At 41.8% G+C, this 144,179-nt stretch overlaps 2 protein-coding genes, 1 long non-coding RNA gene and 2 pseudogenes across 7 annotated transcripts; 4 read left to right on the top strand and 1 right to left on the bottom strand.

The window, feature by feature from the left end:
- Positions 1 to 28,382: 28,382 nt before the first annotated feature.
- LOC106966475 (elongation factor 1-alpha 1-like) lies at positions 28,383 to 29,355 on the bottom strand (annotated as a pseudogene).
- Positions 29,356 to 32,523: 3,168 nt separating this feature from the next.
- Positions 32,524 to 35,667, top strand: LOC106966474 (transmembrane protein 126A-like; annotated as a pseudogene).
- A 9,880-nt stretch (positions 35,668 to 45,547) lies between these two features.
- On the top strand, positions 45,548 to 112,245 carry MRPS6 (mitochondrial ribosomal protein S6). 3 transcript variants are annotated; one of them, XM_053220603.1, is made up of 4 exons: positions 45,938 to 46,141; positions 96,686 to 96,825; positions 96,919 to 97,048; positions 111,628 to 111,764. In XM_053220603.1, the coding sequence occupies exons 1-3, from the start codon at positions 46,097 to 46,099 to the stop codon at positions 97,010 to 97,012; spliced, it is 279 nt and encodes a 92-aa protein (XP_053076578.1). In that variant the 5' UTR covers positions 45,938 to 46,096; the 3' UTR covers positions 97,013 to 97,048; positions 111,628 to 111,764. The 3 variants fall into 3 exon arrangements, with proteins under 3 accessions (XP_053076577.1, XP_053076578.1, XP_026897465.1); XM_053220602.1 differs by lacking the exons at positions 45,938 to 46,141; positions 96,919 to 97,048 and adding an exon at positions 45,548 to 45,694 and having other exon boundaries at positions 111,628 to 112,245; XM_027041664.2 differs by lacking the exon at positions 96,919 to 97,048 and having other exon boundaries at positions 45,959 to 46,141; positions 111,628 to 112,245.
- SLC5A3 (solute carrier family 5 member 3) lies at positions 45,674 to 80,392 on the top strand. Of its 3 annotated transcripts, XM_053220596.1 has the most exons (3): positions 57,153 to 60,049; positions 60,685 to 60,874; positions 68,845 to 80,392. In XM_053220596.1, the coding sequence occupies exon 3, from the start codon at positions 69,182 to 69,184 to the stop codon at positions 71,336 to 71,338; it is 2,157 nt and encodes a 718-aa protein (XP_053076571.1). In that variant the 5' UTR covers positions 57,153 to 60,049; positions 60,685 to 60,874; positions 68,845 to 69,181; the 3' UTR covers positions 71,339 to 80,392. The 3 variants fall into 3 exon arrangements, with proteins under 3 accessions (XP_014918050.1, XP_053076571.1, XP_014918049.1); XM_015062564.3 differs by lacking the exons at positions 57,153 to 60,049; positions 60,685 to 60,874 and adding an exon at positions 45,674 to 45,698; XM_015062563.3 differs by lacking the exon at positions 57,153 to 60,049 and having other exon boundaries at positions 60,258 to 60,874.
- A 13,407-nt stretch (positions 112,246 to 125,652) lies between the features above and the next one.
- LOC128315118 (uncharacterized) lies at positions 125,653 to 134,926 on the top strand. Its single transcript, XR_008297558.1, has 2 exons — positions 125,653 to 126,627; positions 129,705 to 134,926. It is a non-coding gene; the product is annotated as an uncharacterized LOC128315118 (long non-coding RNA).
- Positions 134,927 to 144,179: the final 9,253 nt, after the last annotated feature.

The following is a 144,179-nucleotide window of genomic DNA, read 5'->3' as shown; positions in this document are numbered from 1 at the left end:
CAGTGCTCTATTATTTTTCCGTAGGAAAAAAATGAAAAAGCCTAGATGTTCAATAAGAAAGAAAAGGCTAAGTGAATTCTTTGGTGAAAACTTAACCAACTCAGTGAACTATTATCATCCAATGATCAAAAGCTATGCTTATTGAAGTCTCTCTAGCAAAACGGGAACATGTTCTTGTATGATGTTAAATGAAAAAAGGCAGAAGATAAATGATCCCTCTGCTATGAGAACAACAATGTGAAAGGAATCTGTACAAATTCTAGAAGGGAGTGCAAAAAGTGAAAGCAGTTGATATGTAAAAAATAAGGTTACTTTCTCACTTCCTGTGAGAGGAAGGAAGGGTTCAACGTATTTTCGGTTTTCCATTGGGTGTCTTGACTTACAAATTTTTCTAAAGTCGACTAATGGCTTTGGGTGTCATATATGCTTAGAAGGAGCTGGAGGGTGGCTGACCTTCCTCCTCTGTGTCCCAGCTCTTTCCGTGACAGGGAGCTTGTCCTGGGGATAATGAGGGAGGAAATGTGTTCCCTACTTAGACCAGGTTTTGTTTCTCTGTCCCTGTCCACCTTCTTTGTTTTTGTTCCTTGTTGTTATCTACTTTCCCTCAATACTACTTTCTTTTAAAGAACAACTTAGATACAATTAAGTGCACAGATCTAAAGTATACAGTTCCATGCATTTTGATAAATGTATACATCTGTGTAATCAACTCTCCAGTCAAGATATAGAACGTTTTCATCACCTCAGAAGGTTCTCTGTGTCCATATCTCCTTGCTTCCCAGTGACCATTGTTCTGATATCTATTGACATAAGTTAGTTTTGTCTGTTCTGGAACTTCATGAAATGGAATCATACAGATGTCCTTTCTCTCTCTCTCTCTCTCTCTCTCTCTCTCTCTCTCTCTCTCTGTCTTGTTTCTTTTACCCAACAGATGCTTTTCAAGATTCATCCATGTTGTGTATATCAGCATCTCATCCCTTTTTGTTTCTAGGTGGTATAGCCCTGTGATAGACTGAGTAGTGGCCTCCAACATATCCATGTCTTAATCTCCGAAACCTATGAATCTTACTTTATGTTGCAGAAGAGACTTTGTCATTGTGATTAAGCTAAGGATCTTGAGATGGGAGGATTAGCTTGGATGATCCAGGTGGATCCTAGATGTAATCACTGGAAAAGGGACAAGGAGGGAGATTTAACTACAGAGGCGGAGAAGGCAACATGATAGAGGCATAGATCAAAGTGGTGCCAAGGAATCATGAGCCAAGGGTCATGAGCCAAGGAATACAGGAGGCCACCAGAAACTGACAAAGGCAAGGAAACAGATTCCCTCCTGGAGCCTCTAGGAGGAACCAGCCCTACCCACATCTTGACTTTAGCCCAGGAGAACTGATTTTAGCCTTTTGCCCTGCAGAACGGTAAAAGGATAAATGTGTGCGGTTTTAAGCCACTACATTTGTGGTAGTTTGTTATAGTGACACTAGGCAACTCATGTAATTCCATCATATGGATATACCACCATTTGTTTATCCACTTACCTCTTGATGAATTTGGGTTGTTTGTTGTTTGAGGCTATTCTGGAAAAAGCTGCTAGGAAAATTCTTATATAAACCCTTGTGTGGACATATGTTTTTATTTATCTTGGGTAAATACACCTAGGCATGGAATTGCTGGGGCATAGAGTAGCTGTGTGTTTAACTATATAAGAAACTTCCAGTTTTCTCAAGTGATTTGTACCATTTTACACCAATAAAGCATGAGACCTTGTCTTCTTAAAACAAACAAACAAGAAGGCTAAAGTCATTCACCCTAAATGGTAAGGGATTGGTGGGTGCAATTCGTGGGTCCTTTTTGGATGGTTCCAGACCCTGATTGTATTTCCAGAGTCCTCACAATGAGCTCTAATTCAGATTTATGCCTGCATTTTTTTCTTTATTGTCTTTTCTTGGAAAAGAAATAGTTCACCTGCCTAATTGCCCCCATTTTCTCTTCCATCTGTCCCTGTGCTCCCCATTAGCACACACTGTACTTTCTCTGTGGGTGGGAGTCACAACCCAGAGGCCTGGACAACCCAGGGAGCAGGAGCCAGCAAGTCTAGACCTCAGGGTCCTGAGAGGGACACAGGAAACAAGAACGCAGTATGCCGAATGCCTTTCCCATTGGGGCAGTCAACCATATTATTCTTCAGTTAATGGAATTTTCTTACTCCTGTAAGTAGAAAAACACCGGTAGCCCAGATGCCGCCCACTCCAGCAGTTGATAAAACACTCAAAGAAAAGGGATCAGGGAAGGGGAAGGTAAAAGGGAAAACCCTGCTGGATCTGTTGCCGTGTTTTATCTGGGGACACAGTGGCGGGGGTTGGGGGCTATTTTGTTATTTTGTTCTTTGTTTTTTTAACCTAAGGAAAATGTGCCAGGCCCACTGCCAACCCTGATCCTTCTAGATTCCAGAAGCCTTCTGACGTGTAGCTCAAGAACAAAGAGGTGGTTGTTCTCCAGATATGGTCTTGATGAGCCAAATTTTGACACTTGAAAGAGGATCTGGAATTTGGGGGTCAGTTGGTTTATCCCCCACGATCTTCATACTTGTTCAGATCATGGATCTTTAAAAAATAGTTCGTCAGCTTGCCAAAACTCTTCTCTTGTCTCTTCTCATTTGTAATACCCACGTAGTGATACCTGCATAGCACATAAACTTCCAAACACACACCTTCCACGTGAGCCCATGTTGTGTTCTAGCATATCGTTGGAATTGCTGAATTTATATCTGCATAAATCTTGGTCTGCTGGCCATACTGAAAATGTTGAGAACTCAAGATCTTGGCTATCATTTGTGACCCTTTGAGGGCCAAGGAGAGTCTTGTATATAATATCAGTAGGGTGGACCCATCCCAAACATTAGTCCTAAAGCTCAGAGATGGTCCCTTGGCAGTGACTGGTTATGAGATGTTGACCTGGGAGCTCTCTTTGCATATGGTGGTACAAGCCCTCTCCCTACCATGCAATTGTAATACCTCTGGAATGTGAGATCAGCGTATGGTATGGACATGAATTTGCACAGAAGCAGAGGCCCCATGGGAGGTGTGGTGCACAGCTTTGCCAAGGAAGGTATTTGGACAGGCCCCCAGTCTTAACGCCAAGGGAGAGGTGGAACCACTCAGCAAACTCACTTTGGTGTGGAAAATGCTACACGGGGTTTTGATGAGACTTTCCTCCCAGAGCATCTTCTATATTGGACTCATAACATCAGCCATTTGTTGTGCCAGACGTAATAATACATGCTTGACCTACATCATCTCTTTACCTTCTCACCCTACCTGGAAGTTAGGTACAGAAACAGTTGAGCGACTCCTTCCAGCTACCTTCATTTCACCATCTCCTTCCAAGCTAGGCATGCTGAGAACCTGCACCCTGTGGTCCTGGAATGTGAGAGCAGTGTGGATTATGGGTACATGCTTGTCCTCTTCAGGTTGAATGGAATCATATACTCTTGCTGAGTCCTCATGTCCTCATCTGATGCCATTCTCACCTCTTCCCAGTGTGGTGGTGAGGGGCAAAGGAGACTTTGTGAATGACAATGTTTGGTCACCTGTTGAGGCCATACCTGTAAGTGATTATTGTTCTTGGTGGGGGAGGGAAGGCTCATTTAGGCAACATAAGGGAGTACAGATCTTCCTTGACTTAAAATGAGGTTTCATCCTGATAAACACATCGTACGTTGAAATCCTAAGTTGAAAATACATTTAATACATCCAACCTACCAAACATTTTAGCTTAGCCTGGCTACCTTACATGTACTCAGAATACTTACATTAGCCTGAAGTTGGCAAAAACATCTAACACAAAGCCTATTTTATGACAGAGTGTTGACTACCTCATGCAATTTACTGACTACTTGCTCCCAAAGTGAAAAAGTGGTTGTCAGTGTATCACTTGATGACCCTTGGGATTGTGATCATGTGGCTGCTGTTGGCCAGCGTCATGAGAGATGATGGGCCTGCATATTCCTAGTCTGGAAAAAAAAGGATAATTCAAAATTTGACATATGACGTCTACTGAATGCATTTTGCTTTTGCGCCATCATAAAGTCAAAAAATCGGTAAGTCAAAACATCTAACTCTGAGACTGTCTGGACTTGTCTTTGGCAGAAAATGGCACCCAATGAGATTAGCACCTGGAAATCAGGATAGTACCCAGAGGTTAGTACTCAGGGAGGATGGTGTACCTGGCCAAGTACTGAGAAGGTCCTTACTCAGAGAGGGGGATGATACCCAAGGGGAGGTGGGACCCAGAGGGGAGATTTTGGGCCTTGGAGATGCTCCTCACCTGATTTAGCCTATAAAGGGGCCTGATGGCCAAGGTCAGATGAGATGCAAAGAGACTGCTTGTGCACTTCTTTATTTCTTTTTGTATTGAAATAAGGAGCAACAGCACGTCCTAAACCTTTAGTGCTCTGCCCACAGTTAGGTGTTTTAGAACGTCCATTTGTCCACAATGGTTTTAGATTTCTGCCCAAGGAACACTAGTTAAAGTCAACATTACTGTGATCAAACTGATCTCATATTTCTCCTGCCTGGAAATACCTACAATTCCTTAAAACAATGTTTCAATTTACCACAAGTCCGGTGGCATTTTAAAGTGAAATAAAAAACCCACCCTCCTCTTCCTGTCTCCCACTCCTAGTGTTTTGGAGACAGCAGCACACACACGGACTTTCAATCAAGGGGAGGCTGTTTGTCGTTTATTCTGTGCACCTCTATCTTTGCTGAAGCGAAGTGCTGTGATAAACCTACAGACACTGGTGACTCAGGTTGGACCATGGGAAGGAAGTGGGCGAGTCCTAGTTGAATGACTTTGCCGTGTGCTTTCATATCCACCCGAAGTGTTCCAGAGCTTGAGTGAGAAGGATCATTAAGTCAGTTTGGGTTAGGAGCTCTTCATTCACCTAGTAAGGTCCGTGACCTGCCTTCCCTCCATTGTGCCTGCATTTGCACCTGTGGTCAGGTGCAATCTCAGTTTGGCAGGTGCATCTCAATCTGTTAAATTAGTGAACTGCTTTCATGCTGGTTGCCACATAACCACTACCTGGACACTTCCCAACCTCCCCAAGGACCTGTGTCTAATTGGTAGATGCCTGTTATTGCATGGATTGTTTAACAGCTGTCACTTCCACTTATAGGGCAATTAAAATAAATTCCCACCCACATAGGGTGAAAGGTGCCATGCCTTCCCTTGTCTGCAAAAGTCTCTGTGGTTTGTTCAGGATGAAAAGATTTTTGTTTAGGTGATTGAGAAAACCAAATTTAGAGAAGACACTCCATCCTCATGATGCAAGGATCTGAATTTATGTCTGCTGCTTTTTTCTTTTTTTGGTACCAAAAAAGTCACGGGAATAATTCAACCAGATAAAATAGCAGACATGTGGCCTAAAATAAGATGAAGTTTGCACAACAAGGCAGATGCCATCTGGCCTGGTAGCAATTCAAGGAAGGTGGATTTATTCTCTTTAATGTCAGAACTACCTGGGGTTGTTGCCTATGTGTAGAATCTTGGGAAACGTTGGAGGCAAAATTGAGAAAGCAATTCTAATTGAGATTTGAATCCTGTACTGCAGTTGATCACCATAAGGCACGCCCAGACTGTAAATCTGTCCTTAATTTTCATATATTTATCCCTCCTATTCCCTGGTAATATGCAATCATTGTAAAAACAATTAGAATACTCGAAAGTGCATATTTTCCCCCATTCCAGCTACTGCCAACCCTTCCCTTCTCCCCACAAAGAGTCTCAATGTTTTTTTTTTTTAACTTTTTTTATTTATTTGAGAGAAAAAGAAAGAGAGCGAGTGGGGGAGGGGCAGAGATTGAGATGGGGAGAGAGAGAATCCCAAGCAGGCTCCATGCTGTGAGCATAGAGCCCAATGCGGAGCTTGATCTCACGAACCATGAGATCATGACCCGAGCCAAAATCAAGAGTCGGATCCTTAACTGACTGAGCCACCCAGGTGGCCCTCTCTTAATGGTTTGATGTGTACCTTTCCTAACCTTTCTTTTTTTTTTTTTTCTTAATGTTTACTTATTTTTGAGAGAAAGAGACAGAGTGTGTGCAGGAGATGGGCAGAGAGAGAGGGAGTCACAGAACTGGAAGCAGGCTCCAGGCTCTGAGCTGTCAGCACGGAGCCCAACGCAGGGCTGGAACTCATGAGCGGTGAGATCATGACCTGAGCCGAAGTCAGACACTTAACCAACTGAGCCACCCAGGCGCCCCTCTAATACCTGCATATAAACATGTATTTTTAATGTTTAGCATATCAAGCATACTATCTATAACCCACTTTTTTCCCACTTAATTTAGTGGATGGAAGGGCATGCTCCCCAGATCCTGTCTTAGAGTTGAGGCACTCATTTCCCCAGCTGTCAGGAAATTGATCGGTGACAGATCACAGCCTAGGCTTTGCCCTTGATCAAAGTGACACCTTCTCCCAGGCGGCAGCTCCCATCCAGGGGTCCATCAGTGCAGGGTACAGAGGCTCAGCCTTTACTCTGAAAAGCCTTCCCAGCTTCAGAGTTTCATTTGGGATCAGCTAGGGCCCCTGTTCCAAACACATCTCAGTTCAACTTCTTCTGTCCCCTCCTACTTTGTTCATTCCTACACAGGTGTTGTACCTGAGGGTATTTCCCAGTAAAACTCCAGCCTTCAAACCTCCATCCAAGCTGAGAGCTCTGAGGGACAATGCTTCATCTTTCTGTAGAGTATTCTATTCAGATCTAACAAACAAATAGGTTTAGTCTCATTCTATTTCATCATGGTTTATATTTTCTGTTTATTATTCTTACTGCTTGCTTCTAATTTTTAATATATTTTATTTTACTAGCTTAATATGTGTTTTTTGTACTTTTTTTCTTTCTAGACAAACATTCTGACAGAAATGTAATGAGAGCCACATATGTAATTTAAAATTTTCTAGCAGCCACAGAGGCATGATGCTGGGGGTCATCTAAGAATTCTGACAACCACACACATTAAAAAGGTAAAAAAAAGTGAAATTAATTTTAATAAAAATGTTATTTAATACAAGATAGCTGAAATATTATCATATCAATATATTCAAAGTAAAAATTATTAGAAAATGTTTAAATTTTTTGTTGTTGTATTGTCTTTGAATTCCAGTATGTATTTTACAGGTACAACACATCTCAATTTGCAGTAGCCATATTTCAAAGGTTCAATAACCACATGTAGCTAGCACACTTCTAGAGGTTTGAAAATCTCCATCAAAATTATATTCTAGGACATTAGTAAAAATGAAGGACCTCCAAAAATTCCCTCTTCCAGAAACGCCACAAGAACCTTGGCAAATAATTTCAGAATTGACTTTTTCAGAACTCTGGAAATTAACCAAAGCCTTGCAGCAATCTGCAGAGCATCTATTCAAGAAAAATAGCAGAATCCTGGTAAGAACAATGAGCTTTGTGTCACTTTAACTTGCCCTCTTTCCATATCCCCTCCCCAGCACTGCCGCAGCCCGGAAATCCAAGAGCCTGCAGTCACAGTGAAAATGGGCAGCCTGGTCGCCCCTGGGGAGTGGGGGGTACAGAATGGGGCTGGAGCTCCTTGAAAGCCCCATGCTTAGAGAATTGTCATTATTTGACCTGTCTGATGGTTCCTTGGAAGACCCCATTTGCAAAGCTGTCTTTATTTGATCTGACTCTGAGCTCATCTAGCACAAACAGCCTCTTCCCCAGGGGTGTGTGTTGAAAAGAATCAGAGGCAATTATTGAACATCACAGCTCCTTGAGGTGGCAGAAAACAGTTGGGACAAACAATAGGCTAACCAAAAGGCTTAAAAGGAAAAGCCGAAGAATGGATGTCCATAGGGGGCTTTGAAAATCTCCGAAGTATCCCTGGGAACTCAGAAGACCATGCAAATGTGTAGGACTCTGAGCCTGCACAGGGCTGTTATGTGTGTTTAGGAAAGACCTGAGAAGTCCCTAGCTCTCCCCACTGGTTAGGATGGAGTTGTAGGTATTTGGCTAAATGTCTTGGCAAGGACTGGGAGCCTTATTGGTTCCAGTCATCTAAGGAAGTCTCTGTTGCATCATTAACAGACCACTAAGTTAACTGATCAGGGACTTCAGTGGCCTCATACAGTAAAGAATATACATTTTACAGAATCAGTGCAGAAAATTCAATAAACAAACAAACACAAAACAAACAGGAAGCCTGGGATGAGATTTGATTTCCAGAGGTGCTACATTATATTATTCAAAATGTCCAGTCTTCAACAAAAAATTATGAGACATGAAAAGAAAGTAGGTCCCATACACAACAAGAGTCACTAGAAACAGTCTCTGAGGAGACTCAAATTGAACTTCTTATACAAAGTAAATCAGCTTTGTTAAGTATGTTTAAAAAGATGCAACTAAAGGGAACCATGACAAAAGAAAGAAATGGGAAAAAAGTCATATATATAAAATCTTCAGGAATTCACAAAAAAGAAAAAAATCAGTATAAAAAAATCAGTTGCATTCCTACACACACTAGCAATGGAAAATCCAAAAAGGAAATCAAGAAAATAATCCCAGGTATAATAGCACCCACAAAATACTTAAGAATAAATTTAACAAAAAAAGCACAAGGCTTGCATGCTGAAAACTGTAAAACCTCGGTAGAAGAACCCACAGAAGACCTACACAAATGGGAAGACATCCTGCGTTCTGGATCAGAGAAAGGTAATATCACCTACATTGATTTTCAGGTTCACCCCAATCCCTATCAAAATGCCAGCTGCTGCTCTTTGCAGAAGTTGACAAGTTGATCCTAAAATGCATATAGAAATACAAGGGATGAGTGCAAGCCAAAGCAATTCTGAAAAAAAAAAAAAAAGAAAGAAAAGAAAAGAAGAAAGTTTGAGGATTCACATTTTCCAATTTCAAAACTTAAAGCTGCTGCGTAATCAAGATGGTGTGGTGCTGGCATAAGGATAGACTAGACGATGGAACAGAACTGAAAATCCAAGGATAAACCCGTACATTTAGGGACATGCATTTATTTTCAACAAGACTGTGAAGACAATTCAATGGGGAAAAGTAATCTTTTTAACAAATGGTGCTGGGACAACTGGATATCCACATGTGTAAAAAATGAAAGTGGATGCTTTAGCTCACACCAGTTTTAAAATTTAACTCAAAATGGATCAAAGACCTAAATGTAAGAGCTAAAACTATAAAGCTCTTAGAAGAAAACATAGGTATGAAAGACTATCATACTGCATATTTCTAGTCCAGGAAAAGATTAAAATTAGAAACCTGAGGTTATGGTTTCTATTGGATGCGTATCACTTTCATACCGTTGTAAAGCCCAAAACTCATAAATCAAACCATTGTAAGTTGGGGACCATTTATACCCTGTCAGGAAAGTGAAAAGAGCCACAGAAGAGGAGAAAATATTTGTAGATAATTTATTTGATAAAGATATGGTATACAGAATATATAAAGAACTACCGTAATTCAACAATAAAAAGACAACCCAATTTAAAAATGGGCAAAGAATTGAACAGACATTTCCCCAATGAAGATATGCAAATGGGTAACAAGCACATGAAAATATGCTCAATACCATTAGTCACTAGGGAAATGCAAATCAAACCCACAATGAAATACCTTACACTCACTAGGATGGCTATAATGAGAGACAGATAGTAATAGGTGTTGACAGGGATGTCCACATCCCTGACCCCTCATACATTACTGATAGGAATGTAAAATAAATTGTGCAGTTGCTCTGGAAAAAAGTTTGACAGTTTCTCAAAAAGTTAAACACAGCGTTTCCATATGGCCCAGAAATTTCTCTCCCAGGTACATACCCAAGAAATGATAACATATGTTCACACTAAAACTTGTACGTGAATGTTCATAGCAGCGTTATTCATAGTTTCCAGAAAAGTGAAAACAGCACAAATTCTATCAATTGATGAGCTGAGAAACAAAATGTGGTATATCCATATAATGGACTATTACTCAGCCGTTAAATGGAGTGAAGTACTGATTTGAGGTACCACGTGGATAAACCTTAACAACATCATGCTAAATGAAAGAGGTCAGATATCAAAGGCCACAAATTGTTTGATTCCATTAGTATGAAATGTCCAGAGCAGGCAAATCTGTAGATATTGTACAATTGTAGAAAGTACAATTGTGGTTGCCGGGGGCTAGGGTTGGGGGAGGGAGAAATGGGGCATGATTGTTAATGGAAACGAAGGTTCTTTTTGTGGAAACTGTTGCTCAACATTACGAATATACTAAAATATAATGAACACTTTAAAAAGGTGAATTTTATGCTGCTTTGTAAATTATGTCTCAATCTAAAAAATAAAAGTAATTTTTAAAAAGGAGATGCAAGAAAAAAATTCATTCTATTAGATAGTCTTACATTTTCAACAAATGTATTTTAACCTACATTTATCAATCAAGAATTAAATAGCATTTATAACTCCTCTTCCTTTCTATTATCTCCACAACCTGAGAAATTTGCTTCACTCTTGCTCTCCCTACTCAACTCTGTACATCCTAGATTTTGTTGTTGATGATGATAATGGAAATCATATAATTATTGCTTGTTGAGTGCTGAGTGCTAAGTGCCAAGTACCATATTTGTTTTATATGCATCGTCTCATTTTTCCCAAGCTCTTAACTACTACCTCGAAGCACCCCTCAGACTGTTTAGGGATTTTTTTTTTAAACATTGTTTTCCTCCAACGTTTTGTAACATTATTCTAAATCTCCTTTACAAAATTTTAAATTAAATGATATAAGAACACTATAATTATTTTTTGCATTGGTTTCTTTTTTTAACATTTATTTATTTCTTTATTGTTTATTTATTTTAATATAATTTACTGTCAAATTGGCTAACATACAGTGTGTAAAGTGTGCTCTTGGTTTTTGGGGTAGATTCCCATAGTCGATCGCTTATATACAACACCCAGGGCTCATCCCAACAAGTGCCCTCCTCAATGCCCATCACCCATTTTTCCCTCTCCCCCACCCCCTAATCCACCCTCAGTTTGTTCTCTTTACTTAGGACTCTCTTATGATTAGCCTCCCCCCTCTCTATTTGTAACTATTTTTTCCCCTTCCCCTCCCCCATGGCCTTCTGTTAAGTTTCTCAAAATCCACATGAGGGAAAACGTATGCTATCTTTCTCTGACTGACTTATTTCATTCAGCATAATACCTTCCAGTTCCATCTACGTTGCTGCGAAAGGCATAACATTTATTTATTTTTTGACAGACAGAGACAGAGTGTGAGTAGGGGAGGGGCAGAGAGAGAGAGAGGGAGACACAGAATCTGAAGCAGGCTCCGAGCTATCAGCACAGAGCCCCATGTGGAGCTGGAACCCACAAACCATGAGATGTGACCTGAGCCAAAGTCGGATGCTGAACCGACTGAGCCACCCAGGTGCCCCTGCATTGGTTTCTTTAAGCTACTTTCCTTCTGTGGCTTCTATGACACCACATACTCCCAGTATTCTCTTATCTCTAGAAGACTCCCTCTCATTCTCTTTTGCTTGGTTCTCCTCTTTTTCCTGACTTCTACATAGTGGAGTATGCCAAGACGGAGTCCTCAGACCTCTTCTGTCTTCACTTACCGCATACTTTGGGTGATTTCACCTGGTCCCATGTCTTTACACACCATCTTTCACAGATAATTCTCAAATTTGTACCTCCAATCTTGATCTCTAAACTCCACTCGCCAATTTGACATCTCCCCCCTTGGATGTCCGGTAGGGATGTCAAAAACTAACATGTCCGAGGGGCGCCTGGGTGGCGCAGTCGGTTAAGCGTCCGACTTCAGCTCAGGTCACGATCTCGCGGTCCATGAGTTCGAGCCCCACGTCGGGCTCTGGGCTGATGGCTCAGAGCCTGGAGCCTGTTTCCGATTCTGTGTCTCCCTCTCTCTCTGCCCCTCCCCCGTTCATGCTCTGTCTCTCTCTGTCCCAAAAATAAATAAACGTTGAAAGAAAAAATTTAAAAAAAAAAAAAACTAACATGTCCGAAACGAAACTCTTTGTTCTCTCCCCAGATTTGGTCTTCCTCGGGTATTCTCCACCTCTGTGAATGACACCCTATTAACCCTCCTACTCAGGTCAAACATGCCCAAATCAAACTGGAATATCTGCTTTCTCTCATACCCCTCACATTCAATCTCCTAGGAAATTCTGTTGGTTCTATCTTCAAAGCAAATCTCCAGTTCCTCTACTAATATCATTCTGGTCCAAAGCAACATCACATCTCTCCTGGGTTATCACAATAGATTCTTAACTGTCCTGATTCTTTCCCTTTGCCTTTCTACAATCTTGCCTCCAAACCAAAGAAAGAGTAATTTTTCCCCCTATTGTTTATCATCACATTAGAATATAATCCAAAGTCCTTTCCATTGTATACAGACCTTAGGATATCTGGTTTCTTGGTACCTCCGCCCTTCCACCTCCCACTCTTCTCCTTACATTCACTTGACTCCAGCCACACCTGCCTCCTATTGTTTCTTGAGTTTTCCTAGACTACATCTGCCTTTTCGGTGCTTGGAACACTTCCCCTCCACATCCTCATGGCAGCCTTCCTCACCTCATTTGGTCTTTGATCCAGTGTCTCCTCAGAGATGCCATCTCTGACCACCATCATCAATAATAGCAGCTTTTTCCGTTCACTCTTTATTCTACATTGTTTTTCTTCATAGCGCATGTATGTTTGTTGACTTTGTGCTCACAAGAGTGCAGACATGATAAGGATAGGTCCTTTGTTTTATTTACACCTATATCTTTAGCACCTAGAATAACTTAATAGATGGTTTTATTGTTTATCATCAAAGTAAAAAAGATGAGTAAGAGCGGTGGCTGTGTAGTCAGTCTCACGGGTCCAAAGGTCAGCTTTGCCAAAAGGCTGTACAACCTTGGGCAAATTATTTGTATGTCTTGTTTTCTTCATCTATATAATGGAGCTAATAAGAAGTCATACCCACGGTAATCGTGGGAAAATTAAATAAGATATAATCAGAAAGATTATGGGGTGACATGTAATTTGAATCTTTGTATGTCCAAACCTGTCTTCTTTTTCTGATCATACGAGAATCCTAGTTTGGCTGGGAACGGAGTTCTAGAATTCCCTCTGCATTCCGTCAGTGTGGTTTCTCTCTTCCAGCCTTTGAAAACTGCAGATGAGAATTTCAACGTGAGTCTTCCATCAGTAGTCTTCTGTTTTTGTTTGGAAGGGTGTAGAATTTTTATCTTCAGCTTTGTGACAACAGAGATGGAACTGGAGAATGCTATGCTAAGTGAAATAAGCCAGACACAGAAAGACAAATACTGTATGATCTCACTTATAGGTGGAATTTTTTAGAAGTTGAATGCACAGAGAGTAGAATGGTGGTTGACAGGAGCTGGGAGGTGGGGAAAATGGGAGATGTTGGCCAAGGGGTACACAATTTCAGTTGTAAGATGAGTAAGTTCTGGGGACCTAATGCACAGCATGGCGACTGTAGAACTAATATAGTTAATAATACTGTACTGTTATAGTTGAAATGTGCTAAGAGAGTTCTTCAGTGTTCTCACCAAAAGCAGGTGAACAGGAAAAGTTAACTGTGTGAGGTAGTGGATGGATGTGTTAATTAGCTTGATTGAGGTCATCACTTCACGATGTGTACACATATCAAATCATCATGTTTTATACGTTAAATATATGGGGAAATAAATTCTTCTTTATTATTTGGGGAATAAATATGGGGAAAATAATGGGGGAAATATGGGGAAATATGGGGGGAAATAAATATGGGGAAAATATGGGGAAAATAAATCTCAGGGTTAGTTGACTGTTTTCTTTAATATTCCTGCTACATGTGTTTGGTGGGTTCCTTTGATATAAAAATCCAACTCTTTCTTTAGGGGAGGGGTTTTAAAAACTATTTAATGGATTATTGTTCTCCTCCCAAGTGAATTATTGCCCTTTGGAACTCATTTAAGTGGCTGACTCTCTTAGATTTCTACCCATATTTCATATCCTAGTCTTAAAATGTCCATTTCCTGGTTTTCATTTTTTTTAGTGGTGCAAACACTGAGTTTGTTTTTGCTATTCAGCACCCCCAGTAAGGTTATTCTGATGTACGTTTCTTTTTTGACTTCCAAATATCTTCTCTATTTTTATAGTAGTTTGCCTCATGGATCTCAATTTTTCACAAGTATCAATGAATGCTATAGACTAAACGTGCATGTCACCCCACAATTCATATGTTGAAACCTAATCCCCCCATGTGATTGTATTGCAGGTGGGGCCTTTTAGATCACGAGGGTGGAGCTCCGGTGAATGGGATTAACGTTCTTGTAAGAGAGACCCCAGAGAATTTCCTTGGCCTTTTTACCATGTGACAATTGGGCAAGAAGTCAGCTTTTTGTGAACCAGGGAGAGTGCCTTCCTTAGGCACTGAATCTGTGGGCACCCTGATCTTGAACTTCCCAAGAGTTGTGAGAAATAATTCCTGTTGCACTCAATCTACAGTACTTTTGTTATAGCAGCCTGAACAGGTTAAGAACAGACTAAAATCTCTTACAAAGTTCCCTCAAGTTTTTGTAGTTTTCCCAATGTCTTCATGGTTTTCCTTCTCTGATGATTCTCCAAATGGGTTTACCTGTCCCATCGTACTAGACTAATGCACTATGGAATTGTGTAGTGACTCCCAAAGTTGTCTTTCCATTTAATCCACATTGTATCATATCTGGATAAGATTAATCAGAGTGTGTAATAAACAGGGCTTTTTTTAGTTCCAGTTAGAAGTAGTTTTCTTCCCCATTTTAGTTTTATTTTGCTTACTTGCTTCTTGACATTTAAAAAAATACATTGTAACTTCATTGTTTAACTTTCACACTTAAGCTTATTAAGTTCAGACTTCACGTTTTGTGGGAATAGAGACAGTGGAGGCTGGTGTAACAGGGTGATGCTCTTTTCCTACTGAAGAGTTGGCATATGAACAGTTTTAGTTGTGCTTTTATTTTTCCTATCCTTAGTATGTTATTCTTCTGTTTTATCAATCAAGCAGTGAGACTGTGAGATTGTGATTTTTTGGCAATATTTCTGTATTATTTTTTGTGATATTTCTGTAGTATTGCGTTTATAGGACTATAGGATGAGTCTCTCAGTCTGTATGCTTCTTTAACTGAGCCCTTCTGTGTAATTATCACCATCTGACTACTATGGGAAATTTGAAAATGTCTTTGTTCTTACCTTCAGAACAGACAGTTTGATTAGAGGGCACAAAACAATAAAACAGAAAAAGTGTATGATTAGGAACGAATTGGAGATAAAAATAGAGATTAGAGATAAAAATATATAGACGTCCTGAGGAGAAAGAAACGAGTGCAGGATGAGATAGTCATCAAATTCTACATGAAACTTGGGTGGAGTCTTAATGGATGAGCATCATTTGAAAAGGCAGGGAAGTGAAGTCTGGCTTTCCAGATGAGAGGAACAACGGAGGAAATGGTGTTTGTGTGACAGTACAGATCCAGGCTTGATTATAGTATATGGTATATATAGATAGTATAGATAGATAGATAGATAGATAGATAGATTATAGTATATAGCATATAATATAGTATTATCTACATTAAAGTAGACCAAAGAGACAAACATTAAAAGAGGAACTTCGCTGCAGATCCCATCGGCCTCAAAAAGATAAGAGGTTTTTCTTAAGAGGGGAGTTTGAAAAGGCTGTGTGTAAAAAAGGAAGCAGGAAGTTCCTAGAAAATTTCCACATATCAAAATAGACTCGAGAAAAACATATTACCTGAATAGCTATTAGAGAAATTTAATTATTATTTAAAACCTCCTCTCAAGGAAAACTCTAGTCGCTGAAGTCTTCAATGGTGAATTTGCACAAACATTTATTTTTTTTTTAACGTTTATTTATTTTTGAGACAGAGAGAGACAGAGCATGGGCAGGGAAGGGGCAGAGAGAGAGGGAGACACAGAATCGGAAGCAGGTTCCAGGCTCCCAGCTGTCAGCACAGAGCCCGACGCGGAGCTCGAACTCATGGACCGCGAGATCATGACCTGAGCCGAAGTCGGCCGCTTAACCGACTGAGCCACCCAGGCGCCCCGCACAAACATTTAGAGAATAACACCAATCTTACACAAATGGTCTCAGAAACTAGAAGAAGAAAAAGTAATCTAACAGTCATTATATGAGGAAAGCATAACCTTGATGCTAAAACTTGAAAAGGAAGGAAAATTCAGGTCAATCTTACTACAGAATCCACAAGCAAAAGTCCCAAACAAACACCGGCCAACCAAATTCAGCATTAAGTAGAAGATAATTTCATGATGGAATTAAATCAGCTCCAAGAATAACATTTGAAAATCAATAGAAGTTACCACAAGAACCAATAAAGCTGTGATTATCCCAGAGATGAAGAAAAATCTTTTGAGACATTTTATCATCCTTTTATTGTTTTATTATTATTATTTTTAATGTTTATTCATTTTTTTGATAGAGCATGAGTGGGGGAGGGGCAGAGAGAGAAAGGGAGACACAGAATCCGAAGCAGGCTCCAAGCTCTAAGCTGTCAGTACAGAGCCCGATGTGGGGCTCAAGCTCACGAACCGTGAGATCATAACCTGAGCTGGAGTCGGATGCTTAACCGACTGAGCCACCCAGGCTCCCCTTTATTATCCTTTCAAAATACACTTATCATGATGAACACTGAGTAGCGTGTGCAATTGTTGAATCACTGTATTATGCACCTGAAGCTAATATAACACTCTACCTTAACTATACTGGGATTAAAATAAAAAGCTTAATACAATATTATCATCCATACAAAAGTATTCTTAGAAAATTGGGCATAGAGGAGAACTTCCTCAATCTGGTGAAACTTATCTTGAATAAAAAACAAAAGCTATAGCAAACATCTTACTCACTGGTGAAATGTTGAAAGATTTCACTCTGAAAGTGGGGAAAAAATGTCCACTTTTATTCCTATTCAACATTGTACTGGAGGTCCTACCCAATGAAGAAAAGCCAGACATGGAAATGAAAGATATATTAATCAGAAAGAAAAATATACAACTCTCATTATATATAGATTATATCAGAGTATGTGTAAAATATCCAAAAGAACCTACAGGTATAGAAATGCAAAGGACCAAGAAGAGTAAAGCACTTTTTGAAATTCTCATTAAAAAATGTTTAATTCCAGGGTAATTAACATGCAGTGATATATTAGCCTTAGGTGTAAAATATGGTGATGCAACAATTCCATACAGCACTCAGTGCTCATCAAGATAGGTGTACTCCCGACTCCCCTCCCTTCTGGTAACTGTCACTTTGTTCTCTATAGTTAAGAGTCAGTTTTTTGGGGCGCCTGGGTGGTTCAGCTGGTTAAGTGTCCAACTCTTGACTTCAGCTCAGGTCATGGTCTCACAGTTTGAGAATGAGCCCCATGTCAGGCTCTGTGCTGACAGCACAGAGGCTGCTTGGGATTCTCTCTCTCTCCCTCTCTCGGTGCCTCTCTCTCTCTCAAAATAAATAAACACACATTTTTTAAAAAATCGAAGTTAAAAAAAGTCTGTTTCTTGGTTTGTCTCTTTTGTTTCTTATGTTCATTTAGTTTCTTACATTCCACATATGAGTGAAATCATGTAATATTTGTCTTTCTCTGACTAGCTTATTTTGCTTATTGTTGTACTCTTTAGACCCATCTATGTTGTTGCAAATGGTAACATTTTTTTATGGCTAAATAATAGTCCATTGTGTATATTTACCACATCTTCTTTATCCATTCATCCATCAGTGGGCACTTGGTCAACTTCCATAATTTGGTTATGGTAAATAATGCTGCAATAAGCATCGGGTTGCATATATCCTTTTGAATTTGTGTTTTCAAATTCTTTGGGTAAATACCCAGTAGTGCAATTACTGGATCATATTTTTAATTTTTTGAGGAACCACCATACTGTCTTCCACGGTGGCTGCACAAGTTTACATTTCCACCAACAGTGCACTAGAGTTCCCCTTTCTCCACATCCTCACTAACACCTGTCGTTTCTTATGTTTTTGATTTTAGCCGTTCTGACAGGTGTGAAGTAATATCTCATTGTGGTTTTGATTTGCATTTTTCCCTAACGATGAGTGATGTTGAGCATCTTTTTGTGTGTCTGTTGGCCATCTGGATCTCTTCTTTGGAGAAATATCTATTCATGTCTTCTGCCAATTTTCTATTGATTTTTTTTTTTTTTTTTTTTTTGGTTTGGAGTTGTATAAGTTCTGTATGTATTTTGGATACTAACCCTTTATCAGATGTGTCATTTGCAAGTATCTTCTCCCATTCAGTGGGTTGTCTTTAGTTTTGTTGACCATTTCCTTGCCTTGCAGAGCTCTTTATTTTGTAGTCCCAATAGTTTATTTTTGCTTTTTTGTTTTCCTTGCCTCAAGAGACATCTAGAAAAATGTTGTTACAGCCAAGTCAGAGACGTTACTGCCTGTGCTCTCTTCTAGGATTTTTATTGTTTCAGATCTCACATTTAGGTCCTTAATCCATTTTGAGTTTGTGTATGGTGTAAGAAAGTGGTCCATTTTCATTCTTTTGCGTGTTGCTTCCCAGTTTTCCCAGCACCATTTGTTGAAGAGACTGTCTTTTTCACATTGTGTATTCTTGCCCTCTTTGTCAAAGATTAATTGACCATATAATTGTGGGTTTATTTCTGGATTTCCTATCCTATTCCATTGATTTATGTGTCTATTTTTGTACCAGTACCATATTGTTTTGATTACCACAGCTTTGTAATATAAATTGAAATCTGGAATTGTGATATATCTCCACTTTTGTTTTGCCTTTTCAAGATTGTTTTGGCTATTCGGGTCTTTTGTGGTTCCATACAAATTTTGGAATTGTTTGTTCTAGTTCTGTGATAAATGCTTTTGATATTTTTATAGGGATTGAATGAAATCTGTAGGTTGTTTTGGATGATATGGACATTTTAACAACATTTATTCTTTTAGCAAAGCACTCGTAAGAAGAATAATAACACAGAAGGATTTGCTCTATTGGATAATGAGTCATTATAGAACCAAGTAATTAAATACAAAAAAGAATGATTAAATACACCAAGATACAGGTAAATTATGGCATGTTGAGATGCTAAGTAGCAGTTTTAAAAAACAAAATAGATTTTTACATAGTGACAGTGGGGAGTTTTTGAAGACATATTATTACCTCCGAGAAAACTAAACAATTTGCAGGTTGCAGGATGATACACACAATATAGTACATTAATATCAAAACAAGACAGTACCATATACTTTTAGATATATGGTCATATATACATACACATAAGAAATAATTTCAGAAGTATCCATACCTAAAAATGGTGGTTGCCTATAGGGAGAGGGTTGAGTGCTGTTGGGAGAAGCTATAGGTATGATTTTGTATAACTAAAACAAACCAAAAAGAAGGGAGGGAGGGAGGGAGGAAGGGAAAAAGGGAGGATGGGAGGAAGGAAGGAAGGCAGGAAGGAGGGAAGGAAGGAAGGATGGGAAGGAGGGAAGGATGGAGAGAGGACCAAGCTGAGAATTTTGAGTCAAGCCACTCAAGATCTTGATGGAGATGTTCTAGAACGGCTTCATATGGAATATTTTCTAGACATTTTTTCCTACTTCCACTGTTCCTCTAAGTCTCAAGAATTAGTTCCCTCCTTCCTTCCCCACTAGAAGGAAGTTCCCACTAGAATACAAGCTCCATGAGGAGAGGGGTTTTGTCTAACTTTTTCACTGCCGTATCTCTAGTGTTAACATGATGTCTGGCACATAGTAGGCACCAAGCAAAAACTAGTTCGATGGGCACTGAATAGATGTACTTAATGCTACTCTCTCAATAGCTTATTCAATGTTGCATCCAAAGTGACCAAGATGGTTACCTGTATTTATTATGAATTATATAAATTTATATATCATATTAAATATGATACTAACTCAACAACAAGAATGATGTGTTACTTTTATATGGTATATTTGCCAAATGCTGACTATGTACCACACATTGCTGAGCCTGGGTGATAAAAAATATTCTTATCTTAAGGAGCAGGTGTGTGTGTGTGTGTGTGTGTGTGTGTGTGTGTGTGTGTGAAAGAGAATACAGGCCAGTAAATTATGTCACCACACTGCATAGTAAATACAATCACAGAGGTAAACACAGGTGCTGGGGCATAGAGGAAGGGCAGGTCAATCTGGAGGAGTTGGGGTGGGGTGTTAGGGAAAGCTTTCGAGGAGCTGAGAGAGCACAAGTGAGTTAGGAAGAACACATTTATCCAAAGAAACGGAGAAGCCTATACAAGTCTGGGAAGCAACTCATCAAAGGCAGGGACGTGCAAGGTCATGGATAGGACTACATGGTAAAAGGCAGGGATGCATTGAGAGATTAAACTGGATATGTATGGAAGAGCCATTCACAGGTGACCTTGAATTTCACTGAATATTATATCGCTATGTTTGTTCTCTTTCTCAGTGCATACCTACTGCTGGCACGGTGCCCGTCAGATAGTAGGACCTCAGTAAGTATCTGCCGAATGAGTAAATGAATCAAAGGATCTGGAATGTTACCTTGTAGCATCCCTTGCTCCAGGAGCCAGTTAGACTTTGAAATAGAGAAGTGACCTGATTAGATGGACATTTGAGAAGGAGCACTCTGGGAGCCACAGAGTGAAAGAAGGAAGACTTGGGTCAGTGAGGAGTGATCCCAGGAGTCAATTCGAGGACCCCGGAGGGAGGTGGGTCAGAAGGAAGGGGTGGATTTGAAAACTACTTGGCGACTGATTGGATGGGAGGGAAGAAGTAAGGGCACGCCTGGGAGGGTTGCCTTTCTGGCCTAAGACCTGGCTGTTTCGTGGTACCACTCACAGGACGAGGGGCTGGGGCAGGTGCAACCCAAAGGGGGAGATGCTGGGTTCACCTGGGATCCTGCATCTGAACTGCATTTGGAATTCCAGACTGGAATGTGGGCCTGGAGCCCAGCAGAAAGGTCTGGGCCGTGGAGCCCAACCGCACAAGGAGAGAGCTCAGGGAGGGAGGTGGGGTCGTCCTGATGGCATGGGAAAGGAAGAAGCGGAGAGGTGCCCCAAAGCCTGCTAGATGCTAGCAGGTGGTGCTGGAACCAGAACTATGGTTTGAAGGAACCAAATTCAAACATACAAGGACCTTGTCATTGGACATAATTGAAACATGAAAGAATGTCCAGTAAGACTGTACATCGAAAGGATATAATCCAGGATGGCTTGAGGTGGGAGGAATGGGCTGAGGCAGGCAGCCTGGAACCAAGCAGGGAGCAGGTGCTGGAACTCTCTTTTTATATGATGCTCTAAGTGAGGTGGGGGCGAGGTGGCTTCCAGGAGCCATCGGGGTGGGGTGCATTCTGTCCTTCGGTAACTTTCCATGCCACCTGCCAGGTGATTAGAGCTTCTCCTTTAAATGTTACACCCCTAGGATTGTGGCCTTCACCTGTCCTTCTCCTGTAATTCGCTGCTATATAGCACTCGAGCAATCAGCTGCTCAGGGCGGTGCAGCTCTGGGGAGGCCTGGGAACACGACATCCGCACACGGGCAATTACACATCGACTTATTACTCACATTCTTTGGCACAGGTTTTCACATAAATCAGGCGTTTCCAGTCATCCCCAGGTCCTCTTCCTAGAACCTCTGACCTCTCGCCCGAGCCCTGGGGAAGCCACGTTGCAGTTTCTGGGGTACTGAGAGCAGAGGGTCCTTGCTCTTTGGACCTCAGTTTCCCCTGCTTCCGATTCTAATCTGCTCCACACTGCCGGCACGCCCTTTGGAAAAAACAGCGGCAATAGACCTAAGGAGCCATAAATGATTCAAGGCGTCCTACTTTGGGATGCCAACCAAAGGACGCATTCCTAACTGCAGAAAAATCCGATGCAGAAGGATTTCATCTTGGAATTAGCTATAAGAACGAAGAGCGAAAAAGTGTGAACCTGAATGTCCAAAAGGGGATGATTGAGTGGACAACAGCATTTCCTTGGGTAGAATATAATGTAACAGTGTTTAATACTAGTTACAAAGGTCAGTTAAGAACATGGAAATGAGGGGCGCCTGGGTGGCTCAGTCGGTTAAGCGTCCGACTTCGGCTCAGGTCATGACCTCGCAGTTTGTGGGTTCGAGCCCCACGTTGGGTTCTGTGCTGACAGCTCAGAGTCTGACCCTCCCCCATTTGTGCTCTGTCTCTCTGTCTATCAAAAATAAATAAAATGCAAAAAAAAATAAAAATAAAATAAAAAGAACATGGAAATGCTAACAATTACATACCAAGAAGAAAATAGAACACAGAAATATATATACAGCATGATTAAAACTATGTAAATAAAAACACACACATAGGAAGTTTAGAAACAAACCTCTAAAATGTCAACAGTGGCTGGGTTTGCACTGTGGGATTTGGGGGAATTTTTGTTCCTGTTTCCCAAATTTTCTGTAATGAGATTTTATTGATCTTACAATGGGAAAATGCATATAATAAAAATAGCTTTTTAAAACCCTGAAACCTAATTTGACAGCGACCTTGTTTCCTCAGGTTTTCAAGGACAAGACTGCCCTGGTCCTCCCTCTGCCCCTCTCTGTCCTCTGTGGCCTCGGCTCTATCTGCTGAGCTGGGGAAGTTCACGGAAGCAGGCTGGGGCTTTCTGGCAGGCCCTCCACTGGGAACCAGACCCTCTCCATGCTCATTTCCACAGCCTGCCCTTGACACTGGTCATGAAGGCGTTGAGGTGGGCTCACAAGTGTAGGCGCTCAGCCTCCTGCGGGCCCCTCTGGCTGAGTGCCCCACCCTGGCATGCCAAGAGTGAACTTGCAGGCCGTGGGGAAATAACACCATCAAAGACAGGGGGAAATTGCCAGACAGCTGGCCCAGGGAGGCATATGAGCCATGACAGGGTGACCATCCTGAAAGAGTTCAGGGGCCAGTCTCTGGTACCTGCGAGGTCTTCCAACAAGAGCAGAGGGAGGAAAGGGAGGGGGTGGGGGGTGGCATACGGGACTTCGGCTGCAGGAACAGGACAGCCGGCATGGGTTATAGCTGACTCTCCACAGGATAGATTCGTAGGAAGAAAAACTCCAATGGTGTTGCAATATTATTGTTCTGCCCAGCTGTGGATCCAGGAGTAGAAAATGCCACGTTTTCCCTCCCCACACTAGGATGGAAAGGCCAGCATCCTTATCCTAAGGTTCAAGCGGTCTTCAAATACTCCCTAGAAAGTTTATGTTTCGGGATCCCTGGGGAGAATGAGGCTGAAAAGGCAAGGGGTGTGGGGGCAGAAATGGGAGACACCCATGTCCCAAATGGACCCCCTGGCCCCAGGTCTAAGGCTCCTCAAACCCTCCAGCTCAGACCCTTTTCCCTCTATTCTCCCTCCCTAGGGACTCAACCTAGCCAAAGACTTCAGCTCCTACCCATACAGGGACTCATAGGTTGATATTCGCATTCCACCCTCTAGACAAAATCCTTACCTTGTCCTGCTAACAAATATTTGTTGGGTACTCTCTATGTGTCAGCCGCTATACCAGGGGCCAGGATCCAAGAGCAATTTGACCACATCCCTGCTCTCGGGCGCTTGCATTCTGCTGATGGTTCAAAGGCACCTCAAACCCATCATGTGCCGAAGGTGACACTTAGAGAGCCGAGCACAGTTGCAGGCACTTTATGTGTACAGGCACACCTTGTAGATATCGTGGTTTCGGTTCCAGACCATCAAAATAAAGTGAATATTGCAATAAAGCAAGTCAATGGATTTTTTGGTTTTCCAGTGCACACAAAAGTTATGTTTATACTACGCTGGGGTCTCTTAAGTAAGCAATAGCATTGTGTCTTAAAAAAAACGATGTATATACCTTCCTTAAAAATACTTTCATTTAGAAAATGCTAACCATCATCTTAGGTTTCAGCAAGATGTAATCAGCGAGCCCATCACTGTAACAAATACCATGAGAAAGTTGGAAGTATGGTGAGATTACCAAAATGTGACACAGAGACAGGAAGTGAGCAATTGCCGTTGGAAAAATGGTGCCAATAGACTCGCTCGATGCCAGGTTGCCACAAACCTTCAATTTGTAAGAAACGCAATATGTGCAGAGCACAATAAAGTGAAGCACAATAAAATGAGATACGCCTGTATAAATATGTTTTATCTTCACAACAGCCCTGTGACCTAAAGCTATTACTTTCCTCGTTTTCAGACGTGAAAACCGATAGAGAGGTTAAGGGACTCGCCTGATGTTGCAATGCTGCTGAGTGTGGGGCTGGGCTGGGGCTTGGCAGCCTGATTCTCAGTGCCCCACTCTCACTCCACACATCCTGGCTTTTGCCCCAAACAAGAATTGTGACTTCCCTCTCACGCTGTCTCCCTAAATGTCATCAGTATCTATCCAATGACATAAAACAAAAGCCCAGGCATGCTGTTGACCCCCTCCTCACGCTCACCCTCCACATCCATCCGATCTCCAAGCCTTGTCGATTACACTTTTGAAGTTGTTCTTCCAGAGGCAGAAAGGTCACCATGGTGCTTTTGGTCACCATTGCATCCCCAGTCCTCAGCACATATAATGACCACTCCACAGTGAGTGAATCAATGAACTCACACTCATGTTGGCCTGGGGGGATGCAATCCTCTACCTCTGGATGCATCTCTTTGGTCTGGATGGAGAATGAGCATTCCAGAAGGAAGTCATGACTGAGATGGAATAGCTTGTTAGGTTTGGTAGATGGGAGCCAAAGCAGTTGATTTAGATAAACAAATAAACAAGCAAAGACATAAATGCAAAGATTCCAGCACCTGAGGTGGAGAGCACATTCACACAACCTGCTTCTGTTTCCTGTCTCTGCCATCAGAATACATGGCAAACTAGTTATTGAATACTTCCCACGTGGCAGATTTCCCCATGTTTTCCACATACATCATGAAACCCTTGCCACAACCCTATGCCTCAGGTATGATTATGTTACAGATGGGGAAACTAAGGCTCTGAGCATTCAGTTACTTGGTCAAGGTCACACAGCCATGAAGCAGCAGGACCTGGGTTTGGATCCAGGCAGTCTGGCTTGGGCTCCATATCCTTAGCCACCAAACTCTACTCCCCCCAAGCAGCCATCTTTGGTGAGACCTGCCCTGTCTGCAGCTTCCGAGGACGGCTCTTTCCTGAGGACTAAGTGTTTGCATTTCATGGCTACACTGTTGTGGATTCAAGATGGATTTCATATGAAAGATGAGTGTCGGTGTTGTTGGTCACTTGAACTCAGCATGTTTGTCCTCAGGACATTCCGGCTATGGGCTAGCCATCTTCCAAGTGGGCACGGAGAACCAGAGAGCACTTGTGTCCAGAGAGACAAGATGGGGTGGGGAGGAGGGGGAGGCAGGGTCAGATGGTTCATGAGCAGAGCAGAGACAGATACATGAGTCCCAGAGAAACCAAAAATGTCACATCTAGCTCCTCAGGAGCCCCAGATCCTATCCCAGAATCTAGGATATAGTCTGGAATCCTGCAATAAATCCCTGTTTTTGCCTGTTCACTGCCATGATTACAAAATGGTGGTCAATGAGATAGGCAAAAATATAAAATATAGAGTATTGCAGAAAGCATTCAAATAACCCTAATCTTACAGCTGCAATCTGCCATGTGTATATATGGGTGTGAGTCTGTATGGGGTATGTCTACTCAAATCAAGTGATAAGAAGTTGAAAGAAGATGCAATTAAAATAGGTTGAAGGAGAAACTTGAAAGCCACCCAGAAAACACAGAAGACCGTGTTATGAAATTAGATTCTGGGTTAAAGGTGTGGGCACTGAGCTTCCTTTTGACAGGACAAAGTCAAACTCCAGTATCCCAACTGGTATATACAGCTTCTCAGGTAGAGTCATTCTGGACGTACCAAGCACCCACATCCAGGTCCTGCCTTCACTTCTCTACCAAGAACTTGAATCCGTAACTACTTCAAAATCCTGAATCTTCCACTACTAGAGTCAGATGGCCTACGGCAGCAAATCTTCTTCTCTTGGTTGGGTAAGTGAATTTGTAACCTGAAGAAAATGCACAGATCAGTATAGATGGTGAGCTGAACTAGAACCAGAGTATTGCTACATTTTCTGTTTTAACATCTTGGAATTTGGAATGCATTCTGCAATCTGTGGCATCAATTATAAATGGTGATATTATTACAAATCGAAGACATCTTAGATCCCATGAAATATGGCGTCCCTTTCGTGGTAACAGCAGAAACAAGTGTTTAATCATCATTATAATCTATGTGTTACTGAAAGAACTTGAAACATTGAAGACAATCTAACATATGAGGAAACTGAGCTTTTGGACTTGCAATTTGAATTTGAAATGTTTAAGAAATTATAACTAATTGAGTTTATAGGAAGTCTTTGAATGTTGTATTATTGGGGAACGATCTAACCCCAAAGTACAATTGCTCAGAGATGATAGAAGTTTGTTCACTCTCATGTAACAGTCAAGTAGTAAGGGGTCCAAAGCTGTAAGCCAAGCAGCTTTGCTGTGTGAGGTCTGGGGAATGGATTCCTTTTCTCCTTTGGCTCTGCCATTGTCTGTGTTATCTTCATCAGCATGGTTGATGTTTGCTCACCACCACATCCCAGGGAAGTGGGAAAGAGGTGGGTCCACAGCAAGTGTCTTAAGGGAGATGATCTAGTTGTAGCATATATCATATCTACTTGCATCCCATTGGTCCAAACTTAGTCACATGACCACGGCTGTCTGCAAAATGTAGTCTATTGTTGGGTGGACATATGTCCAGCTAAAGCTCAGAGGTTTTAACTAAAGGCAAAGAAGGGAGCATTAATACTAGAAAACATTTGATAGTCATCCACCGTGAATCTTAAGAAACTCCATTCACTAGGTTTATGAAATTTTAATAATTACTTAAAGGCCTAGAAAAATTGTGCTTGTCAGTTTTATAAGTTTGCCACATCAGATGTTTGAAGTGTTTTAGAAAACCTTATATTTTAATTTTAAATGCACTTAAAATGTTTCAGAGAATTAAATCATAAGCTTATAAATAGGGTTAATTACTTAGGACAACTTACTACTTAAATTTAGTTAATCCAACATTAATCAGAGAAAAAATGAAAGTGATTAATATTATTTCTATATAAAAATTACTAGACATAAATAAGGGTAGGAGTTGTGAATTAAACATAAAGCCTTTGGAAGAACCTAGGTTTTAAAATGTTACAACTTTTCAGATTGGCCTCTTTTACTTAGTAATATGCATTCAAATTTCTTTCATGTCTTTTCATGCCTTGATAGCTCATTTCTTTTCATTGCTGAATAATATTCCAGTCTTTGGATATACTATGCTTTCTTTATCCACTCACCTGCTGAAGAACATCTTGGTTGTGCCCAAGTTTTGGCCATTATGAGTAAAACTGCTACGAACATCCACATGCAGGTATATGTGTGTGGACATAAGTCTTTAACTCCTTTGGGTAAATACCAAAGAGCATGATTGCTGGATCATACAGTACGAGTATGTTGAGTTGTGTAAGAAATTGCCAAACTGTCCTTCAAAATGACTGTACCATTTTGCATTCCTATAGCACTAAATGAGAGTTCCGGTTGTTCTAAATCCTCACCAGCATTGTGTGCTGTCAGTGTTCTGGATTTTGACCATTCTAATAAATGTGTAGCATTACCTCATTGTTGTTTCAATTTGCATCTCCCTGATGATGTGTGATGTGGAAAATCTTTTCATATGCTTATTTGCCATGTGTATATCTTCTTTGGTGAGCTATCTGTTAAAATCTTTACCCTCACCCACCCTCCCTTTTTTTTTTTTGGTATCACCAAGTTTACCCAATATTGATAGAATACAAATTATATGAGACACACTGATTTTAGTATTACAGAATTTAACCTTTTTATAAGCTATCTTATACTGTTACTCTTTGCTTATCTGTTCTAAGCTATGATATGTTACACCAACAGATCCCCTTTCCCCATAGCTTTTTACTATGTTCTTAAATAGATGACTTCTCTCCCTCAGACAAGGTAAAAAAATTCCCATCCAGAAAAAAATGTTAACCCAAATTCTGAGTTTTGACATAACACCAGAAATAGGTTATGGGCAACTCATAATCTTTTACCTGAATAGTACTACATGAATTTACAGTGTTGACCAAAAGAAGACACAGTTTTCTCATTAAACCTTTGTTTTAATGGGTCTTGAAATTCAGTGACAGATTTTTGATCAAGTTGTTTCCATTAAAAAGTACTCATTAAAAAAAAAACTAATAACTGAAACCTGCCACATTTACACACAAAACAAATGGTCCGCAGAACATTTTCCTTTCCTTCTGAAGGTTTTACGATGCATTGTTATCATTAACCAGTCTTTTACTATTAAAATTAAATGGCTAATTGACATAAAGGGTTCTGAGACCATTCTTTCACCACTGATTAAGACTGGGGTGGCAGGTATTGAGAATAATATTCATTCAGGCCTCTGAGCTTTCTGGGCAGACGTGGTGACCTTGCCAGTTCCAGCTGCCTTCTTGTCCACTGCTTTGATGACACCCACAGCAACCGTCTGTCTCCTGTCAGGAACAGCAAAATGGCCCCAAAGAGGCTGACCAGAGAAGCTCCCAACACACTAGGCTTGCCAGCAACCATATCAACGATGCCAGCATCACCAGATTTCAAGGACTTGGAGCCATCTTCCAGCCTTTTTCCAGAACAACGATCAATCTTCTCCTTCAGCACAGCAAACTTGTAGGCAGCGTGAGCCGTGTGACCATCCAGCACAGGTGCATATCCAGAAATGATTTGGCCTGGATGGTTCAGGATAATCACCTGAGCTGTGAAGACAGCTGCTTCCATTGGTGGGTCATTTTTACTGACTCCAGCTACATTGCCATGACAAACATCTCTGGCAGATACGTTCTGGGCGTTGAAACCCACATGTTCCCAGGGAGAGCCTCACTCAAAGCTTCGTGGTACATTTCAACAGGCTTTACTTCAGTTGTAGCATTGATTGGATCCAAGGTGACCACCATGCTGGGTTTAAGAGCACCAGTTTCCACTTGGCCCACATGGACAGTACCAATACCACCAATTTTGTATATATCCTAGAGAGGCAGATGCAAGGGCTTGTCAGTTAGATGAATTGATGGCAGAATGCAATCCAGAACTTCAAGCAGTGTGGTTCCACTGGCAGTGTCATCTTTACAGGTGACTTACCATCCCTTGAACCAAGGCATGTTAGCACATGACTCCAGCACGTTGTCACCATTCCAACCAGAAGCTGACACAAATGCTACTGTGTTGGGTTTGTAGCCAATTAAAAAAAATTTTTTTTTAACATCTATTTATTTTTGAGAGACAGAGCACGGGTGGGGGAAGGACAGAGAGAGAGAAGGAGACACAGAATCTGAAACAGGCTCTGAGCAAGCTGTCAGCACAGAGCCTGATGCGGGGCTTGAACTCACACACTGTGAGATCGTGACCTGAGCAGAAGTCGGACGCTCAACCGACTGAGCCGCCCGGGCGCCCCTGCCAGTTATATTAATGTAGGTGCTGACTTCCTTAATGATTTCCTCGTATCTCTTCTGGCTACAGGGTGGCTCAGCGGAATCCACTTCGCTAACATCAACAATTAGTTGTTTCACACCTATGTGTAAGCCAGAAGGGCATACTCACGGGTTTGCCCTTTCTTGGAGACACCTGCTTCAAATTCACCAACACCAGCAGCAACAATCAGGACAGCACAGTCAGCCTGAGATGTGCCTATAATCACATTTTTTATACATGTATTTTATAAAGTCTCTGTGTGCTGAGACATCAGTGATGCACACATAATACTTGCTGGTCTCGAATTTCCACAGGGAGCTATGAACGGTGATACCACGTTCATGTTCAGCTTTCAGTTTCTCCAAGACCCAGGCATACATGAAGGAGCCCTTTCCCATCTCAGCAGGCTCCATCTCAAATTTTTCAAGAGTTCTTTTGTCAGTCCCACGACAACTGTAGACCAGATGACTGGCAGTGGCAGCCTTAAATCCACATGTCCAATGACAATGACGTTGATATGAGTCTTTTCCTTTCCCACTTTGGCTCAGGTTTAGTGGTGGTTTTCACGACACCTGTGTTCTTGCGAAAAAGATTTTGGCCTATTTTTAAATCAGGTTGTTCTTTCTTTCATGGATTGTCCTTTTTGGGTTGTAACTACAAAGGCTACATCCTGTATTATTCCACTTATATTACATTCTGGAAAAGGCAAAATCATGAAGGTAGTTAAAAGACCAATGATTGCCAGAAGTTAGCGAGGACAGAAGGATGAATAAGTAGAGAACAAAAGATGTTTAGGGAAGTGAAAATACTCTGTACGATACTGTAGCAGGTAATACCTGTCATTATACATTTGTCCAAACCCACAGAATATACAACCCCAGGAGTGAACTATATCCATGAAAACTACGGAGTTGGGGTGATGATGTGTCAATGTGGGTTCATCAACGGTAACAAACGTACTACTCTGGTATGGGACTTTGATAATGGGGGAGGCCATGCAAATGTGGGGGTAGGAGCGTTTATGGGCAACCTCACTACCTTCTGCTTAATTTTGCTGTGAACCTGAAACTACTCTAAAAAATAAAGTATTTTAAAAAATAATACAACTTTGACAACTTGAGTAATAGTTAAAACAAGTAACTAGAGGTGACCCTCCGTACATCAAAGCCTTCTTCAGGTATTAAATATCTCGAGTGATATGCTTAAGAGCTTTTGGATGGGTTTCGGTTACAACGAAAACAGTCTTGAGGCAGACATAGTTTCTCCCCCAGCCGCATTGCATCATGCTGCTAACTTGAGTGTCACCGACCTCATAGCTACATTTTTAAACTTCATTTCGTTCATGACAATCCTCCACGTATGAATGGGTGGAGGATATGCCTGTTGAGATGCCTGTCTAGCCTTCCCTTCACTGGAAACTATTTTTCCCTGCCTGTAACCCTCTAAACCTACAGGGCTCAGAGGTAGCTGCTGGCTGTCATAAAGATAAGATTTGACCTATTCTTTTTTAAAACAATTTAAAAAAATATTTATTTTAGAGAGAGCAGGGGAGAGGGGCAGAGAGAGAGAGAGAGAGAGAGAGAGAGAGAATTACAAGCAGGTTCCATTCTCAGTGCAGGGCCCCAGGCAGGGCTTGATCCCACAACCCGGGCATCATGACCTGAGCCTAATTCAAGAGCCAGACACTTAACTCACTGAGCTACTTAGGAGCCTCTTGGCCTACTCTTTAGACCTAGCCGATTGGCCCAAGGTGGACCACTAACCCAACCAAGGCTAATAAACATGGCAATTGAAGGAGAGCCTCAGATATCTCTGGGTGGGTTGAGGGATTACATGTAGACCAAGAAGCTAGGAATAGCCATTGTCTACTGTGCAGACTGGAGAGCGGAGAAAAAGGGTCTTTTAAGACAAAGAAGAATAAAGCTTCTGGGCAGAAGGACAGAAATAAATGATGGAGAGCATTTTAATTATAGTCTGTTCCAGAGGCCCAGTCAGCTGCACATTGCCTTGAGTACTGTGATACATCTGGTGCGCTTATAATAATTCATCCCTCCCTTCTAAACAAACTACAGTCAGTTTGTATTACTTGTAACCAAAAGAATACTATCTAATATGTGTGAACACATATTAAACTCATTGTGTGAAGCAAATTTGTGGGTTTTGTTTTCAAAAGAAATAGCTGTTTGATTGTCTCAGTTGGAGGAACTTTACAGTGTAGACCTGACCTTTGGGTTATAAGTACAGGGACTAGTCCAAAGCATGTGTGCTGGTAAATCCATGAATCCAATTTACCTAAAGCTCAATTTTTAGCATAACTCTAGCCTGATAGCCACTTGCAAAATACCCAACATTGAATATAAGAAAGTTACAGCCAATAAGCTGCTTATGACTTGTGTAGCATCTCCTTATACTTGGGAGTGTTTTATTGGAAGATATCTAAATTGCATTGTATGGTCTATGGTAGAAACTGCTAGTTTACCATCCTCTTTCAGCTAAACCTACATTTCCCAGCCCTTCTTAGAAGGCAAGGCAGGGGCGCCTGGGTGGCTCAGTCGGTTGGGTGGCCGACTTCGGCTCAGGTCATGATCTCACGGTCCGTGAGTTTGAGCCCCGCGTCGGGCTCTGTGCTGACAGCTCAGAGCCTGGAGCCCGTTTCAGACTCTGTGTCTCCCTCTCTCTGACCCTCCCCTGTTCATGCTCTGTCTCTCCCTGTCTCAAAAATAAATAAAATGTTTAAAAAATAATTTTTTTTAAAAAGAAGGCAAGGCAAAGCTTTAGGATTAAGTTCCAACTCATGGAAGATAAGTAGAGGTGATGGCTTCTGGAACATTCATTAAAAGGAATGCCGCAAGACTTTTCTTCTCCCTTTCTTTCCTGTTTCTGGAATGTGAACATGGTGCTAGAAGCAGGAATGGCCATGCTAGATGGCAAGATGAAGCCATGTGTTATAAATGAATATAAATGGGTATAAATGGATAGTAACAAGCTGGAAAAAGCCTGGGTCCCCAGCCCTACTTAAACTTAGATCTTTCCATGTAATAAGCCATCTTATTTAAGTCAATGTTACTTTGATATTTATTTCAGTAGTTGAACCAATACCCCAACTATAACATAGCCTTTGCATGGAAAATCAAAAACGAATGACTGTTTCCTACAAGAGGAATTGTAGCCATCATTCAACAAATGTTTATCAAGTCACCAAGGTCTGAATGTGAACAGCTGAGCACCCTTGGAAAAACTGTTCAGGCTGGTGAAGCAATCCAGCCCATGTGAGTTGATGCGTGCCCAATGGAACACAGGGCATACAGCCCAGGGAAAGAAAGGTTCAGGATAGGCCAGAGAGCTGTCTTCGGACATAAGAATTCATGTGAAAGAGGGGATAGACTTGTTCTGTATGGACCTAAGGGGCTGAACTAAGGCCAACAGGTTTATGCAGGGCCTGAAGTGCTAAGATGTAAAGAGTTCTACGTTGACCCAGTTGTTGGCTTCAAGTAACATAAACAGACTCCACAGTCTTAGGCAAAAATGAAATTTATAGGAATAATATTTGGGGGAATCTCAGAATTGACCAGAGACTAGAGAACTGGTTAGAAACCAAGAGAACTTTGGAGTGCTGGTTAGCAAGAAGTATAACCACAGCCATTGAGAAGGAAGGGTCTGGTGAGCATGACGAGTGACCTCTAACTGTTCCTCATGTCACTGAGTCATTTATTCAGGACTCAAAATCATGAGAGAGAGTCTGATGGTTGTACATGGATCATTTTCCATTTGCTGGCTGAACTTGGTGGAATAGGGGAAAATCTGTCCCTGTTGACCCTGGAAGTTAGGCACCACCTCCAAGAGGAACCCAGATATGATCGAACAAATATCCGGTGCTACCTTTTGACGCTTTCAAAGCCGATGAATCTGTGACCAGTGTCTCAGGATTGGGAGGGACTAGTCCATTCAGACAAGTTATCTCCTTTCCACCTTCCTCATATATGCTCATATGCTCTTTGCTGAATGATTCTGACAACGAAAAGCTCTCTTCCTTCTTGTTGTTAAGATGAAATATAGGCTGAGAGTTTAGACTCTCTACCTGGTACTCAAGACCCTCCAACTCTGGTCTCACTTTTGTAGAGCTAAGTCCTGTGAGTCTTCTACAGACACCTTTCCTCCTGTCAGACTTACTCACTCAATGTCACCATTTTCTGACCCCACCAAAACATCTTGTGTTTATTCTCTTTTCTCCTCCCATCTATCTAAATGTTATCCATTCTTCACATTCCAGCTCAAATCCCACATCCTACATGAAACATTCCCAAGCCATCCCAGCCCGAAGTCATGTGTCTTTGGAAATTTTTGCCTCGACTCTTCATTAGGCAGTTAATCACTCCCCTTTTATTTATTTATTTATTTATTTATTTATTTATTTATTTTTCAACGTTTATTTATTTTTGGGACAGAGAGAGACAGAGCATGAACGGGGGAGGGGCAGAGAGAGAGGAAGACACAGAATCGGAAACAGGCTCCAGGCTCTGAGCCATCAGCCCAGAGCCCGACGCGGGGCTCGAACTCCCCGACCGCGAGATCGTGACCTGGCTGAAGTCGGACGCCCAACCGACTGCGCCACCCAGGCACCCCTATCACTCCCCTTTTAGATGTTTTCTATTTCTTAGAATTGACACTTAAACCCCGTTAGACAATTTAGTTTTAAACATACTTATAGCTTCTCTCTCTGCGTAGATTATAATTTCTTAAAGACATGGAGTATTTCTTATCCGTCTTTGCATGTGCTGTAAAACTTAAAATTCTTTCCATATGGACCGATTTTTTTTTTCTTAATTGACGGGAATACCAGAGGTGAGTGTGGTCTTCACCTCTTATTCAGGAATTTGGGGAAGGGGAAGCAGGGTAAGAAGAGAGTAGAGATATATCAGAACAATGACCTAGAATGGCTTTCCTGAGTATAATAATGATGTGAATGATTTAGATTTTTGTAGGTTTTTTGAGGTTTAATTGATACATAATAAATCACACATATTTGAAGTATATAATTTGGCAAGTTTTGACCTAGGTATACATGCACGATAATATTGCTCTAATCAAGATAATAAAAATATCCATCATCCCTAAACATCTCCTCATTCACCTTTATAATCCCTCTTCTTCACTTCTGCCTCAAGCAGCCACTGATTTGTTTTGTGCCCCTGTAGTTTGAATTTTCTAGAATGTTATATAAAAGGAATCACTTGGTATGGGTTCTTTTGCGGGGGAGGGGTCTGGCTTCTTTCATTTGGCCTAACTGAGGTTCATCCATGTTGCTGAACGTGTGACTAGCTCTCTTCTTTTTACTGCTGAGTTGTATGAAAAGATGGCTGCGTTCAGGCTAGTCGAGCAAAGGTTGGCGTGAACCCCAGCGTGCCAAGGAGGGTTGTGAGCAGAGCATAGGGCTCAAGCTGAAATGTCATGAATCAGATGATACTGTCAAGGAAGACTTAATCTTCAGTATCATAACCAGAAAAATTAACCACCTCCCAGAAGCAGAAAGGAATCTATTTGAACATGGATCAGTATATATTGCACTTAATGCTGCTGTCTGTGGTCTAATAGCAAATAGTCTTTTTTGACGCATCTTAAATGTGACACAGGCTCGTACAGCTGCTGGCTTACCAATGGCAGTGATCCCATTTTTGACTGCGCATGCACCTTACAAAGGTTTTGTAAATCTACCTTTGAATACAGGTGATTTGAATTGTGAAACCTGTACCATAACACAGGGTGGACTGGTTGGTCTTGTTTTTGGTGGTCTGTACCCTGTTTTCTTGGCTATACCTGTGAATGGTGGCCAGTTATGAGTCAGCCTTGCTACCAGAAAAAGGAAACATCTTAACTTGCTGGACTAGAATTTCTCAGCCTGCCTTTAGAAAAATGTTATTTCCCATTTTGCTCCAGACCGTGTTTGCAGCATACCTTGGATCTAGACAATATAAATTAGTTATAAAGGCTCTTCAGGTACCTGAACATGGCCTAGAAATTCAGTGATTGTTAAACAACTTTTTACACAAAAATAAAATTGTAATGTATGGATGAATGTCTAATGTATGAATAGAAAAAAAAAGAAATGAGGATGATAACAGTACTCACCCATGGAAGTTTATATATATGTGTATATATACATACATATATACATATATATATACACATATATATATGCCAACTTATATAAAAGTTGGCTTTATATAATTTCCCACATAAACTAATCATAATTAGTTAGGTATTACTTAATCCATTCAACGGATAAAGAACCTAAGACATAAAGAGATGAAAATGACTTGGCCAGGGGGTGCCTGGGTAGCTCAGTAGGTTAAGCACCCAACGCTCCCAGCGTTTGTGGGGTTCAAGCCCTGCCTGCATCAGACTCCGCATGGACAGTGCTGAGTCTGTTTGGGATTCTCTCTCTGCCCCTCCCCCACTTGTGAGCGTGTGAGCATGCTCTCTTTCTCTCAAAATAAGTAAACTTAAAAAAGGAGTTTAAAAAAGAAAATAACTTGGCCAGTGCCCTGTAAAGATAAAGGTTACACTTAGGTCTTCTGACTCTCAACCCATGGAAGCTCCAGTCTTTTTATAATGTAAACTCAGAAGGCAGATCCTATCACTTCCGCTGTATACAATTCCTTAGGGTTTTTAAATGTGGATCACAGTTAAGGACAGGGAATTATATAAAGTGTAATACCAGTAGGCGGAGATCATAGGAGACCATCCTAAAGGCCACTTACCATAGGCCCCTTCTCTTTGCCACGTGGCAGTGACACAAGTCTGGTAGGTCGGGGTTGTGATCAGAAGCTTCTGAAATATGGAATGAGGTGCCAAAGAGAGTGTTCCCAAGCCAGTGACCTAATGGGAGACTTTGCCCTTCCCTCATGGAGAGAAAGTGAGATCTTAGTTCCTTGTCCGTCATTGCACACTGGCAGCACCTTTTAAGTAGGAAGCACAGTCTGTGGGTAGGCCCACGGAAAGAAGGGAGGTGGGGTGCCTGGGTGGCTGTCTTAAGCTTTTGACTCTTGGTTTGTGAGTTCAAGCCCTGCATCATCGGGCTCTGTGCTGACAGTGCAGAGCCTGCTTGGGATTTCTCTCTCCCTCTCTCTCTGCCCCCCCTGCTCATGCTCGCTCTCTCTGTCTCTCTCAAGGAGGGTAGGAAGGAAGAAAGAGAGAAAGAAGGAAAGAAAGAAAGAACGAAAGAACGAACGAACGAAAGAAAGAAAGAAAGAAAGAATGAAAGAAAGAAAGAAAGAAAGGAGGAAAGAAGGAAAGAAAGAAGGAAGGAAGGTACTAGAGTTGGGCCAGGCAGTTTTCTTCTGCCTTCAAGATGATGCCAGAAACATGTTCATACGGAGTAGGCACCTCATTTATTTATTGATTTATATCCACTTATTCTCCAATATTTACTCAGCATCTATCACATATCAGTCCCTCCGGTTGGCACTGCGGGCACAAGAGTTTCTTTTTTGAGAATTTGCGTATTAATTGTTAAGGCCACGGGGTAATGAAGAGAGAGACACGGTGTTAGATCGCGCTCTCTAAGAAGAAGACACCAAGACAGGATTGGACAGGTAAGAGATTTCTTGGAGGAAATGCCTGTGAAGGACAAAGGGAGGGAAGCAGAGAAGGCTGGGGGAAGACATTGCAGGTCTGACACCTGTGCAGGAAAGGGGGAAGGCCAGAGGGGAGAGGACTGTCGTACAATTCCAAGAAGGGTTTGTTCAGGTCACTGCGAAGTCTTTGAGCCCAAGTCACCTATCAGAGGAGTACTGTGTATAAGAGAAATGAACCTGGGAGCAGCCGGAGGGACATGTGGCCTCAGAACTAATAGAGCAATGGATCCAGAGGGACAGCAGCTGGGGATCTCAGCAGTATCTTTTCGCTTCTGTCCTGTGCATGCTGTAACACGGTGTGGTTCATGTGATGATGGAGTAAGCATAGGTGCTAAAAAGAGCACAGATGAGGTGCACCTGATCCAGACTTTCAAGTTTAGAATAGCATTCCACTCTGCACATGTACCTATATGCACCCGTCTATGCGTACAAGATGTTCCCAGTGTTATTATTGGTTAAAGCCACCCACGAAGGAAACAACCATGTCTGCCATCCCAACGGATACACAGCAGTTTAGCTGGACAATAGAGTAGCTTCAGCGATGAAAATAAATGAGCCACAACTACACTCCGTAACTTGGGGAAGGGCCTGGAGTGTGTTCCAGGCAGAAGACAAAGGACAGAAGGGGAAGTGTGCACAGGGCTCAGGGGTTGCAAACACCAAGGAGTGACACTGAGGAGTGGCGAGAGGGATGGAGGTAGGCGTGTGTAGGTCGGGGTGGGGGGGTGGGGGAGCTACTGCAGAAGGAAGGGCCTTGTAACCAACTCCCTGTTGAGAGTTTGGACTTTACCTTCAGTGCAAAGGAAAAGCCACTGAAGTATTTAAGCTGCGGAGAAACTGAATCAGATGTACGTTTTCAGAAAGATCCTACGGCCTCAGTGTGGGGACATACCTCACAGTACCCAGATGGGTGGCAGTGAGGTGGGCAAAGAAAGGGTTCCTGGTTCTAGAGTGTTGCCTGTGGCACTTGTCCAGGGCTTGCAGCTGTTGGCTTCCAGCTGGAGTCAAATTTAATAGCACCGATTCCCAGGCCTGAAGGTGATCTTCCTGTCAGACCAAGGGCCCTCCCTTCTGCATGTAGGGCCTTTGCCGTTTCTTAATCACCGAATCATTAACAATAGGAGGAGATTATCCTATCTGGCTGCTCTCTAATGTCAACCAGGCATATTATGGATTGAAGATAAAGTGTCATCCTTGGTCCCAAAGGCCCTCTCATTTAGATGCTGGACATTTTGGGGGCAGAGGAAGAAAGAAAAAAAAAAGAATTTGTAAATAACTGATCACTGCAAAAGCTAACCCCTTAGGAATTCCCTTTCAGGAATCATTTAATGATAGCACTATATGTAATGATTCTTTAATTACTAAAATGACTTGTTCCATTTGCAATATTATAGAGGAGCACTGGGTTAACATGGTTGTTTAATATTTTCTTAGTAATTATGTATTTAGTATTAAGTTGTGGACTTCTTTATTCAAGTTGGGAGCTAAATTCCCAAGATATTTCCTGCGTATTCTCTTCAGGTCTTGGTAACCTTAGGCTGAAAGTTCAAGATGATTTATTGTAGGAGGTATCATCGGATAGCTCCCAACTACCTTGTAATTTTAATTGCGCGTAGGATTTTTTTTCCTTTTGGCAGCATAGACAGCTGCTGTTATTGTTGCCATTAAGTTTGTTTTTTTTTTAATATGGGCAATTTGAAAAAAAAATAGAGATTATCTAATACTAAAATATTACATCCTGACTTGGTAGGCTCTAAAGTATAAAATCTTCCTGATAGCTGCTTTTGAGGGGTTTGACTTCCTCCCAGACAATGTCTCCATTGCAAAAGATCATTTCCTTCCCGAATATGTTGTCTTTTGGAATCCCCTCTGCCTCCCACATGCTCATACCCGCCTGTCATCTGCCTTAGTAAAAGGAAAGTCCAAAGAAGTTCAGATCAGATCAAGGACACAATTCTGTTTTGACCCTGAGTCAATGAGAGGGCTGCGTTAATAACTCTTGGATATAATTTAATGCCAATGGGCTTTGCTCCTTTTATCAAATCTGTGCAAGCCTTTCTTCTTATAATTAGGGCATTCTCCCCCACACGAATCAACAGAACCCTAGCAACACCGGCGAGATGATCCTCACCGACTTTGAGATGATACTTGTATATTGATCTTCTTACCAGGAAGTGTTGACTAGCGGTGTCATGACACCCAATTTTCAACATTCCTTGGGTGGCCAGATCATTCAGGTGGTGGATCCTCACAGGCTTTAGGACTATCGCTTTCTTTCTTTGGGTTAAAGCCCTGAATAGGGAGACTATTTAGAGCAATGAAAGATACCCTGTCAATTTTTCAGAAGATTATAATCTCGCTGTGAAGATTTATGAAGCAAAGACACCCTGAGAAAAAAATACTAATACGTTGAATTGTAATAGAAGTTTCATGAATTAGGAACTGAGGAAATACCACATGTAGGCAGGACCAGAACCAAGGAAAGTCAGTCCAGAATGTCTATTGAAGAGAAACCTGGGATCCATTGTTGCCTCACCAGCTACCGGGCAAGTATCCAATCAGTCACCAACTCCTACAGATTCTATCCCCTCACACCCCTTCCCTCAACTTCTGCCAGCCCCCATCCCCTCTTCGGCCCGTGCCACACCCTCTGAGCTTGACACAGCCCCTGCACTTGCCCCCTTTGAATCCGTTAGGGTCTGATTACCTTCTGCCTGTTCATGTCCAGCCTTAAAACTGCTCTTTGCTGAGCAGGCCCGGCTTGCACATGTCTTGGGCCTCACCCTGAGCGACGGCCCCCTAGTTTATTTTGCTGGGTGCTCCCGCTCGCTTTATACAGCACCTCCCCTGGGGAAGCCTCGTCCCCTGAAGACCCCTTCAGATGCTTCCTCATCCCCCTGCACGTCTTCAGCTCACAGCCTTTGTTCCTTTTACTGAATCTAAACTCCTTCCAGGTGCGTTCCGGATTTTGCACTTGTGGAGCAAGAACATAGAGCTGTTTCACACCTCCGACATTATTGACATTTAACATTAACGTCCCCCAACGTCGGCTGTTGAAGACATTGTAATGTCAGAAGAAAAACTAAGCTCTTCCCTAAGTGAAGATGCAGCAAGGATTTTGTTTTTTTAAAGTTCAAAAATATAGTATTTTTTCCTAAAAAAGATCTCACTTTTTTTTTTTTTTTTGCAGGGGAGGGGAGGCAGAGGAGAAAGTGAGGAAACATTACATTGAGGCAACCTTTGCTTCACTTTTTTTTTCTTATAAAGTGGAGCCCAAATCTGAGCCATCTCCCCCCACCTGAAAACTTTCTTGATCAAAATTAGAAAAATGATTAGGAAATTAGTGGATCAAAAGAGCTCCAAAAATGCCTGACCTAATAACATATGTACGTTGCACAAAGTGTTTCACGCTGGAGGGCACTCTGCCAATGTCATGTGGGAGATGACCCTATAACAGTCTACAAGGGTGGGTGATGGTGTGTGCAAGGGGGTTTGGAACTACCAGAGTTCAGGAGCGCCTGGGTGGCTCAGTCTGTTGGGCGACCCACTTGGGTTCAGGTCATGATCTTGTGCCTTGTGAGTTCGAGCCCCGCATGGGGCTCTGTGCTGACAGCTCAGAACCTGGAGCCTGCTTTGGATCCTGTGTCTCCCTCTCTCTGCTCCTCCCCCCCTCCTTGCTTGCTTTCTGTCTCTCAAAAATAAACATTTGTTTCTTTTTAAAGAAAGGCCAGTGAGTTCCCTTGTAAGACATTAAACACAAAATAAGTTTGAAATGTGACTTGGGTCTGGGCCATCAGCTGAGGAACAAAGATAGACGCTGAGCCGTCAGGCAGAGAAATGGCGGCGTCCTTTCCTCAGGGAGAAGATGATAGGCTGAGGAGAGTGATGACTGACAGCTTAAAATATGACTTGGCTGGACTGTGGGATTATTTTCTCCATCAATTGAACACATGCACATTTCTTCACTTTTTGAGAGTTGTCTTTAGGTGAAGGAGGCCTGTCTTTGACATATCTTTGAGAATTAACGACCTTGTGTGAGCTCAAGGTAAAGCCTTATTATACAGTAATATAAAATAAGAAGGTAAAAAATATGATTAAACTGCCCCAGGGCATATGCTGAAGTTACTTTGTAGAAATAGGGTTGGATTTCAACTTCTGTCCTTATTTCTTCTTTTCTATTGTCTCTCATAAAGCCTTACTTGAAGATGAATCAAGACGTCTGGTTAACCAAATCTTAAATCCATACCATATAAAATGTTTGGGAGACGCTATGTGGCGGAATAATTTTTTTCTTATATAACTGAAGTTTTGGATTCTTTCACTAATATCACTCACTCCATTGCCCCTTTCTCCCAGCTCCTGGCTAATAGAATCTCTGCTTCTATGAGTTCGACTATTTCAGATGCCTCATGTAAGTGATACGTAGCATTTGCCTTTTTGTGTCCGTATTTGTCCTTCAGTTTCACCCGCGTTATCTCAAATGGCAAGATTTCCTTCTTTTTTCAGTCTGACTACTATTCCATTGTACCCCATTTTCTTTATCTGCCCACAGACATTTAGGTTACTTTGATGGCTCAGTTAATGCGAATAATGCTGCAATGAACATAGGAGTACAGGTATCTCTTCAAGGTCTGATTTCAATTCCTTTATTTATTAAAAAAAATTTTTTAATGTTTATTTATTTTTGAGAGAGAGACAGAGAGCGCAAATGGGGGGAGGGACAGAGAGAGAGGGAGACAGAATTTGAAGCAGGTTCCAGGCTCTGAGCTGTCAGCACAGAGCCCAACGCAGGGCTCGAATCCACAGACTGGACCGTGAGATCATGACCTGAGCCAAAGTTGGACATTCACCCGACTGAGCCACCCAGGCAGCTCTCAATTCCTTTATATATGAAACCAGAAGAGGGATTGCTGGATCATATGGGAGTTCTGTCTTTGATTTCTTGAGGAGTCTCCATACTGCTTTCCATAGTGGCTGCACCAATTTATATCCCCACCAACAACGTAGAAGGGTTTCCTTTTTTCCACATCCTCGCCAACACCTGATAACTCCTGACACCATTCTAACAGGTGTGAGGTGATAGGTCATTGTAGTTTTGATCTGCATTTCCCAGATGACTAGTGATATTGAGTACATTTTCACAAAGCTGGTGGTCCTCCTTTCTTCGTCCATTTTTAAACCAGGTAATTATTTTTGTTTGTTGCTGTTTTTGTTATTGACTTGTATGAGCTCCTTATATGTTTTGGATATTAACCCCTTATCAGACATATAGTTTGCAAATATTTTCTCCCAATCTGTAGGTTGCCTTATCATTCTGTTGATTATTTCCTTCGCTGTGCAGAAGCTTTACAATATCATGTAGTCCCATTTGTCTATTTTGCATGTGTTGCTCGTGCTCTTGGTGTCATGCAAAATATCATTACCAGGGCCAACATCAAGAAGTTTTTTTCAAGGAGTTTTATGGTTGCAGGTCTCATATTTAAGACTTTAGTCTATCTGGAGTTGATTTTTGAGTGTGGTGTAAGATAAGGGTCTGATTTCATTCTTTTGCATGTAGATATCTAATTTTCCCAAAGCCATATATTAAAAAGACTGTCTTGGGGCGCCTGGATGGCTCAGTCAGTTAAGTGTCCGACTTCGGATTACAGCTCAGGTCATGATCTCACGGGTTCATGGGATCGAGCCTTGTGTTGGGCTCTGTGCTGACAGTGTGGAGCCTGCTTGGATTCTCTCATTCTCTCTCTCTCTGCCTGTCCCCCTCTCATGCTGTCTCAAGATAAACAAACTTAAAAATAAAATAAAATAAAATAAAATAAAATAAAATAAAATAAAAAGACTGTCTTTTTTCCATTGTGTATTCTTAGGTCCTTGTCAAAATCAGATGACCATTGGTTGACCATATATGTGTGTTTATTTCTGGGTTCTCTATTCTGTTTGGTCTATATGTCTGTTTTTATGCCAGTACCCTACTGTTTTAATTACTATAGCTTTGTAACATAGTTTGAAATTAGGACATATGATGCCTTCCACCTTTGTTCTTCTTGTTCAGACTTGCTTTCACTATTCTCTTGTGGTTCCATATGAATTTAAAATTTTTTTCCCATTTCTCTAAAAATTGTCATTGGGCTTTGCTAGGGATTGCACTAAATCTGTAAATCACTTTGGGTAGTCTGGGCTTTTTAACATTACCTCTTCTAATCCATGAACATGGATATCTTTTCATCTGTGACTGCTTCAATTTCTTTCATCAGTGTTTTATAGTTTTAGCGTACAGATTTTTTATCTTCTTGGTTAAGCTTATTCCTAAGTACCAGAGTAATTTTAATACATTAACTACTACAGTGATATTTTATAACTCTAAATGCTGCCTTACATACATAGTACAAAACTCAAAGAATCTTTTGGTGAATTTAAATTTGTACTTGTAACAGGAAGACACTAAATTTGCATCAGCTTTCCTTGGGATTTTATCATTTTATAATGAACCCATGAGCATTCTGGTGCTGTGCTTTAAAAAAGAAGAAGTTGAAGGGGGCAAATCAGGGCAGCTGCCCTTCCTCTTCTTCTCAGAAGAAATGGAGTGAGCCTGTGGGCAGCCACCAGATCGGGAAGGCTGGGGGTGCTGTGTTGAGGCATTATGTAATCAGGCTAATTTCCTTATACCAATTGACCCCCCTCACTCATCCCTGGGTATTAGCTAGGAAAAACTATGGAGCTTCCAAGAGGAAATACTGAAAGTTGAAGTCAACTGGTGGTAGTGCCCTGGCCTTTGGCTTGGCATATTACTTTGGGGTCTGTGTTTTCTCATTCCCAAAATGGGATATGTGGCTGATAACAGGAGGGACACCTGAAGTAGGGACCATCTTGGAACACCTGTATCTCACTTCTAGAGGTTCAAAAATTCTTTGCTTTCTTCTGTAATTTATTTATAATATTCTTTTTTTTTTTTTCACCAGAAGTGAAATTAGCACTAACCAGGTAATTTGTATTAATGCCTGTGTAGTTTTTCTTTGGAAGAATACAGATTGTGGAGAAGCACAAGAATAGAAAATGTTAAAACCCAAATATCACAGAGTAGGCGTGTTCAAATCATCATTATCTTTGGTGGGAGCTGGGAGGTAAGCTACGGGAAATACTAAGGTCTCTGGATAAGGTGACAAAGGGACTCTAAGTTTACATGGGAATACCTGGTAAATAATATTATTATTAGCACCTTAGTCTGTGTGGCAGGAGACAGGCAGAGGCTGGACTAAGTATGGGCTCAGCCTTCCTGTGTGGATCCAAATTTTCTCTATTACTGTTTGACCTGGGCCTAGTTACATAACCTTTGCGTGCCTGTATCTTTGAATCCCTAAAGTGGGAGTTAATAATAGTACGTGCCTCATAAAGCAAGAATTTTTGGAGAGGCATGTAAAAACCTTAGCGTGGTGCCCGACACACAGTAAGTGCTCAGTAAGTTTTACCTCGTATCATTAAAGCACTTTGAAGGCAAACATTTCACCTACAGGCCCTTTTAATGGGACAAGCATGGGCAGGGGTGACAATGGCCGCACGCTCAGTCTCTAAGGAGTGGCGCTGGAGAAAGCGCACTTTATACAATGCCTGCCAGGGAAAGTACAGCCAATGGTTGGAGGGAAAGGTGAGCCCTGCGTGCCTGTTTTGGGGGTAAAGGGAATGCACCACGAGACTCTCCTCCCTCCAGAGCACGCTCAGGCTCCCAGACGGTTACTAAACGGCTTTCCAAGTTCTCAGCTGGTCCTCTAAATGAACACTGAGCAAACATTTAAAGAATATCGGTTTGAGCCAAAGTATTAGTCTGCCCTTGGCAACAACACGTGGGTCAGACCGGGCTCACACAACAACAGATGCCTGTGTCGCGCCTCACTTTGTCTGTGCAGGCATCGTTGTCAGCGGTTTACGTGCATCAGCTCACTCAAAGGCATCGCGGTCCTGGGAAGTAGGTGCCCTTCACATCCCCTTTCCGCAGCAGCCTGCCAAGGTCAGGCTGCCGGCGAGGAATGGGCCTGACCCGACCCCGCGCGCAGCGGCTCACGGTCTGCGCCTTGCGCCCACCTCGCAGGGGAAGGGACCCGGGAATCCGCGCCTGCAGCCGCGTGAGGTCGGCTGTGGGCAGGGGGCGCGAGGGGCAGGGTGCACCAAGCATTCCCTGCGCGCAGAACCGTAGTCCTTGGCCGGAACGTTCCGGAACTCCCCTGCGCAACCAGAGGCGGGGAGAGCCCAGGTCCAGCCGCGACCCCGCCCGGAGCAGCGTGGACGCCTAAAAGGTCCCCCGCGCCGAGAAGTCGCGGGAGAGGGGCGCGCGCACGGACGAGACCGCACTGTTTAGCGCACGCGCACACGAGGGCGCACGCTCGCCCGCCGCCCAGGATGAGACGGAAGGCATGGAAAGTTCCAGCTGGTTCGAGAACCGTAGGTAGCTGGAACGGCGGCGGCAGGGTCGGAGGCGGAGTGCGGCCCGTACTGGCCCCTCCTGGCTGGGCTCGCGGAGCCGCCCCCACTCGGGGGCTACGGGGTCGGAGGGTCCCGGCGGGGATGGCCAGCCTGGGGGGAAAGAGACTGTCGAGGGGGCGCGGCGCGGCCGCCTTAAGGAGGGGGCGGGGCGGGCTGCGAGGGGGGCGGGGCACGCCGAGGGGGCGTGGCGGGCCGTCTGCGCAGCTGCCAGAGCCTTAAAGCCCGGGCTCGCGCGGCCGGAGCGTGCTTTCGCCGCCCGGGAGCCTTCCGGCCTAGCAGTCCGTGAGGCCCCCGCGGTTCCCTCCCCTCCTGCGTCCCGTGAACCGGCTCGGTCCGGAGCCGCGCGCGGAGCGTTCGGGCATGCCCCGCTACGAGCTGGCTTTGATCCTGAAAGCCATGCAGCGGGTAAGTGACCTTCCCCCCCCCCCCCCCCAGAGCCCGCCTTCCCGCGCGGGCGCCCCCCCCCCCAGCCGCTAGGCCGTCGCCCCCCGCCCTCCCCGCGCGGCCGGGGGGAGGCCGGGGCCGCGGGCGGGCTGCGGGCGGCGGGCGTCCGCGCTGAGGGGGCGCGCGTGGGCCGGCCGGCGCGGCGAGGCCCCGTGCGCGCGGGAGGCGGGGGTGTGCCCGCGCGGGAGCGCGGCCGCGGGAGGGTGTGCCTCGCACGCGGCCGGCCGGCGGGGCGGGCGGGGGGCGGGGCGGCCGCGGGAGTCCCTGGAAGGTCCGCGGGAGGACACGCGCGAGCGTCCGGCCCCGCTCCCGTCGTCGCGAAGCTGCCTCGTCGCCGGTCCCGCCGCCGCCGCCGCCCGCTCCGCCGCCCGCCTCCACACTAGCGCCCGCCGGCCGCCCCGGAGCCGTCCGCGCTCAATAAAACGTCCTCCACAGCGTGTTTGTGCAGTTATCTGGACCACGGGCGTTTGTAACCGGTCTCACGTTAAAAAAATCTTTGACTTTTCTTTTTCTGACTTCAGCGAAAATCCTGCTCCGGGTGCCCTTAGCCCGGTTTCATTCATCCAAGTTGTGGCCTTTTTTGCGCCTTCCGGAAGAAATTTTTTCTCCCCCTGCTTTTGATTGCTCTTGAGGTAGGGAATTTCAGGTCTGGAGGGATGCTAAGCGAACCTGCAGCCCGTTCATTGCAAGTGATGGTGTGGCCGAGGACAGGGCCCCGCGGCCGGAAGGCAGCTCTTCGTCCTCTGTTCTGGGTCAGGTACTCCACCAGCCTTCGCCGAAATCCCCATTCTTCCCGTGAATTCGGTAACGTAGAGTGTGGTGTGTGCCCCCCACCCCCACCCCCAAGCCCAGGTATAATAAAAAAATAATAATAAAACCTGTACCACGTCTGAACTTGGGAAGCAGAGCTGTCTACAGCTAGATAATCACGCTCTGGGTCAATTTTGAGGAGTAGCTATGCAATGAAGTTTGGTTCAACTTACTTAAGGCTGGGATCATGGTCCAACCTCTGTAGAAAAACTGGCAGTCAGGGAGCGGTAGGAAGTTGTTAGTCTTGGCACACTATAAAGTGGGAAAGGGCACCAGTGCCTCTTGATCAGGTCCGGAGAGTCTGGTCAGGCATGCCATTGTGTCCCCAACTTCGTTCTATCAGAATTTGGAAGAAGATAGGATTGTGTTGTTTAACCTCTGGAGTATCTCCCCCCAACCCCAGGTCTTCTGTCTCCATGCTGAGACATTATGCCTAAGGAGAAGAGGAAAGAGGGATGACAGAAAGCACATTTTTTAAAAGGAAACGTTTTTAATTATGTAGAAATTGGTTAGGCCCTGCCCTTTAATCTGTGCTTCTGAGGCGATGCCATAGAGCTTGGGAAAGTGTTTTATTGACATTTATTTTACCTCGTTTTGGGACCAAACAGGTGATCGCTAAAGAGTCCGAGTATAGACCTAATGTTTGTTCATTCCATAAACCTTTGAAATGAAAACGCTGCACTTTGTCTTTAGCATAGCTGCCAAGTACATTGGGTAGTTCACATGGCTCCAAGTAGATTAGTTAAATGTTTTGCCTTTGCCATGTTCTATGTATTTTTTTGTGTTCTGTTTTTTGTATGCTCCTGTTATGTGGCGCAAACATTTTTTACTTTAGTGCTAGTTTGGGGAAAATAATTCAATAGTTTCTTTGAAATTCAAGGGGGTGGGGCGACCCACTAGCAGATAATCAAGGTGAACTCCTCCCTGGAGGAGGAGGCCTCCGTGGCCTCTGATAGGACATTGTAACAGTGGTGAAGTTGTATTGAATTCCTTGACCTGAATAAAAGTAAGATTAAACAACAGCAAAAACACCTTTTTCCCCCCCCATAAAACTAGTTTTGGAGGAGGTTGTGAATGTGTAACAAACAGACTTCTGGTTTTGAACAGTTTTGTTTTCAGTTTAGGAATTGAATTCTAAAATAGCATCGATGCTTGGGAAAATGAATGAAAAAGTGAACATTAGGTATGTAATGCAAAATGCCACTTGTGAGCTTGAACACCTTTGGCAGGCCTGGGAAACCTCCGTTCCAGTCTGTGGCAGTTTGTTTCTGCTGCAGGAAGCCTCTTGTAACTTCTCAATTCCAAGTTGCATGTTTTTCATATTTTTAGATTCTGAAACCCCCTCTAATGGTGATGGTTTATCCCCCCCCCCCGTCTCCCACAACCAACCATTTATGTGTCTTGGAATTGAGGAAATGGGTTTATGTTGACAGTTCTTAACAGGAGACATGGAAGTTGAGACTGTGTTTTTTCCAGCTTTTTGTTTTTTGGATTCCCAGAGAGGTCTTCCTCTTTGTTTCTTTTCTGTGGTACTCTGGAAACCTGAAGAGCATTCCTAGTCTCTTTGGAGTATGTTACTCTCCCCTCCCCTATTTTATTTCCTTTGACTCCTAGCTGGGCTCCTTAAAAATGAGCAAACAAGAACTTTTAAAATTAAAACACACGATACCGTGTTTAGGCTCAGCATCTCGTGTAGCGGAGACCCAGTGCACTGTAGTACAGTCACTTGTGGGAGTTTCCGTTGACAGATTTCAGGGTGTTCAGGGTGTAGCATACAGCACGAGTCCTTATTCAGCTATACAGTTTTGTGTTGATCAGTCCCTTAGAATGTCCAGTGCTGTGTTCTTTCTCAGTTTGCAACTGGAAGTTAAAGGAGTCTGTTTTTGTTGCATTTCCCAGTTTATACATTCATGAATGTAGTTAGTTACCAGTCCTTCCAAGACCAAATTTATTTGGCAGGTGCCATTTAGCTTGAAGTTTGTTTTAATGTGTGTATATAAAAAAAAGTGGTCATATTTTTGTTTCTCCCCGACTTTTAGTTTAGCATGAAAAGTAGGTGAAAGTGTGGCTAAATTCTGAAATTAGAAATCGTAAAGTAATGGATGTTGTGAAACCAGGCCTTTAAAGGTGATGACTAAAGCCATTTGAAAAGACGGCTGGTTGCTTAGATCATTCTTAGATTGTATTTATAGAAGGGTTTCCAGAATAAAAAGATTGGAATCTTGATATACCTATATCAGGTAGCATCGGAGTTTTCTGACGACTGAGAAACTACCTACCTGTGAGATGGAGAGTTCGTTCTTCACCTCCACCTTGTCCTCTTGCAGTGGGAACACTCAAGTAGAGAGAGGAGGGGTGATGCATTTCGGGTGAGGTCTGACACTGACTCCTGAGGACCTTTCTCTGGCGAGTTTGAGAAAATGGCTGATGTCCTTTCATTTCACCTTGAAATTAGATTTTAAAGATTGGTATTTAATTTCAGTTAGGTGGAAGACAGCTGCCAATATGTGAATGATAAAGCCACGTGCTGTGTAAGAAAAGCCTAGGAAAAGCTGTGTAAATTGTATAAAATTTTTACTTTTAGGATGGGTTCAGGAAGAAGAATTTTGAGATGAAAAAAATCTATGCAGAACATTTATATTCTGTGGTTGCTTTGCTTAGGAAGTTTTTTTTTTTTTAAGTTTAGGAACATTTTAATTGTCATGTGTTAGTATGTTTCTCAGAGTTGGCATGTTTAAAGTTGTGAAAACCCTGAGCAAATATCTTTTCCTGAAGTTTTCCCATGGCTACTCAGGAATTTTTACATGAAGAATTAAAGATTAGTGGTTTAAATAATAACTAGTTTAATTGCTAAATGAATGCACATGTGTACAACAAAATAGTGTTTATTTATCTTGTATATACTTTTCTAATAGGAATAAAATAGCAGAGAGCTATTTATACTTTGGAATACTTTGGAAATCTTGAGTTCTTTTCCATTAAAACAGATTTCACTGGTCATTTTATGTTTAATACTCTCATTTTAAATTTCATTGGAAAGCAGATTATATTTTAAATTTTAAAATCAGTCATTGAAATAGTTCTTTGCGAAGAGTTTTATGTTGTAATCTGAGTTTAACTTACAACCTGGGTTTTACAAGTTTAGAAATAGAAGTGTAGTGATATTCCAATCCTTGAATATTTCTACAATTTCTGTAATTCCTATAGAAAGCAGTAGGCTTTCTGATTGTGCGGTGAAGAGTCTTCTATTTTTCTTTACTAAAGCCTTTTTGATGAGAAAAACTGGCAACAGTTTTGTGTTTGTTCTAGAGTTGTTTCCACCATAGAATCCTCTGAAAGTAATATCTACAGAATGTTTGCATTTGAGATCCCTTTTGGAGACATAAAGTGCTAATGATAATGAACTCAAGTATGGGACTGGCCAAACCTGGGACATTGCAGCTTGGCTTGTTGGCAACATTTGATGATGAGGAAATAGTGACATTTCTGCTCTCAGGTGGTGGCAGACAAAAGTTCAAAAGGAAACCTCTTTGTTCTAGCTGTCAGCTGGAGAAGTTAGTCTTTTTCTTTTGGGCCCTCCTTGAACAGCTTAGCTTGTATCTTTAATAATCACCCTTTGTGTTTTGTCTGCTTGAAACCAGACAACTGAAAATAGTTCTCCAGTAATGAAAGACTTGAGCCTTGTGGGCAATGCTATACTCTCATTTGGTATTAAAGTTTTCTTGGGTTACAGCTCATTGCCGCAGCAAGTGATTGAAGAAGGAGTCCTGTTCCTGCCCCTGAGCTACAGCTAAGGTACAAGGAGTGGCTTGGGGGTAAGGAATCCTTCCTCACCAGATGTGGTTTGTATTTGTTAAGACTGCTTATCGGAAGTTGACATTTCTGCACTAATTTTTATTTTCTTAATTGTTACTCATGACCCGCACATTCGTTACTCATGTTTATAGGTTTTTAAAAATCTGGGAATTTATGTGCAGACTGCTATTGAATCTTCTCACCTTTAGATCACAAAATCACTTTAAAGGAAACAAAGAGTTTGAAAGCAATGAGGGACAAATTCTAAGGTAATAATTTTCATTCAGTTGCCTTTGCTGTATTTGTAGTACAAGCATAATTTTTCTGTTTCTTATAAAGAATACCTCTTCTTAGTGAAAGGCAATGTTGTTACCCAACAGGGATGTCAACACATGTTCTCTCTTAGTGGAACCAAATTTAAGGAAATCAACCAAATTTAAGGAATGTCTGGTAAGGTATTAATATATTTAAAGGAAAAACTGCCCTTAGGAGTTTGGAAAAGGACAGTTAATCCAATTCTCTTATCTTTGTTCTATGCTACAGCAGGGAGTCCGCAAACTGTGGCTCACAGGCCAGTTTAGCTGCCGCCTGTATTGTATGGTTTGTGAGCTTGGAAGGAATTTTACATTTTTAAGTAGTTGGGGAAAAAAATCAAAAGGATAACTTATGATGTGAAAATTTTATGAAATTCAAATTTCAGTGTCCATAAATGTAGGTGTATTGGAACATAACCCTGTTTATTTTTTTATATTTGTTCTCACCCTTTACAGAAGAAGTTTGCTGACCCTTGGTTTAGAGTATACAAACAAAATTTCCTGGGTTCAGTATTAGCTTTACGGTGCTGTTTTCTGACATTTCTGCATCAATGCCTTCCATTTTCCTCCTCATATTTATACCTTTTACTTTCATATGGATGATTTGCCATTTTTTGGTAACAAGCCCAGAACCCTGGCGTTTTGTGCTCTTCTGTGTGCTGGTTATATAGCCTCCTGGATGTCCCCTTGGCACTGCAAACTCAATATGGTTCAGACTTGAGTCGCCTACCCTAAAACTGGTCTAACTTACTCTGTGGCTTCTCTGTCTTCTGTCACCTGTGGCTGAGCAAATGCAACTCCTTATATTCCTGCAGTCCCAATCCCATGTAGTGTCTTCTCTGCTCAGGTTGAACCACTAATATTTCTATCTTGATTCTTGCAGTTTCTTAGCTGCTCTCTAACACACTGCTGAGGGGAGGATAATTCATGCCTGTAGTAAATATGTTTCTTGGAGTACAAAAATAGTTCTTGAGATGCTGTAAGACAGTCAAATTCAGATTCAGTTGAGATTCATTTTTAACTAGGAGATAATACAAAGCATTGTATAGTGGTGGCTTTCTGACTACTTCATTGTCTTTCTGTAATAGTTGATTGTGTCAACACTTGCCAAACTCCAGCACACCTCTCTTTTTCAGAGACATTCAGAATGAAGTCTGGCATCTAAGGCCACCTGTGATAGAAAGCCCAACTTTTTTGTTTTTAGACTTCATATCAATTTCTTTCATTCCTCTTTCCATATATTAAGTACACAGACCTGTTGTAGATCTCCATAAATACCATTACGTTTCATTTTCTTTGGTGCCTGTGTCATCCTGCTTTTCTTGGAATGCCCTCCCTTTCCATATTACCCGTGATATACATGAAAACTTGCCTCAAATTCATTTTCATTCCGTTAGTACATTAAAAAAATATTGAGGGCCTGCACTGTTGGGGGAGTATAGACTGTAATTTTTCCTTTGGATTTGCATGGTGTTTTCCTGTGTCTTATCACATGGATCACTTTCTACTGCATATTGTAGTTAATTGGTGAATGTTTATCTTCTTTGCTAGATTACAAATTCTTGAGAGTCCAGCCTGTTTCATTTCTATCCTCTCCGCTCCTCTGCACTGCACATGTCTGTGTTCACTTAGCTACCTTATGGGATTCCTACTCTCATCTCTGAAACAGTTTTGGGTGATAGCATGCTGACCTCTTGTGTTAGTGAATTGCTTTCAAGTCCGTGCACTTGGCTTGCACTGGGCAAGATAATATACCTACCAGAAGTGGTGTTCGTTTTCAAGACTGTTTGATGGCAGGTAATCTTGTTTTTATAATAATTAAATATCATGTAAACTGATAAAATGAGTGCAAAACTTTTTTTTTCCCCGAAAACCAAGTTGGATTCTTTGGAAAGACTTGATAAAGGTGAGTTCCTAGAATAATGGCTGTAGAATTAGATATGGCCGTAGTAACTAAAAGTTTGGGAGGAAGAACATTAGTCCCAAAGGATTCTGTGTGCTTTCCACTTTAATGAAACTGAAAATGGAAATTGTAGATGATGCATTAATAGGTGTGGTTTAGATCAAGCAGAAGGAACTTCAATCAGCAAGGCGCTCCTCCTCATCGATCCCATTCTCCAAGTGCTTTGACCCCATATTAAGATTGGCAAATGAATGTACAGTTATGTGTTAAACTTAAATAAAATGTTTAAGGTACGTATGTATGATATTTTGACTTCCTGCTTTAGCGTTAATCCCCCCTTTTTTTTTTTAACCTGTTTCATTTGGATATGATTGGGATATGAAAGCTTCTGCTTCAGTAAGTGTTCTGATTTTTGTTTTCTAAATGATTAGAAGAACATAAGACCCTCAATGAAGATACTGGTTGTATTATGTCGAAATAAACAAAGAACTGGCATGGGGATACTAGAAAGAGCTAGAGACAGATCGACCTGGTTTTGGTTCCTGGCACCTATCTCCTAGGAATCTTAACCTTTCTGGATCTTCATTTCCTCGCTGTAAAATGGGAGTAATCTCTAAGTTGGAGAGTCTGAAGATAAAGTGGTAACATGACCTTGGAGGTAATAGGTGTTCAGTATGTCACTGAAGTAGCTTTGTGATATCAGGCAAGTTATTGAACTTTTATTATGTAGTTTTTCATTATGGCCGCTTTATTGATGAGAAGACTCCAAAAGGTAAATTTTTTTATATGTAAGTTTTATCAGAATCTGACAGTTAGTCAGACCTGGAATATGGTAGTTGCTCAGTAAGTATTTGAATTTATAACATGAGTCATACTGCATAATAGCTTGCATACTAATTAAGCAAGGGCAAGCTTTTGATTCTAGGAGATGTAGCGTGTGAGTATGAGGGTTCCCACGAACTCCACCAGCTTAGAACAATCTGTCAGACTGATGTCCATCATTTATATTAACAACTGCTGGCTTTTGCCAGGCACTGTGCACTGGGACTCCTCATAAAGAGCTACACTATTTGCATCTGGTCTTTGTGTTATCATTCCCATCCAACTTTATTATAACTAGTGCTTAGTAAGACTTAGTATTTTAGGTGAGAAGTTGGGAAAAGTGACAGATAGGGAAAATCTGAACAGAAGAATTCCTTTGGATACGCTCTTAATTATTAAGGTGACTTGAGGCAAGTGTAGGGGGAAACAGTAATTTGATTTATTCAGTGAGTATTCGATTGCTAATGTGACCAAATTGCTAAAGCTGTAAGGGTGAACTCTTCGGTATGAAAAACAGATGGAGGAGATAGATGATAGCCCAGTTGATTTCTCACACTCCATGGTATTTTCAGTTAGTATTCTATTTTTCATTTCTGATGCAGCATTGTATTATAAAACTAAATATTTCATTTTAATTGGTGATTTTAAGGGATTTGTTCCATTCCTGTTGGTACAGATTTTACTTTTATGAAAGAATTAAAACTGTTTTACAGCACATGCTGCTGGAATGTATATATTTATTTTATTAATACGCTTTTATTTATTTTTTTTAGTAATTGTTTTGTAAGCCAGGAATACTCGTGATCTAACGAGTCCAAGATAAGATCTTCTACAAGAGAATGTGCATTTTTTTTGATGTTTACTTAACTGTCAATCTTTTAAATCCAACTTCATTTCAGACTTAATTTGTGACTTTGTACCTGATTATTTTATTTTGCTGAAGTTGCATAATGGGATTGGGGATGGTATGAGGTATTGGGCACCATTTGAAGCACACTTGAGAAATGTGTATATGTGAGTCTATAACGGAAGAAACCAGACTGTGACCAAGAGGAATAGCAATGCTGGTAACTTAAGTCCTTTTCATTCTGTTTGGGAGCCGGCAATGTGAATGTAAATGTATTCGTGAGTTAATAAAAGCTACTTAACAAAGTTGCCTGAGGAATAGCCAGGATGTGTGTTGGATTCTTTTAACTATTGTGTTTTAAAACTGGGTAAGTATGAACTGTCGTCCTCGGTTTAGATTATATTTTGTCCTAGTTCGGAGTGTCTCAACTCAAGACTGCAAAGGGTTGGGAGGGCCTGTGGCAAAATGGAAGGGCTGCTGGGTGGAGGAGATTGTGTGTCCTGGTAGGGACGGTGCTTATTAACCAAGTCTGTTGCCTGGGAACGTGGGTCTGGTTTTGCCAGCTTGTCCTTTTCTGCCCTAGTGTTCGCAGCCAGAAATCCAGATTTTATAGAAAATTTGATGTTTAAGATGTTGGCAATTAACTCAAAAATATTTAAACACGATGAACCAAATGAAATCTATCTGTTGGTCAGATATGCTACCATCTTAGAATTTATGATTGAGATCATTGGCTTTAGACATTTTTTTAAAGGTGTCCCTGATGGTCTTTAGACTTCTTTTAGAATTTAGGTTTCAGAAATTGCTGCTCACATGTTGATAAACTCACTTTTTAACTGGTCATTGGTTTACGATAGGACTAACAGTTAATTACTATAAATGGCAAACATGTTTAATTCTTAAAAGTAGTATTGGTTTCTAGTTGGGGCTACTGTGTTAGGTATGCCCATTTAGGCTAAAGTGTACGTATAGACTTCAGAGACTTGCACAAGAACTGCAGTATGACTTAATGTAAATTGTCAGAAATTAGTATTTTTAGTACTACACTTTTTTTTTTTGTATTTTAAGCATGCATTAGTGCAGTTTGGTTTATACCTATTGTACTAAGCTGTTTGGGGTTTGCAGTACTATTTTGAGCAGACAGCTTGTCGAGAAAATGAGATTTTTTGAAGTTTGCATTAGCTTATATGACCCATGAGCCTTGGAATATAATATTACTCTGAAAAAATGTAGGTGCTCTTCCATTCACAGTTTAGAACAAGGGGATGATATAGTGTTTTTTTATTGTATTAAAAAAATTTTTTTTTATTTTTGAGGGAGCAGAGAGCGCGAGTGAGCAAGCATAAGTGGGTGAGGGGCAGAGAGAGAGAGGGAGACGCAGAATCCAAAGCAGGGTCCACGCTCTGAGCTGTCAGCACAGAGCCTGACGTGGGGCTGGAACTCAAGAACCGTGAGGTCACGACCTCAGCCGAAGTCGGATGCTGAACTGACTGAGCTACCCAGGCGCCCCTAGTATTTTTATTTTTTTAATGTGTATTTATTCTTGAGACAGAGACAGAGCATGAACAGGGGAGGGGCAGAGAGAGAGGGAGACATAGAATCCTAAACAGGCTCCAGGCTTTGAGCTGTCCGCACAGAGCCCAGTGCGGGGCTTGAACCCATGAACTGTGAGATCATGACCTGAGCTGAAGTCGGACACCCAACCAACTGAGCCACCCAGGAGCCCCAGCTAGTATTTTTATTTTTGACCAGGCTTCATGTTTCTGTAGATTGGAAGCCAAGTTATTATTTTGACTGACATTTTTTGTCTTTGTTACTTCCCCACTCTCACTTCATATACATAATAGCAAATTAAAAATCTCAGGTCCATCTCCGGTTCTTTCCTGCCTTTCTAGTCCTGCTTCTCCCTGCCCCCCCCCCCCAATTCATTTTTACCATGATTGCAGCGTCCTGGTTAAGGCAATCCCTACCCACTTTGGGGGACATTTCAGGAGTGGTTGGTGTGGGTGAGAGCTTAAAAACAGAATTGCAAGTGAAGAGTGCGGATTTAACAAAACCTTAATCTGAACCTCCTCAACCTGGAGCCCTCAGTGCTTGAAAACTGGCTTCGGTTGCTTCTGCCCCAGAATCCAGAAGTGCTGGTGTTGTCTTCATTTGGACTTCAGTTTTTAAATGTTCTTGTTCACACCCACCCTTACTGTTAAAATGCTGGAGTTTTCGTCAAGAAATCCAAGTGCAGCTATCATATAGCCAGACTGCTGTGGAGTAGTCCAGTGTGGGAACATTCTCAGGGTGGTGATCAAGACCTTAGCTGCACTTGGATTTCAGGTGCTGAGAAGGTCCTTGACTTGGAACCCATGTGTAGCCTTTGCTTTAGTTAGATGGGTACATTATGAATATAAAATACCGTTCAGTTCTACAACTGTTCAGTTCTTAAGTGAACAGTTAGTGTTCACTTAACTGTTCACTTAACACTCAGTGTTAAGGTGAGTGTTGGTGAATGAAAGGCTAAATATGAGAGTAAGGTCTATGCCAGGTGTATGTTACATATAGAAAAGATGTACTTTTAAAAAAATCGGTTGAACCTGTTAAGTAAATGCATGATCCAGTGATACGTTGTTTTGATTCTCATTCTTTTGCTGGTATGCTATTTGCCTTCTGTTTTGTTAGCATACTTCACACAGTTAGTTGCTTTCTCATACACAGTAATTGCGGTTTTGAAAACCTTAGACACCACATTTCCATTAGGATGAGCTTAAGTCCGTAGTAGCTGTAGTAGCAGTGTCGGTCTCAGGAACCATTCTCGTATGGGCTAAGGGCCAGGAGTGCTTGCCAGGTCAGTTTAAGAAAACCAAGGTGAAGAAAAAGTCCTCCTGATAAAGTTTTTTAAATATTTTATCTGATTAGGCTGAAATAATTGGAAGCTGTAACTTAAGCATCTTCAAATTTCTGACATTCATGGAAAGCGGTTGTGATCCTATTTTTCCGGATTTTTTTAGACCAGTCTCCTTTCCTATCTTTGAAATACAAGGGGAAAATCTAGCTGCATTCGTAGTCTGTAACACCATACCCCGGTTTTATGTTCACTTTTTACATTCAATTCGAGCCATGATTTCTACCAATCCTTCCAAATAGAAGTAAAGTTATCCTGTTTTGTGGTCTTACTTTTTACTTCTTGAAAATCTTATATTCCCCAACCTTTGAAGAAAATTAGAAAGTTTAAAAGTTTTCCAACCAAATGTATCTGCTTGAGGAAACATCCCAGTTTCAGGATCTTCTATTTATGCCTTGGCCTCCTGGGAGAATTAGAATCTGGTGTACAAGAAGGCTTGTGTTTATATTTTCTGGCCCTTGTTACATGGAAAAAGAAAATTTTGGCATGTGTTCCTTCTAGGAATCTTTTTTCCAGGAATATAAGACATCAAGTTGGATGAGCACAGAAAACATGAAGGTGAACCACAGAGTTGACGTGGCGGATGTTCTCCTTCTGAACCTTCTGTTTGATACTCCTAGTCCTTAGTGGGTAGTTCAAGCAGGGTGTGTGTGTGTGTATTTTCTCCTTCAGTACTCGGCCATCTTAAGGGTGAGGTGGTGTGATCTCCATTTTCCAAGTGAAAAACCTGAAGCAGAAAGGTGCCCAGGGTCACACAGCTCAGTGAGTGGCTGGGCCAGCATCTCACGAGCAGTCTCCACCTAGAAGCAAGCTCTGCTTTTCATCACTGTATCTGTAAAAGGAGTTTACAACATCATGGTGGTACAGTTAAAGCCCCTTTAGATTGAAAGAAGTAGTTCACATCTATTTTGAGTGCCTGCAGAGAGGACTGGCAGTACCATGTTTTGGGGGAATATAGTGGTAAACTGGAAGACAAAGTTCCAGCTTTCTTGGAGCTTATGTTCTAGTAAGGGAGACAAACCAGCAGATGCTAGAGAAAGCGTGATGAGAGACAAATGTGGCAAATTGCATTTTTGTTAGAGTGCTCAGGCAAGGCGGAAACTTAAGTGAGGAGTCTTAAGTACACTGCTGCCGGTAACTGGGGGCAGAAGAGATGAACAAGTGCAGATATGTCGGAGTTCTGTGTTAGCTTTGCATTCAGTTCAGCAGGCTTTTGTTTTGTCGGTTGCCTTCAAACCTTTCCTGAAAGAATTGACAGTGCATAACAATTGTTTATTGCTTATTTTTTGTCCACAGGGCCTTTTCATTTAGTAATCTAGACGTTGCCTTAAGGTACATCTTCCTCCCCATTTTATAGAAGTGAAAATTAAGATCCAGAATTGAGCACACATAAAAGGACATAGTGTAGTGAATCTCCATACTATGCCCATCACCCAGCTTCAGCAACCAGTCAACGCTTACCAATCTTGCTTCATCTACACTCTGCCCCTTTGGTTTTGTTTTCGGAAGTATTTTATCTTATTTTAACTTTATCTTAAAATTTTAAATCTTCGGAAGAGTTACAAGACCAGGGATGCTTGGGTGGCTCAGTCAGTTAAGCGTCTTGACTCGATTTTGGCTCAGGTTGATCTCACGGTTTGTGAGATTGAGCCCTGCTTTGGGCTCTGCACTGACAGGGCGGAACGTGCTTGGGATTCTTTCTCTGCTCCCCACTGCCCCCCACCCCCCAATGAATAAACATTTAAAAAAAAAAAGACCAGTTCAATTAACACCTGCAGGCTTTTCACCTAGATCACTGGTTGTTAGAATTTGCCGTATTTGCCGTTTTGTTTTGTTTTTGTTTTAATCTGCACTGTTGGAGAGATGCAGACATCTTGACGTGGCCCTTTTTTTTTCTTAAGGAATAAGGGCTTTACTTCCTAACTACAACATAACCATTGCACAATTCTGACATTGCTACTGTATTATAAAATGTTCAGTACACGTTCAAATTTATTCCATTAATATCTTTTAACTTTTTAATCCAGTATTTAATCGAGAATCAATCAAGGATTTAGTTGTTTAGTCTCCTTGATCTAGAACAATTCTCTGGTCCTTGTCGTTAATGACAGTAGCACTTTGAAGAGTCCAGGCCCACTGGTCTTCAGAATCCCTCAATTTGGATTTGTCTAGTTGGTTTTCTCATGACTAGAGATAGGTTAAACATTGTTGGCATAATTATTAAAGAGGGATGTCAGTGTATTGTATCAAGAGGCATGTCAGTTTGTCTCACTATTGATGTTAAGCATTCAGTTGGTGTAGGTGATAGCCATTAGACTGCCCTAATGTAAATGTATCTTCCTTTTGTAGTCTGTGACCTCTAGGGTGACAAACTTGAGACTGAGTATTCTCTTCAGTCTTCCACTGGGGTTAGCATCTGTTGATGATTCTGAATCATTTGTTGCTGGACTACGTTAAAGCAAAGTACAGATATAAGATTTCACCTGTAAGTGTTTTGTATGCATCCAAAAGTTAAGGGCTTTAAAGAAAAACAAAAGCCAACCACAGTGCTTTTATGACATCAAATGAATTCCATAACAGCTCCGTGTTCAAATTCTCCGAATTGTCTCAAATGTTTTTCCCCAGTTGGTTTGCTTGAATCTAAGTCCAAACAAGGTCCACAGGCTACATTTACCAGATGGCCTGTTGAGTCTTTTACTCTAACAGATTCCCCACCCTTCTTTTCTGAATTTGATAATTTCCTGGTGTTTTATGTGTTCATCTATTCCGGTTTTTTTCGGTAAACTGGCAGGTAGAAATTTGATTGTTTCGTTTTGCAAGAGGACATAAGTATTCTGGGTGTGGCATTATATGTCTGCCTTTTAGAGAAGATTGATTCTTGATACTGTCAGCCTCATCCATCCAGTTTAAAGTTCCCCATCAACCTTTCACCTAAGGATTCTAGCATCCATTGTAACCATTGCGTAGGATTTATATAGTTGCTTTCTCATGATTAGAGATAAGGTTAGACTTTGATTCATTAGGGACTATAAAGGGTGACTGTCTAATTGCATTTTTCCTTTTGTATCAGTGAGGTTTTTTTCTGACTTGTGTTTATTCCTGTTATGTGTATCATCCTAGGGAACGTTATAAAAGGATACATTCTTCATCTTCGTTTCGCTGAGGATGTTCTTGGACTTCCTTCATGATACGTCCTCAATTTTCTCATCTGTAGATTGAGGATAATTATCGTGCCTTCCTCTTGGGGTTTTTGTGAAGATTGGATGAGCTGGTACATGTAGTGTAGAAATGGTGCCTGGCACTAGTGTTGGTAAGTGTAGTTAACAAAGTTAACTCTCAGTTCTTTGGAAACATTTAAACCGTCAGGTGTAATGAAGAGGCGGAGAAGGGAGAGAGTCTTCATAAGCATAAGCTGACGTTAGCGAGAGGCTTGGGCTTGTATTGAGTGGGCTAAAGGAAGGTGCTGCTTGCCCACACTGACCTGCCTTTTGCATGGAAATGACTGCAGTACAAGAAGCACTTGGATATCACTGCGCACTACGAGGTGGATGTTGCTAATACCTGGAGCACGTTCTGAAGTGGAGTGAGCCCAATGAAGTATGTAGACCACTCTTACGGTGGGCAGGTAGGATGAGATCGTGTCTCCGGACACAGATTTTTACTACCTCATGGCCCATTGAGATTTTCCCCCCAATTGAGATTTTTATCTGAGCAAAAGGCTTCTTGCCTAGTTGGATTTGCCTGGTCATTCCACACACCTTCCAAACTTTGTGATAGCTGATGTTTTTGTTATGGGAGGAAATGCTCTACTCCCTTTTGGCCTTTTAATAATCTGCCATCATTTATTGCCTGAAAAGACCCACCATTGATGATTGTGTAGGATATTGAAAGTATCGGGTATCTCGGTTGGGTACTTGATCATTAATATTTGATTCTTTTACTTAAACACTTGGCCTGCCTGCTGTGTGCCAGACTGTTCTAGACATAGATTGCATCACTGAACAGCACAGACAATAATCTCTACCCTGATGGAGTTTACATTCTGGTAGTGAGGAGACAGCAAACATAAACAAGTTTACAGTATGTTAGAAGGTATCGAGTGCTGTGGAAAGAAATAAAGCAGGATAGGGTGCCTGGCTAGCTTAGTCAGTAGAGCATCAGACTCTTGGTCTGAGGGTCGTGAGTTCAAGCCCCACGGTGGGTGTAGAAATTACTTTTAAAAATAAATAAAATAAAACAGGATGAGAGACTGAGATGGCTAGGGCAGTTACTTTTGAGCAAAGATGTGAATGAGAAAAAAGCAAGTTTTGTGAAAATCTGGGAGTGCTGAGTGTACCCTGCAGAGGGAACAGCAAATGTCAGGGCCCATAGGTGTGTTTGGTGCATTGTGAATAAAGGGGTGACTGCTTCCTGTGTTTGTTGATACCGTGCGGCGGGCCAAGGGCCAAAATTTGGAGGTAGGTGAAGAGGTGAGGGCATTTCGTTAACTAGACAAGATTAAATGGTGATTCGGATCAGAGTTCTAGCATTTGAAATTGTAAGTGGATTGATTTTAGATACATTTTTTGAGGTAGACCCAACAGACCAGTGGACTGATGGTGTGTGGCTTGAGAGAGACCATGCAGCAGCAGTCAGTCAAGGATGACTGTGTTACTGACGTCATAGGACTTGGGCAGTAGTGAGGATGGGTTCCCATTCCTTGAGATGGGGAGGACTGACAGGAAGACGGGTCTAAGGGATATGAGCCAAGTTATTCACACTCCCAAACAAGGATAGGTGGTCTCCAAACTTCAGTCAGAACTGTGCCCCACAGATTTTACTACGAGAACTCTCGTCCGAGAGACAATCAGGTATTGCCAGTTCTTTTAACCTAATGTCTTAAGGATGGAGGCTTTAGCAGGTGAAGGACGCCTGGCTTGGGTAGTAGATTGATAGAGCCCACGGTAACAAAGTCAGGTGGAGAAGGGACTAGATTTAATTTTATTCTCTGGTGAAAGGACTGATTAACAGTGCAGAGAGAATGAAGGCAGAAGCCTTGGCTTTGGATGGTGAGAAGGAGGATAAGCCCTGGTCTTAGAGCTGACGCCATCTGCTCTAATTGTTTACTTACCTCAGTTTCTCCTTACATGTATCCATTTACATGTGATCGTACATAAATACTTCAGTTGAATTTTTATCCTGTGTTGTTGTTGTCCATTTTGTAAACATTTGCTGTATGTACATATATGCATCTCAGGTATTTTCTCTGCAAGCACAGATTTTTAAACATGGTTGATACGGAATGATCTTTTATTAATTGATACGGTTTATGTTTCTTCCTATGAGTAAAGAAATGTTCTTGTCATTAAAGTTGGTATTGCCTAGTGATGACAAGGGCGGAAACTATTTAGACAAATGAATGTGAGTGCAGATCTTGATGTAAATACAAATAATAACTGATAATAAGTGGGGCAAGTTCTGCTACTTTTTGGATTCAGGTTTCTCATCTGTGAAACGGTCATTAATAACTACTTGTCCCGTGATTGTTGTGAGGAGCACAGTCATGCACACAGCACTCTGGGTACAGTGTCTATATAAGGTGTTAAGACTTAGGTCAGTTAGTGTCATTTATCACTCACTTGTCTTTGACCGTCACCTCTTACAAGCAAACATAGGCGCTGCTGCTGTCTTATTTCATATTCTCATTTCTCTCAAGAAGATTATTGGAGTTTGTTCCATATACGTGATGTGGTATCACCCACATAAACGTTGAGATTGGTGGTAATTTGAAAGTTGTCCCCATACCCAAAAGGTTTTCATTCTCTTGAGACTTTTAAAACAACAACGACAACAACAACAGTACAAAACATTGTGAGCCAGACTTCTGTATTGATAGAAGCAGGTTACAATGAGTATATCTTGGGGAATGTGTGTATATGGATAAAATGGTAAATCTGGTAGTTTATGATTTTTCTTAGGTGAATAAGATTTTATTTGAAGAAATGGTTTACTTACATGGGAAACCGTCCTCCTAAACCCCTTCCCTCCCCCATACTTCGCTAAAAGTGGAGCTGTTCCCATCGGTAGGGGGTTGCTCGAGTGGGGCTCAGATCCCTGCCCACTCTGCCTCTCCTTCCACCCCTGTGATGATACACTGGGACTAGAAATCCCTAGAATACACTTTAAATGCCATTTGAATTCAGAATTTCATGCATTTCTTATGTACTTTTAAAAATTTGAATAGGTAAGGTTGTAGGTATAATAGAAATGTTTTGCGGAGAGATTTTAAGGGCAAACTCCTTACATGTTTTAGGGACTGTTCTATCATATGATTACATGTAGTGTTATCTTTAGCTCCACTTGTAATTTGAAATTGGCTGGAATTCATATCAGTTGTATTAGGAACACTTCTTTCGCTTTTCAAGTGTCACTGATAAACTGCTACCAATACTCATTTCTACGTTTTTAGAATAAGTGTGGGTTGAAGAAGGTCCTGTATGAGTACTCACATACTCTGTACCATGCACCATTAGTCTACTGTGCTAGTGGAGTTTGCTTTACTGAACCTTGAGTCAAGGTGACAAAAGTGAAAATGAGTTATGAAAAGTCCCTAAGAATTTTGTATAAATTTAGTTTGTGTTTTACTTGAAGTGACGTAAATAGGAACTAATTATTCATGATATGGTTGAGAGCCTCTTTGAAATATTTGTGGGAGAGCTGCATATTTAATATATTACTTTACCTAGTTCTTTTCTTTGTAAATAACTTTTGTGAAGAACCTAATATGCCTGTATTATAGTTGACAATTTAAAAGGAGTTGATATCATTTTTAGTCCACACAAGTTGTAGAAGGTAAAGAGACACTTACTGAGTGCCTGTTTGTTGTAGCGTCAATATTCTGTTCTTTCTGTGTTAATTATTCCTTATCAAATCATTAGGAGCTAGTTGGTGATTTGATTTTACAGAGGAGACACTTGAGGCTGATAGAGATTACTTGCCTCCATCCTGCGTTTAGGAAGAAACAGCTTGGGCTCCAGCCCTTCAGTTTGTCTGCTTTCTTGATTACGCCGCTTATATACATGTTAGTTTTCAGAAGTGTCTGTGTTCTATAACCCTGAAATTACTAGCTGTTCCAGTGAGCATTTTTCCTTGGATCAGAATGTAAGCAAGACCCGGCAAGAGTACTATTAGTAGTGCTGGACTGGCCTGTTCAGGTGGTCCTTTGTGTGGTTTTTAAAGTGACTCCAAAGCTAAAATGATTGTTGTTTGGTCACTTTTAGTGTCACTGTATTCTACCCTTTGTTAGTCCCTTTGCTTCATTGAATTTGTTATGATGTGGAGCCCTGATAGCTTTAGGAATTGTTTTTCTTGTTCTCTGTTGGTGACTTTATTTCTAGAGTGACTATATGTCCTGGATTTTATAGATTGTCCCAGAATAATTTCCTAGTTTGGAAGATAAATTACCTGGTCACCCTAGATACTAGGAAAGAGATGTTGGATTTGCTTATTATAATAATTATATTTTTATTCTATTACCTAATGGGAGGTTAATAGCTGATTTGATTTAATTTGGTGTTACCTGTTTTCCCTTTTTAGTTCAAACACAGCAAATATTTAGGTATGCTTCTCTATTTAGATTAATTCTTCGGTTGTAATTTAATTCATCTAAACAGTACCAAAATTGTATTCTAATTTTGTGCAAAACTATCACCAAAACACTTTCTGAGAAAGAAGCTCTTTCCTCTGTGGGGGCTTCTGCTTTGTTTTACACTGACTCCCCTTGTGTTTTGAGATTTGGCTAAATTCATTATACTGCCCATCACCACTAGGGGACCACTTTATACATTCTACAAATAATACTCCTATGATAGAAATACTTGTTTCCTTAAAAATTTACTACCAGGGAACCAACCCATATATTTATCATTCATGTACCTCTTTTATTACTTGTCTCACTCGATGGGATTTACCTGAACCAAGTAGCAGCTTTGTTCTAATAATATAAAAACATAAAAAGCTTCTTTTTGGCTGATGAAAAAATTTCTGCATGTATATATTTTCTGAAAATAAAGGAATTCTGGTTAGTGTTCATTGTGTTTTTGTCATAGAAATATTCAAAGGAAAGAGAAAAATACGAAGAACTTATATTGTATATTCTATTTGGAACCATTTTTAAGGAATGCACAGTTTATTTCCTAACAGAGTAAAGTTCAAGGCTGTGACCATCTGTATTCATGACTGGACTGTAAAATTTAGCTGCATTGCATTATAGTATTTTATATCGTTCTACAAACTAAGTTGACCTATTTTTGGTTTTGTTTGTTTTTCCTTTTCCAGTCTACCGGGTACTGGTCTCTGGATGTTTTTTGTTTAAATTGGAAAAATCTTAAGCCTGCCCACAGACTGGTATGGTATCCAGTGAGATGGGGACTTGTTGGCAATGGCTTTTGAATGGTCTGAGGAGACATAGGCAGACAGAGTTGAGCTAGTGTTTGGCCATTCTCTGCTACCTCTCCTGTGGGCAGAACATCTTTTCTGTAGCTTACTTGCTGTTGTAGAGAAGTTAGGGGTTAGACCAGGGTGAACATTTCATTCATCAGGGAGCAGAATGTGGTTCGGATATCTGACTTGCATAGATTGTATTTGATAAGAAGAACAAGGATACTGATATTAGCAGTGCTTACTAGTGATTTAGTGATTGTTCTGTTTCTGAGCACTTGGTTCTCTGAGCAAATAAGCTACTGGTAGGGGCTGCTACAGCATGTATTCTCCCCTCCCCTCCCAGCAAAACCCCTGGATGTTTTGTTTGTCCCTTCTTGGGGGAAACAACATGGTTGGTCAGCTACCGCCACTGAGAAGAGCAACACCTTAAAGGGCTGTTCTGATTTGTGAGTTAGGCTTTTCTGTGTAAGTTGAAACAGGCGGCTTGGTAGTTGAATGGTGGGGAGAGCTTTGTTGAAGGCAGGATTTCATAGCTGCCAGCAACTATTTTCTTTGTAATTAAGGACCTGCCCCTTATACTGAAACCTTAAAGGTGCCCCCCCCCCCCCCTTTTAGAGAGAGAGCCTGCGTGAGCATGAGAGAGGGGTGGAGGGAGGTGGCGGGGTGGTGTGTGTGTGGAGAGAATCTTCTTGACCTTGGGATCATGACCTGAGCCAAAATCAAGAGTCAGATGCTTAACCGACTGAGCCACCGAGGCTCCCCTAAAGGTGCTCTTTTAAATAGTTAATGCTTATTAGTCATCTGATTATATTTTATAAAAAATTTAGGTCATTCTTCTTACATAATGTCCAAGGGTTCCTTTAGAAAGTTTTGGAGGTCACAGAACTAATGACCAGCTTCAAGATTTGGCAGGTATGAAGTGATACAAATCCCAACTGTGTTAGTGTATTTTATGCTTTTGTATGTGGGAGTTTTATTCAGTCATTATTGACACTGGCTTTTAGGAGGAAGGATTTTAATCAGTTTTCTAAGTATAATTATTACAGTGCTTCACGCTTAAAAAGGCATAAAGATGGGTTTAAGTAAGACACGTCTGTCTAGGCAGCATTATGAATAAGGCCTAATAACCTAACTTGGTAGAACATTTCTGTTTAGGCATTGTTTCCAGCTCCTTTCCTTGCCAGTGAGAGGTGTGTTTTTAAAAGTTTTTAAAGGGAGCGCCTGGGTGGCTCAGTCAGTTAGGTGTCCGACTTCAGCTCAGGTCATGATCTCACGGTTCATGAGTTCGAGCCCCACGTTGGGCTCTGTGCTGACAGCTCAGAGCCTGGAGCCTGCTTTGGATTCTGTGTCTCCCTCTCTCTCTGCTCCTCCCCCTGCCCATGCGCGCGCATGCGTGCTCTCTCTCTCTCACAAAAATAAACATTAAAAGGGAAAAAAAGTTTTTAATACTGTGGTCTGTTTTGAATAGTTTTGGAAAGAAGTGGCTTTAGTATCATTAATAGGGTTTAAGTTTACTACTGATTTTTAAAGAAGTTGCCTAGATTCATCAAAAAGCAACCTACTTTGTTGAGTATAGGAAAACATTTCACTTTGCGGTTGCTTTATCACAAAAGGAGAAATCACATTAGAAGTTGATGTGTGGAAGGCATTAGGTTGAATAACAAATTGTTCTTTATATTGATCTTTCAGCTACAGTTATAATTAACTTTGTAGATTTAGAATTTGTCTCTTTTTCCAGGAGAAAAACCATCAGAGTCATGAACTTGATTTTAGGTGGATTTAAATGTCTGTTTTCCAGAGTGATTTTTTTTTTTTCTTAATCCAGGACTGAAAAGTTATCTGATTGACTTAATTGAAGATAATATATTATCTAATGGTTGATAAATGTTTGTTTTATTGAGGTTTGGAAGATATAATAATACTTTATTTTTTGGACTTTCAGAAATTTTTTCTTCCCCTCTCTACTCTCCTAGCTTTCTATACCCTTTAACAAGAAAGCATTATTAAAAGGAAAAAAAGTACTCAACAAAATCAAACCTTATGTCTGTGTGCCTTTATCCTCTCAGATTCTCTTGGAAATAATGCCTGATGAAAAAGAAGGCAAGGAAATTACCTTTTTGAACATTTTTCAAAAATCTTCTGATGTCCTCCTTTTAGCTAGCAAAAATAATAAAATTTTAGGGTTTTTAAGTTGTATGTTCCTAATTTTTTTGCGTGGAATGTTTTGTTTTCCTTTAGGGCAGGAGTCCTCTCACAATTTCTACATTGCTGTATAACTACCACAGATAGACATTTGTGGGGATTTAGGAAAATTTTATTATAATAAATTTGCATAGACTAAGTGATACTTAATTTGGGGGTAGATGATAACATCCAGTAAACTCTACCTGCCTGTTCCATCCTGGACCGTAACTGGCTATAAGAAGTGCATTGTTCAGGATTTATAGCATTTGAAGATTTATTCTGGTGCCCTTATGAATAATTAGTGTTTTTCTCCCTTGCTCCTTTAAGGTGCTTTAATTAAGATCTTGGTGTCTCTTCCAGTCTGAGACGATCACAGTAAGACAAGAAAAGGCAATGTCATGGTAGGCAGTTCTTAGTTGCTAGAGAAGTTAGGCCACTTAGTTATCAGGTTGATGAATTTTTGTTCTTAGTTCAAAATGATAAATATTCTCATGACTTTTAAGTATCAGATGTGCTAGTATAGTTCTTTTCTCTGGAACTGAAGTATATTTTAAAAGTTTTTCTTTTTATAAAGAATGTCTTGTTGCGCCGTTTTGCTAGACTGAAAGTTTCCTCATCACTTGGTGAGACCCTCCTCTAATTCAATCTTTGTCTTTTGTCTTTGCTGCCTTGCAGGGTTGGTACAGTAGGCTTCACTAACTTAGCTGCAACTCAGAATTTCTCCTCCAGCACCTGAGTAAATGCTGATGGTCTTGTGGAGAGTGGATTAAGAGTACGAGCTAAGTTCTCAATCCCAATTAAGAAGCGGAGGAAAATTTAAACTGTCTCCTTCAAAGTTTATCACAACCACCACCATCAAGACAGCAAACCAAAGGACAAAGACTTTGACCTGCTGTGTTGCTCTGTGTAGTCCAGTTCACGTATGGTTTACAGACTTGGCTGGGGTTACTAATGAGTAAATAAAAAGTTGGACACTTCCTGTCGTTGGACACTTATTCACAAAGTTACCAAAATGAGGGCTGTACTGGAGACAGCAGACATTGCCATAGTGGCCCTGTATTTTATCCTGGTCATGTGCATTGGTTTTTTTGCCATGTGGAAATCTAATAGAAGCACCGTGAGTGGATACTTCCTGGCGGGGCGCTCTATGACCTGGGTAGCAATTGGTGCCTCTCTGTTTGTGAGCAATATTGGGAGTGAGCACTTCATTGGGCTGGCAGGATCTGGAGCTGCAAGTGGATTTGCAGTGGGCGCATGGGAATTCAATGCCTTACTGCTTTTGCAACTTCTGGGATGGGTTTTCATCCCGATTTACATCCGGTCAGGGGTATACACCATGCCTGAATACTTGTCCAAGCGATTTGGTGGCCATAGGATTCAGGTCTATTTCGCAGCCTTGTCTCTGATTCTTTATATCTTCACCAAGCTCTCAGTGGATCTGTATTCGGGTGCCCTCTTTATCCAGGAGTCTTTGGGTTGGAACCTCTATGTGTCTGTCATCCTGCTCATTGGCATGACTGCTTTGCTGACTGTCACCGGAGGCCTTGTTGCAGTGATCTACACAGACACTCTACAGGCTCTGCTTATGATCGTTGGGGCACTCACACTTATGATTATTAGCATGATGGAGATTGGCGGGTTTGAGGAAGTTAAGAGAAGGTACATGTTGGCCTCGCCCAATGTTACTTCCATCTTGTTGACATACAACCTTTCCAACACAAATTCTTGTAATGTCCACCCTAAGAAAGATGCGCTGAAAATGTTACGGAATCCGACAGATGAAGATGTTCCTTGGCCTGGATTCGTTCTTGGGCAGACCCCAGCTTCAGTATGGTACTGGTGTGCTGACCAAGTCATCGTGCAGAGAGTCTTAGCAGCTAAAAACATTGCTCATGCCAAAGGCTCTACTCTTATGGCTGGCTTTTTGAAGCTTCTGCCAATGTTTATCATAGTTGTCCCAGGAATGATTTCCAGGATACTGTTTGCTGATGATATAGCTTGCATCAACCCAGAGCACTGCATGCAAGTATGTGGAAGCAGAGCTGGGTGCTCTAATATTGCTTACCCACGCCTGGTGATGAAGCTGGTTCCTGTGGGCCTCCGGGGCTTAATGATGGCAGTGATGATTGCGGCTTTGATGAGCGACTTGGACTCTATCTTTAACAGTGCCAGTACCATATTCACCCTCGATGTGTATAAACTCATCCGCAGGAGCGCAAGCTCCCGAGAACTAATGATTGTGGGGAGGATATTTGTGGCTTTTATGGTGGTGATCAGCATTGCATGGGTGCCAATCATCGTGGAGATGCAAGGAGGCCAGATGTACCTTTACATTCAGGAGGTAGCAGATTACCTGACACCCCCAGTTGCGGCCCTATTCCTTCTGGCAATTTTCTGGAAGCGCTGCAATGAACAAGGGGCTTTCTATGGTGGAATGGCTGGCTTTGTTCTTGGAGCAGTCCGTTTGACACTGGCCTTTGCGTACCGTGCCCCAGAATGTGACCAACCTGATAACAGGCCAGGCTTCATCAAAGACATCCATTACATGTATGTGGCCACAGCATTGTTTTGGGTCACAGGACTTATTACTGTCATTGTTAGCCTTCTCACACCACCTCCCACAAAGGAACAGATTCGTACCACCACCTTTTGGTCTAAGAAGAGCTTGGTGGTGAAGGAGAGCTGCTCCCCGAAAGATGAACCATACAAAATGCAAGAGAAGAGCATTCTGAGATGCAATGAGAATAGTGAGGCCATCAACCACATCATTCCCAATGGGAAATCTGAAGATAGCATCAAGGGCCTTCAGCCTGAAGATGTTAATCTTTTGGTGACCTGCAGAGAAGAAGGCAATCCAGTGGCTTCATTAGGTCATTCAGAGGCAGAAACACCAGTAGATGCTTATTCCAATGGGCAAGCAGCTCTCATGGGTGAGAAAGAGAGAAAGAAAGAAACAGAGGATGGAGGCCGGTACTGGAAGTTCATAGATTGGTTCTGTGGCTTTAAAAGTAAGAGCCTCAGCAAGAGGAGTCTCAGAGACCTGATGGAGGAGGAGGCTGTTTGTTTACAAATGTTGGAAGAGCCTCCACAAGTTAAAGTAATACTAAATATTGGACTTTTTGCTGTGTGTTCACTTGGAATTTTCATGTTTGTTTATTTTTCCTTATGAACTTTTAAGGATATGATGAGACACTAACTTAAGAAAATACTGGTCTTTGGAAAGAAAAAAAAAAAAGAAAACATGTAACTGTTGCATCTCTCAGGCATTGTTTACGCTGTAGGTTTTAGCCAAATTTTACTTAGCAGAAAATCATCTATTTGCAAGACTTTATTTTCCCAGAGATGGATGAAAGCAAATTTTCAACCTAAATGAAGTAAAACTTGTTTAACAGACTGAATTGTGCAAATGTGGTTTAAAATTTTCCATACCAAAGTAAGGAGAGACCAATTATTCTCATAGAACATGTAGAGCAGAATATATGCTATTACAAATAAGGTATACTGTCTGCACTGCCAAATCTTGGTAGGCCTTCTTAACCTGAAGTAGAAGACTTGCTCATTTCAAAGTTTTTTCTGTCTTTGTAATCCCTACTACCATTTAAAACTGAATTTGTAGACATTGTATAATCAGTTGTGTACTGAAAACCTAACTCATGTTCTTGTGGGGTACTTGTGTCAGGACAAGTTAGTTCATTTGCCAGGCTCATTTTGCTAGCATGAGCCTATGGATTCTGAATGCCAAAAGAAAGGAAGAAGAATGTTTTCCTGTAGCTGTTCTTGTACCACCAATATATGGAATGTTGAGCAAAAGTTGTTCCAGTTCCTTTTTTTTTCTTTTTTTCCTGCTTTGACTGAAGTTTAAGTGAACCATACTCAAATGACCATCAAGTCTATCTTGATACATTTATGTCATGACTGTATTGTCAGATGATTAGGGGAGAAAATGAAGTAAACATTGCTGATGATCCCCAGATTTATTGACCAAGTTCAGGTTGTTTATACAGTTTGGGAATTAGCAGTCCTCAAGCAGTGTTTGGTCAGCTTATGCTAAACAGGTGACTACTCGCACTCCACTAATTCTCTAGCTTTGTTCTTTGTTCTTGTCATTTGGTAACATTTTTTATTAGCCACATATCTTTCCAAGTGGATTCAGTCAGAAGATATGTCCAGAAATTTGAAAAAAAAAAAAAAATGTCACTGCCTTTGTGCTGGGTTGCCCCATGATATATTGAAGTTGAGCTTTTGGAGGGAAAATTTAATTCTGAGATCATACTGTGTCCTTGAAAAGTTCCCCCTGCCCCCCGATTTACTTTTTTTCGAAAGACTTGCCATCTGTACACAGCCTCGACATTTTTGTTTAAAAAGTTATATTGACCTAGAGCATGAGGAGGTTTCAATGCAAACTGGGCATCAGTAACAGAAAAGTCAGAGTGCATGCTTTGCCATTGGTAGATTGTCAGTATTGTCTTTCTGTGGAACAGCATGTTAAAGAGGTGTCAAGAATAAGAACTTCTGGGCTTAATAGTATGTCTTGTGGAGGATATTGTAGGACTTGTGTAAATTATAGGACCCTCGATCTTCACATGGCATGGCACTCCGTTGTAACCTTCATGGATGGGAATCTTTTTCACAGTCTGATTCCCCTTCGTGAGGGCAGGGTACAAAAGATGTTGGAGGAAAGCTCTATAGATCATGTAGTTATGTATCTGTGTGCTCAACATGGTCCTTTTTCCTTTGTGACATATGAAGGAAACTAATTGTGTATCTACTTTCTTTGACTTTCCTGTAATCTCTGATACTTTTTAAATTGCATGATTTTATTAAGCTTGTATTCTTTAGGGAAAAGTATTACTTTTTTAGATACTTTTGTAGATTTTGAATCAAAACTCAGTCCTAATAACTTTCAATTTTTTGTATTCTGTAAACTAGTTTCATTATGATGGACTTGATTAGTCCAAAGTTGATTTTAGAAATTATCAGGTAGCATAATGTCTTCCCATCTCCAGGAGGCTTTCTGATGGACTGAGTCTGTAGATGAAAAAGTAATTTATGTATGAATAGCATGATTTCTGAGAGCTTAGAGTGCCTTGTAGAATTTTTTTTCCCAATTTCATTCTTAAGATTTAGAAGTTGGGGGCCAAATAAATAGGGACCATTCTTTTCTTGTATGGAGGAGGCTGTGGCTGTGACATATCTAAGGTTACAAAAAGTCTGTTGGGGAGAACAGAGAACCATGTATCCAAAGCTGGACTCATGGTTAGTCCTTTTCTCAAAGGAACTATTTTCCTTTGAGACAACCTTTTTGGTATTTGGGAAAATAATAGGACCTTAGATTTTTCAAATTGGCTTTTAAGTCATAGGGATTAAAATTTTCTTTGAACACATTGCTGTGTAACTCTCCACAAAGAGGATTGACACATTGGCTGGGCAGCCTTCTTAACCCTTCTTTTTACGGCATAAATTAATAGGTGGTGTTTATGTAGGTTTTTTCCTCTTTGTTTAATGTTGAGTCCTAATAGTTTGGAGTATTAGGATCCCCCTATTTTCTCTTTGCTGCTGTCTTAGTACGATACGTGAAATACATCATCTTGTGTCTATTTGTGTGTATATAGCAGTAGGTCAAGTTTAGAGTACTAATGTCTGTAAATAAGGAATGACTATTAGCATATCCATTAGGATGTTTATTCTTGTCAGTATAAACATCACTGTGTTGAGACTGAAGTCCCTGAAGCTTGCCCTTCGTATTGCTTTCCAGTAATAGATAATGTGCTTGAATAAGTATGTGGATTGCCGATTGCAACTTCATTCAGGGGACCATTGTTCAGTCTAGATTTCATTAGAATGATTGCTCATGGAATGATACATGGTCTGTTTTAAGCTAGCAAAATGTTCATACTTTACACTAAATGGGTCCTAAATGATGACATTTGCTCTGTAGACATATGTATATATTTTTATATTGGCTCAAGCTAAGGTTCAGAATTGAGTAAGAGTGATATTGACTAGAATAGTTACCTAAGAGTCCAAATGAAAAGTGAGAACACTGGTCTGCAAAAAGTAGAGACAAATATTGTCTTATCTGTTCTTAATGGTATCCCCAGTTCTTAGATTTTTGTCTTTCCACACAATCTCAGTCTTAAGATCTGATGAGAAGAGCTTATTATTCAGGCATGCAGAATAATTATTGGCTCCAAAAATAACTATATCCTTTTGCCCCGAGATAGTATGTGGCTTTAGAAATAGCTGAGCTGAGCTTTTTCTGCAGCCATTCTTTTCCTGGTGAGGTTATCACTCATATCTTTAGGTTAGAGAAGCATCAAGCAATAGTGGTGGTACTGTGTCCTTTAGCCTAAATTCAGCAGATCTGCTCTCCCAAGGCTTCCGTTTCCCTTGGCTCAAAGGATCCATTGTCTTTTTGTACAAAGAGGCTGGCCAGGGTCATAGTTCTTAGCATGTCAAGTAATTAGCAGAGACCTATCCTATGTGAAACTTCACATTTTAAGAATTGATTGGGAGGTTGTCACTCAGTTCTCTAACCTGAGGCTAATTGGGAGTGGGGGACTGAATTCTTGTCCAGGACGCTTGGAGTCTATAAGTGTCTCCATTTCTCAGTCCGCTGTTTTCTTCCCTGTACTTACAGGGTGAGTGGATCTTCTCCTCTGTCTTCGAATATCATTTAGTGTAGCCTGTGGGCTATTCTCATTCTTTACCGTCCTGAAGACTGGCCATATTATTAGACCCGTCAGTGTTCCCACTTGGCAGTATTTGGCTTACTTACTTTGCTTATACTTTTTACTCTGCTGTGTCATTTTCATCTGAGGTATGATGGGTGGAAAGGACCATGTGGGTATGGAGTAGTTACACCTTACCATGCCCCAGGTTTAGATTGAGAGATGTATGTAGACCGTTCCTGTTACATTATGTGACCACGGAGACATGCCAGGACAATTGTTCTAAGAAGCCAGAAAAACTATAAATGAGATGCTGAGAAGAAATACCTGGCTGATAAAAACACAAACTTAACAAATTAGGTAACAGACAAACATTAGGTTAAAATGTGCAGACGTAGAATTCTATTCAGTGAATTCCAGAACTTGAAGCATCTTGGCTATCAGCTTATTTAAGCCTTTCCTCATATAGATTCGTATATCAACGAATAAGATCCAGCCTGTTAAAAACCCTGGTTTGATGTTAAATATTGTGAAGTAGGAGTTTTTAAGCCTATTTGAGGTTAAATGACTGATATTTGATAGTGACGCTTTAGCAGAAAAAAATGCTTTTAGGCTTGTATTCATAAGATTTCTCATTAGCAAAATGTTACATTGCATAAGTCATTCTGATGTTAGCTTGAACAGACTTTACAAATAGGGTATACTCCTATTTGTGTGTATACTCACCTACCATTCAGAGAGACTGGTCTTTCCCTTTGTCTTCCCTCACATGCTTTAATTTTTCACCTATTCTTTCTTTTAACATTTCTCAGATTCCTGTTTTGATTTTTTTATCAGCTTAATTCACTTTCAGGTTTATTGCTGTGATGTGCAAAAGTGCTGCTTTGCCCCAGTTTTGAATACTTGGATTCCAAATAAATGATTCATTAAGTATAGTCGTGTTTAAATATACGAAATTTCTAGAAGCTTAAACTGTTAATTCTCCAGAATGATCTTCTCAGGCTAATGTTCACTAGTGTTCACTAATAAATGCCCTAATAATCCATCAGTATTTTATTCTGAAAACTCTTTTCTTCAAAAATTAGGGAGACAACAATAGTTAAACTTCATACCGATCCCTTTGAAATGGTGGTATCACAATGCAGAGAGGAATGGAGTTTGTTTTGATGCCAAAAAGCCTTGTTCTTTCAGTACTTTAAAGGTGAAAAGTTGGAACTAGTCAGTTGGCATATAGAGAAACCCTTCTGTACTAGTAAGGTGTGAAGCTGGATTATATAAGAAGTAATCTTTTGATTACTACATTCGGTTAGCTTATTAACTCAGGGCGGCAAACCCCTTTTCCTCCATTAAGGTCACTTCTCTTCATTTGGTATCCTTTTTATCAGACTCTCCCCTCTGTTGGAAGACTTGGTATTCAGCTACTCTGACTCCTAGAATTGGATTTAGCTAAGGTTCAAACTATATAATAGGCTTTGCCAGTGCTGAGTCCCACACCATCATTCACATAGTCATATAAATGTTTTTATTTAAACTTCTTTCTCCAATGCCGGGAATAAGGCTTTCAACTACTAATTCACCTTTAAAGGAGTGTTATGAGAATGGATATAATTTATGTTTCTGTTTCCATCTCAAATCCTGTAGAAAAGATAGGACTTTGGCTTAAGCACTCTTGTTTCTCTGGTAACTAACAGCCTTAACCATTGATATATTGCCTTTTATTCAGAAATAGATGAGAAAGATTTGATGTATTTGTATCGTTACTCATTTCATGTACTTTACTTTTAAGGGGAGGACCATAATTGGAAGCTGTTGGTTTAAACCAAATAACCTTACTTTATGTAATAATTTTTCAGTGTGGTTTGGTTACCTGGATTCATACTATGTGTGAAGAGAGGGATGCTAGAACAAATAAGCAAATGAAGAGCAAGTCAAGACAAAAAGCACAGCGGTCTCAGATTTTTCTTAGTGTAGGAGCAATGGCTTTACTCGCAGAAAAGCACTAGATCATAATTGTTGCCCATGACAATTGTTGCCCATGTTGCCAATCCTTTCCTACCCCTACCCCCAGTTAAAAATAGTTTACAGTCCGTGAACTCTATCGATAGGGGAAATACATATTTCAGTGATTTCCGTAACAGCACAAGTTGACAGTAGATAACCACAACCTTATTGGACACTTCTTGGTAAATTCACCTTGTAGCCCAGTGCTGCTGGAGGAAGGAGTGTTTACTTTATCGCCTTTGGACAAACTAGTCTGGATAATTTTTCAGTATTTAATTGTAGCCTAGACTTCTGTAAGTGGAATTTTCCTTAATAACTCGCTTTTTGGTAATAATAGTTGGAAACTGAAATTAAGCTTATTGCTATTATTGAAATCCCAAATTGGCAAAGGCCAGTATATAGGGTATTTCATAATATAATCAGCTTCTGAGATTTCTGTTTTGATTAGTGCCTTCTGGTTGCCAACATTGACTCTGCTAGTTTACACATTTCCCTTTCTTGATAGAATATATTTATTTGTTACAATTCCTCTTTTTAAATTTTGTTATAACTAGTCAAGGAAATACAAAAAATGCATTTATATTTACATACTTTATATGCAGCGTTTGTTTAGGTTCAAGGAAACCAAGTAGCTCTAATTCCTGTTGCAGTTTAAATGTTATTTATTCATCTATATTTGTTTTGTATCCTTCATTAAAACTATAAAGTTACTTATTCTGTGAGTATATTTTAACTATTGTGTTTCCAGTGTAGGTTTAATAGGCATATCTGAGAACATACATGTGGCAACAGTTTCACATTCCATGTTAGATAAAGAGCTTAAAGTAGAGGTCCGTAGAAAGCACAAATCCTGTTCACGCAGGTGTGTATCTCCACACGTAGAAAGCACAAGACTCACAGTGTTTCTCGGTGTCCCGCAAGTGCCAGTCATAAAGCCCACCAGGCGTCTGTCTTGGGAGTTATGGAGGACCACTGTTTTGAAAGCCCTAGACAATGAGGTCATCTAAATTGTGGTCCTAAATGAGAAGGGATTCAAATGTAATAATCTGAGTAAGTTTGTACTGCTGTGGTAGAGGGAGAGAAGACCAATGTCAAGAATGTTGCAATTATTCTTGGGGTTACAAGTGAAAATGGGGTTTATGGGTTCTTTCCTATAATCTGGAACTAACTGGGACAGACTTTTAAGCTTTTGGTGGGTGGGACAGTTTGATAAACTTCTGCTTTAAGTTGTAGACCCATTTGAGTTGGTTTTTTATCTTAAGTCTTGAGGAAGTTTTACCTGCCATCAGTAGGTTCCTGAAAACATGGAGAAATTTCACATTTTGACAGGGCAAATACTTGTCTTTCATCTTTGTGTAGGTTTGTAAGAGGTAAACTTATCTTTATTTTTTCGTGTGCTTTACTGCACTTCATTTTAATAGAGCGGAATTTGGTCCAAGTATTCTGAGCATCAAACTAAGTCTGAGACAACTCTGCCAAACGAGCTACTTTGCTTTTCACAGTGGTTGTAAGAGTCTAAAGGATTCTTTTACCTGTACCATTCCCCCCCGCTTCATGACCAGATGAGGTGAAATCTATGGGTGCAGCAGAAGAAAATGTGTTTTTCTTGCACTCGGTTTTGCCCTTGTTTTCTTTACCTGCATAGTCCCAGTCTATCAAGAATGCATAAATAATCCCTGTCTTGAATTTTGCCCATATGTCAAAAGCTGTAACTCTCAGAATGGGAGACAAGTGACTACCTTTGTTCCCACTCTCCTCTATTTTGTGTATTTATCTTCTTAGGGAAAGACTTGGTCAACTCGGATAATACATGGAATGAAGATTAAAGCTGGTGTAGACTGGTATCACATGTTTTAGAGGGGTTAACCAGAGCGCCTGAAGGGAGAGATTCATTCCCCCTCCAGCAAAAAGCAGTCAGGTGTGTTCCCTCAGTATTAGAATGTAAAACCTCAGGCTTGGGGTGAGGGTGTGTGTGGTGAGGGCAGAGGGGTGCCAGAAATACAGGAAAAAAAGAGGCTTGAGGAGTATCTTTGGTTTAGCGATGTGTGATAAGGCAAAACAGTTATAATCTGTTAATCCTATATAGTATGCGTCTGTACCTTTAAATGTTTTTAAATTTAAAATCATTTGCAAGAACTTCATGCTTTTGAAGATTCCTTTGGCAGAATTTCTTTCATTTAAAATTCCATGGAAAGTTGCTTTAATTATTCGTCTAGGTGAAAGTAGTCCTAGCAGTGTAAATATGTATAATTAGAATTTTCTAATTTCACTTTGAGATCTCTAACTTTTGAGTGGCAAAAACAGATCAACAAGTCTTTTGCTCATGGACTTTTCTGTGGCGTTGTTAAAATGCAAAAGCTTTATTTTTGTTAATAATGACATGTTACGTTAGTGTCAGATGATGATACGGCATCTGTTCCCTGCCTTTCCCCACCGGTACTGCTTTGGTTTATAGATTGCCAGCAGAGTTGAGAAATGGAGCAGGGATCTACCCATTCTTTGCTTGGACATCCCATTTTCTGTTGCCCAGACCTGTGTTGGCAATCATGTATGAACTATGTTATGCTTCTCAGTACTTATTATTTTTTTTGATAAGGTGGATATCAAAAATAGTTGCTGTGCAAAAGTTAGTAGTCTTCTTCAAGAAGAAAACCGATTCCTTTTCTAATATCCTGTGAAATTGCTTCATTCATTTCTTTATTTTTAAGCCAAATGTCAGCAGAGTACTGCTGCTTTTATCTAGTACTTTTGATATGTAAGTATTGCATTTTAAAAAGATGTCTACATTGAAAGCTGTTTTTCCCAGTGTCCTCCCTATTATACTCTGTTCATATTTTCTGTAAGAGACCAGTCTGTGCACTGGGGGTGTGTATTGTGTAAATGTACCATTTCGTCAGTTATGCATTGTAGACCAAATGTGATTATAAATGAAGCTGTTGAGTCCTTGGTGAGTTTTTTGAATTGTAAACTGATTTCCAGTGACCGTTTGTTGTCCACAGGTTTTTTTGTTTGTTTTGTTTTGTTTTGTCTTCAGGTTTGACCGGGGTCCATCTTCACATTGTACAATGTTTTAGTTGCAAGCAGAAAGTAGAATTTGGTATAAACCAGGTTATTTCTGTATTGAAAGGAATACCATTGAAATTGTAGATTTAGGATTGTTAACCATACATGACAAGTCTAACTTGACTATTATTCTAACCTACTGTATACAATCTGATTTTTAAAATTGTAGACATGTATGATCTTGGTTTAATGTGTTTTTAAAAGTGTTATTGTTGAAAAAATGGAAAAACAATGAAGCAAATCTGCTAAAGAGCTGTCAGTTTTCATTACTGACTCTGTAAAATACACTGTTCTTTGTGTACTGTGTGTTATTTTGCCAGCTGCTGCATTAGCCTTCAAAAGTATTTGGAAACTTCAGATGAACTACATTTCTTGAAAAGTATATTCCTTTCTGTGGTATCTTGTCCTGTAACTGAAGTATAGTAATTATTTTATGGAAATGTTATTAGCACTTCTGTACCAACTTTGAATAAAATGAAAAATTTACATTTCTGTGACTGAGTATTTTCAGTATGAACACATCTGCCCTCAAAACTTGACGAGGTTCTGTGTCTAGAGTTGAAGAGGTTGTACCTCAGTGCCTTTTCTCTTGGCTCACCACAGGTTTTCCCTGCCAGTTAATGCTGTTCTTTACCAGTGTAAACCAGGGCGTACAGGTGTTGATTCAGAATTGAGTGACATGGCAATCACCGAGTAAATAAAAATTCTCTTAGTTTATCACTTCTATTTCGAAATGACTTCAGATCACAGGAAAGTTGTGAGAACAGTATGAAGAACTCCGGGATCATTTTCATCCAGATTCACCAGTAGTACACATTTTTGCCACATTTGCTTTGTCATTCTTTTATCATACACACTTTTCTGAACCATTTGAGTGTTAAGTTGCAGACATCATTCCCCTCTACTCCTTCAGTAGTTGTATATTTAAGACCAGGACAATCATCTAATCAGAATGTAATTATCAATATCTGGAACATGACAGTGATGCAGTATTTCAATCTGACGTCTTTATTCAAATGTTGCTGTTCCAATAATATCCTTTTGTAGCATTTTAAGTTTAGAAGCCAGTCCGTTGTATTTAGCTTTTATGTCTCTCTCCTTTAATTAGTAATTCCTCAGTTTTTCTTTGTCTTCCATGGTATTGATAGTTTTGAAATTTAGAGGCCCTTTTGTGAATGCCCCTCATTTCCTCATGGTTAGATTCACACTATGCATTTTTGGCAGGAGTATGACATTAGTGAAGCAATGATAATGTCCTCAAAGCTTCATGTTGGGAGGTACGTGATGTTGTTCCCTTAATGTTGACATTAACTTTGATGCTTGGTTAAGACGGTGTCTGTCGGGTTTCTCCACTGTCAACTTACTGTTTTTCCTTTAGCCAATAAATAATTTGTGGGAAAATTATAAGAGATTACGTAAATAACTTACTCCTCATCAAGCTTGAACCCCTGAATTCAGTGTCCATAGGTAATTTTTGCCTGAGCAAAGTTACTACAATGATGATGCAAAACAGTGATTTTTTTTTGTAAGTTTTGTTGTTGTTTGCTATACTCAAATGAAGAGCTTCCTCCTCTTCCCATTTATTTGTATGAACTCATTTAGTGGGTTATACTCCATTCCTGTCATCATTTTGCTCAAATGTTTCCAGATTTAGCCATTGATACTCTCTTCAGGCTAGTTTCTGTGTCCTTGATGCCCATTTGTATCATTTTTTCAGTGCTTCCTGATTTCCCAACACAGCAAGGGGTTGCAGGCTTATCTTGTACTTTCCTTTCCCCATTGGGACCAGGCATTTAGTTAGGGAATGGAATTTAGAAATCAAGGTCTGGGTGTGCCCATTCTTTACAGGGGTGAACATGGCCCTTTTTCTGGGCCCTTTTCAGTATACAGAAGTAGGGTATTCGTATACATCTGATGCCTCCTAATTCTACACCAGCGCTAGAAGGTTCTTTTAGCTTTCCCCATTACTCCCTTTTCCAGCTGCAAGAAATCAGATAATATTGACACATTAACTCATTTTTCAATCTTACAACTCTTTAGAATTAAAGTTTTTGCAGGTGTATAGATGTTTTTAAGAGTTTTGCTGAATATGGAATTGTAGATTGGGAAGTATTTTTCTTCAGTTTTTGTAAGCATAAGACTTTTTTTTTTTCCCTAGCTTCTAGTCTCAGTGTTCTGAAATTTCATTATTACATGCCTTGAAAGTTTTTCTTCCATTGTGCTGGCCCTCGGTGGGCTCTTTTCAGTTTGGCAACCGAGTGTCTTTTATTTCTAGGATGATTACTCTCTGTTTTCTCCTTTTTGGAAAAAAGGAGTTTTTTCAACTTTGAATTTTGTTCAACTCTGGATCATGTGGACTGGTCCAGTTTCATACAGTCTCTTGTTTTTTAATTTTCTTAATTGTCTTTGTCTTTTTGCTCTTTCTAAGGGTGTTTCTAACTTTATCTTCCAACCCTTCTGTTGAAAAAATTTCTCAGATATTTACTTTATCAGTGCTGCTTTGTTCCCCGAATCTTCCTTTTTTCTAGTCTCTTGTTTCATGGTTGCTGTATCTTTTCATCTCTGAAGATAGTGTTTTCTCTTCCTGCAGTGTTTGTTTACTTCAGTTTTTTCTGTGTTGAGCTCTCATGTTAAAGGCTTTTCTCAAATGTATGCAGTCTTTGGTTTAACAGAACGGACTACTGAATGCGTGGGTGGAGCTTGTCTGCTTCATTGTCTGGCCTTCGTGGCCTGGCTGTTTGTTGCATGACTCCTGTGGTATCTTTTGAACAGGTCAGATTGCCCAAAGAATAGTCTTAAGAGTTTTTGACTGAAGGATGAAAGGCCTTGGGCCATTATTCTGGGAGCTAAGTGGGGAAAGAGCCCAGGGGTCTCATCATTCAGTATGCATTTTTTTCCTCAGTCTCTTTTTGGTGTGGTGCCCCCACTTAGAGCTGTGCATGTGTCTCGTAGTCCAGAGGTTTCTCTCTGTTTTGTCCACTCCAGAGAATAAACCTCCAGACACGCATCTAAGGATCCAGTTTCTCCTTACGCTTTTGACAGACTTTATTTTAGCCTCTTACTTCACCCCCACTTTCACAGGCATACCCCGTGTTGCCAGTTGTTAAGTACGGTTGATTCTTGGTTTTCCCCATTGCTGCTTTCTTTCATATATTTTCTTTCTTCTCCAGATTGAATTGCTGTGTTCCCGTCTCGTCTTCCTCATTCTTTCAGAGTTGTACCTTAAAAAAAAAAAAACCACACAATAAAAAGCTCTTTACTGTAGTTCTAGTAGGTTTTTCAGAAGGAGCATAATTAGATGCTTGTGTTGCAACTTCCAACTTACTGGGAAGTTTTGGTATCTGCTCTTTGCTTAGTATTTGAAAGTTGACATTTCTGAGTCTATAGCCCATTTCAGTCCTTCCCAAAAAGAACATGTTGACAACCAGAAGCACAGTTGGAGTTTTAAAATTCTGTTGGTCTCTGAAAGCGCGGAGCTAATGATGGTTCACATTTCAAAAGGGGCCTTAGGAATTGTGTGTTTGATTCTTCTGTACGATGCACGAAGCCCACCTACGAAAACATTTTTTGTGTGTGGAGTTTAACATACATACTCCGTCCCATGAAAATGAACTGGTATACAGCACAGTGAGTATGGTTGCTACTTGTTATTTGTGGCAGTTACTTTCTGTAAAGTGGCCTCTAACGCTGAATTCGTGAATACAAGTCATTGCCCCTTGAGGAGATGCAGGGTTGGGTTCCTGTGAGCCTCTGGCTGGTCACATTTTAATTAACTGACCGATACATAATCTCATTTTATGTGTGTTTCTGATAAAGACATTATATTTAATACATTTGATTCATAATCATTGAGCTCAAAGCCAACAGCATCCTAACCCATGCCACGAATGAAGCTTTACCTAATGCATTTTTCCTGTAAGGCACATCACATCCTTACACCGAGGAACATTTAGGACAGCATGTCACTACACTCAGGGGACCATTTTAAATAGCATTGACAAAAAGCACCAGAATGCAGGAAAACATGGCACTACGTGGGCTGCAGAAAAGACACCTGCTTATTACCATGGGAGACCTGAAACAAGAAGGCAGAGCCTCGGTTGTTGGGCCTCAGCCGGGAATGTGCATGTCGGGTGGCACATTTTCCACCAGTGTCCACATGCGTGTGTCTGCAGATGACTGCAGAAGTTGGTGGGAGTGTCCACCTGGGCGGCACAAATAAGTTTTCACTAGTAGACGAATTGGCACGTATGGATTCCGCACGTAATGAGGATCCACTGTACCTGCGAAGCAAACACCCGTGTAACCACCACCCGCAAGAACTAGAGCTTTGTCAGCGGCTCTCCCAGAAGGTGCACTTCAGTTACGGGAAGTTCTGATTTTAAAGGGGTTTCTTACCTCCAGCCTGCCTCTTTAATTTGCAAGCTCAAGTTCTGCCTCTGAAGTGTTACCTTTTTTCCCGTTGAGTATTTGAAGACAAATATTCAAGATAAAGGTACTCTTAAGTCTCACAATCCAGCTTTATCTTTTTCATTCTCTTGGGTGTGCAAGAGAGCCTTTACCTGTCTTTTTTTTTTTTCCAGACAACTTTGAGGCACTTTGACGTCCCTTTTTATATGTTTAAATCCGCAAATACAGTCTCCAGGGTACACACTACTGACGTTAGACCGTAGGGGTGGGAAGTAAACACAACAGTGAAGACTACCATTCCCTTGGTTTCACTGTCCTTCCGGTTGTAATAGGAAATTTCATTGTCACACCCTCTGGAAGACACTGTACAATGCTGTTGTCTCTACTTGGTATGTAGAGACAGCACGACCGGCTGACTCGGTTTCCAGAAGTTGTCCTAGCTTTTCAGAGTCCTGAAGTTGGATGCGTAATATTTCCTGTACACTCTAGGAGTAGAATGTCCATGATTCTTGATTATGTCCCAAGAATCCTTAGAAGTCTGGAAGCACCTTTACGAGTCTGGCTGTGTCTTTGTTTTGTATCAGTCTCTTACCTGTTTATTCCTTCTTCCTTGACTAACAGGATGTGCTTTAGCTTTATTATGCATATCTGTCTTTTGAAAATAAATGGTGCTGTTTTCCTCTTTGCAGTTGAATATCTTATTTCTCCTTGAATTTTCTGACTTGGCTTAGCATTTTCTTTCTCTTCAGTGAATTAAAGTGCAGTTAGCAACTTCCATCCCTTCATTTTTCCATTTATTCTTTGACTTATGCATTCATCAAATACTTACATCAAATGCATACATCAAACACATTCTGTGTGCCAGTTGCGTTGCATCTCCAGCATGTAGTAAAGATGAATAGATGCAGCCTTGAAGAAGCTTAGTTAAGGAAGGGGATGGTACTCGACGTAATTGTACTTGCAAGATGTGTGTGGAATGGGAGCGGTCCGTGTAGGATCGCAGAGGAGAAGCACACTTCTAGGAAGTAACTGAATCTGGAGGGATGTTTTTATTCCTCTAATTCCACTGTGCCTTTATACCCTGCTCCTCCTGCTCTTCAGAGTAGTGCAATCACTCACATGCCTTCCTCTCACCTCCTGAGTTAAGCACCCCTGCAGTGGCCTGGTTGGTGGACACAGTTGGTCTGTAGGGTAATGCAGATCTGACTCTTGCCAAGGCCCAAGTTTCTCCATCAGTGCATATTTAAAAAAAATACTTCTCTTAACCCAGTCGACGAACACATTTTTTGCTAAACTCATACACTGATGTTTAGAAGATTCACAGGATATAAAATCGGATTCTTTAATAACCCTGTTGTCTCTAGTCACTAAATCTTCTGCGGGTTCTTACCTCCCTTGGTCTCCCTGTCATTCCAGTGCTGTCCTCCTACTCCCTGCAGAGGCCGAACTGTAAGATGAAGGCAGGGAACTGAATTGTGCGTGAAGGAGAGCAGTCCACAAGACAGGTAGCTCAGTGATGTATACCTGATTCCTGCTCTCACTATCCGTTTCATGAGCTTTGGCATTTCATTTACTTGCTGCCATAGTAACCAGGATTCCTGCCAGTCTTCCTCTTTCCCATCTTTTATTCATCTGTACAGGCATCTGGAGTGGGGATGGGGAAGATAGAAGTGGAAATCTCCCAGTAAAAGGGTGTGGATTTCAGAATGTCCTCAGAATAGCAAAGATGGACATCTTAATTTTGGCATTGTTTCCAGCTGTTGAAGTACTGTTAACCACAAGTAGTCACCTATTGGGGTTGTTATTTCTCTATTTCATGTCAGGGAGAGCTCTGTTATTGTGAAAAAAGAAGTGGAGCTTTTATGTTTATTAAATTAGAGTTGTAGGAGATGATTGCTGAAAATCCTTGATAAACTACAGTTCGGCCGGAACCACTCATTTTTTGGCTGATGAGAAGCCAGCCAACTTCATAGGAGAATGTGGTTCTCAGCTTTGTCTGTACCTGGAGAGTTTCAAAAATGCTAGTGCCCAGGATTCTTAAATTCCTAGGCCAATTGAATCAAAATATCTGAGGTGAGACATAAGCATCTCATTTTTTAAAGTTCCTAGGTTAGGGGTGCCTGGATGGCTCAGTTGATTGAGCATCTGACTCTTGATTTTGGCTCAGGTCGTGATCCCAGGGTCATGGGATTGAGCCCCGCATCGGGCTCCATGCTGCGTGTGGAGCCTACTTGAGATAATTCTCTTCTCTGCCCCTCTCCCTCTGTCGCTCGTTCGCTCTCTCACAAAAAAAAAAAAAAAACTCCTCAGATGATTCCACTGTGCTCTAGAGGATGCCTTGGTGATTCTGCCCTTTTCTTTTGATGTACCCAAATCATGAAAGGAACTGCTGGTTGTATGCAATTGAACCTCCAAATTTGGCCTGAAATGGCATCTATCTGATTGATATTCTTTGATTTGAGACCTGGGAAACAAGTGGATTAATTAAGGAACAAAACTGCATTATAGTCGAACTACACAGATTTACTGTTAACCTGGGCCCGTAAGTAACTGACAAGTCATAAATTCATACAGAGTTGGATCTCATGTAATCATGACTTTCTTCTTGTTCTGTGAGGTCTTGAAATTCATTCATTTATAGTCTTTTGACACCAAAGCTGGTATTGGTGACTCACTGTGGGCTAGCTGCAAGGTCCCTTAGTAAGTCCAGTTTATGATTTAGAGGCAGTCTTGCCAACCTTGCAGCTGAAGTTACTGATCATCCTACTAACTACCTTTACATTTGTAAACTCAGCCATGCTATGAAGTGTGACTGCTTTATTATTTTCAGTTTCTTATTGGCACACATTAATCTGTGCTGGACTCAGCACTTATTGGACTCTTGCTCCTCTGATTTTTTTTTTCTTCCATTCTTCCCTGGGTTCTTTTTATTTTTATCACATGCCCCAAAGAATAAATTTTTATGTTTGATTTCCCAGGTCTCAAGAATCTCAGTCCTGGTGCATGGCCATAGAATATGGTCAAGTTCCTCTTTTCTCATCACCTTGATTTCTTCTTCTTCTTCTTCTTTTTTTTAATGTTTATTTTGAGAGAGAGCGAGAGCATGTATGCACATGGTGGGAAGGACAGAGAGAGAGAGAGAGAGAGGGAGAATCCTAAGTAGGCTCCACACTGTTAGCGCAGAGCCTTACTTGGGTCTTAATCCCATGAATCATGAGATCATGACATGAGTCGAAACTAAGAATAGGATGCTTAACCCACCACTCATTACCTTGATATCATTGACCACTGTGTTCTCAGGGCCAGACTTGGTCTTGTCCTGTCACATGTCCTTAGTCGGCTCTGATTTTAGGACCAGTGATCTCTAGGCTCCTGACTTCTAGATTTCTGGTTTTTCTCTGATTGTCAAGAATCCGAGCAGCCAATGTAAACATAGCTCATGATATTAGAAGTACAGCTTGCAAGGCTCTCTCAGTAACCACTGAAAGCTTATCTATCAATAACTCTCTGATTAGTATTAAAAATGTATATGGATGTGGAGTCTGTGAATGAGTTCTAAATGTTTGAGGCTTAGGTTTAGGACTTCAGTACAAAATTTGCAAAGTATGGCATCCATAGTAAGATAGCAAGCAAGTCTCTGGCATAGACTTAGGGGAAGAAATCCTCTTTAAATCAAAACAAAACTGAATTTTCCCCAAAAGCAGTTTGTTTCTAAAACAACTTTTTATTGCTCACTGTAAAAAGTCAGGTAATAAAGCAACATGAAAAGAAAACACAACAGAATATTCCTGTCATCTTACTACCTAGGGAAAAGTAGTAACATTTTGTTGTATATTCATCCAGACTTTTTTCCAATGTATGTGTACATAAGTACTTTTTTCTTTTAGAAAGAAATATGGATTGACCCTACCGGCTGATTTTTAGTTTTGTTAAAATATTTTTGTGTCTTACGTAAGGATCAACGTCCCTTTTTTAAATGGCTGTGTTACTATTCAGTGAAAATAATTTATTGAACCAGTGGTCTGTGATGGACAACTACATTTCTATTTATGCACTATCCTAATAACTTTATGGTGAAGTTTTTCCGAGCTAAGTCCTTGTGCATGGGTATGGCAGTTTTCTCAGAGTAAATTCTTAGAAGTGGCTGTAGTATTGAAGGTATACACATTTGAGACTAATCTAGATTGCCATTTGCCCTCCAGAGAGTTTACATTTTTACCAGCAGTATAAGTGAGTGTTTGAACAGAACTCTTAATGTGCTAAGCAAAAAATTGCTTAGAATGGACAAAAGTGATGGCTTCTGCGTGTGCCAGACACAGTGCCCATGTTGATTCTATCCAAAAATAAATGCCATCTGCCTCTTCCTGTCCTTCTTTCCTGCTGTTAGTCCAGACCTGCTCTGAGAGCACCCTAACGGACCCTCTCTCCACCTCTAGGAGAGGTGTTCGGCTGTCCTGGACCAGTTGCAGTCCGCTGTCTCTAACCCAGCAGTCAGAAGTAGCAGCTCCTTTGGAGTTCTTGTCACATTGATGCTTTTTGATTCAGTCTTGTTTAGGTTTAACTTCTGTTTTAATTAGTTTACTTACATGTGTCTGTCTTCATGTCTGCATCACAAACTTTGAAAGGGCTGGGACTTCGTGTTTCACATCCTTGTGGCTACCCTTTTGGAGGTGGATTTCACAGTAAGCAACCTAGAAATACTTGGCTTGAAGAGGCCTTTGAGAGGAATGTTTCCAGATTAATATTAGGTGGAGCCTTAACAAATGATCACTATCTGACTATACTTAATCTCCCCCAATGGCAATCTCAGCCTGTATTTCTGAACTCACAGAATTTGGTATGCTTGTTCAGTTTTCTTTCCTTTTCCAGATGTCAGGAATATGCTTCCTCTTTTATAATTGATTTGTGTCATTAAAATTATTTTAAAGTTGTTCCCCAATAAAGATTTCTAGGTGGTCTCCTCTTACAACTGTTTCTCGTAAAGATGATCGTGTAAATTAAATCTCGTATTCATGGGTTCTTTTCACTTGTTATACATTTTAGCAGCTCTTAGGGCTTGTAACTTTGTTAAATGATCACTTGATATGTCTGAACTGTGAATGTACAGTTTTTAATCTAAAATTGATTTTAATATTTGAGGTACTTTTCTTTTTGCAGAGCGCATGATAGTTGCTTACAAAAAGGGTTTCACTGAATTCTAATTATTTGTTACTTTCCTAGTACACTTTATAGATGCTGGTTCTCTTACTGTCTCCTGTCCTCTCCCCCACTTTTGAAAACCTGCAAGTCTTTCTTCAGTAGCTCGTCCATATTTGTTACAAATGGTCTTTTAAATAAGATTCATAGGCAAAGTAGTAGAGCAGTGCAGTTCTACTTCTAGAAGCATTTTCTGTCTTTGACCTTTGAAAAGCCTTTGAAAGTTACTATGCTGGTCACTTACCCACAAGTTATACAGTGTACATATTATGTAATCACGTTTGGGCATGTATTTATGAAGTTTTATTTTTTTAGTTTTCTGTACTTTACTGAATCTTAGGCTAATTTTTAAAATTGCTTCTGTGCTTAGTAATTTTTAATCTTTAAAGACTGCAACTCTTGATTCAGATTGTGGGGCAAAAGGGGTTCTCTGATCATAAAAATATTTTATGAAACAGTTCCCATGGAATCATTTTCAGAGTTGGGCTTTGTAGATGTTGTTAGGCAGTGCTGGCACTTTACACATTTTGTACTAGATGGTTGTCCATTCTGTTCTTCTGAGGTCTGCTAGTGACAGAAACCTCCTTGAAATCCTGTTCTACTGTTGAAAGGTGCTCACAGATTTTCTTTTTTCAAATTGCTGTGAGAATCTCAATGCAGAATTTCCAGGGACGTTCTCTCTGAAAATGCAGGTTTCAAGGGAATTTTTTTTAAGGACATAAATTCCAGAATTAAGATGTGGCAGAGAACGAGAAAGGCTTTCACTCTTACATTTTCACAGGTGTTGACAGTTTTCTGGCCTGGCTCCGCCTTCCTTAAATCCTACCTGCTCCTGGGAGTTGCACACCTCTTTGTTATGTGAGAAAGGTGAGGGGTACGTGGGTGCTGCACGCTGTTAGATGTTGTGTATTCTGTGTGATTTTTATTTCCTGGTGGACTGTGAGGCTGTTGTAGCGATAGCTGAGTGCATCTGAGGGCCACTGGCTTCAAAAACTTAATGGTTGGCAGAGAGTCTAATTGACAAGATAATTTTGTTCACAAGCTACTCTTACTAGGACGAACATATGTTTAATTAGATAAAATGTTGGTATTGACCAATGGTGGTGGTAGAGTACTCCCATGAATTCTTAGCTTAAGTCACCTTACTGAATGGAGATTTTATTTTGCGGGCAAGTAGAGATGTCCTTCCTTTTATTTTTCCCATTTGTTTGCTCTCATCTTTATTGTAGAAACTTCGACCATTAGAATCTCTAGAACTGGGGTTTTCAAAATGTAGCCTAAGGAGCCTGGGCTTCCTAGGGACCCTCTCAGGGAATCGTTACAAAAGCAGTAGAAGCAGTAGTGGGTAAAAGAGCTGTTGCCTTAATATAAATCCAGGCAACAGCACCAAACCTGACTAGTAGTCATTGTATTCTTCACCACCATGCAGTTATAGTTTTTTTTTAATGTTTCTTTATTTTTGAGAGAGACAGAGAGACAGAGCATGAGCAGGGGAGGGGCAAAGAGAGGGAGACACAGGATCTGAAGTAGGTTCCAGGCTCCAAGCTGTCAGCACAGAGCCTGATGCGGGGCTCAAACCCACGAACGGCGAGATCATGACCTGAGCCGAAGCTGGACTAAGCCACCCACTGGTGCCCCCCAGTTGTAGTTTTTTTAAAAACCCACTTTCACTTCACAGTGTCCTTCAGGATGATGAGTGGTGCCAGAATAGTATTGGAATTTAATCTTGGCTGCGGCTTTAGAAGTCAGCAAGACCAGCTTCCTACCTAATGCAAAGATTGATTCAGTGGTCATCCTCTACCTGTGCACTTCTAGTGATGAGAGGGTCATGCCAGCCCATTTCACTTTCATACAGCTGTAATTTCAGAAATGTGTTATTTACACATTGAGGCTCTCTTTCTCTAGAATTTTTACCCTCTGATTTCAGAGATTTTTATAGATTACCACAAGTGCTAAACCTCAGTGATCAAAATATGACATACCTATGTTTTTTCAGAGTAGCCCTGCAAATATATGAAGTTCGCTGTTAGATTTTCCCTGAGTCGTCTTTTGTAGCCTGAATAACGGTAGTTTTAGTAATTAATAATAATGAGACCAAAATTGGTAATTTTGTCTAGTGTGATTTTTTTTAATTAACTTATTTTTTTACTTTTTTTTAATGTTTATTTATTTTTGAGAGAGAGACAGCGTGCGAGCAGGGGAGGGGCAGAGAGAGGGAGTCACAGAATCCGAAGCAGGCTCCAGGCTCCAAGCTGTCAGCACAGAGCCTGATGTGGGCCTCAAACTCATGAGCTGTGAGATCATGACCTGAGCTGAAGTCGGAAGCTTAACCAACTGAGCCACCAGGCGCCCCCACAGTGTGAATTTTTTAAAGTATTGTTTAGTGTAAATTTTTTTAGTACTTTATCTTTTCAGCAAATAATTAGAGCAATGAATCCAAGTTTAATTTATATTTGTATATATATTTGAACTTGGTCTCTGAAATACATGACTATTTAGTTTCACTTCCATTAGATGAGTTCTGGATTCTTTAAGACTACAATATTAGTATTAACATTTTGGCATTACATGAAATAAATAGAAAAACACTATTGTCATTTTGCTTCAATATTGCAATTACTAACCGATGGTGAGCTACATTGAAAAGTGGCTTCAAATTGTAGTATAGATTGGAGGAAGCTTGGGGTTCCTCAAGAAAAAAAGGGAGAAAGCAAGTAAGGGAGGTAGAATTGATACATTAATTTACTTATTTAAGCACTATTTCTAGTGCCTGCTCCCTGATATGTGGACTGGTTTAGACTTTGGGAATACAGCTGAGTCCATGATGGACTACAGTCCTTGCTCTCTTGCAACTTACATTCTAGAGATGAAAGAATACTTACGGATTGCCACAAGTGCTGCATAGAGATAAACGGGAACGACAGAGTAAGGCAGGGGGCACTTTTGGATGATGAGGACATCAGGATGAGCACAGAAGAAAAGAGGGGGAGACTTTTTTTTGTATGCCCCTAGGATATTTTGAGAATTACAATATAAAGGTTGCTTGTGCAAAGGTTGTAGAGGCAGAAAATTTGTTGGGAACCATTGATTTTGCACAGGAGAAAACTGAGGCACGAGTTTAAAAATGGGCAGATTTTAACAATTCACCCAGGGTTGTAACTCATTTGTGAATGAGCTGGGACCGGAATCCAGTTTTCCTAGTTCCCATTCACATTCATTCATTGTTTCTTTTCCATAGTTTTTTTTCAACTGAATGTTTTTAGCCCCTCAGTCTGTGCCTTGCCAAAATTGTGTTTCATTGCCATATGGTGGATTGAAGGAGAGTTTTAAGGAGTTGCTTTCAGATGGGGTGGGAGAAGCCCATGAGAAGCACACACAACCTTTCTTAGAATAGTTGAAATTCAGTGGTTCAGAGACCTTGTGAATGAGAATTATGACACTAAGATCATTTACTTCCTGTAGACCATATGTTCTTACAGATTGAAAATTGTGCTGGATTGGATTAAGGAGAACTTTGGGTTTCTTTTGAAGCCTAAGAATTTTATTTTAATAGAGCTGTAGGTTTCACCAGATGAGGAAAGCTGCAGTTGGCACTCTGGGTTGATTAGGAAGTTAGGAGCTTGGAGGTTGGAATGGTGAATATTGTAGAGTCACTTCTGTGATTCCTGTGGGGTGATTTGAACGGCCAGGCTAATGTTGTTCAGTTAGGTTGGTGCCACGTCTGTCTACCTGATTACCCATCCCACGGGGAATTCTCTGTCTGCATACCTCTGGGCCAGGCTCATGGTTACATTTGTGGCGCATCTTAGGGTTAGTGGATTGAGGCCTTGCCGGCATCTGTCAATCCATTACAGTGTAGAGCAGAGGTTGGCCAGGGAGTAAATAATTTAAGCTTTGCAGGCCATGCAGTCTCAGATGTAATTAGAGATCTGCCTTTAGCATAAAAGCAGCATGGACACTATTTAAATGTATGAGCTGCTCTGTTCCAATAAAACTTTATTTGCAGGAACAGGTACTGAGGCAGATGGCTCACAGGCCCTCGCTTGCTTGACCCCTGCTATATATAGAGTGATGAGGTAAGGGATATGGGACGAGTGGAGCTCCCCTAATAAACCAGAATTATTTTTGCTTCTTCATCTTTCTTTTAAAACTTTTGAAATTACCTATGAAATTACCATGAAGTGAATGTGGCTATTCCAGCAGTTTACAATTTGACTTGACATACCTAAGTCAAACAAAATAGGTTTTGATATTTTCCTGAGTTACATTCTTTTTAAGTAGCTTTACTCTATTTTTGGATAGAAGAAAATTTTTTGTTTCAGAGGAGGGTGCTCCATGTTTCATACTGTAAACATTGCAGTTGGAATTTAAACAAGACAAGAGTTATTGAGATATATTCTTTTTTAATCAGGCAAAACTGAAATTAAAATTTATGATTTGGGTAGCTAATCAGAAGACTGCAATCCATCAATTTTTTTTTTTTTAACCTTACCCATTTCTTTATTTGGAAAGACTGTTTGTCTGCCAATTATCATAAGTTAATTGGTGCAATACCAGGTCAAGAAATGGCATTGTTAATGAAATGAATTATTACCCTGCTGTTAGTAATGAGGCTTCTGCAGAAATACGGAAATGTCTGTGAACTCATGAAATGTGAGAAGAATTTAGTCTACATGTTGATTAGAACTATATAAAAATATGTTTGTGTACAATCATAAGGAGAGATTGCCATAGATTTTTCACCTAGTTAGTGTTCCTGTGAAGGAATTTGGGCTCCTGTTTTTATTGTTTGCAGGAAATTTCTGTTTTACCATAAAGTTAAATACATAAATATAATTTTCAGCAGGAATTAAAAAAAAAACCCAGTGGGCTACAGTGTGAAATGAAAGTAAAAATTTTGTTGGTAAACCTTAAACTAATACTTAGCGCATTCACAGCATTTTAACAGAATTCGTCCGAAAGGAAAATTGATAGGAATGGTGGATTTTCTTTGGTTCCTAAAGTGCTCACTTAAAATGATTCTGCATTATTCTTTTCATTTGATCTGAAATGAGCCACTGGAAGGTAGCCTTTTCTGAAGTTCATTCCTGCACTTCGCGATCCCTTTACCTTCATCCCTTCAGTTAATGTCTTTGAGGAGAAGTGTCCCTTTTCCATGCCGAGGTGTCCTCGGCCACCCTCTGCCCGCCCCCCGATTTTACTTCGCCGGCGTTCCTTCCCTTGCAACAGGCTCATCCACTTACTCGCGGCCATGGCATCTCAGAGTCCTGGCATCCCTCAGAGGCCCCGTTTCCAAATCTGTAAACCTTTTGTCTTTTTTATTCGGTGAACATTAACTGCGTAACAGTATGTAGTACGTACCAGGCCAGTGCTGGGCTTGCAGCAATTACACAGTCATACTGGCCACTGCCACTGCCACTGTTGTCGTTGAAAACAGCGTACGTTCCATCCTCTTCACTTGCTTCGTTCCCCTTTACTAACTTGCTCGTGTGTTCTGCCCCCTAAGACACTCTGCTCAGACTTGATGCCCCTCAGGCCCTGGCTCTGTTTCTCTCTCTTCCTTGCTGTCACACCTGTACCGCGGAAACTTGCCATCCAGCTTCTAGCCCCATCCCGCAGTGTGACCGTGCAGCCAGCACATGCTGGCCTTGCCTTCATTTTCGTCCTCTACCCTCTTGTTCTGGAGTCTGCCTCTTTCCTTTTAGTTTCTCTGACCAGGTGGGCCTGATTTTCCTCATACTGTCTGACTACCTTTTCCATTTGCTTTTCTGACTTCAAGTTCCCTGGTCAGCCCCCAGATGGTTGTGTTCCCCAAGGTTCTGTTGGTTGATCTCTTTGCCCCCTCCCCCACTCTCTCTCCTCGTCTCCGCTATTCCTAGGGCTTCAGACAGCCCTCCTGTGCAGATGATTATTAAATGGGTAATTCTAACCCTCCCTGTTGTTTTGAGCTTAAGTTAACATTTTGAGAGGTCAACTTTGAGGAGCTGTAGGCATCCCAAACTCAGCATGTCTTAAACCAAATCCATCTTTTCTTGTCCCCAACCAGCTCCTCCAGATTTTCCGTTAGGTGTTAGCAACAGTACCGTTTTCCCAGCCACCGTATTTTAGCACCCCTCTTTTGCCACATCTCTGCCTCATTCTCCACATTACATTAGCTACATCTCCGGTTTACCCTGGAAAGTATCTTTGCTTCCAGAATTCTTTTGTGTATACATATGTAAAGAGAGAGATCTGGGAAGAAATTCACCAGAATGTTTAAAGTTTTTTTATCTCTGGGTGGTGAGATTTTACATTGTTTGAATTTTGTTTTTCTAACAGGTATTTAGTATTTGTATGCTTGTATCCAGCCTGTCACCTCCCAGCCCTCCCGGGTCCTGGTCTTCATCCGGTGGAACTCCTAGTTATTTCCTCAGTGCGCTCGGACTTCTTTGCCTTTGCTCCTTCACTCAGCACCGGTTTCATTTGTTCTTTGCATCTCCCGTTGTCATTTTTCAGGGCTCCTCGCAAATGAGCTTTTCTTTAATGCAGTCGTTCTCACAACTGAATGTGCCTTCTTTCAGGAGCTCTCCAGCCCCTGTGTCACGTCCTGTGTTCTGCCCTCGTGTCTTCTTACCTGGGTTTTTTGTGTTAATCCCTTTATTAGATTGTAAGCTCCACGAGAGCAGAGATTGGCTCTTAATCATCCTTTTCCCCCCTTTTGGTTATAATCTGCCTGTTTTTCTTTGGGGACGACCCTTTTCCCCCTGGCTATGGTTCTGGTGGGATGGCCAATCAGAGTGTCCTGCCAAGAGGATGGGACGCTCTTCCCCTGGAATTTAGATTTTGAGTCATGGGATACGAGGACTGACCATGATTGGCGTGGATTCATCCTGGCCAAGGTGCTCTGAAGAAGCCATTTATTAGTTCCTGCCTCCCAGATCCCTGGAGCTGCTCTGGTTCCCGAACTCTCCGAGGCCTGGTTCTTCAGCTTTTCCTTCATTATCTGTGAGCTATCTCCTATCCTTACACTAAATGTCTCTCTCTTTAAATTTTAAGTTAGCAAGACAGTTTCTGTTGCTTTTTTCCCTGCCAGTAGAGCTGTTATGATTGGAACTGACCAGACTTTATCATTCTAGTTCTTCTATTGATTCTGATATGTTTTTTTCTTTTCTTTAAAAATGAAAACAAAAAAACAGCCAGAGACCGCTGCTGCTTTGAAACGTACAATAGAAGCCCTGATGGACAGAGGGGCGGTAGTGAGGAGCTTGGAAAATCTGGGTGACCGAGCACTGCCTTATAAGATTTCTGCCCACAGTCAGCGGCACAGTAGAGGAGGGTAAGTGTCTACATGCATCTTGAAAAATGTCTTTGATAGGCTGTAAAGAATACTGGTTAGTTCATCTTAGAAATTATTACAATTTCTCCGTAGATCGCCTTTGCGCCAGGTGGTGTGCGGGTCCACACTCCAGCCATGTTGTGTGTCAAATGGGGCTAGAGTAAAGCTGGCCCGTAATAAACCATAATCAGAGTACAAAAGCAAGTCATGCTGGGAGCAACAGGTATATAAGCTTTTGATTGTGGGAAACTTTTCTTGTCAACCTAAGCACGGTTTTCTGTTGACATTTCTTAAGTTTTGCCTTTAAAACACCTCAGTGAGCAATGTGCTGGGCACACACTCAGTGCACCCTTGGTAAATATGTGGCTTGCGGGTAAGAAGCAGAAGGGTAATCCTTCTGACCAGTGCCTAACCCACAATAGAGAAATGGTTGTTTATGTACTCCAGACAATAATCACAATTTTCTGTTAGAAATTTTTTCTCATAGCAGCTTCCTCAAACATGTCAAAGGTCTGACTCTGTAGTAATAACTATCCTTGTAGAAATTCTTTGATACCAGTTTGCTTGGTGAGTTGGTTCGAAGTCTCTCTGAGCCCTGGTGGTGTTATTTTTACATTTGTGATTTCTGGTGCGGATGAGGAATTTTCTCATATTGTTGAGTTTCCCAAAAGTAGTGATAGAGAAGATGGGAATCGGTTTTCATTGTCGTGGAAAAGTGCGGGAGTTGAAGACTTGATTCTCCCTCTGATACTTGCCAGCCGTGTGGCCTTGAGCGAGTATTTAGCTTCTCTGGTTCTTGCTTCCTTGGATACTTGAACTCAGGTGGTCGTTCTCCCATCCACGTTGTCGTGGGGATCGAGTGATGCCATCTCTGGATGTCTCTGTGGACAGCACGGAGTGTTATCCACGTAGAGCTGGTGGGCCCGCGCAAGCGCCGTGCACGGGAGAGGCCTGCGTGCAGTCACGCTGCACGCTGAGGCTTTCCTGCCGCCTTTAAACCTGCTGCCAGGGCGTAGCACGTCCTGCGGATTTCATCTTTGGATCGCTTCACCTTGTTTTGTGCTAGTGTTCGGCTTCTCCAGAACACCTCTGAAGAGCGCCTGAGGTGTTGCTAGGCAACATGAAATGCACAGTGGCGATTTTCCTCTCCCACAATCATAACAGTGAGGGATGGAGATTGTGTATGTAACATTTTTTTTTTAACCACAAAGGGGCTTCATTTTAACAGCAAGGCCGTGAATCATTTTGCCTTTTGCTTAGAGAGGAACATATAAAATTGAGCTAAGAATGACTAGTCAGGTTCTCTGATGGAAGGCACTGAGCAGGGACAGAAGCCTGTTCCTCATTCAGGTGCTCTCAGGGATGGACACTAGGATTGTTTTCTTCTGCCCCTTTCCCAAGTAGCGGCTTTGACTTTGTTGAGGGTTGGTGTGACCAGCATTGTAGATTTTGCACTTCTCGCAAGTACTTGGGTGGCGCTGATGCCTCTGTCCGAGGACCACACTTTGAGATCCTTCTTCTGTGTGTGGTGCTAGGGTTGGGTGCTGCTGTTCCTCTTTTGTGGACGGCATAAGTTCAGACCCTGGAAGAACTTCCCTGGAACTAAGCCAGAACTGCTGACGATGTCTAGCCCTACGTTCCGGATTCCTGACGAGGTGCACGTGCCCCACCAAGGACTCTGTGGCATCTCTTGGTTCATTTACATTTAGCAGTTTTATTTTTGGTTCTTGTACTTCCAGACTCCTCAACGAAGGAGGAGCAGCATTCTTAAAGTGTAATGTATGTGTGTGCTCTATGTAGACACAGAACCTCCCAGTTGGGGAGGTTCATGTTTTAAGCTTGTTTTTCTGGGATTAATCAATGTCTGGTATGTGTTTGTTTAAGGTGATGTTTCCCAAAGTGTGGTCTCTGAAATACTAGATATGCTCCACCAAAAAATGGTGGGTGTGTGTGTGTGTGTGTGTGTGTGTGTGAGAGAGAGAGAGAGGGAGAGAGAGAGAGAGCATTTAGATGTGGTCTGATCCCTTCTAGAGCTGTGTAGCATACATCAGTGTAGTGATGGTGAGAGGCCCTTCAGTTAGATCCCTTCATTTGTCACCTTTATTTGACCATTATCTTTTATTTTGTAACACTCATTAATACCCTTCACAGTGATTTTTGGTAAGAGAGGAGATGAGGGGCTAATATATTTTGGAGTTACCTGGATAAAGATTTAAATCGAGTGGTGTGTCAGATGTCGGCAGCGTGGAGCTTGAGGGTGGTCTGATGTCCTGTTGACTTCAGCCGGTCCTCCCCTAGGGTCACCACCCCCAGTGATGTTTGTACCAGGCATTTCGTTCAGCTGCTAAATTCTGTGTGTGCACTGCACGTAGCCACATAAGGTGTTACAAACATGTATTTAGTGGATTATGTGTCAGGATTAGGTACCAGGTGCTGGGAAGGCTCACTTTTTTGAGGTGATTAAGAAGAAACAGTGGACTTGTTTGTTACGAATTCAGCATTCAGAAGTTTTTTTTTTTAATGTTTTTTTAAAACATTTTTTTTAATGTTTATTTTTGAGAGAGAGACAGAGCATGAGCAGGGGGGAAGGACAGACAGAGAGGGAGACACAGAATCTGAAGCAGGCTCCAGGCTCTGAGCCGTCAGCACAGAGCCTGACGCGGGGTCTGCATTCACGAACCATGAGATCATAACCTGAGCCAAAGTCGGATGCTCGACTGACTGAGCCACCCAGGTGCCCCAGTTTTTGTTTTTGTTTTTGTTTTTTTAACTTTATTTATTGTTGAGAGAGAGAGAGCAGGCATGAGTGGGGGAGGGGCAGAGAAAGGAGGAGACAGAGAATCCCAAGCAGGCTCCGAGCCGTCAGCACAGAGCCGGAAGAGGGGCTCGAACCCATGAACTGTGAGATCATGACCTGAGCTGAAATCAAGAGTAGGATGCTTCACTGACTGAACCATCCAGGCGCTCCTAGCATTCAAAAGGTTTTAACTCTTTGAACAACCCTGGAGGCCATGGCACATATCAATTTTCGGTGAGGCACTGATTTGAATCCTGAGGTTGGTATGTGAGAGGTAGTTTTTTAGCTGGCTAATGAGTGAGCCTAGATGCCCTCCAAGAATCCACATCACATTGTGGTGCTGTTGGTATTTTGTGTTTGTTGCTTTTGCATTTTATGGGAGGAAATATATGTGCTGGTGGTATTCCTAGGTCTTAGGATGGTTCTTGTGGTTGTTGTGATTCCTGGTCACAGGGAGTTGTCAGTCTAGTCCGGGACTTGCCAGCATATTGCTGACCTAGGCACCGGCCACAGACTGCTGTATACCACTGCTACACACGTGCCACCTCGGCCCCAAAGAAGGATGTGTGGGTAGAAGAGTGCGTAGGTAGGGGAGATACCGCTACTTCAGGGTTATCTGGGGAGTCTCCCCAGAGAAGGAGACAGTGCCTGGTGTTCATTATTATACCAGTGTATGCCAGAAAGAAAGTACAGATGTACAGACGTATGGATGTACGGATTCCACGTACTAGTTAAGTTGTCCCCCAGGTGACGTGACTTAGACAAGGAAGGAGTTAGCCGGATGCTCTGTTGCTCTTTGGGCCAGGTTGGGGTGGTTGGGAAGTTTGGGTCTTCTGGACCAGCTTTCCAGATAGATAGAGGCTTCTGGCCTCACCACCTGTTGTGTCCAGGCAGTGTCTAGAAACGATTGGAACAGGACTCAGAGTTGTGGAAGGCATGGGGGGTGGCACGTCTTACAAGTCTTGAGATTTATTCTCAGCTCTGGATTTGCTTTGGTCTCCTGGGGGCCACTAGATTTTCTCTGCTTTGTACCTTCAGATGTTCACCTTGGTACCTTCATCAACTCAGAAAGGGAAGGTGGGTGTTGTAAAAGATTCTTAACTGCATTCCTCAGAGTCTAAATGGGGACGATGTCACATATGCAGAGGGGAGCAGTGGGAGTAGATGTTCCTTTAGACCCTTGCTAAAAAGGACAGGCATTTTCTGAGTCGTGGTGTCTGTCACTCTCGGCCAGAACCAATCCAGTGTCAGACTCCAGGACTGCACATACTAGTTGAAGGCTCTCTTTCCACTAGATGGGGCTGGACGGAGACTGAGCAGGCTTTCTGGTGGAGGAGAGAGAACTGTAGAAGAGACTGTGGTCCATATTTCAGTGTGCTTGTTTTTAAGAGGGTGCCCCCGATTGGCTCTGACCATTTTTACCATGTCTGATTTTACTGCGTTGAGATAGGACTTATTCCAGAAGGCGTGTGTAAAGACACTCTGAAGTAGTGAAGGAGATTTTTCTTGCCTGTTTCTTCCCTTCTTTCTCCATTCTCATTTGCATTAAAATGTGAATAAGTGCTTATAAGGTCTGCTGGCCTACATATAAGATGCCCTTCTATTTACGGGTAAGCAGAATGATAAAAATAACCGGCACTATGGTGAATCAGTGGAATTTTACTGACTCGCTCCCCAAATGTGTCTGCAGCTTACTCCAAGAGAGCTGGCACCCTCTCTAGAGGAGATTGATTCTTCTCTGTAGTTTTCCTGTTAGCTAACATTTCCATGTTCTCGTGCTTTCCTGCCAGCATTAAGTCCAGGCCAGCATCCTGACCCCATTCTTGTGTGAAGGTGCTCCACAACTGGGTTTCAAGGCAGGGCTGCTGTGGCCTTGGAGGTTTCTTTTTTAGTGGCAGCGCCCCAAGATTTGTAAGGATTCTGCTGTAGGTTTAGTGGTTTTAAAAATGTATGAGACCCAACAGATATAAAAGGAAATAGGGCTTTTCCACGCAGAGTGTTCCTTGGTTTTAAGGTGAAGAATTCACTGTCTCAGCGAAGCCTGAAGCCAGCAAGGTTTAGCTGATACCGTCTAGAAACTGGCATTCAGATGGATCTGTTTCCTATTCTCAAAAAGGCTCGAAGATGCTCCATGGTTTCAAATCCCTCCCATCCCCCTTCTCCACCCCCCACCCACTGTGAGCCACTCAGCGCTTCGGTGGAAATTTCCACTTGTCTGCCAGGGGGAAGGGGAGGCTGTGAGTGTGTGACTGTGTCTGAGAGAAACAGAGACAAAGAACATAACTCAAATTCAAGCGAGCGCTTTTACAGTAAACTTGTAAATAACAGGGTTAAAACAAAAGTGAAATAAAAAACAAATACGACCTTTAAACATAGGAGCGTTGCCAGAAGACGCATATCTTCCCTCAACAACCTGGGGCAGGGAGGGGGCTGGTGACAGCTTGGGCACAAGGTGACTGAGGGAGACAAGGGGTAGGACCCCAGAGAGGAGGGGGGAAAGGATAGTGAGAAGAGATGCTGCTGCTGCCTCCCCTCCGCGCCCCATGAAGACACTGCTGTGGGTGGAGTGTTCCTAGTGGCATCATTTTCCAGTATTGGGCTCAGTCTGTCCTGGGGAACCCATTTCTCTGCATCTTCTCAGATCCCTGGGGTTTTCAGTCACAGTAGTGGAGAGATTTGTAGTGTTGAGAGTGTCTTAAGAAATACCGAGGAAGGTAAATTACCACCTTGAATATGGGGGCAGGTTCTATCCATGAAATAGTTCCCTCCAGCTTTTTGCAGTGAGAATTGCATTTGTGTATTGAACCTCTTTCTGTCCTTTCTCTCCTCGCCTGGTGTCAGTCACCGCTTCACGTGCTTCTGCAGAGTTGGTGCTGCATAGAAGGTCAGTGCTTTTCTGTAGGAAAGAGAGATGCCTGGGTAAAGCTGATTTCTACCTTGTAGGTGAAGTGATTCATTAGAACCACACGTGGGAAAACCCCCATTTAAATGTAAACACTGCTGGGCTTCGTGTTTCAGGCAGTGGCGATGCTTCCATCAGCCCTGGCCGCCCGGTGCGCAGAACCAGCTCGCCGGTGCCACCGAGCAGCACAGGGTTGAAGGTGCTGGGAGTGTATAATGTAATTAGACTTTAGATCACTAAGCTGGGTTCTCCAAAATGATCTGTCCATTCGCTGACTTAAACACTGTTTGGGGAATGGAGGGCTAACTGAAGAACTATTTTTCCTTGTCGGAATGCCAGCTTTTGGGGATGTCTAGGCAGTGGCAGTTGTAGTCCTACTTCTCTGCTCTTTTCAAGCTCAAATCGTGAGGATGGAGGTAAGAGAGAGTCCACATGTGTTGTGACTTTGGTCTTGTATTTTGGTTCTGGCTTGCTTGGTTAGGGGAAGAAGGAAAAATTGGTATTTAATTGTGGTTATTGAATCCTCTTGATCCTCCCCTCCCCGAGGGCCAGGCTGAAGGGGAGGGCAGGGCCTCTCGGATTCCTCTGGAGACACTGAGACATTCCTCTTTTGGCTCCCTTGCCTTGAACAGCAACTTACCTGGGTTTCAGAATGGTTTCTCCCGGGTAGCCTTTGGGATGTAAGGAGTGGGTATCAGGGGAGTTCAAGGTCATTTTTTTTAGCCTAACTCCCACTTTTTCAGTTCTGTTATGGACCTGTGTGGTCACAGGAAAGGGATCCTTGCAGGCGTCAGGAGCTGCCCAACCCCCTATTCTAAGTAGGCTGTTTCTAGGCTTCACTTTGTGTGCAAAACTGGAAATGCAGGGCTGCGCTTGGTACTCTGTCCTGCCCCTGTCATTCCTCGGGTCATCCTTCTGTAGTAAGAAAAGCCCAGCCGCCAGGAGGCGGATGTCCATGACCACCTCATCATCGCCACAGTCTCCTCCAGAACTGGCAGACCAGTGTAAATAGTGGGAGCCCAGGTTTCTGCCAGCCCAGTAGCCCTGTGACCTCTCTCCCTGCCTGGACTACGTGTTCTGGGTGGTCCAGGCCATTATGTTCCTCCTTTTTAGCCTCCCTCTGAGGTGTGCCCATAGTAGATGTTCACTGACCAGTTCAGTTTGTCCACTTACGTGAAAATATATACTGGCAACAACCAGGAATTGGTCATAGTCTTTTTTATGTGGGGAAGCCATCACAGACCATTGACCCGTGGGCTTGGGCCACTGAGGTAGGTGGAGATTGAGTTTGTCCTGGACTTATGCTTGGTTCCCTCATGGTGGGGTGAGACCACTTAATGCCCTAGGAGGGAGCAGGGGGGTAGGAGGTTCAGCTTTCACCCGGGACTGGTGAACACAGTAACATCTGCCCCTCTCTGAGCCACTGCCCCTCTTTTCCGTTTTGGTGGTGTTTCATTTTTGTGGAACTTTCCACGGTATAATAAGGAGCATGGGAGTAGAAGCAGTCTTTGCCCACACGAGCCCTAGGCTCAGATCAGCAGGGTGATGAGCATGAAGTGACGGTCACAGCTGCGGTGGTGGGCACAAACGCGTTGCATTTTGGCCAGTTCTCTTGTTCAGGTTTGGTTGCTAGAGGAGCGTCAGGACTGGTAGGGGGAGGGCAGAGTAGGTAGGAGGCAAAGGCTGTAAGCATTTTTATAGCAACAGCCGTCTTCCAGAAGCCAGGTTGCAGCCCAGTCCTAGGACTTCCAGGCCTTTCTAGCACTTCTCCTTATCCTTGAGAAACCTCCAGAATTCTGGCTGCAGGAACCAAGAGATGTGGCTGATAGAGTGAGGAACTATGGGGCCTGAAGTCTGGAACTGGCTTTTTACCCTGTGACCTGGAGCAGATCAGTTCCCCAGTTCCCTCATAAGTGACATGAAGGGGTTGAACTGCATTGTCTTCATGGTCCCCTCCAGCACTTACGTTCTGTGATTCTGTAACCCGTTGGTCCCAGAGCAGTGTGTGGCTTCTTGTATCCTGGAGTCAAAAGATCCGCTCCGTTAGAAACCTGGCTGTGGCCACTCAGTAGCTGAGTGACCTTGAGCTAGTGACTTAATCATTCTGAAACTCAAAGGAGGCCATCTCTAGGAGGCCCGCTTTGAAAACTGCTGAAGCAGTAGTGTTGCTAAGAGAGGGCTCCTGGACCAGAATGACACCCAGAGGAACTTCCTCTTGCGTTTTCTGAATGGGCCACGTGGGGTGGAGCTTCTACTTCCTGCTTATCCTCTTCCGCAGAAGCTATCTGAAAGATGTGAAAGCACTTTGAAAATTAGAAAGTTCTATGTAAGACCCTTTCCCTTTAATTTCTGGAACAGGAGGTTTCTGATAATATCTGGCATCTAGCTTCCTTCTATCCTTGGGTATTTTTATCCTTATCACAAAATGGTATCCAGAAGCTTTGGATGTCTTAGGATTATTTGGTGAATGCGAGTGTATGGAGAATGTTGTTCAGGAAGACTGCACGAGAGTTGAGCTGTGGGCAGTTGAGTTGGTCGTTGGCAACTGTACACCCGCTTTCTTTTAGAAACGTGTTTAGTAGACACTGAGGCTAGCCCACAAAAATGCCTCTGGTACACTTGAATGGAAAATGGAAGAAAACAATGGTTGCTGAAGCCCAGATGCGGTATTTGAATAACTTGAATACTGGACTGTAAAGAAAGCCAGGCTTAACTCTAGAGCAGGAAATGTCTGTGGGCCTTCTGGAGGTAGTGGGCACTTGGAATACTTCAAGGGCTGCCAGTAGTGATTGCCTGGGTTATTGAGTGCCGAGAGCATGTCCAGCCCTTGCTTTAGCACGTTTTTCCATATTACCCTATGTGTGATATGTGGCATTTCACCAGCACACTGCCTCAGGCTATCAGCACAGGGCTTTAAGTGTAATAAAGCAAAAGAGGAAGACTAGTCTAGGGAAACTAGATGAAAAGCAAGGGAAGAGGAAGGAACTGTAGAATTAAGTATGGTGGGAATGTTGGCAAACAGAGGGTGAGGTCCTAAGTTGTCTGTGGTAGTTTGGAGGGACATTTTGATGAATACAGAATGAAAGAACAAATGAATGAAATAGGAAGAAAGAAATGCTGGGGCAGTGTTGAGTGAGAGAGTTCCCTGCCCTGCCCACCGGGCCACCATAGTTACTGGGGCTTGGGGGAGTTGGATAAAGGGCTGGGGATTGGCAAAGAGAAGGTAATTTATGATTGATCACAGTAACTTTTTAGGTTCCATATTAGAGCCTTACTCAAGGTAAGTAATCAATTAAATATCGAACAAATGAGCAGTTCTTAAGTTTGATGATTTGCAAACCTCGTGCCTTCCATGTGGTGCAGAAATAAACCAGTGGAATTACACCTTGGAGAATTTGGCCAGGTTGGTGTGTGATTTTCATGGTAAGTACAGATGGTAATACCATCAGTGAGCAGAGGTAAAAGTCACTTCCTAGAAGTTTGCCTGATGATAGAGGACTTTACACCATTTTTATTTCATTTCTGTTTTTTTCTCCTTTGATTTTTTTTTTAACGTTTTATTTTATGTTTTGAGAGACAGAGCACAAGCAAGGGAAGGGCAGAGAGAGAGGGGGAGACACAGAATCCAAAGCAGGTTCCAGGATGTGAGCTGTCAGCACAGAGCCCAATGGGGTGGGGGGTGGGGGACCTCAAAACCATGAACGTGAGATCATGACCTGAGCCAAAATCAGATGCTCGACTGACTGAGCCACCCAGGCGCTCCTGTTTCATTTCTTGAGAAATTCTGGGCGGCTTCATTATCTGTAATTGCTCCCTCATCACTGCCACCCATATCAAATCATTCACCAAGTCCTGCCCTTTCAGCTTTCTATGTACCATGATTAAATCAACAGCCTTACAGAGATATAATTGACAACACAGTAAACTACATGCTTTTATTAATACATATTACATACTGTAACACATATACATAATACATTCACATATGTATCATATGTATATATACCCACAATATATGTTTGACATATGTATATATACCCATGAAATCACTACAAGCAAGACAATAAGGAGACTGGTCACCCCGGAAGTTCCCTCCTGCCTCTTGTGATCCTTCCCTCCACTTGTTTCCCGTCTATGACAACCACTGGTCTGCTTTCTTTCACTATAGATTAGTTTCTGTTTTCTAGAATCTTACTTAGATACAATCAGACAGCATGTACCCCCCCGCCTTTTTTTTTAATCATAGTTTCTTTCAGTCAGCCAAATTATTCTGAGATTCATCAATAGTGTGTATCAATAGCTTATTCCTTTTTATAGCTGAGTACTATTCCATCGTATACCATAGTTTGTTTATTGGTTTACATGTTGTTGGATATTTTCTGTTTCCAGTTTGGGATTGTAAGTGTTGCTGCTGTGAGCACTCCTGTACAAATTGTTGTAAGGACTAATGTTTTAATTTTCTTGGATAAATACCTGGGAGTAGAATGGCTTGATCATAATGGCAAGTGTGTATGTTTAACTTTTAAGAAAATGCCAAAAAAGTTGTATCATTTTGCAATCCCACCAGCAGTGTGTGAGAATGCCAGTTCCTGTCTTTCCTCACCAACACTTGGTATTGTTCAGTCTTCTTAATTTTAGCTTATATAGTAGGTATCTCTTTGTGGTTTTAATTTGCATTTCTCTAATGACTAGTCCCATTAAGCATCTTTCTCATGTGCTTCTTTGCCAGAATATATCTTTGGTGAAAAGGCCATTCACATTTTATGCCCCATGAAAAAAAATTTTTTAAATTAAATGAGAGTTCTTTATATTCTAGAAACAAGTCCTTTATCAGAGATGGGATTTGCAAATCCCAGCCTGTCACTTGTCTTTTTTATTAGCAGTATCTTTCAAAGAGCAATTTTTAATTTTGATGAAGTCTAGTTTATCACATTTTTCTTTATGGATTTTGCTTTTAGTGTCATGTCTAAAGAATCTTTGCTTAACTCAAGGCCACAGAGGTTTTCTCTTGTGTTTTCTTCCAGTTTTATAGCTTTGTGTTTTATATTTCAGATCTGTGTCCCATTTGAGTTAATTTTTGTATATGATACAAGTATGGATCGAAGTTCCTTTTTTGCATACATATATAGAATTGTTGGCCACCATTTGTTGAAAAGACACTTGACTGAATTGCCTTTGGTCAAAAATCAGCTGTGCGTATATGGATCTGTTTCTGGACTCTGTTCTGCTGATCTGTTTGTGTATCTTTATACAAATACCATAGTGCCTTGATTACCGTAGCTTTATAATGAGTCTTGAAATCAGTGTTAGTTCTTCAACTTTATTCTTTATCAGAGTTGTTTTGGCTGTTCTAGATCCTTTGAATTTCTCTGTGTACCTTAAAATCAGTTCATCAATATCTAATAAAAGTGTCTTTTAGGGATTTTGATTGGGATTCTTTTGAATTTATTGATCAGTTTTAGAGAATTGACATCTACATAAACCTCCATTTAGGTGGGTTTTCTTTAATTTGTTTCAGTAATGTTTTACGGTTTTTGGTGTAGAGGTCTTGCATACCTTTTGTCAGATTTATCCTTAAGTACTTCATATTTCATTTCAAGGTGTTATTATTTGTTGCTAATATATAGAAATATAGTTGACTTTTGTATACTGAACTTGTATCTTGCAACCTTGCTAAACTCACATATTCTAGTATCTTTTTTATGAATTTCTTTAGATTCTCTTGTATACCCAGTCATTTCATGTGTAAATATAGACAAGTTTACTACTTATCAATCTGGATACCTTTTCTTTTTTTTCTTGCCTTGTTGCACTGGCAAGAGTCTCTAGTAAAATATTGAATAGAAATGGTGAGAACAGACACCCTTGTTTATTCCCAGTCTCAGGAGAAAAGATTCAGACTTTCACCAGTTGACATGATGTTAGTTAGTTCTGGGTTTTGCAGAGATGCCTTTTGTAAGGTTGAAGAAGTTCCTTTGTAGTCTTACTTTGTGGAGAGTTTATCAGAAATGGATATGAAATTTTGTTAAATGCTGCTGCTTTTTTTTTTTTTTTTTTTTGCTATTATTGGAATGATCACATGATTTTTCTTTTTTAGTTTGCTAATAGGATTTACATTGATTTAAAATGTTAAACCAGTCTTGCTTTCTGTGATAAACTCTGCCTGATCATGATACATTATTCTTTTCATATATTTTAGTAGTCAATTTGCTAAAATTTTTTTTCATTTATGTTCATGAGAGATACTGATCAGTTTTTTTCTTTTTTTGTAATGTCTTTGCCTTGTTTTGCCATAAGGGTAATGCTGGCTTCATAGAACACATTGAGAAGTGTTTTCTTATTTTCTGGACCAGTTTGTGCCAAAACTGGCACAAAATTTCCCCCTCAGACGTTTGGTGGAATTCATTGGTGAAACCATGTGGGTCTTTGGTTTTCTTTGTGGAAGCGCTTATAACTACAAATTTAATTTCTTTAATAGATCTAGGGCTATCCAGGTTATCTATTTCTTTTGGAGTGAGTTTTGGTAGTTTGCATTTTTTCAAGGAATTTCATCTAAGTTGTCAAATTTATTGCAAAATTTGTTTATAATAATAGTCTGTCACATCCTGTTATCATTTCACCTCTCCCATTCCTGAATATTAGTAATTTGTCTCTTTATTTTTTTCTACTGATCAGTCTGACTAGAGATGTATCAGTTTTACTGATCTCGGTGAACTAGTATTTATTTGGTTTTGTTGATGTTTTCTTGTTTTTCTGTTTTCTGCTTCAGAGATTTCTGCTCTGATCTTTATTTTTCCTTCCTTCCTTCCTTCCTTCCTTCCTTCCTTCCTTCCTTCCTTCCTTCCTTCCTTCCTTCTCTTCTCTCTTCTCTTCTTGTCTCTTCTCTTCTCTTCTCTTTTTTTTTTTTTGTCTTAGTTTGTGCTTAATTTGCTCTTCTTTTTCTGTTTTTTTTAAGGTAGAAATTTTGAGGCTTTTCCTCTTTTCTTACATAAGTGTTTAGTGCTATAAATTTCCTGCTTTAGTGGCATTCTGATATGTTGCTTTCATTTTCATTCAATTCACATTTCCTTTTGACTTCTTATTTGACCTGTAGGCTATTTAGATGTATGTTTAGTTTTCAAGTATTTGGAGAGTTTCCCGAGTTTTTTCTGTGTGATTCAAGTCCCTTTAGATTTATTGAGACTTGTTTTATGGCCCAGAATATGGTTGACCTTGGTAAATGTGCTGTTAGCAGTTGAGAACAATGTGTATTCTGCTCTTTTTGTTTGGAGGGTCTGTAAAGATCAGACCTAGTTGGTTGATGGTGGTGCTCATTTTTTGTATATCCTTGCTGGTTTTCTGTATACTCTGTATACTAGTTTTATTGATTACTGAGAGGAATATTAAAAGTCACCAACTATAGTTGTGGATTTCCCTTGTCAGTTCTGTTAGTTTTCTTCCTGTATGAGGAAATTCTGTTGTTTGATACATACACATTTAGGATTGCTGTGTCTTCTTGGTGAACTGATTGTTACATACTATCATCTTTTTCTATCCCTCGTAATTTTCTTTGCTCTGAGATCTACTTTAATATTATTGTAGCCACTGAAGCTTTCTTTTGATTAGTGTTTTTGCATAGTATATGTTTTTCTTCCATTCCACTTTGAATAATTATTTACTTGAAAAACTTTCCCACTAGGCTTGGCTAAGGGTGAACGATCACCTGGCAAATTGTTTTGTGAGTTTGAACCCTCTTTGTATGGAATTACACAAAACGTCATCCTTTTTCCTGTAACTTCCTTCCTTGTTGAATTTGTCCATTTTCAGTTTGGTCTCTCCTGCTTTCCGTGAGAATTCCACCTTTCATGCTAACATAACACTACTGCTGTCAGATATTTACTGTGGACCTGCTGTGTGTTAGTCTCTGTTCAGGGTGCTGGGGAGAGATTAACAAAGTCCTTCTTACGGCAACTATGTTTTGGTGGAGTGAGATAGACAGTAAACAACTATATGCTGTATCGGTGGTGATAAGCTCTGTGGGAAAAAACAGAGGGTAAGAGAGAGTAATGAGGCTTGGTACGTGGAGCAAGGAGGATGTTGCATTAGGAGAAGTGATCAAAGAGGTCCTCTCTACAAGGTGACATTTGGACAGAGACACGACAGAGGTGAGGGGTGAGCTATGGGGAACTCGAGCGAAGAACATTTCTGGCAGAAGGAACAGTGAGAATGAAGACCTAGGATGGGAATATGTTCGGGGAGGAGAGTGTGGCTGGAACAAAGTAAGTGATGTCAAAGGTCGCCTTAGCCAGATGGAACACTGCAGAATTCTGAATGACTGCACTGAAAACTGGCCTTTTGCAGCACCGTGGTTCAAACCAAACGGTCCAAGGGAGGCTTAAACTTTTAGAACTGAGTGGAGGGCGTGGGCAGGGAGAAGGGCTCCTGCTGCTTTTGTGACATCGACCAGCTGAGCCGATCCAGTTGTTGATGTGGTGAAGCCAGTGAGCTGTAGGAGATGCCCTTCTGCGTGACTCTGCTTTGAGTGCAGGAACATTAAATTCTTTGTCTTACTCAGGATTCACAGAACTTTCTTTCTGGTCTTTGTCAGTTCTTGAACATGGAGGGTAGTCTTAGACAAGTCCCAGGCCTTTCAGAATGTTTTTCCTTATTTGTGAAGTGTGGCTGGTGGTCTGCACTCTCTCTGGTGCACTGAGTTACTGGTGTAACCCTTTGGAAAACTATAAGGCCTTCCCGAATAAGATGTTTTCTCAAAAATAGTTTGCAAAATCCAGCCTTGTTGAATAGTAAATTCTGTTCTTAAACCCATCGTTTTACCATATTGTCTCTATTTCCCTCTCTATGTAAAGTCACGGCACTTTTTGCTACCACAGAGTTTGGATTTGGATTTTCCTGAGGGTGTTAATGAGAAGAGCCATAGGAAGGGTGGGGAGTGGGCAAACACTTCTGTTTAGCTGGTCAGCTCGTACTTTCTATTTTGACAAAGGTGTGTATGTGTTCTTGTGTAGTTGATCTTTATCTGGGCAGGAGTAGAAAACATTGTCCAAAATAGTGGAAGTGCTATATTTCAGAATGCAGGAATTCACACATTTTTATTTTATTGCAGGTATTTCTTGGTGGATTTTTATGCACCAACAACCGCTGTGGAAAGCATAATGGAACATTTGTCTCGAGACATTGATGTGATTAGACCGAATGTTGTAAAACACCCTCTGACCCAGGAAGTAAAAGCGTGTGAAGGGATTGTCCCAGTCCCACTTGAAGAAAAACTATATTCCACGAAGAAGAGGAAGTGAGAAGATTTACCAGATTATAGCTTTATATTTAATTCTATCACTTTTGAGTACCATGGATTAATAATTTACAGACTTGACCCTTATATAAGAGTGTGTTACAGGTGCCATTTGATTTTTCGAAGGTATTTTTTAGCTCTTGATCTCCCTTGCCCTAAGAGGTTGGGGAAGGGCTCGGCTTAGAGCCACTTTGTAATCTGTGGTACCAGCATGTTGTTCTTGACTTCATTTCATTCGTGTGATTTTTTTTGTTGGTGGGGACTTTGCCCTACAACAACGCTAACACCATTTTGAAGAGCAAAGCTTCCGAAAACTGCCTCAGACTGCAAGCTCGTTATTCAGGCTAGTCAACCATGCAAAATAAAAATTTAAGACCACTGCATTTATATGAGTAACTTTTGACCAGAATAATAAACATAATTTCAGAAAAACTCGGGGAGGTCTTTTGTCTCTTCACCTGCCCCAGCACAGTGAACCGCCGGAGGCCCTGAGCGCCGTCTGCCCAGAAGCCCGGAATGCCCGCAGTGCGTGGGAGGGTTACCTGGTTACCAGCCCAAGTGCAGAGACTGGGAGAAGTCAGGGGCGAGGGTGGGGCAGGGATGTGTGTGTCCCTCCACTACCGGGCATTCTGTAAAATCAGTGACTTTTTCTTTTCTCTCACAGTTAACTTGACCATAGGTGGGTGTTGCTGTCTGTAGAGGGACGTGAAGTGCTGTGGCTTGAGCTCTCGCGCTGCTTCCTCTCATTCTTCCGCACTCCCCCCGCCCCTGCCCACACCGGCCTCCTCCCCTCTCCCCCTACCCTGACCAGTTGGAAGCGGTGGGGTTGCCCAAAGAGCTGGCTGGCACCAGTGCCTGTGGCCAGTGGCACTCTGAGCTCTTAACTTAGGGAGACTTCCAAGGAGCTACATCTCTTTTTTTCTGTTTTTTATTCGATACTTAACGGACCTGCTTTTTAAAACCACATCTTGAAATAAAAAGACAAGTTTTGTATTGAGCGTTTTTTTGTTTTGGCAGGGGAGAGGTTGGTTGTAGGATGTTGTTACGCTTTTGAGACTAAGAACCAACCGGTCTTTGCTTGAACTGAGTGCAATTAAGGTTACCATATTTAGCAAATAGAAATGCAGGGTGCCCAGTTAAATTGGAATTGCAGATAAACAACGAATCTTTTTTTCCTCGTAAGCATGCCCCAATGTTGCATGGAACATACTTAGAGCAAAAAGCGATGTGCCGTTTGTTTGAAATTCAGATTTACCTGGGTGTTCTGTATTTTACGTGGCAGGCAACGTTGCTATGACGCCTGCCCAGAGATGGGGTGTGCTCTGCCTTGGGGAGCGGAAGCCGGCCTCGGGCAGCCCGGCTTTGCAGCTGGTGGCGTCGCACCGAGGCGAGTTTGAAGAGCATCAGGAGCTAACAGAAGAGAACACAGCTGGCATGCTTGTTTGCCTCCAACTCTGATTCCCTCAGCCCGCCAGAAAACCCATCTAGAAACTAAAATTTCATCCCTGGTCAGTTCCAGATCATCTGTTCTGTGAGCCTTAAGTCACACTGCAGTCTTAGAATCAGTAAGTGCCACCGGCCTTTTGCAAGAAACAAATTCTCCTTTAAGGAAAGTCCATCTGCGGGCTCTGCCCGAGGCCTAGCAAGCGGAGGACCCGGTGTCTCTGGCAGCCGGATGGCTTCTGTGGCGGGTGAGGAGGCGGCTTCTTCCCGGAACAGTCACTGGCGTCTCCTCCTCGGTCTCCTCAGAGCCGGTGAACCGGAAGAAATTAACTAGCCTGTCCACCTTCCCAAAGGGGTGCCCTGCACAGGGTGTCCGTAGTGACAGAGCTTCTGTGCGTTAATTGTTGGGGGGAGCTCCAGCTCCTGAGTACAATCTGTGGTCGTTGTAGCTTGTACAGTCAGATCATGTTAAAGCAGGAAGGGGCCCAGAGATTAGGCCTCTGCCTCTTTTAAATCACGAGACGGAGACACAGATGTGCAAGCCCGGTGTCCCCAAGAATCAGGAGGAGCCCAGCTCCTAACTAAGCCCGGGCTTCCTCCCTCTGTAACGCTGCCCGTCTCTGCCTTGTCCCTTTGCTCATTCATTCTTTCTTTGTCTTCAGTTGATGTATAATTGACCCACTACAGTATTATATTAGTTTCAGGTAGCCAACGTAGAGTTTTGGTATTTTTATACATTACAGATGTACAAAATGATTGCTCAGAGAGGCCTGGTTACTCTGTCACAAATATGGAGTTATTACTGTATTGTTGACTGTATTCCCCATGCTGTAAATGACATCCCCATGACTGATTGTATAACTGGAAGGCTGTACTTCTTCATCCCCTTCCCCTATTTTGCCCACCCCCCTCCCACCCTTCCTCCCTTCTGGCAACCAGCAGCGCTCTGTATTTATGAGTCTGTTTCTGTTTTGTTTGTTTTATTCTTTGGAGTCCGCAAAGAAGTGAAATCGTTCAGTGATGGTCTTTCCCTGTGTGCGTTACTTCACTTAGCATAATACCCTCTAGGTCCATCCAGGTTGTTGCAGATGGCGAGATTTCACCCTTTTCCCTAAGAGCTCAGACAGCACCGAGCTTCAACTTCCTCACTGTAAAATAAGTCTCTTTGAAGAGCAGTAGTTCAGCAAAGAGGGTCATTAAAAACTGTAGCCTGGAAATAAAAGGGATAAAGTGGAGGTTATCTGGGAAAATATGCTACTTCCTGTTTCATTAGGAATTTCCTGAAAGTTTGGGCTTTCAGCCAGGGCGCGTGAGAGCACTAACTCTTCTTCCGAATGGCTTGCAAGTGTGTGTACTTTCGCTCAGGTGCCGTCCGACGCATTTTCGCTTCTAAAGTTCAGTATGTGCACACTGCGTGCCATATTTGGGGCCACACACGTCTTCTCTGGAACCTCATCTTAGTCCTTTCGGCAGCGTTACAAGGAAGCATTGTCATCCCTGGTGTTTGGATGAGGAAACAGGCTCAGAGCGATTTGACCTTGACCCTACAACTACCAACTGACAGCTGGAATCTTGAACTGGGGACCCTGAGGCCATCCAGTCTTTTCCCTTCAGTCACAGCGAACTTGTCTTTATTCTCTCCGGTTAAACTAGGCACCTGGATGTCTGGGGCGAATGATGACTGCTCAGACGAGTAGTAGTGGTCCTCATGGCCTGAGAGTGGTGCTGGCACATTGTTTTCCTGCACTTGCTAGTCCCTGGGAAGTTGATTGACGTTCTTGAGCATTCCAGGTCATGCCAGTGTTCAGAATCCTGTGGCACAGTTTAGAGAGAGGAAGGAGGCTGGCTAAGTAGGGCAGCCATGCAGTGTGCCACTTGCCCTCCTTGGAAGCTCCAGAATGAAGGCACAGTCTCTCCTCTCTGAGCTGCTGATTCATAGCTAGACCGTCAGCCACTAAGGGGCCCTTGTCCCCTTGCAAAATACCTGGTGTCTGAGCAGGGCCTGTGTGGGGGTCCTTTCCAGGCTGCGTGTTTGCCATCAGAGCCAAGAGTGTCTGGTCCTCCTGCCCAGGTTGGCGGTGGTCTGCTCCTTCACGGGGTGATTAGGAGCAGGGTTCTGGAAGGAAAGCAGTCAAAAGACAGCCCCTGTCTTCATGGGCTCCTAGCAGAGAAGGCAGGAAAGTGAGTGTGGCGCCCAGCATGGGGAGGGCTGCAGAAGTGACAGGCTGAGGTCTGGGGGGTGAGCCAGCCCTGCGCATGCAGCCGCCCTGGGACCCTGAGCTAGAGAGCAGAGCGGCCCCTGTGGAGGGGAAGAGAGGTCCCTGACAAAGAATCCCGTCAGATCTGGGGGACCCACAGGGATAAATTTGGAGGACTGGAGTCTGCCAAAATGCACTGAGCCTCAGAAGCACAGGAGGCCAGGGCTGAAGGTTGAAGCAGTGATTCCAGAGCGTTCCCTTTGGGCTCACTTCTTGAAATGATGCGTCTTCCTCAGTTTTGTTACCTTGACTATACTTGTGGTTCACTTTGGACAGGAACAAGCTTCTGGAAGTACTTTTTCACATGGGTTGGGCTCAGGAGGCAGGTAGAGAGTGCGATGGAGGCTGTGGGCCCAAGAAGCTAGTTTCAGATGTGTCTCAGAAACTGCTTCCTGGAGACGTTTGTAAGTGATGGAGGTATTCAGCAGGCATCTTGAGTCGGAGGACTAGGTCCTGTACTATGGAATGTCAAGGAAGGACCGTTAAGCACAGGTGAGCCCCTTAGATTTTTGCTGAAAGGTAACATTTTTCTTGATTGAGATGAAATATTTGTTTGAAGGATTAGGAGGATTGAAAGCATGAGCTGTGCTTCCCTCCTTGTAGTCGAGTCCAGAAGAGTCATGGTCTACCCCACACAGCCAGGGGATGCATGACAGCACATCTGAGGGACACTTTCAGCAAGTGCTCATGTTAACAGTAATCTTTTATGCTCCCTTAACATTCTACAGATGGGGCACCCAAGGCTCAGAGAAAATAAGTGACTCGTCCAAGGCAGCAACGGGAGGATTTGGATTGGGATTTGAAAGTCCAATTTTGGCTCACTGCATCCTTCTGGAGGTGGACACCAGCAATCCCTGCTGAATCAGCCATGCTCCAGGGGGCTGGTTCCAGGATTTGATGCCCTGGTCCCTTCCTACCCTACACCTAGACCAAGGACCCAGGCTTTATCATTTTAAGAGGGGAGAGGGTGGATCTGGGACTTCTTGGGAGTGTTTTTATCTCAGGTCTTCGAAGAGAAGTCATGAGAACGACAGAATAAAAACGTTAGCATGCCCTGGAGACCAGGCCTCCTTTCTGCACATTTTTTTTTCTCTGTAATTTCCCGTAGTTTTTCTTTTCTTTTTTTTTTTTTTTCCCCTCCATACTCCAGGGGTATGTGTATGAAGCGCACACATGGCAGGTGATGCCCTGGGCAGGATACAAAGATGAGTGGCAGTGACCCTGACCTCAAAGTCATAGACAGGGGAGGTGGAAATACTCCGCTATCTAAAAACAGGCCATAATAAAAATGGTAATTAAGATTTAAACTAAGTGCAATGGAAAACACAGAACTGGATTCATTAGCACCTGGAGCTGGGGAGGAGGGTGCGGTTTCCAGCAGAGATCGTGTTTCAGCAGGCATAGGGACTAGTGTGGAGCATGGGAGGGTAGCAGATGGGCGGTGGCAAAACTATAGTGTTTTCAGTACACCTGGGGGCCAGGCAGGTATGGTCTGGCACACGACAGGTTGGGAATTCAGGGAGGGTCCAAGTCCCTGACTGCTGGTGAGAAGGCATTTCGTGATTGAAGTTTTCTTGAACTGAAAGGATCATTTTGAAGAGCCAGGAACGAGTAGTATGCATACTAATTCCCTATAAAATGTGCATCCTAATTGACCAATGCCCTACCCTACCCACATATTTGTAAGAAAGAAACTATGATATAAACTCATCATGGAGAAGTACGAAGGGGGTTGGGGCGAGGTTGTCAGATGTCCACCAGCAGGTGGACAGTGCACTGGACCGTGTGCTTGCCCAGTGACCCCCAGCTGAACTGGGTGTGCCCTGAAATGCTGTGTGTGGGAGCATTGTGAGAGTATACAGCATCCTCTCCTTTTGTGGTCTGGGCTGTTGCCATTTGTTGTTCAGAGGGCTCGGTGATAGATGACTGCACCTGAGCTTGACCTGGAATGCCACCTGCCAGGACCTGCCCTGTCTCCTGGCAGGCCAGGATCGTGTTGACGGTGGGAAGATCCCAGAGCAATTTGTGGGATTCTTGGTCACCTTGAAAAAAGTGTTAGGAGCATAGAACTTTGGGTCAGAGACCTCCTCAATGGCCCTGCGTTGCCACCCTCCAGCCACAGGATCTCACACACTTTCTTGTCTTCCCTCAGCCTCAGGCTTCAGAGTCTTTGAAAAAGTGTGGCCAGTGAACCAGCCGGTCTTAAAGAGCCTTCCAAGTCTGCAAGGCCCTGGATCAGGTCCCACTGCCTGGTTTGCTGAAGGGTTATTCCATTAGTGATTCGGGAACCTGGTAGGGAGAGGGGGAGGGCTTAAAATAATTTCTCAGGGGCTTCTTTGCACACTTCTCTTCATCTTCTGATAAGCATAGCTGTTGTTTTCATGGCTTGCCAGTGGGTTCTGTGGGGCTATTACTCGAAACAGAATAGGCTCTGTACCCGACCACAAGAAAACAGCAAAGGGAGCCCCAGAGGCCAGCACGAGCATTTGCTGGGCTCAAATTGCCAACATACTTTTTGCTTTGAGAACACAGCTTTAAGGCACATGGACTTAAAACCAAACACAGGCACAAGGCACTCTTATTCCACAGGAGGAAAACATAGTGTGGTGGCCAAGAAGTTTCTGGGCGGTGGCAAAGTCTTGTTTTTGGAGCGGCACACCACGACCCTAAAAATCAACCCCTAAGTCTGTAGTGACAGCAGCAAGACCTAGATAACCCTGCGCAGTCCCAGATCCCCCAAGCCCGGTGGGGCAATTAACAAAAGATTCCTGAAAGCAGATGGAGTCTTCACAATGTTCGAGAACATTTGGGTTGCTGCAAGTGTTGTCTGGTACTGTGGAATTGGTGTCTGTGTGTTGTATCTGCATCTTTTCCCCCAGAGCAAGCTAAGCTGTGCGTCCTCTGGGGAAGGAAATGTGATTTCATCCCACTTCCCAGAGAAGGTTTGCCTGAGATGCTTCCATCGTGAGTGGAAAAGACAAGGATGCATTGTTCGGTGGACAATGCCAGAAGTAAGGAATATGCAAAACGGACCTGATCTCTCCATTCCAAGTCCGTAGGAGACCATTGTTTCCATAAAGCTCCTATTGAGCTAATGACTTGACTATAAAGTTCTTTGTCCAAATGAATCCCAAAATGTGAGTACCTCTTTGTGGAGGACTAGATACTGCTTTTTTTTTATAGATGTCAAACCCTGTTAACTGTCAGTTCTCATTATCCAAAGAATCTGTATTTGTCAATTTGCCTACTTGCAAACGTTTATTTGTACCCCCTCCCCCAAATCAATACAGTATTTTCACAGTCATTCACAGATAGGGAGGCAAAAATTTGAGCCTCCTGTCGAGTCCTTTTCCAGATGAGGTTGTACAAAGTGACCTTCTGCCTTGTTTCAGCTCTCCTACTGTGAACAAGTGTCTTTGTTGTGATCTATTCAGTTTGCATCAGTGTTGTTTGCATCAGTGTGCTTTTTGTTGGTGATCTTACTGTTTAAAATGGCCCTAAGCATAGCGCTGAAGTGCCATCCGGTGTTCCTAAGCAGAGAAGGCTGTGCTGTGCCTTACAGAGAAAATACATGTGTTAGATTGGCTTCCCCGAGGCACGAGTTACTGGGTTGTTGGCCTCATTCAATGTTAATGAATCAGTATAAATTAAATAAGGTGTCTTTAAAAAGAAACATATATCACCAAGACTGTATATTGACAGGTTGACATAAACACGGTCAGAGGCTCACAGGAACCTCTCCTAGGAGCATTGGGTTAGTATTCTCCAAACGAGTATTTGCAGCCCCAACTTTATAGGACATACTCAATCAAATAACAAGAATCAGCTCTTCCTTGACTCTGGTGTGTGTAATTTGTTTTTCTGCTGAGGACTTCTTTGACAGATTTCTATAATTCTCTGATTTCTGTCTGCGTTAGGGTGATTTTTATTCCCACCGTTGTTCTTAAGATTGCACGTCTGGTTGTCTTCTGCCGTCCTGCCTCCTCTCATCCACACTTACTTTCGTTATCTAGAGTACCGTCCACTAGAGAGCTAGCTCTCTGTCTACACAAGCCAGGGCCCTTCTCTTAAGACGTACCTTGGCAGAAGCGTTTGGTGACGTGGCCAGAAAGAGCCAGACCGGAAGAGAAGAGCCTGGACACGGTGCTCCATGTAAATCCTAGCCATAGAAGCAGGCGGATTCTGTGGGGTTTAATTAAGGCCCTGGAAAGGGGTAATTAGATAAGTAGTGTAGCAACCCCCCGCCCCCATCCCCTGCAAGGCTCCCAGGGTACTGCGACGCTTTTCGTAGCATCCTCCAAGTCAAATACATTTTAATGACCTTGAAAACAAGAGCAAAACTTTGGTCACAAGGCAAAATCACAAGGAATTTTAAAGGCATTGATTTTATAGTTAATAGTTATAAACAATGCTTTGGAAGCTTATTTCTCTTCCATATACTTCTTACCAGATCTAAATACGGCATCTAAATATGGCATAAGATATTTAATGTGATTCAGTCAAATATTGAGGAAACTTCTGTTTGGTCATTACTCTCATCCCTCCTCATCATAATGAAATGGTTGGGTTAAATCTCTATTCTGGTCAAATGTGATGGCATTACAAAGACTGCCCTCACCTACGGCACTGTTCGTACTCTGCTTTCTTTCTTCAAACTCGTATGTGTATTGATAAACTAGAAACATTCTCCTTTAAAAAAAAATTCAAACATACATAAAAGTACACAGAAGATACCATAACAAACTTGAGGCACTTACCACTTAGATTAGACTGATACTGTATTTTTGCTGTATTTCAGGTCTTTTAAAGACCTAAAATGTTAGACCTAGTTGAAGTCCTTTTTTTATCTCGCCTGTTCTTCCAGGAGGTTACCATCACGTCACAGTCAGTGCGCATTATTTATCTTATTTATATGTATGTCCCACTCCATATAGATTGGGTTACAATTTATAATACTGCTTTGTGGATTGTTTTTTTTTTTTTTAAGTGTCCTTCACCCCCAGCGCAGAGGCCAACATGGGACTTGAACTCATGATCCTAAGACTCCGGCACTTAACCAACTGAGCCACCCAGGCACCCCACTGCTTTGTGGATTTTGAATGAGCTAAATGGATTCGTGGTATGGAGGCTTCAGCAATGTGCTTTTTTTTTTTTTCATTCAACACTATCATTTTGAGATCTGTTTTGTAGATCTAGTTCGTTCATTGATCTCCACTGTCCTAAAGGGTTCTGTGTGTGACTGCATCACACTTTGGCCACGTCTTAATGGGCACGTCCAAGTTTACAGTGTTTCAAGCAATGCTGCCGTTCACTTCCTGGGGATGACTCCTGGAGCATGTGTGTATTTCACTAGACACCGAATTGCTGGCTCATCAGGCATTTTCATTTTCGCTTTTACTAGTTATTGACAAATTTCTCTCAAAGTCATCATGCCAACTTACACACCCAATGGCAAGTTTTGAGAGTTCCTGTTTTCAGACACCTCCCAATACATGGGCTTATATTAAAAAGAAAAAAAAAAAAGTCCCCAGACTTCGCCAGTCTAATGAGCGTCAAGAGCTATCTCTTTTTTAAACGTACATTTTCTCTATTATTAATAGGCATGAGCTTATTTTTGTGGTAATGGGCATTTTGGTGTTTTTCTGTTAATTGTCTTTTTATATTCTCTGCTAATTTCCTTCCTGAGTTGTCATTTTTCTGACCTAAGAAAACAGAATAGCAAAGCTTTCTATACAAGTGTAGTTCAAGAGGGTCTAAGACCACCACCTTGGTCTTGCCCTGCCACTGGCAGGAGTAAAGAGGGGGCCCCAGAGTCCATGTGTTTCTGGCAACGCCCCCTTTCATTTTTGCCTCCCCACCCCACTCGACATCCTCTCAATGTGTGCATGTGCGCACGCACACACACACACACACACACACACGCACATGCACACACACATAGAGTCTGGCTCTGCTGTCTCCCTTGAGAACTTCTGGACCAATATAGCGATGCCCTTTATTCTTGTTTATGAGAGTCACCACGAGAAGGCCAGCATCTCCAGGTCATCCCTCATGCTTGGCAACCCAATCCCCATTTTTCTCAGTCAGTCCATCTTTTGACCCATCTCCCTCTCTAATCCTGAAACCTGTTTCCTGTGCCTCTGGAACTCACAGGCATCAGCCACCTCTCCAATCCCCTCAATCTCTTCTAAAATGGTTTCTTCCTCTTGTTGCCCCAACTGAAATTGGGATTGCCCTTGGAATTGCTGGATTGTATGGTAGATCTGTTTTTATTTTTTTGAGAAACGTCCTTGTAGTTTTCCTTAGTGGTTGGGCCAGTTTCCATCAATAAAGATGGAAGATGTATAAGGATTTCCTTTTCACCATATCCTCAGCAGCACCTGTTGTCTCTTGTCTTCTTGATGATAGCCATTCTAACAGGTGTGAGTTGAGCGCTCATTGTGGTTTTGATTTGCATTTCTCTGCTGGTTAGCAGTGTTGAGCATCTTTTCTTGTACCTCTTGGCCATTTTAATGTCTTTGGAGAAATGTCTATTTAGTTCTTCTGCCCATTTTTTAATCAAGTTGTTTATTTTTTGTGTTACTGAGTTGACTGAGTTCTTTATATATTCTGGATATTGACCCCTTATCTGATAAATGGTTTGCAAAAATTGTCTCCTATCCTGTGGTTGTCTTTTTTTTTTTAATTGTTTCTTTTTCTGTGTTTCTTTTTCTTTTTCTTTGATGTAGTCCATTTGTTGATTTTTTTTCTCTTGTTGTTTGCGCTTTTGGCATCATGCCCCCAAAATTTATTGCCAAGATCAATATTGATGTTTCTTCCCTATATTTTTTTCAAGGAGTTTGATGGTATCAGGTTTTGTGTTTAAGTCTTTGATCCATTTCAAGTTAATTTTTGTGAATGGTGTGAGGTAGGGGTCCAGTTTCATTGTCCTGCATGTGTTTCTCCGGGAGAACACGTTTCTGCTGACTGGTCTCTTCAAGAGACCACGTGTGGGCCTTGGGTGCTTGCTGGCACAGTGGTGCTTCCCCAGTCCCTTGACCCCCATCCTTCCCAGGCAAATCTTTCCTTCCTTCCCTTCCCCTCCATCTTCTAGTACCTTTTTGCCCCCATTTCCCTCTCAGCTGATGGATGATCTGCTCCCTATTTTACTGAAAAAATTAAGGCAATCAGAAAAGTTCCACAAGTGCTCAGACCACACCTACTGTACTCCTTGTGTCTGTAGCCACATCCCACCTTCCCTCCTGGAGGGTGCTGCCCACATTCATGAAAAAAATTAAAGAAGAGCACCTATTGTGTTGAGGTACTTTTCTCCTCGCCTCCTTGGCTAGCTCCTGTCAGGCTCACATCACTTGGGTCAAAGTCCCCAAGCCCACTGCCTGCTTGGTTCTCATGCCACTTTCCTGCCAGCCCAGCCGCAGTTGCTGAAAATGCCACCTTCACTCAGTTTCTAGGGCATCACGGCTCTGCTCTTCCTGCCAGTGTCTATTGTGGGCTCCTGGGCTGCTTCCTTTTCACTTCCCTGCCTCCTAGTGTTGGGGCACTCCAGACTCCCCCTCCTCTTGTCTACTCTCACATCCACTCTTCTGGTTTTGCACATACATACAACTTAAGACCCCTCGTTTTTGTCTCTAGCGTGGATTTCTGTCCTGGGCACCACCAGGTATCTCCAGTGGCCTAAACGCCATCTTCCCTGAAAGCCTGATGGGTACCCCTCAGACTTCACACATCAACACTGAGCTCCTCCTCCTCACCCCTCCCCCCGCCCAAGCACAAGCTTCTGAGTCTTTCTCACCTTCCACTGTCTGGAGCCCAAAATCTTAGAATCATCCTGGACTCCTCACTCACTTCCCTTCACACCCCCCATCCTGTCCCCTCAGCAGATTCTGTTTTCTCACCTTCAAAATGTACCTGGAATCCAACTGATGCTCACCTCCTGCACTGCCACCACCAGGGTTCAAGCCACATCATCTAGACCACAAGAACCTCCTGGGTTAGTTTCCTCGGGCTCTCATAATAAAGTACCACAAACTCGGGGACTTGAAACAGGTGTCAGCGAGGCTGTGTTCCTTCCCAAGGCTCTCGAGCAAGATCCTTGTCTCTCCCAGCTTTGCGGGGGTGAGGGTGGGGAGGGAGGTCCTGACATTTCCTTTGCAATCTCTGCTTCTGTGTCTCTCTCTGTCTCCGTGTCTCTCTCTGTCGCCTCTCCTCTCCTCTCCTCTCCTCCCCTCCCCTCTCCTCTCCTCCCCTCCCCTCCCCTCCCCTCCCCTCCCCTCCCCTCTCCTTAGATTATCGGGTTTCAATTTAGAGTCCACGTTAAGTCCAGGGTGATTTCACCTCACCTCAAGATCCTTAACTAATTACATCTTCAAAGACTCTGTTTCCAAACAACGTCACATTCTGAGGTCCTAGGGGGACATGCATCTTGGGGACACTATGCAACCCACTCTGTCTCTTCACAAGGCTCCCTGCTTTGCTTTAGGCATCCTCTGGTCTGGCCCAGCAGCTTGAGCACATCAGTCCTCTGCTGAAACTCTGTGAAGGCTCCTGTTTTACCCAGAGTAAAGGCCAAAGTCCTAATGGCCCATGGAACCTGGCTCAATCTGGTCACCCAATTACCTCCCATCTTCTCTCCCGCCCCAGCCCCTCCCCTGACGCTGGCTCCCCACACCTTTGGTTCGGGCAGTGCCCTCTACCTGAACGCTTCCTTGAAACTTCGTGTTTAACAGACACACATCTAACATTTATTGTTTATGAGGACCACACCCCTGCTTTGTCACTTCCTTACCCTGCTATATTTTTCACCACTGCACTTTATTTTGCCTATAATGGTGCCTGACGCGTTGCAGCTGGATGAACGAAGAGGAATTTTCCAAGATGAAATGGTGTATCTGAAATTAAAGTGTCCTGGGCTGTGAAACCTCTGGTTCTAAGAGAGCCGGCTCCAGTAGCCCTGCCATACATCCTAGGTGGAGAATTGATTGGTCAAAAACTGGGTAGATTATTAAGGGAAAGTACAGCAAAATACCTGTAGGTGTAAAACACAAACTACCAAGGCTGAGTTGCCAGGAGGTAGCAAAAGCCATTAAAAAAAAAAAAAAAAAAAAAAAAGGCCTGCATCCCATGGCCCAGAAGTTCCACTTGTAGGCATTTACCTTGAATCACAATGGCACACAGAGCTAAGGTACCAGGATGTTCACCAAATTATTCTTTAATAAAACCAAAAAGCTGAAAATTACCGAAATGTTCTATAGTTGATTATTGAAATAAATTGAGTATGGATTTACTATGTTACCATTAAAAATCAATAAAAAATTGATTTTTATTGATTTTTATTTTCTCAATAGCATGAGAAAATATGACCTATCATTGGGAGTAAAATGAAATTTAAACAGCGCCTAATGGCATTTTAGATACATAAACTTAATATGGAAATAAAACAGATTTGCATCAAAACAAGAACTTTACAAAGACAGTAAAATACATAGATGGGTCAGATTAGTCGTGTCAATGGGAGTTCATAATATACTAGAAAATCAGCGATTGGATGTTGGCATAATCTTGGATGCCTTGAACACAGAAATATCATTAGGTTGGCACCAATTTGGAAGAAAACCATCTAAGCATGAGGGGCATCGCAAGGGACCGACCGGGTAGACACCAAGCAAGCTAGATTAGGACGAAAACCACTCCTGCAGCTGCAGTGATGTTAGCTGGTGCTCACCTTAGGGCCTTTCTGTAGGCCTGATAGACCCACTGTGGAGGCCCGGAAAGGTCCCTGGAGTAAACCTGAGTAGACTCAGAAGACAGAACAAAGGAGAGGTTTGGGCTCGAATAAATATCTCCACTTCACCTTTCTCACTTGCCAGTGTGTTCTCCCACCTATGGGGCTGCTTTCTCTCTGGTTAAATGAATCAGCGTTGATAGATTCATTTTATTTTGTCTCCTTAACTGATCCGACCTGCTGCTTGGACTGCTTCTGAGACCAGGAGCTGCTTTTGTGTTGAATTCGGCTGTAGCAATGGTGACAGTCTAAGGCAGTGACCCAGCAGCCGGAGGGTGAGAGGCAGCACTGAGCAGGGAGGCAGTGTGGGACCCCCCACATCGCAAAAAAAAAAAAAAAAAAAAAAAAAAAAAAAAAAAAAAAAAAAAAAAAGTTGAAGAACACTGCAATACAGTCTGATAGCTTCTTAAAAATGTATATATCAGGAAAAAAAACCCCAAAATGTTAGGCACCAACATATGAGCAGTAGTTGTCTCTGAGAAGTGCAATGATGGATCATTTTTCCTTTTTTTGTTGACTATAGTTGCTTATTTTTTTAAACAATGACCACGTGGTGAAGAACATAGTACAAATATTTCCAATAACAACGAAGAGACCGAGCACACCTGAAACTAATATAACACCGTATGTTAATGGTATTTCTGTTATTAAAAAAAAAAAAAAAAAAAAAAAAAGCCTAAAAGCTAAAGCATTATACTGGAAAAAAAGGAAGAAAAAAGAAAGAAGGAAGGAAAGAGGGAAAGAAGGAAAGAAAGAAAAGAAAAGACAAGAAAAGAAAAAGAGGGGAGGGAAGGAAGAGAGGACAGAGCAAGCAAAACGACCTAACGGATTATCATAGCAAATGTGTGTGAGGGAAGCCAGGCTTTTGTTTGGAGAAAGCTCATGTGGTGCGGAAGACAGCAGACCTGGCTTGTGAAGTCATCATCCCTGGGGGCTTTGTTAATGCTCTCCCTGGCCTTAGGAGAGACCCAAGAGGGCTCAGCCAAGCACAACTAATAATAGAATTAAGAAAATAGCCTTTCGGATTATTTAGCCTAAAAGAAATTATGGTTTAAAAATTGTCTTAAGGAAAGAGGTTTTAGATGAAAACACTGATCAACTGCAAACCATTTTCGCAGAGGATCGAAGAAGAAGAAATGGCCTTAAGTTGATTAAGAGAGGTTGAAGAAGAGTTCCTTGCCAGGGAGGCTGATGAGAGCCTGGCATGGGCTGATAGCGGGCTTGCTCAGTCCTGGGAGGACTGAATATAAGAAACGCCATCTGTCCTAGAAGATCCAGGGAGACTTTCCAGAAGGTTCCTTGAAGTTCCAATCCTATGATGTCTCGATGAAGGTATAAACTCACCTAACCCATTCCTGAATGACCTGTCATGGAACCTGAAGTGTCTGTATTCTTGGCCAGGACTGGTCTTGGGAGAGCTGGTGGCCATCTGTGTGATGGGAAGGCTGGCTGCCAAAATACCTTTCCTACCGCTGAGTCATGCTGTCTGCAATTCTACCAGGTGACAATCATTCTTTGGTCATCAGGAGCGCAATGGAGTGTGAGCGATGCCCTTATGGTTTTCTTTTTTCTTTCTTTTCTCAAGTTCAGGAGGGAATAAGTGTAGAGATTTTGAGAGAACTCGTTTAGAATTTTCTCTCTTTAGGGATCGTTAAGAAAAGCGACCCAAACTTTAGACGTAAGGCAAAGGGCCATGTCCTCTCAATGTCAGACTGAGGCACTGTTTGACAGGCTAACCCAGGGATTATTTAATTCTCGAGGAGAATACACCTGTGTTTGACTTTACTATTTACTGGTTGATAAGTCCAGACACAGTAAAGTTACATGTTAACTTGTCGATTTCTGTTGCTTAGAAAAAACAACCACAAAGGTTATGGTTTTATTCCCATGTAGGGCATTAACCAGTTTTGTACCTAACGAAGCAGTGATTCTAACAGTCTCTTTTGTGTATAAAGGCTAGTAGATTCTGGGACACCTGAGGGGCTCAGTTGTTTGAGCGTCTGACTTTCGCTCAGGTCACGATGTCACAGTTTGTGAGTTCGATACCCACATTGGGCTCACTGCTGTCAGCACAGAGCTTGCCTTGGATCCTCTGCCCTCTCTCTCTCTGCCCCTCCCCTGCTCATGCTCTGTCTCTCAAAAAATAAAAGAATTTTTAAAAAATAATTAAGGCCAGTAGATTCTGCAAGTGCTCTTTGAACCATCATTCCTGTCCTACTGGTTTGCTTGTTAGTTAAATACGTTATGGACACATGTTCATTTTATATTTGTATGCAAGTCATGAGTTGAACTTTTTGAAAATTATACTTTGACAGGAAGGAGATGAGGTCACGTTAGGACAATAGCTTTAAAGAGCATGACATTGATTCTCATCTGTATAGATGTTTATATGATCATTCTTTGAAAGAAGATTCATTAATTCTCATGTAATAATGGATGATTAAGCTAGCCCCTTGATGAGCAAGAGGTAATTGGATTTTTTCAAACCTAACAGAGGTCTTGGTTTTTTTGTTTTTTGGTTGCTTGTTTGCTTAGTTTTCCTTTGGGGTTGGTTGTGGGTGAAGCCCACGCTGCCAGAATGGAAAGGAAGGGATTCTGAGTGATAGAACGATTAGGATCCTGATGGGTGTACATGTCACCTTGAAGAGCAAGATTTCAGAGGCAGAGTGATTTGGGGGAAGTCAAGGCTATGGCACCATCGTGGGAGAAGGTGGCTAAAGCTCACTGGTGTACAGGAGTTAAGGCAGAGGGCAGCTTCCGAGAACCAAAGGGGATGTTGAACCCCTCCCTCGTGGTGACAGACTAGTGGTGGCAACAGGGCTACCTTGCCTGATGATGTCTGATGAGCAAAGGAGTCAACATTTGAGACCATTCCTGGGATGAGAGGCATGAGTGGAGAAGTTGGCCATGAGAGACCCAATCATTAAAATTATTTGGGTGACATATGGGCATCTATATGAGGTTGCTGCCTGTCCTGCCCCAAGACACAGAGACACAGGTAAGCCTCAGATGCCAGCCTCTATGGTGTTGACATCTCATTCCCAGCCTTTCTCAGAAAACAGCCTCCTCTGTCTCATGAGGGTCCACAGATGGGGAAAGCTGAGGCTATCTTCCCGCGCCACAGAAAGCTACACACAGCCTGGAAGCCTTTGGACCTTCAGGGCTATATGTCACTCTTGGTTAGCGGTCTGCAGATTCTTTTTTAAAAGAAAATTTTTTTAATGTTTATTTATTTTTGAGAGAGAGACAGAGTGCGAGTGGGGGAGGGACAGAGAGAGAAAGACACAGAATCCGAAGCAGGCTCCAGGCTCTGAGCTATCAGCACAGAGCCTGATGCTGGGCTCGAACTCATGAGCTGTTTAAACTGTACACGAAAGAAGCCTCAGTGTTGTATATTGGCTCAGCTCCCTACTCTCTGTTGGGCATAATTTGCCACTTTACTCAGGACTACTAAAAAAAGTGATGACGCTTTTAAGATGCCAAGATCCTGGGAAGAAAATATAAAAAGGAAAAGAACAATGTATAATAGACCCTACTGGTTGTTCCTTCTGGATATATTCTTGTCCTAGAGGTAAAAAATAAGAAATTCTCTTCCATCTTTTTTTTAAGTTTATTTAATTTTTTTTGAGAGAGAGGATTAGAGCACCAGGGTCAGGGCAGGGGGCGGGGGAGCACACAGAGGGAGAGAGAGAATCCTAAGCAGGCTCCACACTGCTAGTGCTGACCCCGATGTGGGGCTCAAACTCCCCAACTGTGAAATCATGACCTGAGTCGAAATCACGAGTCGGACGCTCAACCAACTGAGCCACCGTAGGCGCTCCTGGCAGTCTGCAGATTGTTAAACTTACTCCCTACCTCCTACCCTGGGGCTGCTGTTCTGCTCCGGTTCGAGGTTCAAATGCCACCTCACGCTGCTGACCCCTGGGTGCTGGTCCAAACTAGGGAGTGTTGGGGCCCCCACTCATGAGGTCAGAGCCCCACGTAGGCATCTCCCAAACAAAACCAGACGCCACACTTCTGTGCACTCATTGTGTGGGGCTGTTCCACTCCATGGGTCTTTCAACTGCAAATTCCAGTTTTCTCTCTGTTGTGTTTTTGAACCTGTTTGCTTTTGATTGTGGTTTGATTTTGAAAGGGAAGAGTCACACACAATCTAGCTCCCTGTTTCCTTTCTCAGATGGAGTAATAAAGCTTATTTGTAGTGGAATTGTTTTTTTCCATTATGGCAGATTTAGTTTTATTACTCTACTGCCTTGTGCTTTGAATTGCATAGGGGAAGCAATGCATAAAAGAATATTCCGTTGGTTCCCCCCCCCCCCCCACCTCTTGTAGTTGATTGTGGAAAAGGGGATGTAGCATCCTATTAGTCATTCTGTACCACAGTGATTTTTTTTGCCTGTGACCAACAGAATTACATTTTACACTCGAAAGAACTCTCCGAATGAACCCTTTCAATTCAACATACGTGGGCATAAGATTCAAAGTATGGCCAACACCATGCATCACATCCAAAGTCCATTTTGTCCATGGTTGATGATTCCATGAATGCAATGTGCTGCGGAGCACGATGGTGTGGGCTTCTGATGAGAAGTTGGAGCACGCTGTTTATTTTGTTCTTCGGTCTTTCTATCGAAACCACTTGAAAACATCACTTAACTAGGTAATTTGGGACAGCCTTCGGTTTACAGCCACCTTGGCTCCTTGGCTCATTTCTCTATCACTCTCGTCTTTGCCTTCTTAGGCCAGGAAAAGGGACAAGGAAAATCTCTCTCTTTGGCACCAAGGAGGTTCCTTAATTGTTCGAATATGCTTACAAAAGATATGGTTGTATTTCACATGCAGGGTTTTTTTTTTTTTACGTGTTCTAAATTCTTTGGTTTGAATCCACATTTTTTACCATTTTTCAGTATGTGTTCTAACCTTGTTTTCTATCATATTGGACCAAGTAGGCACTTTAATGAGATGCTTCTGCCTCTTTGTTTCTAGGAGAGAAAATGGAATCAGAGAGGAGGATGTTTGCCATGACTGAAATCCCCACAAATGGGAAGAAAGACTGATCAAACCCTATTGCTTCTGTCTCAATTTGTACAAATGAAAGGGAAGCAGATTTTTACCAATTTGTGACGGTCTCCAGGAAAGACGTGAGGGTGCTGAATATCCCAATTTTCTGTTGTTCAGTGGCCCATCAGTTGCTTTAAAAAAGCATCCTGCTGATAAGGAGAAACCAGAACCCTCATAACACTGCTTGGGGGAAGGTAAAATGGTGCATCTGCTGTGGAAAACAGTGTGGCAGTTCATCCTCAAAAAGTTAGACAGAGAATTACCATGTAACCCAGCAGCCCCGCTCCTATGTATGTATATGCCCAGGAAATTTGAGAAACATTTGTCCACATGGAATTTGTACACAAATGTCCATAGTAGCATTATTCATAATAGTCAAAAAGTAGAAGCAACCCAAATGTCCGTTAGCTGATAAATGGACAAACAGCGTGGTCTACTCATACAGTGGAGTATTATTTGGCTGCAAAAAAGAATTCTAGCAAGATATTTAAATCAAAAATAAAAATAAATCATTGGGGCAATTTCTTCAAATCAAGGAAGGCTTTATATCTAAACATGTAAGAGTAATAATAATGCTCATTTGTTTATTATAGTTACCATTCTACATATCTCGTTTGATTCTCATGATAACCCTCAAAAGTAGTTGTGATCATTCCCGTTTTCAGACAAGCAAACGGAAGTTCAAAGAGATACGATACTTTCTGAAGTCTTCTAGTTGTCCTGTTCCCAAAGCCTGGCCTTCTCGTGGTCTCTGAAATGTGTGATGCCCTTGGCCTCAGGCTGGCAGAGGAAGTTGGGGGTAGTGGTGAAAAGAACCAGCTGCAGTGTGGTTTTGTGTTTTCCGACAACTATTTCTTGGGGTGAAGAAGCAGGCTGCCCATCACATGCAGTGGTCTTAGTTCTTAATAGTAGAGTTCTAGTTGGTAATTAGATAAAAGATTCAGGCATCAGGAGGTAGTTTTGTGCCTGTACCCCAATAATAAATGGAAGGGCAGTACTGAATTCAGGGCTAAGAGGAGACATTACAATCTATTCAGTCATTCCAACTACTCGGGTAATTCTTTGCCCGTCTGTGGCTTGGTCTAGGTTTGAAGCAAGCTTCTTGGGTCCACGGGTAGAGTTCTTCTAGTTGAGATTCAGGAGCCAGGTCGCCCCAGGCAGGTCCTGGTTTCGTGCCCGTGGCTCCTTTCAGCTCCCAGCCTCTCCCAGCCCCACAGCCTGAGCTCCTCTGCCAGTACGGACCCCGGTCCTAGCCCCAATGTCCCAGACCCGTGCGACGCTGCCAGGCTTTGCAAGGTTATTGGCACTTTAGCAGTACTCACGTGCTTTGTGCCTGCTGCCTTTTTTTCTGGTCTCTGGTTTTTGAGCTCAGCTCTGTAATAAAATTCCGTTGTTGTGTTTTATTCAGTATTTCCATTCATTGGGAGCAGGACATCCTTTCTCATCATCTGGGTCTTCCACGTTGATCAGAATGTCTACATTTTTACCGTTTCTTTTGTGGCCTAAGTGTTATGGACTGAATGTTTGCGTCCTCCCAAATACGTCTGTTGGAGCCCTCATCCCCGATGCGGTGGCGTGAGGAGGTAGGGCGTTGGGCGGGGATCAGGGTAGAGCCCTCTCCTCATCTCCTTGGCCCTATTTAAAAGCTGTTGGTCTTAAATTCCACTTTATCCGATCTTCATATTGCCTCCACTCTCACTTTGTTTACTCGTGCCTGATCTCGTTTCCCATCTCTTTCTTTCCGAGCTTTCTTTGTGATTTCATTTGGCTGTTTCCCATAAATAGCACATAACAAACAGTTCTTTAAAACTCTATTTTCAATTATGTGTCATTCAATGGAGGAATTTAATCGAGTCCTATTTATTGAGATGCCTGATATCTTTGGTATTTTTTCTTCTTTTTCATTTTTTTCACTATGTTTTACATTTTCTTCTTGTTTTTTTCTCCTACACCTCCTCCCTTCCCTCTCCTTTGTGTGTGTGTGTTTTTTTTTTAATTCTTCCTACACATCTTGTCCCCATCCTCACTGGTAATTGGAAGTTCACCTGTGTATCTCTTTAAAAAATTTTTTAATGTTTCTTATGTATTTTGAGAGAGAGAGAAAGAGAACACAAGCAGGGGGAGGGGTCGATAGGGAGGGAGAGAGAGAATCCCAAGCAGGCTCTGTGCTGTCAGCTCAGAGCTCAACGTGGGGCTTGATCTGACAAACCATAAGATCATGACCCGAGCCGAAATCAATAGTCAGACACTTAACTGACTCAGCCACGTAGGTGCCCCTTAATTGATTTTTTTTTAAATCCAGAGTACTCCTAGGTCTTTTCTCCAAATGGAACATGGGCAAGTACACTTACGTAAGTCCCCAGGTGTCTTTCCTTGGCCTCCCATATGCATGATATTGGCTAGGCAGAGGGGTCTTGGATCAGAGCCTTATCTCTCAAAAGCCTTAAGCCTGGCTCCACTGCCTCAGTGTTCCAGGTGTTCCCAGTGAAGAATGTGGTGCCGTTTATAAATAATTTGCAGTGTAAATCTGGTGCCTCTGTAAATAATTTGTCTTCATTCTCTGGTAGCTAGGATTAGGGAATTCTCCAGATTATGTCCAGACGTGATTCTTTTTTTTTTTTTTTTCTCTTCAAATTATTGTTAATTAATCTTGCTTGGTACTTGAGTTTACTTCTGGCCCCAAAATTGTTCTGTATTCAGGTAAGGAGTATTCTGCTTTTTTTTTTTTTTCGAGTGTGCTTCTCCATGTCATTTTTCTCGAGCTCCTAATATTCAATAGCCAGTATTCTCCAGTATACAAATCCTTTTTTTTTTTTTTTTTTTTAGTGTTTGTTTATTTTTGAGAGGGTGGGGAGGGCAGAGAGAAGGAGGCAAATGATCCAAAGAAGGCTGTGCTATGAGCACAGAGCCCGATGCGGGGCTCAAACTTCACAACCGTGAGATCACGACCTGAGCTGAAATCAAGAGTCTGCCACTTAACCGACTGGAGCCACCCAGGCGCCGCCCCCCTCCCGAGAATGCAATATTCTTGAATCTGTACTCCCTAGCTCTTCTGTTTTATTAATGCTTTTCATTTCATTGAATTTTTGAGCTATGCTCTGAGATCAATCAGGTCATTGGTCATGCAGAACTTGTGCATCATCATGAGGAAGTTCAGGACTGAGGGATGAATGTACATTGTTAGCACGCTGTGCTTTTTGTGCTAGCTGCTTGGAGATAGTTTACACCTGGAAAGAAACAGGGTCCCCAAACCCCTTGATGGGGGAGCTACTTCAGGAAGGGGGAAACTTCAGATTCCCAGGCTGACCCCAGATCACATTTCAGTCTGACACATCCCAGGATGAATCCAGTTTCTAGAGGAAGTAGCAGTGCTGATGGTTTTTGAAGTTGAGTTTGTCCTTTGATCCAATTGGTTATTTCCTGTAATCATGTCTTTTTTCCCCTTTGTACCCTGTTTATAGCCCCACACTCTTGCTCTTATCACCCTGACATGGGTCCTGGGTGTTGTTACCATTTGTCCCTGGGTCAGCTTCCTTCTGAGCCTGTGAGTTCCATTTACCTTCCTGCCTCTATAACAGAGTACCACAGCCTGGGGTGCTTAAACAGTGGAAATTTATGTCTCAGTTCTGGAGGCTGGAAGTCCAAGATCAAGGTGTCATCAGGTTTGGTTTCTTTTGACGGCTCTCTCCTTGGCTTGGAAGATGGCCGTCTTTTGGTTGTGTCCCCACATGGTCTTTCTTTGGTGTGTGCACATTCCTCATGTGTCTGTGTGTCCAAATTTTCTCTTCTTCTAAGGACACCCATCAGATTGGCTTAGGGCCCACCCTAATGATCTCATTTAACTTTAACTTTTTAAAGGCCTTGTTTTCAAGTATAGTCACATTCTGAGCTACTGAAGATTAAGGCTTCAACATATGAATTTGGGGGACATGATTCAGTCCATAACATACCACTAGAGCTTAGTGCAGGGTTTGTTGATAGTAGATTGACAGATAAAGGTTAGTTGAATGTCTGGATGAAAGCTCCCCAATTTGTTCTTTAATCATGTTGATTTTCAAGCAAGTTGTGTTGCATGGGATGGTGCCATATGCTCTTTAAAGATAAATTAAATGAACTGTATCTTTATTGTCTTCTTTATCCTTAGCCAGTCATATTTTGTATAAAGAACTCTATGGTAGTATGAATACTTCCCCGACCCCCGCTCCAAAATAGTCTTCTATTGCATGGTAAGGAAATAAGTTCTATGCCTTAGGGCAGGTCCAATCCATAGTCTCTGTGGCATAGTCACTGGATTTCTCGCAACAGGCCTATGTGTGTTTGTCTGTGGGGATTTGAATCTGTGTTATTACATACCGGATTTACCTGCCTTGGGAATTTAGTTCTTTTTTATTTCTTAGCACACTTTCTCTGTTTCATCATATTTATTTCAATGCTCTGCCCCAAGCTCTGGCAAATTTGAATTTTTCAGAAAGCACAGAGAAATGCATTATACTGATTATGTCAGTTATTTGTGGTTATTCTTCTAGTTTATAATAATGAAAAGATGGAATTAAAGTTTTTCCTTTGGCTATTTTATTCTTTTGCACTCTTCATTTTTATATTTTGATTTCAGTCTTCTTATTGAATTTTTGCTATTTCTTGGAAATAGCAATTTAAAATAGCTATCCAATGGTATATGTATCCACAACAGAGTGTGTTGCCAAGCATACAAAATGAATGGGTTCCTTATTCAAATGTTAAATGCCTACATACAGATTCTATGTATAGAACTGAGATCGAGATCTGGAATTGGATTCTACAATGGATATCATCAGGATGACAGCTTCCAGTGTACTTAGGATTTCATTGAATTGAATAGTCCACTAATGCTGTCTGATAAAACAATGTGATTCTCTTCTGTGCATGGTCTCAAGAGCCAAGAGAAGTTCATGTCTTGGCCACTCTGAACTGCTTACTATGACCCACACTTTCCACACTGGTTCTTTTCTGGCTCATGAGCACAACTTTCCATCTGCTGAGAACACTCTTCCTCTCCTGCCCACTGGGAAGCCATCCCTGATCCCAAACTAGCCTAGGTGCTCTCTACAGGCTTCCAAAGATCCTAGCTGCTTCTCCTGAGCATGTGTATGCTGATTTGCAAACGACTTTTCATATGCCTGCCCCTCCGTTTTGGCTAAAGGTCCTTTCCATGCCATGGATGTCTTTGGAACCTAATGAGGCCTGTGAATCATATCTTAGAATCGTTTTTTAAATGTATAAAATAAGACACGTTAGGTTCTGGTTCAGGGCAAGATGGAGTAAGCACATTCCACTCTCTCTCCAAGCAAATGCTGCTGTAGGAGTTGGCAGAATGGTGAAAAAGACAGAATCTGAAGTACCCCTGAACTGGTACTGAGATACCATTTTTCCTTTCCAGAGCCACATAGCCTGGATTCAGCACGGCCCAAAACCCAGAAGTAGGCACTGGTGCCAATAGAGAGTGCCCCAGGAGAAGTCCTACAGAGAGCAGAAAGGAGGTCTCCTAATATTTAGAAGGAGTGGAGAAATCCCCTATAGAGTTTTGTGTTTTCTTCTCTCCATTCTCTTGAGACTCAGCCCCCCAAACAATCCGTGGTATCAGAGGCAGAAGAAGTCTCAGAAGCCTAAAACTGAAGGCAGGAGAGTCTTCCTTCTGATCAGAGGAACTGTGGTCCCAAGAATGAGGGGCAGACTCCCAGTGCTTTTTTCTCTGTGTCCTCTCACCACTTGTCGCTGGGTGCAGATACAGTTTATGGGAAGTACTTAGAGGGGCAGGCTAAGTAAAGCCCTAGATTTCTGGCCAGAGGACCAAAAAGTTGAGCCCCTGGGAACTGGAAAGTACCAGACAGAGGGAAGAGCTAGAGAAAGCAACCTCATGAAGTTGTCTATGAACTTCTGGGCTTATCCCTGAGATTCACAAGAATAGACCTAAATAGCACACCATTGTTTTTGGGAACTGAACTACAAAATACACTGTCCCAGGTTTCAGACTGGTCACCTACTACTGTGCACAGGGACAGATCTGAAGTCATGGAAAACAGAACTTATATTAGAACTACAACCCATAGAAAACTGGTTGGAGTTTGTGACCTGAATTGAACCTGGTAGATTCTCTGTTAAAAAAAAAAAAAATATATCAACATTTTCCATAGGATTTGGTCACAATCTAGAGTCTTAGAGTCTTGTAAAATTATCATCAAATATCCAGGAACCAGTTAAAAATTACTCAGTGCGTATGAAGAATTGGGAGAATCTCAGCTGGTATGGGAAAAGATGGTCAACAGAAGCCAATGCATAGATGACACAGAATTTAAAGCAGCTGTTATAAAAATACTCCAACATATAAGAGCAAACATTCTTAAAATGAATTAAAAGATAAAATCTCAAAAAGAAATGTAAGATATGAAGAAGAACCAAAAGGAGACCTTAGAATGGAAAAATACCATAGCTGAAATAAAAATCTCACTGGATGGGCTCATCAGGAGAATGAGGATGACAGAGGAAAGAGTCAGCAAATTTCAATATAGATCAATAAGAATTATAAAATATGAACAATACAGAGAATGAAACATTTAACATAAAAAAGAACAGAGTTTCATCAACCTGTGCGAAAACACCAAAACATTTGTCTTTTCATAGGAGTCCTAGGAAGAAAAGATGTGGTGCACAGAAAATGTTTGAAGGAACAATGGCTGAAAACTTGCCAAATTTGGAGAAAGACGTAAACCTACACACTCAAGAAGTCTAGGAAACCCATTCTCTTGTTGCTAGCACTGCCATAAACATTTGTACCTGTGCCCCTATATCAGCACTCCTATATCCAAATGAGATAAATCAAAGAAATCCATGCCCAGACACATCATTATCAAACTGCTGAAAACTAAAGAAAAAATATATTTAAAGTAGCCAGAGAAAAACTACACATTAGTTATAGGGGAACTTGATTTAAATAGCCACAGATTTTTCCAGAAAGAAATGGAACATTTTTGAAGAACATTTTAAAAGAATTGTCAACCCATAATTCTAAGTCCCATAAAAATTTCCCTTCAGGAATGAAGATGAAATAAAGACATTCTCAGATGAAGGGAAACTAAGAGATTTTAGTGTAACCAGCTCTATTACTAAAGGAAATTCTTCAGACAGATGGTAAATGACACCAGAAGGAAAGTTGAAACAACCAAAATGAAGGAAAAACAAAAGAAATGGTAAATACCTGGGTAAATATAATAGACTGTTCTTTGCCTCTTAAGTTCTTTAAGATATGTTTTGGTTTAAAACAAAAATTATAACATTGTCTCGAGATTTTCAGTGTATGTTGAGGTAACAAATACAACAACCCAGCATGAGGAAGGGAGGGTAAGGGAATGTATGTGGTGTTAATATATCACTTGAAGTGGTAAATACTGATTCTATATAGACTATGAAAAGTTAAATATGTATATTTTAATCCCTAGAACAAACACTTAAACATTACACAAAGAGATACTTAGTAAAAATGCGATAGATAAATAGGAAACTAAAAAATGTTTAAGAGACGGAGAAAAGAGAAAACCTAGAAACTGAAAATAGACAAATAGAAAACAATAGTAGACTTAAAGCCAAAAATATCAGTAATTACATTAAATGTAAATAGATTAAACACAGTAATTAAAACACAGGTGGTCAGAACAGATTTTTTTAAATGACTCCATTAGTGGGCTGCCTGAGTGGCTCAGTTGGTTAAGCATCTGACACTCAATTTCAGCTCAGGTCATGATCTCACCATCGTGAGATCAAGCCCCACAATGGGCTCCACACTGAGCATGGAGTCTTCTTCTTCTTCTTCTTTTTCTTCTTTTTTGTTTTTTAAATTTTTTTGAGGTTTATTTTTGAGAGAGAGAGAGAGACAGACAGACAGACAGACAGAGTGCAAGGGGGGAGGGGCAGAGAGAGGCAGACACAGAATCGGAAGCAGTGAGCATGGAGTCTTCTTAAGAGTCTCTCTCTCCCACTCCCTTTGCTCCTCCCCCCTTCAAAATAAAGACTCAATTATATATTGTTTATAAGAAATTCACCTCAACATCCAGATGGCCAACAGACATAGGAAAAGATGCTCAACATAGCTCATCATCAGGGAAATACAAATCAAAACCACATTGAGGTATCACCTCACACCAGTCAGAGTGGCTAAAATTAACAACTCAGGAGACAACAGATGTTGGCGAGGATGTGGAGAAACGGGAACCCTCTTGCACTGTTGGTGGGAATGCAATCTGGTGCAGCCACTCTGGAAAACAGTGTGGAGGTTTCTCAAAAAATTAAAAATAGAATTACCCTATGACCCAGCAATAGCACTACTAGGAATTTATCCAAAGGATACAGGAGTGCTGATTCATAGGGGCACATGTACCCCAATGTTTTTAGCAGCGCTATCAACAATAGCCAAATTACGGAAAGAGCCCAAATGTCCATCAACTGATGAATAGATAAAGAAGATATGGTATATATATACAATGAAATACTACTTGGCAATGAGAAATAATGAAATCTTGCCATTTGCAACGACATGGATGGAACTGGAGGGTATTATGCTAAGTGAAATAAGTCAGAGAAAGATATCCTATGTTTTCACTCATATGTGGATCTTGAGAAACTTAACAGAAGACCATGGGGGAAGGGAAAGAGAAAAAAATAGTTTCAAACAGAGAGGGAGGCAAACCATAAGAGACTCTTAAATACAGAGAACAAATTGTATTGGGTTGATGGTGGCGGGGGGGGGGGGGGTGGGTGGTGGTGGTGAGGCAGGACGGCGGGGAATATGGGTGATGGGCATTGAAGAGGGCACTTGTTGGGATGAGCACTGAGTGTTGTATGTAAGTGATGAATCATGGGAATTTACTCTCAAAGCCAAGAGCACACTGTATACACTGTATGTTAGCTAACTTGACAATAAATTATATTTAGAAAAAACTTCAAATATAATGATCTAGATAGTGTAAAAGTAAAAGATGGAAAATATATAACACTAATCAGAAGAAAGCTGGAGTGGCTGCAGTAATATCAGACAAAGCAGACTTCAGAGCAAAGAATAAAAAGGGTAAAAAGGGACAATACATAATGATAAAAGGATTAACTTATCAAGAAAACACATAATCCTAATTTGTAGATACTGAATAAAAGAGCTTGAAAATACCTGAAGCAAAAACTCACAACTGAAATAAGAAGTAGATACGTCCACAATAACAGCTGGAGACTTCAATGTTCCTCTCTTGGTAATCAGTAGAACTAGCAGACAGAAAGCCAACAAGGGTACATACTGTAAGTTACTGGTTTGAAATGACATTTATAGAACACTATACCCCAAAGCAACACAATACATATTCTTCTCAAGTATACTTGGAACCGTCACCAAGATAAATCACATCCCTGGGCATTCTAAAAATTTTTAACAAATTTAGAGAATTGAAATCATGCGAGGTATGTTCTTTGACTATAATGAAATTAGATTGGAAATCAATAACAGGATGATAGCAGGAAAAATTCCAGACCCTTTGAAATTAAACAGTACACTTCTAAATAGTCCTTGAGTCCAAAAGGAAGTCTCAGGGAAATTAGAAAATATTTTGAATTGAAATGAATTTGAAAATATGTATCCCAACTTGTGGAATGCAGGTAAAGCAGGGCTTAGAGGGAAGTTTATACAATTAAAATGCTCATATTAGAAATGAGAAAACTATTGGGGCACCTGTGTGGCTCAGTCGGTTAAGCAGCTGACTTAGGCTCAGGTCATGATCTCGCGGTTCATGGGTTCGAGCCCTGCATCGAGCTCTGTGCTGACAGCTCAGAGCCTGGAGCCTGCTTTGGGTTCTGTGTCTCCTTCTCTCTGTCCCTTCCCCACTCGTGCTCTGTATCTCTGTGTCTCAAAAATAAATAAACATTAAAAAAATTTTTTTTAATGAGAAAGCTATCAAACCAATAATCTAAGTGTTATCTTAACAGCCAAATCCAAAACAAGCAAAAGAAATGGAATGATAGAAATAAGAACACAACTTAATCAAATTGAGAACAATTTCAAAACCAATAGAGAAAATCAATGAAACCAAAATTTGGTTCTTTGAGATCAATAAAACTGATAGATCTCTAATGAGATTTGGAGAGAGAGAGAGAGAGAGAGAGAGAACACAAATGCTCAATATCAAGGATGAAAAAGGAGTTATCACTATAGACTCTGTTCACAAATTCAACTGTTCAGATAAAATGGAAAAATTCTGCAAGAAACACAAACTACCAACATTTACCCAAGATGAAATATAGATAAGCTGAGTAGCCTTTTAACTTTTAAAAAATGATTTGTAATTAGAAACCTTCTGTTTCTGAAATCTTCAGGCTCAGATGGTTCTAGCAAATTCTACCAAATACTGCCAGTGATGGTTCACTAGCAAATTCTACTAAATATTTAAAGAAGAATACAACATATTCTACATAACCTCTTCCAGAACATAGAATAAGAGGTAACACTTCTCAAATAATTTTATAAGGCCAGCATTACCCTGATACCAAAACAAGACAAAGATGGCTCAGTAAAAGAGAAGTACAGAACACTATCCCTCATGAACACAGATGCAAAAATGCTCAACAAACTATTGGCAAATATCCAGCATACATAAGCACACGAAGAGATGTTCACCATCATTAACCATTAAAGAAATACAAGTTAAACTCCGATGAGCTATAACTACCTGCCCAGAATGACAAAACAGAATGGTACAAAATAAAAAATCCTGACAATGCCAAGTGCTCATGGCAGTGCAAAGTAACTGGCACTCTCCTACATTCCCAGGGGCAATGCCACATTGCACAGCCACTCTGGAAAACCACTTGGTGGTTTCTTATAGAGCCAAACAAAGATTTGACCTATGATCCAGCAATCCTACTCCTGGATGTTTACCTAAGTGAACTGAGAATGTACGTTCACACAAAAATCTGTACCTGAATGCTTACAGCAGCTCTGTTCATAATCCTCAATATCTGGAAGCAATCCAAATGTCTTTCAATGAGTGAATCTGTAAATAAACTGTGGCACATCCGTACAGTGGAATACTACTCAATCTAGCAAGAAAAAGGATGAACTCTTGACGCACATAACAACTTGGATGAATCTCAGAGGTGTTTTGCTGAGAGAAAGTAGCCAATTTTGAAGGTTCTATGTACTGTATAATTCCATGTATGTGAATTTTTGAGAAAACAAAACCATAATGACAGAGACAAGTCGGTCTTTTCCAGGGGTGAGAGGTTAGTTAAGACAATGTTTTTTCTCCCCACCCAAATTCACAAACCACTCAGGGAGAGGGTCTGTGGGCCCCAGGTCAAGAACCTAGCCTATGCTGTATATTGCTTAGAAATTGTCTTTTTTGTTTATTCTTCTATGTCCTGCACCCAATACAGCAGACTGGCATATGGCAGACACTCAGTTATCTGGAAAATAAAAGAATAAATGGATGAACTAACCAACAAAAGAGCAAATATATAACAGCGTATTTAGAGACTCTAGAGACTTTAAGAAAAAGAGACCCATTCTCTTTAGCCTAACATGTGATCACTGTTCATAATTATGAACTGGATTGTCTCTAACACCTCCTCTAACTGGGCTTTTCTAGTTGGGCCACTGACCAGTTTTGTCTTGTGGTGTACCTGCACTATTTCTGAGCATCTCTTTGTTTCCAACCTGTAGAGGGGACACAATTAAATCCTTTCTCAGAATTATACAGCTCTTGTCACCAAAGATGGTCAATAACTGCCCAAAAGGTACACTTTGCAATTAGTGTACATACAGTGCTGAAACAATAGTGAGATTCTGTCAATGGGCATCATTCAGGCTTCACGACGAGACCAACTGAGGAGCAGAACTGGGCGAGCGCAACAGGGCACTTCATGTGAGAGGTCACCAATGGGAAATTGATGGGGACCCAAAGACTGAAGTTGGTGTTAGAGCCAGAGAGCCCTCCTCACCCCCAGCCAGTAGTAAGGGCTGGGAGAGAACTCAGTCACCAGAGGGTTCTAGAATATTGCACGAACCTAATGCATTGCTACACTTGAATGACCCCGTCATGTACCAGCAATCTCCTTGGTGGTCGCTGGGAAGGCTGTTCCAGACCTGAATAAAAGATCGGATAAAACTAATACCTTATTTCATTAAGTCAAGTCTAAGATGCCCTTGAATGTAGAGCTCCACTATCATTTTGCGCACCAATAAGAAAGGAAAAACACTGCCAGTAGGCTGGCAGGTACCTTTAACAACAGTCCTCACTGATGTATGAATCAATCGCAGCAGAGTTTTTTTGTTGTTGTTGAAATTAATCTTCATCTCTTCTGAGAAATTCAGCAATAAAACAAATATCCCGGTGATAGAAAGTGACACAGCTTGCCTGTCTTTGTTGGTATCTTCCTTTCTGAGATTTCTAAGGCACTTGGTTGTTCCTTTGCAAGAAAACATGGATTTAACGATCATTCCTCTGTGACAAATATTCGTTACTAAAATCACATGTACATCCTACTGTTTGGCTTCTCTTCCTTTCTGAGTACAAAATAGCGTGTCGCTTCAATGCTGAATCGCGGTGAAATTTCCTTTGAGAACATTTCTGGGTGGCAGTTAAGCTCTCGAGTTAAACTAACAGAGGCACAGACCGCACCATCGAAGTGAGGACAGGGTGAGCAGCTACGACCTACTGGACGCACAAACGGAGACAAAGGCAGCAACGTCGCAACCGCTGCCACTGAGGCCAATCGATGGCTTCTGAAAGGCACTATTGACGGACGCATCTGGATTCCAGAGAGGTGAAATTGTGAAGTGTACACTTTCAAATTGGTGGGATGCAATGATTCTGTCAGATTCCGCGATTTGGGAGAGAGTGCCGCATCCAAGACCTGTTTCTTGAACGTCCTCCGTTTGCCGGGTAATGTTCTAGGGCCCATGGTGGGAAGCCAACGAGGTGATCTCCTGGACCCCGTGGAGCTCACACTGAGTAGGGAGATTACGCAATAAGTGAATACCCAGAACAGTAATCACGGCGTTTTAAGTGCCGTGAAGGAAACAGACCGGGCTGAGAGAGCCTCGTGGTGAGGGGGGCTCAGGGTGTGTGTCGGGTACTTGTGATGAGTCCTTCAAATCTTGCTGATTTCCAACTGAGTTGACATTTGGATTTTGGTCTCTGAGAGTCACTGACGGCCTGCAGGGCGACCGCCTGCCAAGGTTTGCCGCCGCCTGGGGTTTCCTGGGATGTGAGAGTGGCAGTCCCAGCCACACCGACATGGGCACAGTTGGTCGCCCTCCAACAGGGCTCTAACTCAGCTCCCTTTTGGTTTAATATTTGCATTACTGTCTCCATGCCTAGTGAAGTTTCATTGAAACTTGACAACCGTGACTTCCATTTCCACCTCTTCTATTTTCATTTCAAAAAAGGTTAATTTGATAAATATGACTACAATCTTGTAATTACCGAACGCACTCAGTCATTCGACAGCACTGATGAAGTTCTTACCTCAGATGCCGTGGGGGCTGCAGGGACGGGGCGACGTGGCCGCCAGAGGTGACAGCGCCTGGGTTCAGATGCTGGAGGAGGATGGGGTGGGCTGGGGGTGGGGGGGACACCGGGGTCTCCAGGAGTTAGAGGCAGGTGTCGGATGATGCAGAGGTGAGGGGGGGCAGGGGAGGCTGCCCCCTGTTTGTGATTTTATTTTACTTGAGATAAATAATACAAACCAAAGGCTTCAGAGAACAGCCATCTTCTTTGCCTTTGAAATGAGTCGAGGGCAAACACAGAACCATT

This window comes from Acinonyx jubatus, chromosome C2 (assembly GCF_027475565.1).
Source record: "Acinonyx jubatus isolate Ajub_Pintada_27869175 chromosome C2, VMU_Ajub_asm_v1.0, whole genome shotgun sequence".
Classification (NCBI taxonomy): domain Eukaryota; kingdom Metazoa; phylum Chordata; class Mammalia; order Carnivora; family Felidae; genus Acinonyx; species Acinonyx jubatus.
Note: the sequence above shows the minus strand (reverse complement) of the source record. Positions and strands in the feature narration are given on the sequence as shown.

Coding starts and splice junctions, on each gene's coding strand:
- MRPS6 (XM_027041664.2), top strand. CDS start 46,097: ATGCCCCGCTACGAGCTGGCTTTGATCCTGAAAGCCATGCAGCGG. Junction 46,142..96,685: donor TCCTGAAAGCCATGCAGCGG/GTAAGTGACCTT, acceptor ACAAAAAAACAG/CCAGAGACCGCTGCTGCTTT. Junction 96,826..111,627: donor CAGCGGCACAGTAGAGGAGG/GTAAGTGTCTAC, acceptor ATTTTATTGCAG/GTATTTCTTGGTGGATTTTT.
- SLC5A3 (XM_015062564.3), top strand. CDS start 69,182: ATGAGGGCTGTACTGGAGACAGCAGACATTGCCATAGTGGCCCTGTAT.